Source organism: Anguilla anguilla, chromosome 14 (genome assembly GCF_013347855.1).
Source record: "Anguilla anguilla isolate fAngAng1 chromosome 14, fAngAng1.pri, whole genome shotgun sequence".
In the NCBI taxonomy this organism is placed as follows: domain Eukaryota; kingdom Metazoa; phylum Chordata; class Actinopteri; order Anguilliformes; family Anguillidae; genus Anguilla; species Anguilla anguilla.
The window spans coordinates 9,264,264-9,408,442 of NC_049214.1; the positions used below are offsets into that span (position 1 = coordinate 9,264,264).

At 38.2% G+C, this 144,179-nt stretch overlaps 4 protein-coding genes across 4 annotated transcripts; 1 reads left to right on the top strand and 3 right to left on the bottom strand.

Moving 5' to 3' along the window:
• Window positions 1-796: 796 nt before the first annotated feature.
• nxnl2 (nucleoredoxin like 2) lies at window positions 797-4,433 on the bottom strand. The gene is made up of 2 exons (XM_035389940.1): window positions 3,828-4,433; window positions 797-2,292 (listed from the first exon to the last, which is right to left on the bottom strand). The coding sequence occupies exons 1-2, from the start codon at window positions 4,127-4,129 to the stop codon at window positions 2,124-2,126; spliced, it is 471 nt and encodes a 156-aa protein (XP_035245831.1). The 5' UTR covers window positions 4,130-4,433; the 3' UTR covers window positions 797-2,123.
• Window positions 4,434-7,353: 2,920 nt separating this feature from the next.
• LOC118212921 (spindlin-Z) lies at window positions 7,354-29,621 on the bottom strand. Its single transcript, XM_035391428.1, has 7 exons — window positions 29,462-29,621; window positions 18,481-18,707; window positions 16,479-16,530; window positions 14,371-14,624; window positions 11,921-12,154; window positions 10,533-10,732; window positions 7,354-10,423 (listed from the first exon to the last, which is right to left on the bottom strand). Exons 2-6 carry the CDS (start codon window positions 18,530-18,532, stop codon window positions 10,533-10,535), a joined length of 792 nt encoding a protein of 263 aa, XP_035247319.1. The 5' UTR covers window positions 18,533-18,707; window positions 29,462-29,621; the 3' UTR covers window positions 7,354-10,423.
• A 2,892-nt stretch (window positions 29,622-32,513) lies between these two features.
• zmp:0000001301 (rab9 effector protein with kelch motifs) lies at window positions 32,514-49,898 on the bottom strand. Its single transcript, XM_035391856.1, has 19 exons — window positions 49,815-49,898; window positions 47,943-48,013; window positions 47,418-47,490; window positions 45,902-45,944; window positions 45,376-45,454; window positions 44,467-44,555; window positions 43,770-43,916; window positions 43,401-43,452; window positions 42,129-42,229; window positions 41,261-41,346; window positions 39,226-39,307; window positions 38,696-38,781; window positions 38,028-38,115; window positions 37,098-37,146; window positions 36,612-36,699; window positions 36,162-36,262; window positions 35,495-35,579; window positions 34,864-34,968; window positions 32,514-33,022 (listed from the first exon to the last, which is right to left on the bottom strand). The coding sequence occupies exons 2-19, from the start codon at window positions 48,002-48,004 to the stop codon at window positions 32,918-32,920; spliced, it is 1,521 nt and encodes a 506-aa protein (XP_035247747.1). The 5' UTR covers window positions 48,005-48,013; window positions 49,815-49,898; the 3' UTR covers window positions 32,514-32,917.
• mfsd14ba (major facilitator superfamily domain containing 14Ba) lies at window positions 49,181-64,080 on the top strand. The gene is made up of 12 exons (XM_035391855.1): window positions 49,181-49,635; window positions 53,563-53,655; window positions 54,067-54,129; window positions 54,631-54,758; window positions 55,236-55,350; window positions 55,600-55,818; window positions 56,345-56,458; window positions 57,672-57,743; window positions 58,040-58,152; window positions 59,499-59,596; window positions 60,702-60,859; window positions 61,161-64,080. The coding sequence occupies exons 1-12, from the start codon at window positions 49,558-49,560 to the stop codon at window positions 61,395-61,397; spliced, it is 1,488 nt and encodes a 495-aa protein (XP_035247746.1). The 5' UTR covers window positions 49,181-49,557; the 3' UTR covers window positions 61,398-64,080.
• Window positions 64,081-144,179: the final 80,099 nt, after the last annotated feature.

Consider the following 144,179-nt stretch of genomic DNA (forward strand, 5'->3'; position numbering starts at 1 on the left):
ATAATACCATTAGTAAAACGTCGTCCCATACCCATGCAACAAAAGATTACATACTGTAGAGTACCGAAAAAGTGAATTACATATTCAGGCATGTATACCATCATGTGTCACAATATTTTCACATTATTTATGTGATATCAATGTTTCGTCTTAAACCATCATAAAGAGCAAATTTATATGCTTTATAATGGACAAAAAGCATTTTATTCATTTTTGGAGATAGGAGATATTCATTTTGGATAGGTTTTTGTTGGATCTGAGAATCCTATACTGATGAAAAGATAATTTCTACTTGATTATGCAAACGTGAGTTTCATGAGTCAAAACCGTTCCGCATAGCACACAGATTTTGCACACTTGCGGTCAAGGAGTTTATGATCCAGGACATGCATAGTTTTACCTGTTATATACACATGATCTCTTAGTATTTAATTTCAAAGGAGAAAAACTTAATTGTATTTGTGACACTTCATTTTTACCTAAATTATGAATCTAATCTAATGTTAGTCTAATTAGTATTGTAAATGGTACAAATGTCCTGCTTCATTAAAGCCATTTTCCAAGTCTCTGTGATGCTCACATCTGGAGTTAAAAAGCCTTAAACAGAACAACCCCTAAATGGGTAAGGATTGCCCAGATTTGGCATCTACGCAAAGAAGTTAAATCACTGGCTGTTAATTGATATGAAGATAATTTTCTCAGATTAAAAGAGCAGAACATCAAGAGGAAAACCTATAATACATCACAGAATTCCCATATATAAATACCTACATATTTTGAAGAAACCACACATTCCTGCTGTGCAAATTCAGTGTTTATTTGTTGAATTTAATTTTCTCACACTATTGCTCAAGAGGCAGATTTGCATAGAATTCTACAGACTAAAACTGTACTGAAAATAAAAATATATAAATAAATATTACATTTATTAATAATGAATGTCCATTGCCATACATTTAATCTATCTCAGTGGACATTCTTTGTTCGTTTTGGATTTACATTTTTTTGTAGATTATTTCCCTTTCTCCAAATGCATTCCCGCAGTTTTCCGGATGAAGTCAATACAATACAAAACAGTTAATAAACCATATATACAAACATTTATAAAATATAATCTGTTCTGTGCAGTCAGGTAATATTTCTTTGGAACGGCCTAGGGTAAGTCAAAACAGACAAAACAGCTGAAATGCATGGATTTGATACATTAACATAAGAGCAGAAATAAATGAAACAATGTCAATGAGCAATGTCTTAAAAGTGTAGAAGGAACCAACTTAATGAATTTGATAACTGCAGACCTGAATTCCTTAGAAGTATTTGCAACATTCCATATACAGGCAGACAGTACAAAGGTGATTCAATCCACTGAAGTAGCCTAAGTAAATACATTTGCACATTTTTAAACACTCACCCTATGCAGTGCTATTTGCCCATCTGATGTATCACCTTCACAGGTGAGTTGCATTTGACTCATTGACTGAGGGGTGGACCTGGACCCTAATGTTGCATCTTTTAATCTCTCCATTTCTTTGCTCCATGAAGAGGTGTGCTGTCTTGACATTGTCTGCACAAATGCATCATTTTACTGGGTTTTCACAGTTCTTATTATTACAATTAAATCTGATCGGAAGCAATTTAAAACACCCTAGCCGGGGAAGGCAGCATCTAAATGGGTTTCTGCAGTGGGTGTTAACCAATGCAAATGTGTGCATTAACAAAGCTCACATGATTCTACAATATGGATACATGAAGAACGTGAGAACTAGCCAGGCACAAAGTCCTGTGTTTTTTTGAGCCTGTTTCTACAAAGGAATCCTATTTTCACCCCTTCCTCTATTGTTAAGTGGCTTACATCCTTCCTAAAAGTGTTAAAAACTAATTTGCCTTACGTTTTATGTCATAATGTCATTTGCATTAGGTTTCATGTCATATTTTTTTTTATTGGTCTTAGCGTATAAAATAAGCCCACTAAATAAAGTATATCTTCCGTACATATTAAATAAAACAAATTAGAAAATTAGTAAAATGTTTCAAAATATATCTATATTATATATTCAACACACTTCAACGGCAAACTACTGTGCATAGAAAACCCTGCAACTCTACTGAAATCCTAACTGTTCCTAGCCCCTAAAGTTTTGGAAGATTTCTGCCGCCTCCAACCAGTTCCTGAAGCATGCAAGCCCTCGGTCTCGGATTTGTTTTCTTCCTTTGTCTGTGATAACCTCTCCGCTTTCCTTCACAATCACTAGCTTTGGTACAGCCGTGATATTGTACTTCTTTTTCAAGTCGCTGTGAGAAAAAATAACACACACACAATTACTGCAGTGTACTAACTGCAAATATACAACATGCTATCTGGTTAAGTGGAAAGCTACAGTCACACCTAAGAAAGGTGCCTGGTTTCAAGTTATTCTCATTACAAAAAAAGTTAGTTGTAAAGTTATTTACATTACATTCATCATAATGTCCTGTATGTTCATTTTAAATGTATCTTTTTAGGTCCTGAAACAAATAAGGCTAATGAAAGAATGCTTTTGAAAGTGTTTGCAGTGTTCAAAATTCAAATTCATTAGATTTCTTCAAATTCACATAGATTTCATTTTGTGATTAGAATGAAAGTTAGGTTGAATGGCAGAAAAACTGCAAAGGTTTAAATCAAAATGTGATTTTTCAGCCACTGAAATCAGCAACTGATGGAAGCATATTTGACAACAATTACACTACTACTGCAAGTTTCCCAGAATGGGTGCCTATATTTTCCAACAGATACTTCAGCTAAGCATTTAGACCACACATTGTAAATTTTTACTTCTTCTGAAGAGAAAGACTTGCGTCACATGAGCAGTATGACTTTCTCATGTTGTCACCAAACTTGACAACAGATTTGAGGTTCCTCTAACCCATACAGACTAGCTTTGTGTAGAGATAAACATGTCACTGATGCATAGATGCTGACTCCCATCTCAGACAGAACAGATATCATTTACTGTCACTTTTAGCGTCACACACATATAGTCACTTGATTTAATGACTTCTACTGTCTGATGAAACTGCACATAAACACAACTGTTTCATAAAATGTAAAGATATCTCAATCACTCTTTTGACCAAGACCCTTGCAAGAACATGCATGCAACCTGACAAAGGCGATTCTATTGACGTAATAATCAGGTGCACCTAACTACAAACTAATAAAAAATAGAATCAACACCTGCAGAGGCAACTTAAAAAAAGAAACTAAAATAAAATTGAAAAAAAAAAACGCAAGCAAAATGCATGTATTTTGTACGAGAAAACCATACAAGCTACTCAGCTGACTGTACAATAGTTTCAGGAAGACTGCTATTCTTGAACATAATCTCCGAGGGGTGACCCTTAAACCTCTTAGCGCCTGTGACACTACACCGACTACTGACCCATATGTAGAAGTTTACAATCAGTGTCAGGTCATTATTGCACGCTATGTGCCATGGTGGTTATGTGCATTTTTTAAATAAAAATCTAAAGTGAAACACTTCAATTCACGTGCTTAGGGCACGAGGGACTGCCTTAAAGCGACGACGATAAACACTAACGTGAACTAGAATAAAGAGGGTGCACTGTCCAGGCAAGATGTTGTTGCCGGATTACTAGCCTACCTAAGATTATCCGAAAGAAACATTAGCCTGTCGTTCAGTGTGCTACGTTTTGTCAAAGCGGGTTCCTTCAAATCTATTTCTAAATGTGATTTAGCTTTAATTGAACAAAACACACTAGCCAGCAACAAAGTATCAATAAACTGACTAAAACATGCGAATCTATTTATTAGCTGTACTGTTACTCACTGTTTATATTGATCATGCCAGGGTAAGACCAACCAATCTCCGTGCATGTCGTGATAATACTCGATCATATCCTCAGAAGACTTGTCGGACGAAATGAAGACTATTTCGAATTGAGCAGGCGGGTCGTTCTCCTCTACCAGATCCGTGTAAAACTCACACAGGATGGGAGTGAAATCGCGGCAAGGTGGGCACCAACCCGCAGAGAAATACAAACCAACTACTTTGTTTCTGAGAGCCTCCTCTGGGTCAACGACTACGCTTTCTTTATTCAAAAGAGTTCGTCCAGAAAACACTTCCACCATTTTCGAGCGTGGGCTACAACTTCTGTCGTTCAGTGCAGGAAATATAACGCCGAAACTGTTCAAGAATCAGTATCTGGAGACCGGAGTATGGGGCGCCGACTCAAGCTGTTCGGCTGGCTAGGTTGTTGCTAACATCAAATAAGTAATTCCGGAAGTAGGAAAGCAAGCTATATATCTAGCACTTCATTTGATCTTAGTGTACTCCCTTTGTTGTCGTTGCTATTACTGTTAGCTGATTATCTATCACCAAATGTTGCGTGACTATAGCACCAACCTAATCAACTCCCAAGTTGCTAGTTAGCAACGCCTAACTACAGCATGTCCAAAGTGTTTGATTGGCCATGGACTAGACCAATCCAGTTTCTTTTATTTAAAACAGGTTGAAGCTGAATTTTCTCTTGGGATTGGGCCAAAATGGTTAGCTGCTTCGGGTGCATACTTCCCTAAAGAATTGTTCGAAAACCAATTCGAAGCATCTACTGCATTGTTGATTTCAATTGTCCTGCAAGTTCTGACTCTTGGGGGGACATAAGTATTTATATATTTCTGATATTTATAGAATCCAGGCTAATGCAATTTCGTTAATTATTATAACCAATGCACGTTTGCTCCTGTTCTGGATAATCTTGCAGGTTGATGCTTTTGATCACTTACTCTTTAATTTGTATAACAGCATCTGATAAATTGATATAATATGATTTTTCTAGGTTCGTTTCTGATTTTTGAAAACTTTAAAAAAAAATCTTATAAATGTGTTCTAATTATCTTAACACTTTAAACCCTGGTACAACTCCAACATTTAATTCTGCTTGGAAATGGTAATATATAATAACCAAATATGGTCATGGTAATTAAAAATAAACTAATATAAAATAAACCCAAAATAAAATAAACAATTTAAACTATTATTCTTAGAGCTCAAATGACAAGAACTACTCAACAAACACTTTAGCAAGCCGTTAAATTTTTGTACTGTACTATAAAATGAAAATGGGTAACATCAAATTTCTATTCTGACACTAGAATTACTACATAATTAAAATGTGAGGATTAGCTGGCTGGGATTAATTAACTGTAATATCCTTCAAGAGAAAATCTGACTAAAATTTAAAAAATAAAATGTAAAATATTCAAAAATCTGGAGTTAAACGCTTGCCTTTGTTGCATAAGTATTTTGTTCTAATGAGCCTTGTTATTTTAACTTCAACCTTTGACATGTTCCAGTCAGTAGCTTCTTGTATTCAAAGCTGCTTGTAAAATACTTCCGGGATGATTTCTCTGGATGCTTTGAAGGCTATTTTAACAAGTATAATTCTGACTACAATCAATCAATAAGTCTTGACCTCATGTCACACTTCTAGTGTAGAAGTAGCTGTTCTAATTGATTGCAGTTGCAGTGAGATTCTGCTGCTGGTCAGACGTTGCACCACTCCCTCCAATAACTGATTCAAGCAATGTCAGGGTAGAGGTCAGATCGAAAAAAAAATGAATGTGGTTCGGATCCCGGCAAGTTATATCCACAGACTGACTCCACTTACATCAGAGGGTACATGCGCTCGATGCACCAGATTCACATGCAGGCACACAATCCTCATAAAGCATTATTTTAAAGCATATATTTTAAATGAAAATGTCATTGAGTTTTTATTTTATTACCCGACTTGACAGAATGAAAAGCAATTAAACCCAGAGCATCAATCATGTGTTTCAGAGAATCATTGCTGTAGAATTTACAATGTAAGCACTGTATGCAGCACAGAATGCAGTATGATTCCAGAAAATACCACTAGATGATGCTAATCCATACCATTGTAATAGTGGATAAACGTGCAATGTTATGCATGTGTGTGTGTGTTTGTGTATATATATCGTTAATTGTATCATTTGTGTGTATATATATATATATCGTTAAATACATTGGGGCAGTGACACAATTTTTTGACTCTGTACTCTTAGCACATTGGATTTGAAATAAAACAATGAATATGAGGTTGAAGTGTAGACGGTTAGCGTTATTTATAAGATACCCTCAAAATAAAGCAGTTAACTGGTTAATTATGTATCTATTTTATATTTTTGTAACTAATTTGACTCTTCCTCACCTTTTCTCCTCATTACAGACATGCTCCTCAAGCCCCGTCCATGAGAGCCATTACCGTAACACAAGCTTCCATCTCCAGCATCAGTTGGGCTGCGATCGATCTGGAGATGTGGTGTGTTAGGTGTGCCTGTCATGGTTCGGAGTTCTTCCAAAAAGTATATGTTGCACTGGCCACAAAGCCCTCATGGCCACATGACTGCAGTTATATTTGCATGCGCGGTCACAAATTCCATGATAGTTTTTAAGCAGGAATTTTCTCCATCAGCCACACCTGCTAGATTTACCAGCCTGATCAGCACAATGCATAGATAAGCAGAAATGTCGTACTGCACTCCAAGGGAGACTGGAAATGTTGTCTCCTGAACGGTCTTTGTACTTCCCTACCCCCTTCTGTCACAAGCTACTTGATCTTTGGTTAGTTTGTTATGTGATAGCGAGTTGTTAGTTCAAATTCAATATTTAAGTGAGGTGGCTTAAAGACAGACAGTTGTGTTTACACGATAGTCAAGTTAAACCACTATGATAACACACACAAGCAGAAACCATAACAATAATTCTAGATACCAGAACTGGTTTACGCTTGCCATAACAAACAGTCTTTCACTGTCTGACTTCTTTGTAAAATGGAAGGCACTTAATGAGTTTGGATGAGACTGAGCAGATTCTAAATATACAGTACTTTTTGAAAGTTTCATGATCACAAGGTCAGACGATGCAGATATAGGGTAATCAATGTCATGTACACATACATGGAATAAAAATAAAAAAATGATTGAAAACTCAGATGTGAGCTATTTTACAGAAACATACCATTGAAATGGGATTCCTAATACAATTTGTAGGTTAAAGTGCTTTTAGAAGCACCAGTATCATTGTCATCTTAAAAAAAACATAAATGACTAGTAATGCAATCTTCCTAAAGCATCTGATCTTTATAGTAAAGTAAGTCATGGCAATCAAAACATACCACTAATAACTGAAAATTCTAATTGCCACAGTTTGACATGACTTAACACTGATAACAGACCTCTAGAGTGAAACCATTAATATTAAATAAAAAAGGACTATATTATGACCAGCTTGAATAAATAAAAGGAGACAATCTCACCGGTACAACAGTAAATAAGTTCACATTAAGTTTTTTTATTTTTTAAATGTTATAAGGATAGGCTTACATAATAATTATAAAAATTACTTACAGAATTAAGTAACAGGTTTAAAGTGTGTTTATACTTCTAAATGCAAATAACATGAACTATCTACATTGTTCCAAAACAATGAACAAGCGGTCCAATTGAAGCAATTTACCTAGACGCAAAAGAGAACATGAAGACGTTTTAACTATACATGAATCTGTAACCATCAAATTGCACGGCATTATACAAAATAAAAAAGAGCAACAGCATCTTAAAGGGACCATATTTTCCATTTTAAAATTCTCTTCAATTCATTATGTAAATTTGAGGAATAAAAAAAGAATATCTTTTTTTTCCTACTTAAATGTACATTATCTATTCTGATATGGAACTAGTAACTACAACACACAAGCGCGCGCACAAGCACGCACGCACACACAAATACATACCTCCAATACACAGATATATTTCCCCCCAGTCACATAAGGCCGTTATCCATAGGTGTATGTATATACTGTCAGCTGTGGCACTCAAAAGATATATATGTAGAAAATATTACGTCTTTTCAAAGAACAGCAGTATTCTTTGCAAAAGATATGATCCCTCAAATGCTGTTTAACACTGGTAACCTGCCCTTTAGTTGGCACTCCACTTGCAAAACCAGTGTGTTTGATCCTATCGAGCATAATATAAAAATAAAATAAAAAAGTTTTTTTTTTTATTTTAAGAAAGGCAGACAAAAAAAAGTAACTTGACAATTAGCATACACAAGAAGCAGTTTTTTCTTCTTTTAGGAAAAAAAAATCCCCCAAAATAAAACAAAAGACAGATTCACATGCAGCTCACACTAACTTACATTAACTGCTCTACCTTTACTATGCATGCAAAAGGAACGGTCTGCTGTTTTATAAAACGTCCAACATGGAACCAACATCAAACACAGTACAACACCACAGTAGGTAAATGTGAAAGGCCAATAACTTTTACACATGTCTTTTCTGGAGGTGTCATGCATGACAGCAAGCCTCCAAGGTTGAGCATAAGACCCTGTGTAATGGGGCACTTGCATTCAGTTACAAGGGTGAGATGAGTGCATTTATTATAGTTCTGAATCATGAACCTCAAAAAGATAGGTAGGTCCCAGCTTTCTGTGCATGGAATAAATACGTAAGTTCTGCCACCAAAACTTGATAATTGCATGTGCTTGGGATAATTGTGGCATCTGCTAAACAGGAAGGAGTATGCACAACAGAAGTCAATGGAACTTAAATGTGACCAGCTTCAAACTGCCAATAATACAGAGTATTCCAGACACCCAATTACACGGAGTCAAAACTGCATTGCGCAATAACCCTCCTTTGAAGAACAGGAGTGGCTTGCAATATTATTTTAACAGGAACATCCTTTTTAATACACACTGCCAAAAATGGGGGTTGGGCTCATTTGGAGAATATAAGGACCCCCTTCTGCTCCAGACAGAAAATAAAATGCTAGGTACTATAATATATAACACTCTCAAACTTGACACTAGCTGTTACTGATACTGACTACTGTGAAACTGTTGGGTAGTGTCCACCATCTTATGAGGCTCAGGATGCAGATTTGCACAGAAACACTTTATTTTTGCATCACTGAGGAAAAGAAAAAAAAGAGGCGTGTGGAAGCTGAATTCACAGGAACACTGTCAGTTACAATCACGAATACACAATTGTATTTGTTTTATGATACACCATAAGCAACTGTAACATTCCAAAGAAGCCTCCGGTCACCCATTTTGGCTGAAGAGAATTTAGTTGCAAGGGGAATGCACAGAAAATGTATTGCTGTCATCTAATATTGAATACCATCCAATAGTGTAATGAGGCACAAGCTCTTAGGCTCAGATTCAAAGACAAAAAGGCAGAACTGAAAAAAGGCAAGGAACTGTCCAGAGGCTTGTCAGATTTCCTTAAAAACAAATGGGCCTAGTTTGCCCCACTGCATACTCTGGTCACACTGGGACAAAGAACAAAAAAAAAAAAACACTGCAAGTTTCTGTTGTTTATCATTCTGAAGACTGTCTGCACTTTACAGTGCTGCTTAAATGAAAGAAGATGCTTTTTCAGTTATGCAGCCAAGTAACCAAGAGCATACAGTGACAATTTGCTAAAGATGCTGACCTCAGCTGAGAACACGGAGAACCAACAGAAATTTAAAGAGTAAATACCTTAGGAGGTTATACAGATATTAAACAGAAGCCTTATGACGTTAATATAGAAGTGTTTACTGAAAGTTCATTCTTTTCATGTTTCGGATAAAAATGTGAATAATAATAATAATAATAATAATAATAATAATAATAATAAGCAGCTCAAATTGGTAGATGGATTTTATGATAGTTATTGAACAAATGCCACAGGATTCAATCATATAAAAAACAAAGTATCATTTTAGACAGTGCTGGAGTTTTGTTTTGTATATCATACTGAAATACATTAAAACAATATTAATATCTCCAAATGAAAACAAAAACAAAAAATCTCATGACCTCAACTGAAAATTAGTGCTAAAGATCCCACTGCCTTAAAGAAGCATCTATAATGAATTTTGTCAGTCGTTTCCGCATGTAAGTAAACAAAGAAGATTTTTTTTCACGACAACAAATTTGCTTCTCCCTCTACAAAAATAAAGACAACACATTAAAGTTTTTCAAAATGTTTTTCCAAATCAAGTGTGAATTATTTGCATTTTCAATTTTCCAAAAACATATGTGTTCTCCAAAGGCTTTGCATGCCCAAAATGATGCATGGGACTACTTTGCAATGTGCATAAGCCTTTGTCTTAAAATACTTTAAAAATCAATTTCATTTTCCGGTGGAAGATGTGATAAATCCTTAAAGTTTCACTTTGCTTGGGGGGTCACAATCTTTAGAATTGCATCCTCTGGGTCAATTTTCTTGCAAAATGTGTGTACTATTAAGTTGTGCAGAGCTCTCCCTTCTTCTGGAAATAATGAACACGCACCCTGTGCTAGTGGTGTCCTAGGGCTCCAGGAAACCATGGGCTTCAGTTCAGAGCCTGCAAAGCAAATATCCATCTTGTCTCAAGTTGTTCAGAGCAACAACGTTCAGAAGATTTGGCTTTAATAAGTCTATAGTAGATTTTTTTCCCCCCTCTCTCAACACACCTAGGATGTTTTTACCAAATCGTAGACGTAGATATGGAAGTCGTCGTCAAACTTGATGAAATACACGGATGGTTTGGCCTCGACCTGATGGATGACCATGCCAGTTCTTTTGGAGCCATCTTCTTTGGCATACTCCACCTGTTTGCCCACCAGGCTGTCCACCACCTCCCCTGGCTCGCGTTCCGCAGGGGGCGAATCGTCTGAAAGCACAGGATTTCCGTTACTGCTACACAGAAGCTGGCTGTGGGAATTTGTTTCCCTGGCTAAGGTGATGACACTCACAGCACTGTAATTAATGGGCCGTCGTAGAGCTCAGTCCTGAAGGTTTACCTTGTTCCAGCTGGGCCCTGAAGTCATAGTGTCCCAGTGTCTTTATCACTATCTATGACAGGCCCAGGTCAGACCTTTAATATAATTAACTGTGCTCATGGTAAACTCTGAGGGAGGTGCCGAGCAAAGGAAGAAAGACAAACCACATTTCATTATTTCCAGGAATATGCTTGTGGATTCATGGAAATGCAGTGATAAAAATGTTGTTTGTAATCCCAAAATAAACTCATGGGAACACTGCAGTGCCATCTGCATTCATGTACTCACCACCCTTCAGGCCACACGACACTGCAAAGAGAGCTGGCACCGAGCTCTTACTGGGGATAACTGCTACTGTTTGGTAGGGGTCAAAACACTGATATGGCAACATGTCCTAACTTCCATGGGTGGACAATCCACGGGTACAGCCAGTGCTGCACTGATACATTTATAGTTGCTGAAGTCATTTCCATAAACTTTGAGCATATGCATAATCAATGAGGTGCTTTTTTAAGTGAAAATGTTTAAACTCAAAAAGGTTAAAGAATTTCCTGTTGTACATTATGTATTTTGTGAGAGCACGTTGAACTGCAAAGGCATTTGTGTATTTTTAGTTCTTGGCTGGCATTATACATTTTTTTAGGTTACTTCTATGGTTCACAATAAACAATTTCGTTTTTTGAATGATATACAATTTAAAAATTATTATTATATTATTATTATTACTATTATTTTCAGTCACATCCACATTTGGATTGGGATATGAATTGTGACGCATCTGACGTTAACAGGCGCTCACATTTGGGTGGCTGCCGCATCGCTGACTACGAACAATACAACAGTAAACCTAACGTACAGCATAAACCCATTTGTTTGCCATGACACCACGTTCGCTTACAAAAATAACTACTGGGGCTGTTCTGCCAACCAGACATTCTAAGCAACAGAAATCAACGTATGACTGAATGATTCACAAGGTCAAGTCCTGAATAAATAAACGCAAAGACCTGATAAAACACGACAGCGAAACAGGACAGACGCACGCGGTGCTGACCATAGTCATCGCACGGAACACTCACTCGAATCGGGCATTATTCGAAGGTCGCCCTCTTTGTAGTCGTCTAGGAGCTGGTACATGTATAAAACGGGGTCCTTCTCGTAGGTGATATAAAACCACGTGTTCATAATGGGAGCCCGCGCCAGCACCATGCCCCGCCACTCGTCCTTGGACCCGTCCTCCGTCTCGAACATGTGCTCCACGGCCTTGCCTATCATGGTGTCCGCCAGGTGGGCGTCGCTGATCCTAGAGGAGGCTGCGGCACAGGGATGGGTTTTCATTATAAATCACTCAATTACTGCCGGGGGGCCGCCATCCACGCGTGTACACACTGTCGTAAGAGCGACAGTCACATAGGTCGGTGTATGCCGATTAATATGGGAACATTACGGCTGCTAATGTAATAGCAAATTGACTATTACAATATTCGAGCCATTTGCTGTTGTAAGAGCAGATTATACGCAGTCATTTATTCCACATCATTACCAAATAATAACATAAAAAAAAGAAAAGAGGATAAACAACATATTTCAAAAGACTGCTGGACCATTTACCACTAATTATCCAAATTTCTAGAGCACTTAATTGCAACTAATGGTTTCCCAAGAGAGACAACAAATGAATAAAATAGAGGCCATCCTTAATACTGAATATTTAAAATCCCTTTTAAATCCACATTGCATTCTCGCAAATAACATTTCGCCAATGGTGAATACAATCAGTGACAGTGAGGTTTGAACAAGCCCAGGGATCATTAGGAAGACTCAGCCTAATGTATCACTGTAAGTATTATCACTGTTGCAGTATTCTATACACATGTAACACAATACCACTGTCATGTTAACACAAAGGCCCATATGCCCCTTGTGAAGGAACATTTCCTTAATTTGAAACAAATTGGTGTCCTTTCCTGCCACCATGCTTGCTGATATTGTCTGAAACACTAGAAATGAATATGGGTGAAATGAGTCTGACCACAGGGCAAAAACAACCCTGACAACAGAACGATTCAGACCACAAAGGACGCACATTAGAACAAGATGCATAAATATCCGGAATTTGTCTAAACAATGTTCAAACTAGCCACATATTGTATGCAGCCCTGGTGTTGTCACCATTGCCAAAACAAAAGATGTCAAATGAATAAAATTTAAGGGCCAGGCTGGAAAATCTAAAAATAAAAACCAGTGCTAAACTTTAAATCATAATCTCTCTTCCACCATTTTCCTTAATCTGGTAATAAAAAAGGCAGAAACACAAAGGAAAAAAGGGCAAAACTATAGCCTAATGGTGAACAAATAATCTGGGTTCTCCAAGTGAAGGATTTTGCCAGAGGGACAGTAGTGTCTACAATAGTGTGGGGCATTTTATTGTTAAGAAACAGGACTCATCAGCAAGACACTGTTACTTCACAGTGCTCAATTAGACACACTGCCATAGCGTGCCGTATTAGAAGAAGTCACCAGGAGGGCTCCTCACTCAAGAAACCAAAAATACCATTCTAATCATTATGTTTTATATTATGGAAAGACATATGCCAGATAGGTCCTGTAGTATTAATATGGTTCATGGAGGGAAATTTATATCAAAATAAAACATACTTATTAAATGAGAAAGTAATGTTCTGTCTTTTAACATTTCCTCTTTGGGCTCATATTCCTATTCCTTTATGGCTGTTCCTATTTTGCCATCGAACACGAGTAGGCAGGTAATCCATCATTCTCGCACTGGGGATGGGGTTTTTGAGCGGGTGTGCTATCTGCCAATTACTCTTCCCTTAAAGAGACTGAAATGCAGAAAAAGGCTAAATGGATGGAAACAAAGCAGCCATAAAGAAGCCCATTCCTGCTACACAAAAGGAACACTAATCTAATTCTGTGAAAAATAGTATTATTTCACAGAACAGGAGTAGTTAGCATCACCGCAGACAAAAATATTTCCCTTCATCTGGTTTCCATCAAATAACAAAGGTAAGTCATTTTACATTTACACATGGTTTATACATAACCTAAAGCATAAACCTATTTGTTTGCCATGACACCACGTCCACTTACAAAAACACCTACTGGTGCTGTTTTGTCAACCAGCCAACCAGACATTTTACATTTATTTTATTCCTTATGGTTGCTTTACATTGAATATCTGATTATAAGGCTTATTGCAGATGCTCTCTGAGTGTATGACCTGGGAAGGCCCAGTCAATAGTCTTCCGGGCTGCTATTCTCCTTTGTGGGATGGCACCCACATTCAATGAAACTGGGTTGACCGCTTTTAAGAAGCCCATCCTGAAGGTTGGCCATTACATTCTTCCCTTGATATTTAGGTCTTGGATTGGTTGTACAGGTCAAGCGGAGTCAGAAAGAAGACATGCTGCACTCATCACATACACGTCATCTCTCCTTACTGAAGCTCGGCCTGCTCCTCCACCCGAAATCGCTCTCCGGTGACCTCTGCGGGTGAACGAGGACTCACCGATTCGGTCCGGTAAGACCTCGAGGCCTTGCACCCGGTCGTCCTTGTGGAGCTCCAGGCCGTAGACGCAGTCGAAGCCGTCGTACTTGATCAGGTAGAGCGAGGGGTTGACGGGGACCTGGTCCAGGACCGTGCCTTTCCACTGCGTGGCGGGGCCGCCGCCCTCCTTCCAGTTGTGCTGTATCCTGCAGCCCACGATGTTCCGCCTGGGCTGCGACACAGGCTTGCTGGGCCCCACGTTGGTCTTGTGCTTCCTGTAAGGGCACGGAGGACCAATGAGAGGGGCTGTGCCAAACAGAGCCTCGACAAACAGCGGGGAGGCACCGGCAGCACTGTGACACAGTGGCCGGAGAGCCTGAATTAAAATCAGAAGGCTGCCATTCTGGGTCCCTGGCAAGGAACTGTTGCTGGTCCTTGAGCTAGGCGTTCAGCCCAAACAGCCCCAGTAAATATATCCAGCTGTGTAAATAAATGTCAAACTTGGGCTATTGTACGCAGGCAATATAAGGCAAGGGCCTCTACTGAGAAAATAAATTATCAGTGATGTAAAAACCGCACTGTGAAAAAAACAGTTGGGATTGCTGTAATCAATGCATTTGTCCTGCAGAAGTCTCCCCTTGACACATAAAGTTCCTGTGCATTGTGGATACTCACACAGCACCAGCACTGTTCATTTCCTACTGCAGTGAAAGAAAGCCTGAAACCCTAAGGGGCAGCTGTATTGTAATAGAATTCTGTACAGTGTACTGTATATTCTAAGGTATTATTCTGTCAGGATAGATCTCATTCCCTTCTGTGTGTTGCTGAGCATGCGTTTCACCTGAAGGGATTCACTTACCTGTCACCCAGTGCTGGTCTTAAATTACAATGCAAGGATCAAGCTCCTTCAATGGGAAATGTTATATACGCAATGTAAATACTATAGGTAACAGCCTATAATTAAAAAGTCAGTTGTTTAGAGAAAGCAATTACAATTCCTTCCATTTCTAATCAATACCATGCTATTAAGCACCCTCATCGTATGTACACTCTTACAAAATAATAAGCGTCATTGCAGGAGGACCAGGAGTAGAACAGCATGAATGCTTCAAGTGTTAATAGACCAATTTACCTCATTTATCTCTATTCAAAAGGGGTGGAAAAAGAACATGTTGACAAGACTTCAACATGTTCATCGTGAAATTTGGATTAATTCTTATTTTGATGCAGACCAGCGCACAACCCAACATCTCAGAAAAGCTACTGGTAAGGTGTTGAAACAAGTGCAAAGGAGTCTGCCAGAACAGTTTCAATTCATGAAGGGATATGAATGAATCATTAATTGTCAATGAATCATCAAATTCATTAAGAATGGAATGAATTTCACAGTAACCATGGCAATCCTCCTTCCACTCAACAGGCAAATCATAGTCACAAAGGAGGCCAGTGTTCATTTTGCTATGCACTGGCAATAGGTCCCAGATGGTATTTTACCATTCTGTCTTTTTAATTGGTTCACACAAGCGATAATATGAGATGCATATTCATTACGCAAGGTTGTGTTTGAGTTGAAGGCTGTTTACACAGAAGCTGTGAATTTTTAAAATAAACTTTTAAATTTACACTTCCCCATTGGGTTACCTAGATTTCCCTTTTCTCCTCCATCTGGAATCTGCCATTTGTTTGTTAGCAAAGGCCCACTGCATACACATTAGGACAGCCTGCCAGACCCAGCAAGCAACTGGATCTGTAGCTATTTTACATAATGACTTGCTTCATATATAATTTGGATGTTGCATGCAGCAATACATATAAAACAAGAACAGGCAACTATGTATGCTAAGCTGGTATTTCACACCATTTCTGCTTCACATGAATTCAAAAGTAAATTGATTAAAACAAACCTCATTTAGTGAAGCAGACTTTGCAACATTACACATGGCATGGTGTCTCATTACAACTCAGTGCAGTAACACGTTCACATTTCTATAAAGCTCAGGCGTGAAGCGGTAGGCCAAATAAAGTTTCAGACATAGACAAAATGTTTTTATAAAACAAAAAAAACATAGTTACTCATCCTTAAGCGGGAAGTCCCACAAAGGGAAATAAACAAAAGAATCCAAACTTACTTGTGGGAATTTTTTGTCTTCTTCATCATACCTGCAGAAACACCTGCGTGCCCTAGAATTAAATAAAAGAAGCATAACTCGCATCATATCTGGAATTGATTCATGCACCCAGGAAAGTTAAATGTTAAGTAAATATTCCTTCTCCTCCTGCCTCCTTTTTTTAATCATGTGAATTCACTGTCACTGAAGAGGCAATTTGTGAATTAAATAAAAATCAGATGGTGAGAATTTAAACTCTTTGAAGTACATATTTGTTTTCAAAAGCATTGTTTAGGACCTTAATCAAACCTAAAACAATTTTAACAGGGTCAATTGAAAATAACCTCTTAGAATGACCAAAGGTTACAATAAACATTCATTCTAAACAATTTCTGAGTCAAGCTGCTATACTAAAACAGAAAATAGAAATGCACAGTGTCAATGCTGCATTTCTTGCAAGACGGATTTCAAATAAATTATTTATACAAATGTATATCCAAGGTAAATCCATACAAAAACATTTTATTGAATAAATAACACTTTCTGGCATTGTAATCAATCATTATTCCATTATCTTGACCTTCATAATGACTTTCTTCTAGCTTTCATTTAAGCAGAGTTTTTGGATCGATCAGGGTTGTTTCATATTGCGCTCTAAGGCTGTCATCACTTAATGGGTATTAGCTGGTAGTGCTTTATGAAGGATGTGTAGCTGAAAGGGTGCCTGTACTGACAAAAATATAAAAGTAAAGGTATCTATTCACATGCAAACCTAAAGCAAATTAATAATTGAAGCTAAATAGGATTTACTAGTAGTTTTATTTAAAATTAAGGAAAGGAATAAAGGAACAAGCTTAATTCAACACTCTTATGTGCGGTATATTTTATAAGAAGACTCTTTGGAGGACAAAGTGAGTTCTAAGAGAAGCTACAGTTCCTCATGTTCCGCTACCACTCATTTTCCCACAGAATTCAGTGTATAATTGCTTGTGCCAAAAGGTCTGTCGAAACACAGGCTGAAAAAACTGTCCTTGACAAACCTCCATTCGTGTCTTTTTGTATGAGTAACTACTCTGATAAGAAAAGGTTATTTTTCAAAAGAGGAAATTCTAGATGAATTCTAAGTAGGGCTGCTCAAAGTAAGTGGATGTGTCAAGTACTAAAAACCTGGTGTGGATATTATATGGTATTTAATTCTCTATTTTTACAGAGCCATCTTTCCAGTACCATTAGCATAACAAAGCATAGCATAACAAAGCATAGCATTACATTACCTACTCAGAACTCACCTTCTACTGTTAACCAGTCAAAATTTCTTTCAGATAGCTGAAAGATACCTCAGTGTTGGCAGGTGTTTCATTATTGTGTTAGAGGAATTTCATATTCTTAGACCATTAGAAATGAACTTATATTTTCCGAAAAATCCTTCACTGTATTAGGGCTGAAACAACTAATCGATGATGTTGACAAAATCGACAATAATAATTTGCTGGCAACAAATTTCTTAATCGATTAGCTAGATCTACTTTTATTAGGGCTGTGCTCACAATCATACAGCTGTGTCCTATTTAGAGCATAATAGACTGAATCCACAGCCACAGCAGGCATGATACAGAGGCCTTTGCTTCCTCGAAAGGAGTGAGGGTCAATTTCTTTAACGGATTTAGTTCTGACAATGCAGCTGTGCTGATTGATAGCTCGTGGCCACCTTTAAATTTCATTTCTAAAGCAGAACTTGGAGCACGTAAAAGCCGTCAGATATATAAAATTATGAAAACAGGCGAAAATATGCAGTCGCAACAAACGCACAAACCAATATAATTTTATAAGATGCAGATATGTGCTCAAGGAAGCTGCTGCTTGATGGTATCAGTATGCTAACCTGTTTATGGCAAGAGCTAGTCTGGCTCCAACTACAATGCTGTAGTACCAATTCTATCAATAAATCCATGTATGTACATGCACGCATGCACGCACGCCCAGACACAGACACAGACACACACACACACAGGTACAACCTCACCTGCATCAGCTCTGGATCTCTGGCCCGCTGTCTTCCCGAATGGGGTCTTCATTCATCTGTATTTAGGTGAGCAGCCAAGCTGCCTGACTAGGGTGAAAAAAATCTATGTTACCCAATCCAGTGAGCAGACAACAGCCGGAGAAAGACTGGCCTCCTCACTCCACCGTGCAGGCTGCCGCACATGCAGGGCCGTTCACACCACTGCGTGTAGGTGGTACGCCACAGTCCTGGAAAAATGCAAATGTAGCGCAGTCATTTACCCTGCTCACCGAGACACAAATGTGTCGTACGAAGAGAACTAGAGTGGAATCGGGCATTATGAGCAAGGCTCATTGTTTCTGGTTTTTATTTTAAATACATTAATAAATCAGGAACTTATCAATGTTCATTTTCATAAAACCAGAATACAAACAGTATTTATTTTATGTTGCAGGCGTTGTACATTTTGTAAAATGAACTTGCCAACAAAGTATAAATATATCCTTTCTGGAGGAATATGCTTTCTTTAGGTATTGACCAGCAGTTTCATACATTAATTTAAATGTCTTGCATGAGGCAATTTTTGTAATCAGACACTTTGAGGTGACACGAAGTTTGAATGACGACAATGTCTTCAGATGGTAAGATTAAAAAACACAGGGCCAAGTTACTTGAGACAATTTAGGAACCATTGGGTAGCATTGCTTTGGAACACAGCTTGTATAATTTGTGTGAGCTGAGAATTAAGCCTCTTTTCCACCATAGGGCCGAACGGTTACCGGGGCCGCTCCGTGCCGTTCCGCGCTGCTCAGGACTCGTGGGAACGGTTACCGTTTCTGTTTCCATCTGCCGGGCTGCTAAAACCAGGACTAGGAAGTATCTAAGAAAAACTAGCGGTGGATCAGTGCCCAGTCACAAAACTGACGTAAGTGTGAATCCAATCAGTGAATACCTACGTCATTAAGCCCGCCCACCCACCCACCCAAATGGTTCTGCTGCACTGAGCACGGTTGTCTAGCCGTGCCGAGAAGATCGTGCTGGGCACAGTTTGTAAACCGTTTCCAGGAAGAAACACCATTGGAACCGCTCCTCTCCGTGCTCAGAACCGTTCGGCCCTACAGTGGAAAAGAGGCTTTAGTTACAACGGTGATTAAACAAGAGTGGGGTTTGGGCGGGGCTTGACAAGGGTCAATTTCGCCACAAAAGGACACTCTTTGCTCAATCTCACGCGAACCGATAAGTTTAAAAAAAGTGCTGCTGACTGGAGACAGGGCAAGGCGATGGTGACATCAGGAAATTGCGGCTTTGGTGAAACACGCAGCGCCATGCGCCTCCATCCATCGTTAGACCGCACAGCAGCACACAAACAGGATGACTGCCTCAATAATCTGCACCGTCACCTGATGCCACTAAAGTGTTCTTTACATTCTCACAATGCTGGGAAAGCGTCAGTCATTACCTTAACATTCTAAAATGATTAAAATGTTATACAAAGCATCTTTTGATACCTTTCCTAGTTTTATTATCTGATCTTATGTTATCTGTTATACTAATACAGGAATAAAAATAGATAGATGAAAAAATAGATGAAAACAGAGAATGATGCTCAGAGGTACATTTTAAATATCTAAATGTGCAAAACCAAGAACTATGGTAGCAGGATCAACCAGCCCATACAAGTGGATGTAATTTGGACTTGACACTGAACGGAAGATGTACTGCAGTACAGGCCTGGCAGTGCATCACCAGGAAAGACACCCAGCATCTGGTGATGTCTTTGGGTCGCAGAGTCCAGACAGTAACTTAATGCAAATGACTAGCAAGCAAGCACTAAATTAAACAACTTTATTTAAACTCAAATTAAAGCTGACAGTCTGTATTTCTATCTAATATTTATTGTTTAATTTCAACTCCAATGTGCTGGAGTAGAGCCAAAGCAATACAAATTGTGTTACTGTCCAAATAGTTACAGACTGTACTGTATATTCTCTATAGAATTCACATATATATCTTGTATTGTCTTTAATTCCTTCTTCCTTATGGAAAACAATCCAGTTTAGCACCAGCAGTGGTACCAATCAAGGATGGTCTAGTAACCAAGATCTTTTGAGCCATGCAGGTAAATGGAACATTGAAAGAGTGCCCTGCTTCAGAACAAAGTGCATATGTCTGAAAATGGATCTTTTGAACTGCAACTTTGCAAAGCAGGAAGAGATCTATACCTAATCCTGGGTTTCTTTGACTATCTCCAAGCCAGAGACCTCTACTTTTCTTGAATACTCAAGAGTACAATGAGAAAAAGCCATTTTTGCCATTCTTTCTGCAAGCTCTATTTAACTGCAAAAAGCTTTTGTAAAATCATTTGTGAGTTGGACATTGCATCTCTGATATTTCTTCATTCCCTATAACCGCTAATGCAAACAATTTCATCAGATCCATTTCTATACTTTAAAAGCTGAAATAACACACACTGCTCCTTCAGATATCCCGAAACACCACCGTGTTATGAATATTTACATCAGAGAAGCTTCATTTAACATCTCAGGAGTCTCGAGCCAGGAGTATTATCGCAGTAGCAGACTGTACCCGGCCATTTTAAAGTCTAGTTTATGATTATCATGCAGCACGTCGACCTCAGACAGTGAAAGCTACACGGACTCAGTGACAGTGTTAAATATTTATTTGATACAGCAAGACTACATTGTGTGAGAGGTGACAAACGATCCATTCTGTTGACGGCAGGCAGCATTTCCAGATAATCAGCACAAAACGCCACAGACTAAACGCTATTTAAGTTGTGCCCTCACAGTTCACAGTATGTACATAATTGACTTTTATTGAAGGTTTGAGTCTCAAGACAGGTTCGCACCTAACAAGCGTGGGTTATGCATGGCAAAGCTTCTCCACTACAACTGCCAATGCACGTCAACGAGCCTTTTCCACGTCTTAAAGGACACAAAAAAGGAGTGAATTGGGCTGCCCCCGAGAGGGCCCTCTGCAGCCTAAGCATTGCTGGGAACTCGGAGGAATTAGGTCACAGGCCCGGCTATGAGCCTTACATTATTTAGTCAGCTAAGTAAAGGCGGTTACGTAACAGCCCAGACACATAACACCACTATTCAGCCTGAGAACAATAGAAGTGGAGGCCTGGCCTTCACTGCGAAGAGAGGGAACAAATTCTCATCTTTAAAAAAAAAAAAAAAAAAAAACTGATTCATGCATTCATTATATTATTTATTTGTGTGGCAGATTCCCATTCTTATGATGGCTTACACAGCTCACATTTGAGGTATCATATATGCTTAAACAGTTGGATGTTTCCTGAGGCAATTCAGGTTAGGCTTGAGGTTACAACAACAGTGGGATTACAGTTTGCAACCTTCTGGTAACATTCAGGTTCCCTTTGCAAAATTCCACATTTGCTGCATCTGGGTTTAAATATATCCACTGCACAGCATAAATGTGTAATGTAGCCTACCGTCAGAGAAACCATTGTGAAGTTCTACATAACTAACCATACCGCATGAAAAGAATCCGAAGTTGAGAGAAGAATGTGTACACATTCCAGTAACAAAGAAAACATTCTGAATGGTCAACAGCAACGGGAAAAAACAGGGAAATATGCATCATGCACATTGATAGAAGACAGGTAGGAGACGGCTTGCCAACACATCCACTGGTGCCATAATCCCAAGAACATAAAAAAAAACCAATCATGTCGATGTGAGTGTAGAAAGTGTAGAGAAAAAAAAGTAGAAACCCAAATATAATGCTTAAAATTTAAACTAAGAATTATTTTAACAGTCCCTCAATAATCAGTTTTATTAATCAGTACGTTTCTTGCATGATTGACATAGGGTTTGAAGGATGGATAACTAGCGAATGTGTTGATACAACCCTGGATTATTTTCAGGGAAAATTCCACAACACTGTTTCTGGTCTAAATGAGTTTTCACTCCAGACTAATTTTAAATTTGAATCCTTCCCAATTGGGCAGGTGACATAATTCCACTAATATCATGCTGCATCCTGTTTCCTCTTGGATTTATCTTCTGGATGCCTGTCCATCATCTCAAATGTAATGTTAGCAAATAAAAATAAATAAATAAATAAATCTATGCAACTCTTTGATCTCCTCCTCCTGAGCGTCCTGAGTGTCTCCTCCCTTTTCAGCCTGGTCTTTGCCACCAGCTAAAATCCTGGGGCTTAATCTGAACCATTCTGTTCTCAATATATTTCTTATTTAGTTCGCTTTCTCCTTTTCGTCTTATTCAACACTGAAAGAAGTCGCCGTCATCTACAAACCTCATTGTCCAGACCTCGGTCAGTTCTCATCTTGATTACCTGCAGTGCTCTCTTTGCTTGCCTTCCCCTATATAGAACATATTTCTGCTCATCTTTCTTCCACTTGTCGCAGATACACTACTCAGTCATTGAAGTCACTCTGCCTTGAAAGCACTCCCTGGCTCTTCCTGTGCTAGCCATTAGGCTCTTCGTCCTCCACAACCCATTACTTCCCCAGTCTCATCCCGGGAGATCACAGTCTCCAAACTCTATTATCTGTTTGTGCTTATGTGAGCAGGTTCTGTTCTTCTGCTCCCGTAGGTCACTACTACCTGGAACTACCAAAAGCAGTCGCTTATTTCTGTGCCTATTGTCATCTCCTGAGGCCACACCTCTGGACATGTTAGCTCTGCATCTCGGCTGCTCTTGATTTAACCTGTATTGGTGTATTGTGCTACTGTTTACGAACATCCCATTTTAATAGATACAGTGCAAACAATGTTGGGTCGAATTACTACCAATATCTTACAAGTGAAGTGACACCACTGGCTCGCTTAGACAGAGTAATGAGACAAGGCTAGAGCCCAAAATTTGACAGCTTGAGTGTGGCAGTACAGGGCTTTACACCACTTTGTTGAGGCAAACCCAAAAAAGGAGGTAATCTGCTGACTTTGGTTAAGGCAAAGGAAGGTGACTGAATTCTCTGTGTCACTTCCTAGTTTTATCATCCTTCTCAGTCTGAGAAAAATAAATGTTTTAAAGCAAGTTCATTCCATTGACACCTAGGGTGACCAGTGCACTGGTCTTGTTATAATGATTCCATGGAAACACTATACTGTACTGCAATTTACACCAACTGAGCTGTCAAAGATGGTAAATAGCTAGCTATGTTGATATTTACTACAGCAGGCGGTTTTATGGACATATATTGAAATAGCTAGCTAGATATAGATTATAGACAGCTTTTGATATAGCTAGCTAGCAATATAGATAGACTTTAGTCAGGAAAATGGACAGAGTCAGAAACAAATGCCCCATGAATGGAATATAGCTTTCACTTGGGTGAAAAAAGGAAAGATTTCACTGTGTCAGGCACTGAGCAGACAGCCAAGTACAAATCAGTCCTGTAATTGCTTCAAGTATAACTTCTGTAATATATTAGAGAGACTGTGATGAGAGAGTCTGAAAGGCTTTTAACATACTTTGCCAGGTTAGAGTCTGGTTGCTCAAGGTTGCCAGAGGTACAAAGGTGGAAGGCAGGGAAAGGATGAAATGCCTAAATAAAACCCCACTAATACATAGTTTTATCATTCACTTTAAAAAGCAAGAGATGTAACTACAATGTAGTGGCAACATTTCCACAAAAACCTTTTCTGCATGCGGAAGCTAATTTTACAGTCCAGAAAATTGTCCTTCAATTGTCCAATGGTCCTATGTGATCAGCTATGGCCACAGGTGTGTACTCCAGAATTTTCAGACACAAAAAAATACCTCTGCTTCCCTGGACACAGCTAAAACTTTCTTCTATTTTTAACATGTACGCTGAGGTCTTCAATATCACCATTTCAACATTTTATTTATTCCACTGCCATCGCTGAAAACATGCAGACAAACGCTGTAGCGCTGAACGGATAAAACCTTTTTTATAATTTCTAAACTGACTGGATATTATCTGCAAAAATATTTATTTCCCTTATTTACATTTTTAAATAATTCACACATTAAGTGACATATCACATTTAATATCTGCAACCAAACTGAACTCTAACCTGCCTTTGACCAGTCATAGAAATACTTCACCCAGCAGTGATTGAAGATGAAACCCAAATTGAGTGATGCTGAGATAGGGGATGAAATCGGATCGGCTAATCTAAGATTTGATTAAATTCGTTTTTAAAATAAATAAATAAATGTAGCTCTATATTATCTAAAAACAGAGCTAAGCACCATTATATTATTATCAAAATGGTCTGTTTAATCCTCCATTTCAAAAGGACACCAAACACAAATATGTTATGAGGAAATTCCTCTCAGCTATTGAATACCTCTGACAAAAAATGTGATATGTAGCCTATTCCTGCCTTCGACAATAGAGGTGATGTTGGAAAGTATCTGTCCACCTGGCACTGAAATATTGCTAAAAATATCTGGTACTGAAATCTCCTATCTAAGGCAAATAATACCACTGCTCTCTGACAAGGTTTGTGAGAAACTAACCTCTTTAATTTGCTGCAACCTGAAAAAATGTTTATTCAACACTGGCAAGCCTCAATAACCATTTCTTACGTGAGAATTAATATATTCAATTGACAAGTTCAATAGAAAGCTCAAGGCACTCAAGTCTAAATATTTTGGCCCTTACAAACAAAATAGTTTTGCGTTCCGGTGTTCTTTCAGAAGAGTAATAACATAAATATAAATAATAATACTAACTATTCACATAGAACCAAGAAAAATAACATTCTAGGGCTGTGAAAAAATATTTGAAGGTTGATACTCTATTAAACAGATTAAGTTAAGATTTTTAAAATGTAAAATATTCTTGCCCCTCATTAGATAAAAAGGGATGGAACCTCTGAGGTTCTGTGAATTCAGCCACCTTCCAGCTGACACATTTCATGAGCAGACCTCCCTGAGCTGCAACCTACAGAGGAACAACCTAATCCTCCCACAAGGAAGACTGTGGCAGCATTCGAGGCCATACAAGCTAGGCCTAAGAGAGGTAGCATGCTATCCAACTTCCTAACCTGTCTTCAACATAATGAGGTCACATTTCAGGTTTGTTTTTTTTTTTTTAAAGTTAGCGGCAAAACAACTTTCCCAACTTAAGCAGAGAAATACTATAGAGCTGCTATTGTATTCCCCTATGGTGACAGCGCTAAGCTAAATTATTTACCTAGATGCGAGTGCATTTTTAGCCATGTTCTATCTCAGACAAGAGACTGGGACAACAATCCACATTATATTTAGGATTGCCCTGTATCTTTCCTTCTGAGGGAATTTTAATGACTAGAGATACATCTTGACTGAGTGAACTTGGCCTTGATCGAGTGAACTTGGCCTTGATCATTACAACTTGAAGCAGAACATCAGTGCTGCCATCACCATTGCTGCCAATGCCTTTCAGGCCCACTTTGGTAGCCAGCTGGGTGAAGGGAGCGAGAGCCATGATCCAGTCTGCACTGCACTTGAGTGCTTCAAGATATTTCATCACAACGCATGCCCAGAAGCTGAAGATGAGTTACTGGACAACAGCACTGAGAAAATGGATGTCCACCTGAGGTCTTCTGGGTTCTGACTAGAAGGTGACTGACTAACATTACACTGTGCTACTATTTCTAGCAGTTTCTTTGTCAGAAAAGGAAATGTTAGCTGTGCACCCTTACAGATCTGGATGTCAGATAGGAGAGGTTCAAGAGGACTGGCTGAGACTCAAGGCCCCTGTAAGACACACCTTCCAATAACAGGTTCTGCAGCAACTTTGGTCACAAAAGACCCCTTCTGTCACGACTACAAAGTAATAAAAAAAAACCCCACTTTATCAATCGTCAATCTTTGTGACTGTGTACTTACCAGGTTTGCTTATTGTTCATTTCAACATCGCTATTTTTCAAACGTTCAAGACCAGCGACCAGGTTGGGGCACTGAAATGGTCACCATTGACTAGCTGATTTTAGACTGATATCTGTTGTTTGAATATGTGTGACAGCGCAATTTGTGTGTGTGTGTGTGTGTGTGTGTTTGTGTTCAGTATTAAACTAATACTTTGACTGTTTCCCTAATGTATTATTATTATTATTATTATTTTAAACTTAGGGGCACATGAGCTCCTGAAAAAAATGTAGAGTCCTGACACTGTCCCTCTCTCCTGTGTCATAACATGAAAACAAGGCATCCAACAGCACTGCAAAAAGACTGAAAGGAACACAGCTTAAGCATTATGAAGAACATTAGCTAGATAATTACTAGACTTGCCAGCTAAACTACATTCACTTTCCACCACTGAATAGTTTATGGGTCAATACAGCTACTTTGTAGGCCACTGCTTTTCATCACTTCTGATGCCAGGTGTAATAGCCGTCTATCCCACCAACAGCACTGAGAAACTGTAATTTTTTCCACAAGGGGTGGTCTCCAACATTACAAACATATAATCAGTTTACAATCTGGTAAATAGCTATGCATAAACATACATACCAAAGTTCCAGTACATGTGACAACTGGAATTCAGACTGCTCACACCTCCTTAAAACAATAAGTGCTAGTTTTAAACCACACGTGTCAGAACTTGAATTCATTTTATCAGGCCATTTCCCCCCAAATCTGAACCCATCTGGTGCAGAAATAATATAATCTTAATATCTTGTGCAAAGAATCCACATCAAAAAAACAACCCATCAAGACTAATCTACATAAATTCTCACTTGAATCATTTTAATTATTGATGGCTGATTACTGTACAGAGGAATTGTCCTTGGATTACAACACAGCCATTTAAAAGTAACCACAAAGGGCAAGGGAGGAAATTAGCCAGAACAATGATCTAAATAATGTGGAAGGAGGGACAAAAAAAAACTTATTCTCAACAAAGAAAATAGTCTAAATAGCAGAACTGGGGCCTGAAAAGAGCTTTATAAAGAAACTGCACAGCAGCTTAGGCCTAAATCTATTCGGTTGAAAACAGAAGTTGCTGAGGTATGTCCATGTTAGGCAAGGTGGCCCATGAGCACACTATCAAGTCCCTTCTTCAACAAATTATTTAGACGTTCGCACATGCCACAGCATTTGGGAGAGGAATCTAAAGTTTAATACACTGTCCCATTTAATTCACATTCCTGTCAGGTTCTGTATGTGATCACAACATTTGTTGCTGAAGTAGCATGGGTTTATTTAAAATGAGAGTGCTAGATTGTTGGCCCCCTGGGTTTCCCCCCACAGATATTCATTTTCTCTCGATGTACTACACAGTATGTGTTCATGCACAAATACAGTAACATGAAAAGAAACAATCATGCAACACCCAGATGAGGATGGTGGATGATATCACAAATGCATCTTCCTCCATGTAAATGGAAAAGCTTTTACATAATTTAGTACGAAGACAAACTGAGATCCTACGACTGTTACTCAAGTTAATTACACATAATTAGGGAGGACAGAACTGACAAGACACCTCACGCAATCCATTATAAAACCATTTGCCTCCTTGTGAGCGAACGTGGTCTTGTGACTCCTAACCTTGACGCTGTCATTAATATGGAAATGTGTCACAGCCATTTGTAAGAACAGTAATTAAAGAAGGTTGTGAGGAGGTGAGTGGTTCACGCCACGACATCGTGAAGAGGTATGCTTAATGTAATCAAATGTGCTTACATGCGGCTAAACATTTTATTGAGAGAAAATGATCTTCGTCGTGCCACGATTGTAGTACAATCTTAAAACTGGTGAACGTGTTGGCAAATAGTTTGCAGCCTACAGCGATTAAACTAGCTTGCTGTCCAATTAAAACCTCAAGAAAAGCCTTCACTCGAGTAGCTACAGTATTAGGTACCAATTAGTTTGGAATAGTAAACTGTGAAATCGTTGACGCTGCAGCACAAACGCGAAGGTAACTAGACGACACAACTACAAAAGCTAATGTCTCCAACATACTGCACTGTAATTTGACCATGTACACTGCAGAGGTGCTTCTTAAAGACTGCCATGAATGAAAATAAATAAATAAATAAGCGGCATCCCCGCCCCCTCTACATTCCCCGTCTCACGTTATGGCCAGAATCTTAAATCAGTGTTTCTCTTAAGAACCAGCAGCTAGTGTAGTTATTTCACTTTACTTCTGAAATGTGTCACAGTGTACCAATCCAACGAATGAAACCTCTCCCCTATAATTAAATTTGGCAAGGACATTCAACAATGCACCACAAGTCGTTTGCAAGATTTTCTTTCTGTCTAGCATTCCAGCTAACCTTAAAATGATGGAGGGAAAAATCCCGCATCATTAGAACAATTTCACAGAATATAGAAAACCTTTGTAGCTGATTAGTTAGGTAGAGCACTTTGTCCATGCAAAACTTTCATCTGTGCACCGATGTTTTGCTGCATTAATACATTACAGGGGTGCTGCCTACCTAGCTATATCGGGGGAAAAATACAGTTGCTACCTAGGAGCTGGCTGTTTTCTTTTTGTATCTTGCGAGCTTGCCAACTTAGCTGACGGTTAGCTAGTTATTGCATCGGCAAATAGACGCTCCCGAAAGTTAACCTATGATGTTAAATAGATGACTACCTAATGAGCAAGAAAAACATGTTCTTATGCTGCTACAAAATGGTGCAGAAAAATACTGTCGGGATTTGGTCCAATGCTAGAATGGTAGCGCTAGCAGACTGGCTAAAATGCTACTCCCGCCTGCAACGGAAACCAATACAGTACAAGCTAGCAATCTGTCTGGCTAGCTACATAGTCAGCAGTGTCAATGTCAGCCATGTTGCTCCACTATTATTTACAAACCTGGCAGAGAGACTAGCAAAACGGCGCAATCGAACAAAGGAAGGACTGTACTCTGTCTGACAAGAAACACACTTTCAAATGAAAACAAAATGAACAAAACAAACTCGTCTGCCTCCTTTGTAGACCATCCATACTCACATCTAAATTCACGTCTCTGTGTCTACCTATGGTAGAACGTCTGTCATGTTTACAGTGTTTTGAGTAGCTTACCCGCTGTATTATTAAGTTTTTGCAACCAATGTTGCTAATTTCATCTCCCGCTCTCCCCTCTCTCAGCCAGCCTCCGTTTACAGGGCGCAGGCAACCCAAATTCTACTGCCGAGCCTTCTCCTCCCCTTCTTTTTTTTGCCAAATAATGATCTGGGCACTTGAATAAGATGAAGCGAATTCTACCTTCCTGCTTAATAGTGAGCCACCCCCCTCCCTCCAACACAGACGGGAACCGACCATTGTGCACATGCGTACATTTGACTGCGACAGGGATAGGGGCGTCTTGAATGCGCTAGGGGCGCTGCTGCTATGAAATAGATAGAGGCTGCTGGAATGTTACTGTTCGCACACACAGTGCAAACTTTTAATGTTATTGCGATTTAATATGCATATCTATTCTGACTTTCGTGTTGTAAAATATATGGCAAATCTATTACTCATAATGTATGAACAAGTAAGAAAACACTGTTTAACTTAACGCTGTCACCGTAGACTGTGGTCTTACCCCACTAACCAAGGGATTAATTTATCCCCCTAATATATAAAAAAAAAAAAAAAAAAAAAGTACCCAAGTAAACCCCTCAATAATATAGCACGATGATGAGAAACATAATTTAATATGATAATGATGGGGATTACATGTTGTGATTGGGATATACTGACCAGTAGTTGTGTATTTTCCCCTTAGAATTCACCAGAAGTGATCTTTTCACAGATTATGCCCCTGGACCCCGCTAGTGGGTTGCAGTTCTTGGGGTCTATGGACTTCGACCCACCAACATTTTAACTAAACTTGTGCCCTTGCCACAAACAGTATATGCAAAGAACACACTTTGAAAAGGTCTTTATTTGTGAAAAAGATTATAAAACATAAAGAGAGGGGATTGCCAGGGGATCAAATAAAGATCTGGAAAATAAAACATGTCAATTGGTTTGATAGCTTTGGAATTGGAGGAGGTCAGGATAGTTTAAATATGTTGGCTTCAATTTCAAATATTTGAAAAAGAGGCTTTACATTAGCCTACTGAATTTGCTGTTATCCATTTTCATTATAATTAGCAAAGAGCACACTCGTGTTGTCAAACAGGTGTGATATTTGTCCACAAAAGTGATGTGACAGAATTGCATGTATAACATGTAGTACCTTTATACATAAAATGCATTTGATTATCACCAAGGTTGTGAACTAAAAGGCATGAATGGTGTTGTGATAATGAACACAATCTCACATGCATGCATTCGCAAACACACACACACACACATACACACACAGTTTTGCACAACCATTCATAAAACGACATGATCTGTTGCAGAAGTTTAGATTATGGAATTAAAGATATCAAGGTGGACGCTAATGAAGCATGTCCATTGTTGAGAATATAAGATAACGTTGTTGTGCCTGTCACGTACGTACATGAAATCCATGACATTCTTCGCATAGACCCTGTTCCAGGGAAGCACATTTTACATTGGAAGGGCGGGTATGCCACCCTGCCATGCCGCCATGCCACATACCTATGCAGCACAGAGATGGGCACTTTTCAGGGTTTCATATAGAAATAACCACAATGACCACAGACTCTCAGCCCTCAAGAACATTAATTCTGTACCTTCTGAGCTCATGCAAACAGACATGATTCACAAGCAACTTAACACATACACACAACAAAGCCCCAAACTTGGGTTATTTTGCATTTTCTCCTTCTTCTTCTTTGTCCTACTGATTACATCATTAAAGTCCCACAGGCATTACTTCTCCCCATTTGACATTTATCTGCATCTGCCAATAACAACATCTGATCAAAGTAGTCAATTGCAGAACACTTGGATAAACAAGCAAAACTTTGTGCTCGTCTGATTGCTAACTAATAATTGCCAACAAATAATAAAAATGTTGCTTTTACAGCTGAATAATCTTTATGGGAAGCTAATTTATATTTAATTTAAATGCATTCTCAATCATTTAACATGCAAACCCCACTTAATATCATTTCATGATAGCTACATGACTACTAGGTACATAGCCACTTTGTTTCATTCATACAGCTGGCTATGGAGGACTAAAATGACAAAATAAAATAAAATAAATGAATATAAATGCAAGAAAAATATACACATAAATTAATGTACACATAAATACATTAATAGATAAAATCTGCCTCAAAAGACAGAAAACAAAATTGATCAGCCCCAACACTAACATCAACCTGTTCTCCATCAAGGGGTATCAACACAGATCGTTGACAGCGTTAGGGCGGGGGAGGGTAACAGGCAGGGGGAAAGAGAGATCATTTCCGCAAATCTCATCAACTAGCATGTGATATACAATATATAGTATTTTACAACTCCAAACGTCTGTAATATTATTTGGTCACCAAGTGTCCTTTTGGAGTCTCCAAATGACCCTTTTGCAAACCCACATAGACATAGCTTAGAAAAAAACTATGTAGAATGCTCATTTTTGCTGGTATTGTCATCAAATCTGAACCAGGATTTGTCCAGTGCTGTGGCTCCATTGTGTTTCTATGCCTACCAGGCACACTCACAAGCCTCTGTATTAATTTGTCCTTTTATTTAAAAAAACTATTTTATGTGAGAAAAAAACTCCCACTTTCTCTGTGTTTGAGCTTCTGTTACTTCCTTTCAGAAACATTTAGAGTAATTCTCGACTCTTGGAAAACAAACACCCAAGGGCCTTTCAGATGAGACCAGGATTATGCCTGTAGTCAAAAGGATTCCAGAATAGTAAGCATATTATTTTTGGTATGTCATTTTCAGGCTTGTGTTTAAAAAAGTGTGGGATACAGAAGGGGTTAGTGGCAGGCCAATATTTTCCAAGTTTTAATTAATAACCTATAGACAGTGCTTTGCATCCATGAGTAACTTTTTTTGTTGTCCATTTACACAGCTGGTTAAACTTGTTTAGACATTATGTGTTAACAAGTAGTAATGCCACCTTCTGAAGCCTGTCATATTGAAAATCACTCCACAGCAGAGAACAGATGAAGCAGATTAAAAAAAAAAAAAAAAAGTATTTCTTTTAGGTATCTTCCTGTATCATTAGAATTTATTGTATAGTTATGATATTTTTTGGATATTGAAATCACAAATTACTGCACACAGATCAATACACTGTACCTACAAATGCAGCCTTCTCTATCATATCAATCAAGTCAGTTTTCCAAAAACAAATCTCAACTATTTTTTTTATTCATTTGTTTGTCTGTGTCAACTTGTGATCGTGTTGCTTCAAGAATACGATGACCGTTTTTAAAAAGTACTCTGAATGGACACAGACAGTTAATCACAGCTATTTCAAAAATTTAAATACAAACAGACAAAAACACAAGTCTGTTTTATAAAAGATGTGCATTATCAACCCTGTAGATTGTGATCAAGCAAACCATTTAAGCAAATCTGGGTGCTAACAGTGACGATGTGGCTAAGACATTGCTTTTACATGCCTTTGAACTGTTGCATGATAGAGAGAAGCTGTTCACTTCGTTTCTGAATGTTCTTCTGCTCTTCTTTTAGTTTATCTTGCTCCAGCAACACATCCTCCTATGAACAAAACATAATATCAGTTGTAAAACAATTTCTTTGTGGTATATATGTATGCATGTACACTACATTTCCAGAAGTATGTAGACATCCCTTCTAATGAGTAGTTTTGGCTATTTCAGCCACACCAATTGTTAACAGGTGCATAAAATCAAGCATATAGCCATGCACCCTCCATTGACAAACATTGGTCATGCTGAAGAGCCTGGTGAATTTCAACGTGACACTGTCATAAGATGCCACCTTTCCAACAAGTCAGTTTGTCAACTGCAAGTACTGTGATTGTGAAGTGGAAACGTATAGGAGCAACAACAGCTTAGCTGTGAAGCGGAAGGCCACACAAGCTTATAGAACGAGTGAGCTTGTACTGAGTCCGCTGAGTGCTGAATCATGCAGTGCGTAAAAACCATCACTCCTTGGTTGCAACACTCACTACAGAGTTCTAAACTATCTCTGGAAACAATGTCAGCACAAGAACTGTTAGTCAAGAGCTTCATGAAATGGGTTTCCATGGCGGAGCAGCTGTACACAAGCCTAAGTTGCACAAACGTCGGCTGGAGTAATGTAAAGCACACCGCCATTGGACTCTGGAGCAGTGTAAACGTGTTCTCTGGAGTGATGCATCACACTTCACTATCTGGCAGTCTGAAGGATTAATCTGGGTTGGGTGGAATGCATAGTGCCAACTTTGCTGGCCTGAATAGTGCCAACTGTAAGGTTTGGTGGTGGAGGAATAATGGTCTGGGGCTGTTTTTCATAGTTTGGTCCCTTAGTTTCAGTGAAGGGAAATCTTAATGCTACAGCATACAATGCAATTCTAGAGAATTGTCCACTTCCAACTTTGTGGCATCAGTTTGGGGAAGGCCCTTTCCTTTTTCAGCATGGCAGTACCCCCATGCACAAAGCAAGGTCCATAAAGAAATGGTTTGCTGAGTTTGGTGGGGAAAAACTTGACTGGCCTGCGCAGCCCCCTGACCTCCATCCCATCAAACACCTTTGGGATGAATTGGAATGCCGACTGCGAGCCAGGCCTTACGTTCAACATCAGTGCCAGACTTCACTAATGCTCTTGTGGCTGAAAGGAGCATATCACTGCAGCAATGCTCCAGCCTCTAGTATACAGCCTTCCCAAAAGAGTGGAGGTTGTTATAACAGCAAAGGGTGGACCAACTCCATATTAATGGCCAAAATTGGATGAGATGTTGGATGTCAGGTGTACCTTGTGAGAAAAAGCTGCATAGGTACAACTAGTGCAACTCCTTTTTTTTTCTTTTAATGGATCATATTTGATATGGACAATCCATTGGCTATGCCCAGGAATCCTGTAGGGAAACACATTTTGCCCAAGGAGAGTTATTTGGCAGGGTAACCATTCATTGCTACAGACTGCTCTGGTTTATCAGGTTCCTGTGCCTGGTCTGGCAGCTGTGCAGCCCCCCAGCATGAAAGCTGAAGCAGCTCAGCTGTGACTGCAGAGTGGAAAGAGGCAGTCAGCTGACTGCCTGCAAATGTACAAATGGGTTCTGCCTTGGAAATCTTGCATCCAGTTTTTAAATGAAATTATTTGTTTATTTAATTTATTCAGAGTATAAGACATTAAGCCAGTCTACTGCACATAACAGGTTTATCCCTCTGGGGGGGGGGGGAGGGATCACTGTATACACCAGTTTAAAACTTGGGATAGCAGTTTTCTATTCCTAAAATAGAATTTTTGAAAATCTGAAAATACCACACATTTGCAGAAACGTGCAGTTGACAGTTTGACATTCAGATTCAGCCACAACAGCACGTTCAGTCTGCATAACAGCAGTGTTGCTGGCAGCGTGCATATTGGTGCGCACCCTCAGTCTGCACAGTTCCCTTCTCTCCCTGTCGTTCTCTTCTGCCCGCGCTCGTAGCCAGGCTTCATTCTGGGCCTTGTGTCTCTCCAGCATTTCCTGAAGTTCCTGCACACAGAGAACCCACAACTGTAGCAGCTTCCTCTGCATCATTGTGAAGGATGCAAACAGCACAATAGGCACATGTATAGGATATAAAGCCAGCACTGATTCTGGTAAAAGCGTGCTGGGCAATAAAATATGAAATTATTACAATTTGGGAAGCACAAAAATGTTGATGTTTATCAGGAACATATCCATAATTTCCAAAAGTCTTTTAATTAAAAAAATAACTCCACAGATCTTGATAATTGATGATAATTGAAAAATGGATGACTATTGTTAATTCATATTTCCCATTTGGTTTGTGTAACACGTGCTTGCCTAGGGCTGATGTATAATTATGTATTATAAGTATACATTACATGTATTATTACAAGGTTGGCTTTGTGATATGTGTGTTTGCAGTGGCTCTGGATGGAACGCAGTTTGGTTTAAGAGCAAAAGGAAGACGAGAGAGATATATAATGGGTGATATAATAATACACTCTCATTGGGACCGTAGGAATATGGAGGAGTTCCACACAGTACTCGCCTGCTGCTGTTTTTGATGATGAGCATTGAAAGCTTCTCTCTCATACTGCAGAGCAACTGCAGCTTGACCAAGCTTTGACTTTTCACTAGATGCAGATGGAGTAAACAGTTCAACACGCAATCACATCAATTAGACTGACATTTACACATTGTTATATGTAATGGGAAATTATCTTCAAGTAACTCTATGGATGTCAACTAACATAACTTGCTTATGTTTTTCATGGGTGATATGGCTTATTGATTGTCTTTCACATTCAGGAGTCAACAAGAATAAAATGGTTAAGGCATACCCTTATCATTCAAAAGCTTAGAATAAAAAGCAGTTATTGATCAAATTATTTACATAGGCAAGAATGAACTACCAAGTTGAACGAATAGACAATTCTTGTAACATAAGAATGACTGTTCTTACTGAGTTTTGAGAAGTTCTGACACATGCAGCTTTTGTAACCAGAAATTCAAATACATAGGTGTCTTCAAACATAAACTCATTACTTTGGTTCACCAAGCGCACATAAATAGGCACAACCTCAATGCATATAGACAGCCTTTAGAGCTTTCACCCTTTGCTTATGGCATAAGATTAGATTGTTCTCAATGTGTCAGTATGCGTTCAGCTACCTGAGACCAGAAAAGGTTTTGGTGTAAAAACAGATGTACTGTACCAGTCCAGCTTTTGAAACTCCTCGTCTAGCATGGAGAATGCCTTACGGATCATGTTCAAGGCCTCATTACGTGCAATGCTGAAATCTCTGTGGTCTGTAGTCTGGAAATGAAAAAGACATTTGTACTACATACATGACACTCAGCTAGTCAAACAAGGGCATCCAGAGAAATGGATGCTTAAAATGACAATAGCAGGGTATAAGGCCTACTGTGCTATGCTATGTAAAAAGTTCTGTAAGTCGCTCTGGATAAGAGCGTTTGCTAAATGCCTGTGATGTAATGTAATGTTATACTGTTTTCCTGCTGTTCTCTTCTGAAAAAAATGACTACTTTTGTTTGAATCAAGTTTTCCACTTGGCTTACTGTACTAATTAGAGATGTTTATGGAAATGTATCACTGTTTGCAAAAAAGGAAATGCAAGTATGCCTGTTCTGGCCTTTGAACTTACTTGAACATGAGGCAAGGGTTCCATTCTTGCAGGAAAAGTAGAATCACTCAGCTCGTACTTGACATTGGGAATTCTTGTAGGTGCAAATCTTTGAAAATTTACAAAAGAAAATCTTAATTTCTTCATGCAGCAAGACTTTTCCATTCATAAAAGACTGTTCAAAAATAATAACAAAACATTCAGCTTACAAAATAACAAAGCAATATTTAACACGGGTGTATGCTATAGGTATTAAATTCTCATTAAATTAGTGTTTTCTTTTTATTACCCTTAATATAAGTATTTTAATTTATTAGACATTTAATATAAAGGCTGACTTTTCCAAAACCCTTTCACTTAATTCCCTTCCACTCAATTGTGAGTTATGAGTCAACTTCCAAAATCACCTACCCAATCCACCAGCTTTTTATATATTAAAAAAAGAAACAAAAACAAATTAGATCTTATTTGCAAGGGTATAAAAGTAAAACAGATAAAGATACTCACCCGTTACTAACACCTTGGATTCCAAATTCAGACAGGATCTCTTTCATTACTTTGAGAATAGGGAGGAAAAACAGACTAACATAAATGGAAATCTAAGATTATTTTGTACATATTGCTTGATCTGAACTATGAGGCATTCATTATTTGTCATTGTTTTTCCTTGGTTCTTTATATTGGTCAGAAGAGATTGAGAAATGTGCAGCACAGTTGAAATTGTGCAACAGTCTGAAAACAAACAAAAAAATATAATAAAAGATTTACAGCGAGCAGTTTCATTATCTTTGGTACTTCTACTCCCACTGCACAGTAGACAAGACAACGCTGAAACATTGTCCTTGAGGCCAAAAAGTCCGCTTCAAAAACTACAATAAAATGGATAAGTCACTAACTGAATGTCTGTCCTTGAATAAGAAGCCCATGGTTCCTTTATTATTGCACTTACTGCATCTGCATAGTTTAGGATAGGATTAAGCAGGCCCCTTTTTTCAAATGCATCTTTTGAAGTTCACAGATCCAGTAAATGAGGTACTATATAGTGTAAAACATGCAAACAAGGTAAAGTGAGACATGTAAAACATGCAAATATGTTTTATTGATATAAACTGTGAAAATAATTCTTACAACACACACACAAGCACTCAACACACACACACACACACAGTTACTTCCACCCAATTCACAAGAATAGTGACAAGAAGGGTACAGTGTCTAAAGTGAACTTGGTGGGAGTTTAAGCTTTGGATCACTCCTCCTTTCTACCTCAAAACTATATATGTGACAAATACACTGCACTGTTGTCATGCACAACCTATTCACAGAAACAACAAGCAGTGCAGGGACAAATAACATTACAAATGAGCATTTGTGAGAGCACCTAGTGGATGCTTTCTGTCACAACTCAGACCTAAGGAATTCAAAATACATATTTACCTGGCTGTCTTTCCGAGGGGTTGATTAATTTCATAATCTTTATGTCATTGAATTCTGTAACTTCATTTTTGCCTCCAAACACATAAAGCTGAAAAACAAAAGAAAAAGCAATACGTATATCAATTCTCATATTTAAAGGGACCGTTATAGATATTGTGGATAAACATGCCTCCTGGGGTAGTTTTAGGCAATCCTCACTATCACTATGTTTTAGTATTCTTTTGTGCTTAATAAATACAATAGAATACACATTATGAAAGTGTATGTACAGCACAAAAATTAAACAGAAAAAACATTATAGCTATATACTCTTGACAGATAGAAGCATCCATTGAGTAATGTATACTGCACAGTTTATGTCAGGGGTCCTCTAAAGGACAGGAAGAACCAGATTAAGAACGGTATTTTTCAATAAGACACTTAAGCTCTAAGAATCAAAACATGGAATCCATGTCAGTGCAAGCGGATGCATATTGCCTAAAATATTGCAGACAAGGCTATTTTCTTACAGGATGTTAGGTCTGCGCATCTCAGTTCAAGCACACTGCCTTCATCATTGAGTGCTACTGAGGCCTTACATCAGAGTATCAGCTCTAATCATTGAGAGGGGCAAGAATACATCCAATATGATCCCATTCCCCCATCCCCCCTCCACCTCTGACACACACATGGCTGTGGATGATGAACGCTGTGTGGTCGTAGCGACTGGCCGGAGGAATCCCTACATAGAGCGGAACCTTCCATTTCATTTTTGCTGAGAGAGAAAGAGAAACAGAAAGAGAGAGAGAGGGAAAGAGAGACAAACCTTAATATATATAGTTACACATTAGTCGGTTGTTCATTATTAACATTTCAACACATGAGCCTTTTTTTGGGATATATTGAAACGTGAATTCCACAGCTGCATGAAAATTATAGTATGCAGGTTCAGTACCATCACTACCATAGAATTTCTTATGTATATTTATACATCATTGTATTTTATATAATCTGCCATAAAAAAATAAAAATAAAAAACTTATATAAAGTGAGAAACAAGCACCTTTTTAAAGCAGATTGACACATTAAGACGTCAGGAAGGCGTAGCCCCCAACTGTGTAATACAGACATATCTTGCCATAAGGTGGAGCCCTCCACATAAATTTACCTCAATTCAGGGAACCTGAAAATTATTTCTCAGTGATCTCACTTGACTTACCAATGCTTAACTTGTGTATTTCATTTGTTGAAGTTACAACTCCATTTTCACTGAGGCAAATTCCCCCAAACAAGTAAATGTCCTGCATTGTGCGAGATCAAAAATAAACACAGAATATTACAAAATAATCACAAACTTTGAACCTCAGTTAGACCAGAAAATAGTCTATGTGTAATAATTGAAATAAAATAAAAATTATAATACGTAGTTAGGTCTAGCATCTTTTCTGTCCTATATCAATTGATTCCTTGCTTAAGCTCAAAGAGTTCTATTCAATTACATTTTTATGTTTACAAATTCATTAAGGCAATACATCTATTATCACTAAGACTTTGGAACATTATGATGATGTACTATCTGATAAGATTACTACCGTGCATTTTTTTTTCTGTACATTTAATTTGGATCATAGATGACATTCTGTTTGCTACAAGCCAAAACCTTTATAAACTATGTTTATAAATTATTATGCAGTCGACTGTATTTCCTGATTTTTCTTTTTGTTTTAGACTCCCAAAATGTTTCAGCAAAGAAAGTTTGGATTTACTTCCATTTTTTTCTAGTGATTCAACAGCCCAGTGTCCATGGCAACGTTTCAATTTACTGGATTGCACAATTATACTTTTAATGTTATCTCAGTCCACCATAATCAGTCAGTCCAGAAATGATTCCATCGTGTTACATCTTAATGCCAGTGCAATACAGAAGAGAATGTAGTATGGTCAGTCACAGAATAGTGGAATGTGGAACATTATTTGCAGGGGCAAAAAATGAGGCATAAAATCCTTAAAATTACATTAGCATACTGGATAAATCCCTGAGATGAAGATTTGGAGAAGTAATATATAGAACTTATGGAGAAATTCAAACTTCCATTACAAATACATTAATTACTACTGCATACCGTATTCTTGAGCAGCACATTTATCAGCTGAGACCAGAATCCACACTGAACATCAGACTATGGCAGCTGTTTTCTGGGGTCACATATTAAATTAAATTATTGTAATATACACTCACCGGCCACTTCATTAGGTACACCTGGTCAACTGCTCGTTAACACAAATATCTAATCAGCCAATCACGTGGCAGCAACTAAATGCATGGTCAAGACGATCTGCTGAAGTTCAAACCTAGCATCAGAATGGGGAAGAAAGGTGCTTTCAGTGACTTTGAACGTGGCATGGTTGTTGGTGCCAGATGGGCTGGTTTGAGTATTTCAGAAACTGCTGATCTACTGGGATTTTCATACACAACCATCTCTAGGGTTTACGGAGAATGGGCCGAAAAATAGAAAATATCCAGTGGGCAGCAGTTCTCTGGGCGAAATGCCTTGTTGATGGCAGAGGTCAGAGAAGAATGGCCAGACTGGTTCGAGCTGATAGAAAGGCAGTAAACAGTAACTCAAATAACCACTCGTTACAACCGAGGTATGCAGAAGAGCATCACTGAACGCACAACATGTCGAACCCTGAAGCAAATGGGCTACAGCAGCAGCAGAAGACCACACCGGTGCCACTCCTGTCACCTAATGAAGTGGCCAGTGAGTGTGTATATATATATATATATATATATATATATATATATATATATATATTGTAATTTCTTGTTTTAGCTGGTAATATAATATAAATTTAAGGTCATATTGGACCTCTTTCAGCAATTATTAATTATCTTTTATTTTTATAGTTGAAGTAATTATTAGACTAACCGGTTCTGGGTATCCAAATATAGGTGACTATTTCAGTGACTCCACGAATGACTACACTACAGATGACTACATTGTTTTCGGGCCATATGGGTGTTAATGTTCTCATTTCATTACAAATGGAAATGAATGCTGTGACGTGCGGTATCAATTTTAGCTATCATGAAATATATCTAATAAAAGAAGTAGAGTACATTCTCAAAGACAACTTATCAGTCACGTTGCTTTTTAAGTGCCCTGTTTGAGAGGTATATGCAGTGAATCCAGCCGTGCAAATTGAATCTTTGTGACCACAGCAGGAGAGCATGCATTTTACAATGCCTCTACCTTGTCATGATGGGCTGTGAGAGTTTGACCTCTGCAGGCAGGAGAGAACTCTCCTTTCACGTCACATTTCTGCCACACGAGGGTACCTAGAGCAGATATCAGTTATTTCATTCACTTGTCATTACACAGTTGTTGGTTTTTAATGCCCACCAACCAGGTCTTGACATTAACACGTGCCACCTGCCGAGTGTGGGTTGAATTTCAGCAGTAGCCTCGTCACTCATACCAGCCACTTTGGCAGGTGACATCTCGGTAGCATTTTCTATCAAATAAAAATAATTGTAGTTAACAAAAGGCATCTGAAATAATTAAGTCAATTTGAGGTGATGCTACACGATACTAGAACTCCCATGAGCACTGGGTGCAGGCTGTGCGCTCATCTCATTGACCCATCCAGTTCAGTACAAAAACAACATATCCGCAAATAATTCAGATAATAATTGCCAGACCTTACTGTATTCATACCACCGATGGTAGGCATCAAGTAATTGTCCCCCACCCAAATTAACTTGGAGGTGATGACATTGCATCATTGATGGGGGACAACATGTTTACCACCTACTTGTTTGGACAGTAGGTGGTAAACATACTTGACTTGAAATCACATTTTATGTTTCAGCTCTTTGTAGCTAAATTAAACAAATCCGTTTTTGTTACTTTCAGGATATCTAGTTAACTTATTATGCAAATAATATATTCCATTGTAATACTCCCAATACAAGTACTAGGTATGGTAAGCCATCTAGGTTCCTGCTCATAAACATAACTTAATAAGTATAATTACTGTACCTGTTAAATACTGTACATATTTTTACTAACATTTTCTGAGATATTTATGACCCATAAATAACAGCATTCCAAAACTTACCCGTATTCAGAATGTGAACATCTTTGAACAAGCGGTCATCCACTGAGCAACCTCCAACCAAGTAGATCTGCTCATTGACTACTGCAAAATTGTGATTAAATCTGAGGATAAAGGTTAACGATAATAACTTAGAAGCAAACTGAGTTATTACAACCTGGGCACATGTAATGTATAGTGCTGAAACAGTTAAGTTGTTCTGCTAGGGAATGCTGGATGCTGTCCACAGTAAATGTATCATACCTGTAAGCCACTGAATTTGAAGTATTTGATTGTTTTGCTGTTTGTCTTTAATAGAAATGGTTACAAATGTCAGTTAAGATGTATTGCAATATAATGTATTCAAATGTCAGAGTTAGCATTTCTATCAGTATAGACAAAAGGGTTTGGGCAGTCCCTTTTGAATGCAGGGTGAATGTACACTTTTTCCAAATAAAACAAAACTAAAATGGATACATCTCTATGGTTTCCTCCCAGGTTTGTTATACAGTAGTATGCCAAGTGGAGTGAACATCACAATAAGAGACAGATGGCCGTCAGATTAATTTTCACTGGACCATCGCACCAATGCTTGCTGGAGCTTCTGCACCATGGCAACACACTGCTTATGTTGTACAACAAAAATACCATGACAGTAGCTAACCCTCATAGAAAAGCCCATGCAGATGATATATTGCAGCTTTTATAGTATATAGCCTTTACACGTACACACACGATACAGTTTGTCATTGTCAATACATATTACAATGTGCCTAAGGATGATATAGCACATAAGATTAAAAGCTAAGGGTCTGATTTTACCCATGTGTAATTCATTACAATGTACTTAAAGCTCAACATTTAATTGTTTTAAACTAGTATACATAATTCAAACCCACTCAGGTGATTTACACTTTAATGTAAAACTAAAAAACAGGTTAATATTCATTCTAGGAAAAAAAAAAAAAAAAAAAAAAAAAAAAAAAAAAAAAACAAAACAAAATAAAAAAACAAATAAAAATCTATGGTCTGGATTCTATGAAGACCCTAAGGGGACATGGGTGAGAAAAAAAAAATACTTCCCTCGCAATACTTTTGCAAAAATTTTGAGATTTTTGCATTCCCTTGCAATACTTGTGGGTTCCCTTGCAAAACCATTGCAGTAGGATAATAATTACGATGGAATTATCTGCTTGTAACTCTGTTGTATTATCTAGAGAAAAAAAAACTTTTTTTTTTTTTTCAAATGTGAAGTACTTTGGAAATAACTGTTTAGTCATTTGAGGAAAAAAATACCTTGCAGGTGGCACATCCCCTGTGGTCTTGATTGGAGTCCAGGTCTTTGACACTTCAGAAGAGGACACAGCGGCCATTAGGACTTACGCTAATATCATCTCATCACTGGAAACTAGTCCTTTACTTTCATAATATGAGATCTAATCATATTTTGGTTATGACCAATTTGGCTAGAACATTAACTAATAGTATCGTTTGTTCAAATGTTTTACAAAAAAAAGTCAATTCAGTTCAGCTAAACTCAATGTACGTGATTGTGAAAATATATATATTGGCCTTTAAATATTTAAAGTCTAGCCCTATTTCGAAAGCTTTTGCATTATTTATTCACCATTGGTTACTCTTATAATACTCTTTTGCTTCCCTGACCTGTATTGAACATCAGAAGATCATCTCTGGCAACGCCATCCAGAATCCCTCCAAAGACATATATGTTGTCACCCACAGTGGCCGAGCTGTGCTTCAAGGTTCTCATAGGAACTCCGCCTGCCTTCAAGTCGCCCCATGTAAGAAGCTCTGGACATATACAGGACTGTAATTAGTGAGGAGAATTTGAGGAGAATGTACTTTCCAGAGGTAGAAGCTTCCTGGTCCCCCAGTCCACAGTGCTGTGACATTGTTGTATTGTTAAGTGGTTGGGCTCTTAGTGAGGTAAGAACACTCTGCTAGCAAGCCCGACCTATCCCAGATCAAGAGCAAAGTGTCGGGCCTGGTTCGTTCAGCCTGACAAATGAGACACCTGCCTAGTAAGAAAGGTTAAGCTCCTCTTAGCAATGTCACAAAGCCTTACAGTCATGATCTACAGTATATAGTACTGTATGTTCAATTTTTAAAATCCTCAATACTGATGCATAATGCAAAGAGCATAAAACCTAACATACCCCATTTTATTAAGCATCCCTTTTACTATAATTTGTTATAAAAGACATATGGGCTTTGTTATACAGTTAGCCAGGAGTTATAAAATTTATCTAGGTTTTATTTTCTAGTAGATCCACTCTTGAGGCCTTTAAAATCCTCTCGATTCCTTTGACAGGTATTTGCATACAACCTTGCATTGCCTTACCAATGTCAAAGCAATAGACTCCTGGGAGACATTCTCTGGCTTGTGGAACTGATGAGCCACCAAATAGGTAGAGCTTCCCTTTAACCATACTGTAACACAAACATGGGAGTACATTGGTTAATATTGGCTTGGTTATATACCACCACTCATCTACATGCATATGCTGTAATATCTGAATCTGCAAGTATTTGTTCCTTCAATTTACATTTAATTGTTAACAGTAACTCCTATGTTGTAGTTCTAACAGACATTATATAGCCTGTTAGTCAGTTAACTGCAGTTATCTTAATTAATTTCACTCTGACCACAAGTGGCCAGCTGATTACATCTAAAGAAAGCATTGCTATGAGGCACAGTAAAGTAAAACATTCAGTAAGTCCAAATCTGCAAAAAAAGTTGTGCTACATTATTGAGCATTAAATATACAGAATTCACAGACATTTAGTCTCCATTTAGTCAATGTTCTTACTTTGATTGCAAACCTACCTGCAATTATTCACCTTTCTGCCTTAAGAAACATTGCTTTGGGTGCTGCCATGGCCAATTCTGTTTCACCCTGTGTGACTGCCAGTCAGTCAGAAGAACTTGAACACGCAACACACAGGTGGCCTTTGTCTCTCAGAGCATTACACAATAATCCTCTTCGAAAAAAGATTTTAAAACAGGATTTTCTGGGGTGGTGGAGTCCAATGTGAGATCTCCTCATGGGGCCCAAAATCCCTGGCGGTGCCCCAGACCCTCTTCTAAGGATCAGCATTGTTTATGCATAACTGCTTAAATAGCCATTATATTAAATCTCAATCATCTCAAAATTCAGGTGAAAATAAGTTGGTATTATATGTGAGTCACATATGATACTATACTACACTATTCTTTTCGGAATACAGCAGCAAGTCCTGCTTCACTTACCAAAGACTGTGTCCTTCTCTAGCAGCTGGTATTTGTCCATTCTGAGTCATCACTTCCCAGACGATGCTAGTTGGTGTAACTAAAAATATGAAAAACAATTGTGTCTGAATGAAAAATGGTCATGGGTGAAAAGAAGCAGTGAAGTAATCAGGTGAATGTGATCTTTCGTTATCTACAATATTGCCCCTTATTTAAAAACATCAATAAACAATAGTGGAGAGGTTATTCTTCGCATGCTTGTTACAATGTTCTCAGCAGGAGACATACAGATCTAGTATCCTTTAGATACTGGGCAGCAAATGTTTTTGTTACATGTTTTCTAGTCTACCTAGAAATTGTGCATTTAGTTTTTAACTATGAATAACATAAGCTTAGTCTGAAAAGTTAGAAATCTAGATACCTTGACTTTGAAAATGAATGCCAAAGTCTTAATACTGCAAAAGCCCACTATCACTTTTGCTAGAATTATTAACATGAACCAAACTATTTCCAGTTATTTTAAGCATTTCTGTGAAATGTTGCTTACCGGTGATCATGTATAAATCATTCAAATACACTGGCTCATCTTCCTGAAGAAGAAGAAGAAGAAGATTAACTTTTGTGTAATGCACGTGTGATAAACATATTTCCCAGACCACAGTGTATGCTATTTACAGTAATACATCATTGTTCACAGTACATCTGTAAATGTCCAACACGTCTTGACACAGTCTGTTACAATTTATTACCATTTCACAATCTAGAAGTTGCAAAGCAAACTTATGTACTGCACCCTACCACCCCCCCCCCCCCCCCCAGAACACATACACAAAAACTACAGACTATACTGCTCCATAGTTGTTGTATTTCTGAAACGACAAAATTACAACAGCAGATAAACAAAACCGTGTTGATCTTTGAAATGTTTATCACATATGTGGAACTAGAGCTATCATTATATTATGGGTGTATCCTTAACAGAAAAAGCAAATATGTACAAAAAGCCTTAGTCTACTACCTACCAATAGCTAACAAAAAATAAATAAATAAATAAACAAAAAAAAAAAAACTTGTTAAAACTCTGAGTAAAGATTCACTCTTATATTAATCTGTGATATAGTAAAATTTGAAGTGAAGGATAACATAAGTGCGTCATTACATAGTATTGCCTTTCTGACTCTATTACAGCAGGCTCAGAATTAGATATATTAATACATCCTATAATTACCATATGGGGATAGTTGTATAATTGCAAGCGGGATCCACGGGGGAATATTCTTAGCAGTTTTTGTTTGCTTTGGCATGCATACATATAATAAAACCATGCTTTTTGTACAACAGGTTGGGAAAGCCTGTTGTACAAAGCAAAAAATATGGATGCCTGAGACAGATTTTGTGCCAAAAATCCATACCAGTATATCTGTGACATTATTGTTTTTTGGGTAAAGGAGTTATGGTTTCCATAGAGAATCAATTTAGATAAATATTACAGCCAGCTTTCAGAGTGAGGCCACAGTAATGCTGTGTGCTCAGGGAGAGCAGTTACCATTTTTACTTATTTATTGCTGCCATAGAATGCCTTTTTTCTGTTTACTTTAATCTGTCTTCCATTTTATCAAAAAGAGCATTGTGAGGCTCCATAATTTGCTTTAAATCATCATCATGTACTACTGTATGCAAATACAGCAAGTACAAGCACATGTATCATTTCTACAAGGGAAATAGCTAATGTTAGCAATAGCTGTCAGACAAAAGAGCTAAGACTACGCCAGTGTTATACTAGTGAGCAATGCTGTTAAAATACATTTTTGTAAAATATAAGAACAGGTTATTAATCTGTTTCAGTCAACCCCTGCTAGCTGACATCTGTAATTGGATTGTCCACCTGGAGTTTAACTACAGTAGCACCTGTAACAACATATTATTTTTCATGTGAAATATACCTTTTCTTTTGGGTCTTTCTGGAGTGACTGAAAATACCTTGGTTAGTTAAATCTTCAGCTCACAATTACATAGACCAATATTGAATCATAACATCATATTGCTAAAAAAATATATCTTACCAGGGAGTTCATTGTTGAAACACCTCCAAACAAGAATACTACATTCCTTGCTACAGCAATAGCATGGCCATATCTAGGAAAATATTTTGAGAAAGACAATGGGTGACTATTGAAATATGTTTCATTTAATTATATTATTGGTAAATTGTGTATGGTTAAACATGCTTTTCTTTGTTAAATGTCACAAGTCTCATATCCCCCCCTAACTTATTTAGGTATCCCACTGATGAAGTGAGTTAATTGATTAATCATTGTAACTGAACTTTTTGAAGTTCCCAAAATGTTTTGAACCACAGCACTGCAACAAAAATAAAGCATAAAAATAAAATCAAATAAAAATAATAATAAAAAAAATTATAAAAGGATTTTCTAAATGTGTTAAGCTGTAGACTACACCATTACTATGCTTCAGGCATTGTTGTTAATTGTTGCCTTTAGTACTATGCTTCAAGCAACTAATTGAATTGCTATGGAAAAAAAAAAAATTGATAACTAATACAATTTTGAAAACATTTACAAATTTACCTGGGGTTTGGTGGTCCTCCTTTGATTTCCTTGTCAATCCAATGGCCACTGGCTAAAGCCATTTCACATATCTATGGAGAAATTCAAAAAACTTTTCACAAATTTTTCAGTGTATCAAGTGTCAACGTGCCTTACCTGTGTCATCACTATCTTACAACATTGATCGATTAGTTTTAACAAATTATTTTTGTTACATCTACGAACAAAGCAGGAACATTTAAAATGTAGCAAATGAACTACCTAGCGTTTTTGCAGATTACAAAGTCTCATAGAAGAAGATGTAACCTCACACATCAGCGCTCAGCAGCTTGTAAGCTGGAGACAACCTGCACCATGCTACTCGTTGCCTAGCTACGATGATAAACAGACACCTTGAAACAGCCAATAAAACAAGGTGAGCAGTTCCCACAGAAAGCCACAGTAACCCCAGAAAAGGTTGGGTAGTGTTACACTACCGGTATCAAATGCATCTCTTCACATATGGACACCAGGAAATCACAATAGACTATTTGAAATAAATAGTATAAATTTGTGTACCTGAAATAGGCTTGATTAATTGAAACTCAGGTCCAATGCATTAGACCCGTTTTGACCAACGTAGAAAAAAAAAAAAAAAAAACTTATTGCATGATTTAATAACAGTTTTAGTGCAATACATATTTTCAGCCATGGACACAAGTGTTGTGCACCTAAATGGCACGTTGATTTAATTGTTTATTTGTTGTCCTTGCAAGCTTCACACTGCCATATAATCAAGGATGTCACACTGTATGAGTGAGTATGAGTGTATTGAGTGAGAGTAATAAAGAGCATGCTCTCTCAGACTGACTCTTCAGTGGTCAGGTTTGGAGGTGAAGGGCTCTAATTGTCCTAAATTGTATGAGAGGAGGAGTGGGGGCAACCGTTGGTATCACTCAAATCGGATTTTTAAAATCCTGTATGTGTTCAGCTCCAGCACCATCTACAACCCTGCCCAGGATAAGTGGGTACAGATAATGGATGGATGTGTTCAATATCGCATCGCCCCACATACAATAAATATCCGATTCCAAGTGCTTTTTTCCAGTTTAGACATTCATAATACATATCTGTGCCACATGTAAGCAAAAAATCGGAATTGGGTCACTCAACCAGGCTGTGTAAACGTATAGCCTAATTGAACACCGGTAACACGGTTGTAGAGGCGAGGGAACGGTACGCCGAAATTCTCGCGAGGCGCGAGAGCAGAGAAAAAGTCGGATCCCTTCGAGATATGACCCAGGAAGAGGGCCTGCGAATGAAGCTTTCACACATGCTGATTCAAGATCAGTTACGACAACCTATATGTGCACACAGCCATTCTCATACGAAAACAGAAACTGATCCTAAGTCAATCCTTGTGGCACCTTCTCTTCATCCCCAGCGCTCCTACGTTCATCCGTGAAGTGACTGGAATCCATACAGCACGGAAGTAGCTAGCAATAGTGTCAGCGTACTCAATCAAGATAAAATATCTAGCTTGCTAGATAAGCGAGGTATAATAAAGACAAAACCAAAAGGCAACCTGGAAGAAGCGGGTGCACCCAAGATATCCACGCAGCATGGATTTTATATAATTCCGGCAAGATGTGAGGAGATGACCCAGGAGAAAAAAAATAAAGAGACCAACAGCATTATGTTGGTCAGAAAAATAATAATGAAAGATGGGAGCACTGTGAGTGAACACTGAGCTGTTTTTCCTATATACATGCTGGGATATCTGGAAAGGTTGGTAGCTGTGTTGGCGATACAGCATAGCCAGAGGGATGGCGAGAGAGAAATCGCTGAGCAAATGCCAACGTTAGCTAACGTTACTATGGTGGCTAGGCAGATTATCGTGAGTAGTCCGTTTACCTGGCTAACCGAGAAAGTGATAGCTAGTTTGCTGTATGCGCTGCCGTAACGTAGACATCACAGGTGTAAATAGCCAGATGGCTAGCGAATACACATTTCTGATTGGTGCGTCATTACGTTTTGCTTTTCTGTATGCCAGGCAAATGCGTGATCTACTTTAACGTTTCTTAAGTGCAAACATCTTCAGTATAAATAGTCTAATAAAGCAACAGGAAACGACAAATACTGACAGGTGTCGAAGGATTTAGCTAGACTAAGTACGTTAGCCATTTTTTGTGAAGCTGACGTATTTTTTGCTGTCTAGGGTACACCGTTAGCTAGCCAGGCGTTGTATACGGTAGCTACAGTCTAACGTAATCCAGTTGATTAGTGAGGTAGCACTGGTGAGCTAGCTACCTATGGTTAACTCATAAGTAACACCAGTTAGACTAACCCATAACATTTTTGTAAAAACAATTAGCCAGTGAGCTAGTTAGAGTTATTTTGCATAAGCATCTTGTTGAATTAAATTTGTTCAGTTATTTTAAACCCTGGTTTAGGGTTAACAGTTTGGTTAATGCCCATTAAAATGTTGTTTTATTCCGAGTCTTCTTGCTTGTTTGCAATAATTTTACACTCGTCAAGCATCACTCATTGCTGTCTGTTTACAGAGGGCCTCAATTAACGGGAATATGCAGCTACAAGGAATATTACTGCATGTACATGGTTAACGCTCCAGGATACGGAACCTTACAGGATTCTCATATTTTACATCTCATTAAAGTGTATTTTTGCACAGAATACTAATGGCTGTTAAACAATTCTTTCTTGTGTTTGTACATGCATAATTTGCTGGCAGTATGGGTAGAGAAAGTAAAACTTGGTGTTGCTTCATGTGATCAGAAAGAAATTTCCAAAAGGCTCACCATCAGAACTGTTAATGCTTTATGGGGTGGGTGTGGACTAGCACTTATGGGGGAAAGTATGTGTTTCTTTGCTGGGGATGATTTGTTCCATCAACATACATTATGAGACAGAGAGCCCTAGGGCTCCCTGATGCTTTTAACCTCTTCACCCAAGTACCACTCCAGTTTAAAAAGTGTGTCCAGGGTGGCAACGTGACAAAGGTTTTTTCAGGGAAATCTTGTGGGGTTATCAATATTTTGCTGTTCTAGCTCTTTCTGATATTTGCCACAGCATAGCATGTACAGTCAATGCAAAATTTGCAGTGACAACAAGCTGTCCTTATAGGGGTCCATTATTTCTCGTGGTTACCCATAATGTTCAGTTCATAACAGATGGATTCTGCATCTATTCATATTTTAGACCACCAGTAGTATATAGACTTGGGCAGGGCAGAAAACTAACTTTACTGTCCACAGGCCGCAGTGGCTGGTTCATCCTAAAATTCACCAGCCAATTTCATTGTTTTACCAGGCACATAGATATTTAGAATAGATCAGGACCTTCGAGTGGTGGGCGGTTACCTGCTAAAGTGGCTGGTAGAGTAAGCAAACTTACCAACCACAGATAAAATTTACCAGAATTTGGCTATTGGCTGGTGTTAATTTCACACCCTGGACTTGGGTAGTGCATCTTCAGCTGGCTGTTTTAAGTTTAGGCTTCTGAGTTACAGGCATAGCTCAAAAACTTCTCTTTTAGGACTTAAGTGGCCCTTTTGAATCTGTGGCAGTGTTTGACACTACTGCCTTCGTAGAGCCAGTCTGCTCTAGGACATCACATGCTACAGTACATTTACTCTGAAGTTGGAATCCATATCTTAAATGTTCAGTTTTGATCTGTTGAATTTTTACATATCCCCCCCCCCCCCCCTTTTCCTCCCCACTTTCAAATGTCCGGTTATATTTATCAATTTTCATTGCTGAAACCTCCAGTATTGAATATTGACAGTACGGACAAGCCTGTGCTCTCCTCCAAAACATGTTATGTCAACTGCCACTTCCAGTCACACCGCAGTTCACAAGTTGGGCTTTGCATATAGGCTACCTGAGTCGGAGGACTTCATGTGCAGCTTAACAGGTGGATTTGCAAGTGCCTGATCAAATAGCTGGGGTCGCTGGTGGACGATGAGGCGCTGTCATCCCAGTTGACTGAATCCCTCTTGTACTTAGGTGATGTAAGAGCAAGTTGTGCGTTACCCTGTGGGGGTCCTGACCACAGTTACCAGTCTGGATTTACCAGCTTGGGGAGCCTATTCATACACTACAGTACAGTGCTATGACAGGATGAGCCATCCGGTAGTCCCTATATCCAATTTCTTGACCTGTTGGCCATGCAGTTTTTCATATGTAAACCAAACGGATTTGGCTCACATTAAATGACCTGTGTAAACATAACCAAGTCAGAATAAAGCAGAAGCCCTAAACAGGAGGTAAATAAATAAACTGAACCTTTTTTCTAAATAACTTTAAAAATCTGTGAAATCTTTATAAGTAGTTAAATGAAATGTGTGTTGGTCTGTGTCCACGCCTAGGAAAAACATCATCCTTCCGTTTGGTGTCTGAATTCTATGCTGTGCGAGGTTTCATAGACCACAAATGGCTTTCTTTGTCCCCCTCTATCATAAATTGCATTTTGTTTATTGAAAGTTCTTCTTATCAACTAAAAGAGAGAGTTGAAATTTTGTAAGTATCCATCGTATACAGGGTTTTCTGCATTTTCATTTTATTTTTATATTTTTCCCTTAGCTTATAGCCGCATGCTGCTGCTGCCTTTGTTGCCTTTTTTAGGTCTGCTAATTTGATGGCCTGCAGTGTGGCCCTGTATTAGGCTGTACATCAAAACAAAATGGAAAAGCTGGAGGTTTTGTCCCCCAACAGTGTGGGTTTTGGATTGCTCCAGAAACCACGTTATTACTCCTGAAAAACATTACCAGTGAGAGGACAATAATCCCAGCTATTTCCAGATGGTCTAATTGAGTTGACATCTTAGAAACTGGCATGAAAAAACTAAAACTGTAACTTATAGGCTATATCTAATGCACATTAGGTTAGATGCAGGCCTATGTATACAGGGCAAACAAGCAACAAGGCAGAAAACATTTAATCAAATAATGACAGGACCTGGTATGTTGGGACAGGGCATGTGATACAAAGCCCATGGATGTTTTTAAAATTCCAATTAACTTGGGCACATTTTTTTCCCCACATCATGTACACATTATTGTCTGTTTGACTAGTTCTCAGAATCAAAATCTGTGAGAACAGGTCAAACTATCAAAAATGAATTAGCCTATGTTGACTAATTGACTTTAAACACAGAATGTAAACTGTCGGAGCGTTCTTTTCCTTTCGACTTAATTTTTTCTCATAGCATTTGTGGTTTGTGCTTTTCCATTGAGCTGCAGTCATGCAGCAGTATGGGAATGATTTTGCTGCCTTTCACCAAAATGAGAAGCTGTTCTTCAAAGCATAAACGTTTGAAGTCTTGTGTACTTTCATTATGTAGCCTATTATATTCTGATTGCCTGTAATGGATAACACCTTGAACAGACTACTACAGTTTATAAACATGTTTTTAACTTTAAGAATGCGTCTTTCCATCTTGGAAATGTCACAAACCGCTGTGAAATAATTTTATTTCCAAGAACTTTGTGGTCATGACAATGTGTTGAGTAGTGGTTGGCACTTAACTAGCTACAGTAACATACAAGAAACACCGGGTTTGCAAAACTTCAAAGTAGTAACATGGTCGATTCAGTAACTCGAGCAGTAATTTAGCCTCCTTCTTTTCCATTTTTTACTTGCAGCAGGGTATTGGCAGTGCCCGTGTGATCCATGCTGTGGTGGTCATTTTTTTGGAATTCTTCGCCTGGGGTTTGCTGACAACTCCAATGCTGACCGTAAGTCCCATCAGTGAAACCCTTTATGGCTGCTATGCACATCCCATTTACAGTGAAGCAACTGCTGAAGCTTTTATCTAATACCATTGTGTCATGTGTATCTTTTAGGACTCATATGGGTAATATTGTACATAAGCAGTAGTGTGTGGATTAGCATTTGTTGCCAGAACCCTTTGAGGTTTGTTGGAAAGACCTGTGAATATGTAGCTCAGTGATAAAAGGTCAGAGCAGAGAGACTGTTGTTTTGGATTGCTGAGGCAGAACACTGTCATTTCTCCAATCAACCGATAATGTATAGGACAGAAAATTAAAGTTTTTAAATAGTTATTTGTGAAGATAAAGCAAAGAATTCTGTAAACTGCTATACTTACACAGGTTTATAAAATGCCATATTTGCTTTTTTCCGTTTAGGTTCTACATGAAACGTTTCCACAACATACGTTTTTAATGAATGGTCTCATTCAGGGTGTAAAGGTAAGAGATTCTGCTGGCTGCAACTAACCACTAAATCAGCATGATTGGCATTTTTTAATCGACAGGCTTTCTGTGCTGTTTTATGAACTCTTTCATGAGCTTTTCTTCCCTTTGTTCATTAATTGCACAGTTAATGATTTAGTTAATGTATTTGATCGTATAAAGGGTTTTTTGCATTTTCAGGAACAACTTTGATGCCTGGAAACATAAAAATGTGGGTGAAAGTCAGTTTAAGTCAACCAGCTCTTAAAAAATCTGTTATTTTTCTGCGAAATCAATGAGCCTTGCATACGATATATGCAAGTATGAATGTAAAGTAACCTTGAAATACATGCTTTATTTCCAGATGTGTGTGGGAAGAAAAGTCGTGTTGCTTGAGCCCTCATTCAGAATTCAGTGCATTAACCGCCTTTCATTATGCCCCTTATGTTAGTCTTCTTGTTTATAAATAGCAGTGATACATCATCACTGGAGGTGTCAATTATGTGTGTCCTCTGACAGGGCCTGCTGTCTTTCATGAGTGCCCCTCTAATTGGAGCTCTGTCGGACGTGTGGGGCAGGAAGTCCTTCCTGCTAGTCACCGTGTTCTTCACCTGCGCTCCCATTCCCCTAATGAGGCTGAGTCCCTGGTAAGAGGTGCTAGCACCACTCTAATGTTTTTTTGTCCTTCATGTAGCATCCGTGAAGGGTTTCACTTCGGGCTATTAACCTCACTGTGACAGAAAGATAGATGTGCGCATTTTATTTGTGATTTAATTTTAGATGTGATGGCATTCAATTTTTTTATTTTTTTTATTTTTTTATGGACTGATCAAGCCTTGGCAGTTTCTTGATTATAATACTACCAACTAATTCACAATAGCTAGAGAAAATATGATTTGAAACCGCTTGGAGATTTGTGCCCTTTAAAGCTTATTTTATCTCTTCATAATCTCTTCATAAAGTAATAATGTTCCTGCTCAGTGAACTTTATATGAGTTGATTTTTTTTCAAATGGATTTGTGCTAGTCAAGGCCCTTCAGTAAATTATGTCTGGCATATTGTGCTAATGTGACTTTAGCTTTTTGAATGTATTCTGAAACAGTTTTTTTTGCTCATCTCTCTAGGTGGTATTTTGCTATGATATCCGTATCTGGAATATTCTCTGTTACATTCTCAGTAATATTTGCATATGTAGCTGATGTAACCGAGGAACACGAGAGAAGCACAGCATATGGGTTGGTAAGTGCCTTCATTTTGTGAACCTTTCTCCCGGCCAAGTATTCATGAATTTGCAAATTTTAGCCTGCAGTTCTTCGCGAGTTACAGGACATGGAAATGCAAGCAAGCTTGTGTGCCAAGATTTCAAAGACATTCAGTAATATAGTAATCTGCATATGTTAGGTGTGTAAGCGCTAACGCTTACAGCCTGCCCTGTGCTTGGCTGGCTGGTCTGCAGCAGTAGATGACGCTCTTGCACGTCGGTTTCAGGTTTCTGCAACGTTCGCCGCAAGCTTGGTAACGAGCCCGGCTATTGGCGCCTACCTCTCTACTAACTACGGAGACAACGTGGTGGTGCTGCTGGCCACCATCATCGCCCTGATCGACATCTGCTTCATCCTGCTGGCTGTGCCCGAATCGCTTCCTGAGAAGATGAGGCTAACATCGTGGGGTGTGCCCATTTCATGGGAGCAAGCCGACCCCTTCACCGTGAGTACCTTTCATACAGTCACGGTTGTTAAAATAGAGAAAAGGAGAGTTTTGTTTGTTTATTAGCCACTTCTGTCACGCCACTGCAGAGTCCCAATCAAACCTGGCTAACGGCATAGTCCAGGCTTTCTGGCTCAGCCTGCATTAAAGGCTAGTGGCCTTACCCACTGAGCCGTTGAAGCCTTTGCCTTGACAACTTCAGCTGAACCTTCACAGGGCATCTTCACACATGTGGTCAGACACATACACTGCACAGAGCAAATTCTCATATCACAGAGATTGATATATTTTTAAAGCTCAAGCTAAATATTGGTTCTGGGTGGAATTCTGGGCTATGTTCCCAACAGTTAATAAGAATGAAAACCTGCTTCACAGGCTGCCAGATACAGGGATATGCTAGGAAAGCCAACAGACATTTCTATTAAGGTAGCATTTTTGTGCAATATTGTAGGAGCTGTCAATGGAGATTCGGTTGTTAATTCTCTACAGTAAGAATATGCCTGAATTGTACTCTCTGCCCCATTAGTCCTTGAGGAAAGTGGGGAAGGACAGCACGGTGCTTCTCATCTGTATCACAGTGTTCCTCTCCTATTTGCCGGAGGCTGGCCAATACTCAAGCTTTTTCCTCTATCTACGACAGGTAATCTTTCTTTATCAGTGATCTCGGAAGTCTCATTTCTCCCATTCATTACAGTTTTGATGTTTGGGACTAGTCCATCACCCTCCATGTTAAAGATGTAGCACTGTTCTTTCCGTGATAGAAATGCTGCAATGCTGTATGTGTGGTTCCTACTTTCCTAGTATGCTGTAAAGTTTAGCATGTAAGTGCAACCGTTCACCTGCAACAATGTAAACTTGGTTTTATATTTAATGTTATCTGGTCTATGTTCAGTTTAAGCGAAGGTTCCGAAGTTTAATTTATAGAATGTGAAAATTCGTCAGCTCAGCAATTTACAAAACTGATATTGTCCAGCACTGAAATTGTCAAATGCACAGTTAAAAAAATGGTATGTCTAACGTGATGAACCAGGGGAAATTATTTGTGAGCATGTTGCTACGCTGCTCTGGCTTCTGCTCCTGTACAGTAGTCCCAAGCGCTCTGTCATCCTTCATTAATGTTATTGATCTTGAGGCAGGGACCAAACACTTCCAGCACTGCAGAGCTTCCAATAATTGACCAGTATGATAAAACGGGTGCAACTGAACTATGTACTGTTGCTTGTATCATGCTATTTTCTGATTTGGGTAGATGGTACAGTCTGTAAACATGTGGCTACATGGAAGCTCCATGCGCATCCAAAGACTTCTCTGGGTTATCTGTCCCTCCAGGGAAGAATGATCAATTGAGCCCTTTGTTGGATTCAAACTGAAGTTAACTTGTCCTTTGCAACTTCAGTTTTAAATGTTTTTATTGCATTAGCTGATACCTTCATACATAGTGTTCAACCAGTTTTAGTTTATAAACCCACATCTGTTTCAGCAGCCCTACATCTGGTTCAGTCAAATTAGGCACAATCCAGCCAAAAGCTATCTCAGCCAAGTGATGTCCGTGTTCAGTAGTCAATCTAATACATAACACAGTCGTAATGTCTGTGCATTGCTTCAGAAGTGTGTTGAATAACATCACAGTGTGCGGAATTGTTAAGAGCAGATTTGTTTGCGTGGCAGCCAGCTGGTGTGGGTGTTTGAAAGTACCTTTACAGTGTGCTGTTCTGAAGCGCTCTGTGTGCTTTGTGCCTTCAGCTCCTCGGTCGTCCTGCTCACAGGCCGCCACTCAGCCCGGCTGCTTAGATACGAGGCGTGGCAGAATCCACCCAGTGCAAGTAATGCGCTCTGATGTCTTTCTGTTTCAGGTCATTAACTTCTCATCCACGGCAATCGCTGCATATATAGCAGTGGTGGGGATCCTTTCTATTCTAGCACAGGTATTTATCCGTATTAACACACTGCCCTTGTTGTCGTCCTCTTCACTTTGTAATCAGAGCAGCTCAGGCCTTTGCAGTTCACTGCAATTTTCTGTTGCTTGTATTCATCGGTTTTGTAAGACTTTGCTGATTTTTGCTGCTGTCCTTGCTTTAGTCTAATGTGGGGCTCTGACGATGCACCTGTTGGTCAGATGGAAAGCGAAAGGTGACCGGAGACCGTGCGCTTTGCTTGGCACGGGCAGCTTTTCCGGCTTTGCGTGAGATGGCACTGAGGCTGCTCTTTCCTCTCCTGGCAGACGGTGTTCCTCAGCGTTTTAATGAGGTCGATCGGGAATAAGAACACAGTGCTGCTCGGGCTCGGCTTTCAGATGCTCCAGCTGGCCTGGTATGGCTTTGGATCAGAACCATGGTAAGCGCTCACCTTGGAGTCTCCTCTCCACGGCACGTCTGCAGCCCAGGGCCTGAGCAGCTGAGTCAGCAGTGAAAACCCAAAATCGGGCACCCAGAATGCATTGCGGAAGGTTATTGGCTTGTTAGAAGACAGTGGAATGGTTCTTAATGCTTGTGTGGTATTGTCAAAGAGGAATTTGTACCTGAATGTAATGATATGCAGCTGCATATTTATGCGTTAACATATTTGCACTATAGATAATGCCTCAAGGTGATTCATTAGTTTTCTTTTAATTTTTCTTCCCTTTTTAGGGGGGGGGGGCAGTCTTGGAACCTTAGTTCACATGTCTTTTGTGACACCTCAAAATGCAGAGGTCTTAAGTTCAGTTGTTTTGGGAGGGAATGGAAAGGAGTCACATGACATATGTGCAAATGGAAGCTGGGGGCAGCACAAGGATGATTAAAAAAACCCTCATTAGAGAACTGCTCTTACAGTCAGGGACAAAAAAAGCATGTTTTCTCTTATTTTCTCATTTAATCACATTATTAGTTCGAGAAAATATGAATATTCTGTTAGGAGCTAGTAGATTTGCCATTTTATCACTCCAATTGGATTAATTAATCTTTTTTTGATTAATAGAAAAAAAAAACTTAATGGAAAATAGGATTGTGCTATATTACAGAGTCATTTATTCTCTTCTGTTGTTCATTAAGGTTTGAGGGGAGGTGGGGGATTTCATTAAGCCGAAATACACATAGGAAAGATTGAGAGTCCTTGTGTGCCTGGCAGCACAATGCTGTTCTGGCTGCTGTAGCAGGGAGGGGCTACTTAGACAGCACTGACAGGCTCTGCGAATGTAAAGGTCACAGTTGTTTGTCAAAATGCCAGTGGCTATCTCCGGTGTGGTCTTTGCACTTATGTCTCCAAGTCAGGCTTTCAGCATACATCCGATGCTTCGAAACCCATCTGTAAATTATGAACTGAATACCAAAATGGAGGGACTATGATCTCGACTGTAAAAACCATGATTACAGTATATGAATATCTCATGAATAACTGTTGTAGTCCCCCGCTGTAAAGCACGTCTTATGTCTACTTAAATCTGCCATTTATTTTAGTGCGCAATGTTGTGATATTCAGTGTGGGTACGCACACCGGCTAGCGTACCCGTTTTCACCTTCTGCTGAACCTGTTCGTGGACTTTGCGTCACATGTAAACATTGAAAATGAGGGCCTGGCCCTCAATTGTACCTCCGAGAATTTAAATAAAGGTTCTGACTGACATGCGTACAGCAGCCTATGAGCAGGTCTAAATAGCCTAAGCAGCGGAGGGCAGGGGTAATGGGCGTGGCTGTGTCTTTCAGGATGATGTGGGCGGCGGGCGCGGTGGCAGCCATGTCCAGCATCACCTTCCCGGCGGTGAGCGCCCTGGTGTCCCGCAGCGCGGAGCCCGACCAGCAGGGTAAGACTCCGCCCCTCCCGGGGAACAGCCGACGCCACAGGCCCCAGTTAGCCTTAATCCCGGATTCCCCCGTGCAAGGTTAAGTGGAAAAGCCTGGGGTGTTTGGAGCCCAGTGCGGTCACTTAGAAAGAAGCTTATGTCTCCGTCACTTCTGCCGCCCAGGTAGCTTGTTTTCCTCCGAGACAAAGTTTTGTTCGCGTTTTTTGCTGGGCAGAGGCTGTCTTGACCTGCTGTCATTTCTCTTCCCAAGAAAGAAATGAGTCTCTTTCTGCTGTGAAAAATGAAACTCGGTTGTTCAAGATAATATCATGAGCGATTGTGTACTGCTGGTCCCAGCTGTACAAGTCAGAATCCTTCATTACTGACTTTATATTGTAGGCATTTCTACAAGTTATGCAATAGTTTTATCCAGCGGAGCTAATGTAAAGATAATGCTCTGCTATACCTGTCAAAGCTGTTACTTTCTGTTCATCTTGTTGTCATCATGATGATGATTGTTTTTAAACTGATATTCCATTGATGCCACAGAATATTTAATAAAGCAGATCAAATATAGTACCCTGCTTAAGCTACTGTAGTGCTCCTCCTGGGGCTGAAATCTCGGGCTGTAACCTTATTTATCTGTGAGGTCACTGTGCCAGTGGAGTGGTAATCTGAGCTAATGCACTCACTTAAATACAGTGATCGTCCCAGTCGACCTTCGGTCAGCAGGAGTGTTTTGCTTACTGAGGTCACAACACCTGTGTGACTCATATTAGGCAGACATTTTGTATTTGCTGCATGAACCACAGCCTTTATTATGTGGACCTACATTAAGGGTTATCGTGTACAGAAACCTCGGAGAGTTAGTGTATGGCGATACATTTTTCACACTGTTATCACAGGAGGTCTGCTTGTGTTGATAAAGGTGTACTTTATCCTGCCCTTTCTTTCAAGAATAATAGAATGGACCTCATCTTTGATGGTATTGCCATCTTGTGGCTACCATTAAAAGCGGAACCCGAATTTCAGCCCAGCGCTTTGTTCCTCATTTTGAAATATGTGCAGCAGTTCAGCATCATTCTTTTTCAGTTTTTCTTTTTCCTGCGTTTCGTCCCCCATCCAGGAGTCGTTCAGGGAATGGTAACGGGAATACGGGGTTTGTGCAACGGACTGGGCCCAGCTCTGTACGGGTTCATCTTCTTCCTCTTCAACGTGGAGCTGAAGGCCATCGACCCCGTCCAGGGGGATAAGACGGCCCCTTTGCTCGACCCAAATGAGGAGGTATGCTGAAAGCTCCGCTTTAGAAAAGGTCCTTGAATGTACACTTCCAAAAATCTAACAAACCCTGTGGTAATGTAGAAGCTGGGTAGTTTGAGCCTTTCACTCTGCCCAGTGTTTACACGAGAGTAGATCTAAATGCATCTAATGAGAAAGGAAATCTGGTGAACAATAGCAGGCCATATTAAGGATGTGGTCACGGCAGGTTTATGGAACTCCGTATACCATCCATTACTGGTTTTTAACAGAAGTGATGTGAGTGATGTGCCACAGCCGTAAGGTCTCTCCCTCCCTCCCCCTGCAGAAGCCGGTAATCCCGGGCCCGCCCTTCCTGTTCGGCGCCTGCGCCGTGCTCCTCGCGTTTCTCGTGGCCTTATTCATCCCGGAACACCGCGGCGCGCCGCTGAAGACGTGCCACGCCCGCAAGCACAGCGTCAGCGTGGGCGGTGGCGGCGGCAGCGGCGGTGGGGGCCAGAGCAGCACCCCCCTCCCGGGCAGCGACGAGGACATCGAGCCCCTGCTGCAGGACAGTACCCTGTGAACGAGGGGGGCGGAGACTCCCGGCCCCGCCCCCACAACAGAGATGAGACGGCATGAGAATTCCCCCAGGGTCTTCAAGTCTTCCCGTCTCCACGGAGAATGAGCAAGTCCTTGCTGGGAACAAGTGTGTGTGAAAGCTGTATTTTACTTCATTTTCACAGCCTGGGTGGAAATGCTTTAATTGCATTATTATCAGTGTGGACTATTATTGGTATTCTTTTCCCTGTATGGACCAGAGGCAGGGGACCCAGTTGTTGCGAGTTTTGGGTTTAGTTTGTTTTCAATAGCATTGTGCAAGTTAATGTGAATCAGTTAACATCTACTGTGTAACAATCAAGCTGTGTATATGGAAAGGAGAAGGTTCTAAATAAGATGTTTGAGATTTCAATTTTTTTATTGTCTTTGAACCTCTGATGTTTAACCCTGTTTATCTAATGAAACTTTTAGAGGTAGATTGTATTATAAGTAGGCTGAAAATTAATGGCTTTTAACTTTTTTCAGGAGTTAAATTGATGTCCTCCTTTAATGGTTTGTATTAATAAGCCTAACAAGGCATTTCCGGTGAGCAGATATCTTACATATTTTTAGTTATTTTAAAGGTATAATGGAAGTATTGCTTACCTTCGAGGGCGATACACCTTAAAACATAACTACAAGTTACTAGTGGCATGTAGTTCCATCATTATTGGTGTTGTCATACATCACAGAAAGTCATTCATTTCCTGGTTTGTGTGCTTTTACCTATGGTTACCCGGAGGCGAGTAGCATTTAAGAGTTTGAGCTGAAGGTATAGATGTTTACTAAATGTTGAATTCTATGCATTATTCTATATTTTCAACACAATCTTTGGTACTCGTGTGTCCCACAGCAATTACTGTGTTATTATTTTTTCTGTTCTATATTATTTTATAATATATCATAGGAAATATAAATTATCAAAAAATGTATGTATATATATATATATATATATATATATATATATGTGTGTATATAATATATATGTACATGGCTCAGTATATGTTTGTGTATATTGTGTGATGTGCTTCTTATATTTATTTTTTTAAATTTTATTTGAGATTTATTTAAATTACTTTTAATGGTTAGTATTTTTAAGGTGGAAGTGGCTCCATTTAAATGGTGCCCTCACTTTTTACTGTTTTGTAGCGATCCAGTCGTACCGAGTATGTTACCAGCTACCTCAGCTTTGAATGCTTTTGTTTTCAGTTCTGCGTTTTGCTTTGTACTTTCCACCGACAAGAAATACTACAGATTGGTTTCCCACAAGATGTCATACAGTATATAGTCATATATAAGAGATTGCTTCCAGGAATCAGCCAACCCCAGGAAGTAAGAGGCACATGTAAACACAAGCAAACAAGCAGAAGTATCACTGTCTCCTCGTTTCAGTTGGACTTTTAAAAATAATTTTGATTGTTGGTAACAATCTTTTTAGTTTATTAAACATGGTTTTTATTGCAGCTAGCTTTCATTGCAGGCTGCTCCCCTGCACCTTTATGTGCAGATATAATGTGCTTGACCCAGATTGCTTACCAAAATGGATGGGCCGGAATGTCAGAAGTGATGCGTTCATGCTGTGTATCCCGTAGCCACGGGATGGCAAAAAAAAGCTTGACCGTTGGGAGCTGTATGGCATTTGAATCCCCTCCCTTTTCGGTAAATACTTGAGTTTCCATTTGTGGTACATGTCAGATGTTGTGGTATTTTTGCATCCCAAAAAAGCGTGTCCAGTTCTAAAGCGTAGCGTGCCAGTGTCACAGGGCTACCAGTATGTCCAGGTGTACTGTTCTGCTTTTTAAATAACTCTACCTGTTAGGAATATTGAATACTGGCCTTGAGGCATTGTAAAGTTCGGTGCTTGTGTTTCAAATTCTGTACTTTACCCTGTTGTTCAGCAAGCCATTTCCATGTTCACCAAGGGCACTGTTTGCCTGTAGATATTAGCACATCGTATTACTGCAGTGAGCATAGAATCTGCTGTGTATTATTACATTCTTGTGGCTTAGAGTTTATGCAAAGATTATGCATTCACCAAAATTGATGTCAAGGATGATGATATAAAGCTGGTTCCAGGTAAGAGTTGATATTTTTATGATAACATTGTATCTAACCTGTAAAAATAGGTAGAAAAAAGCTTTTTCTTTCCACTGACTGTATTGGATTGTAATGTACTGTATATCTTTTAAGAAGTATTGCAAACTTAATTTGTTACTCGTTTCCAGAAAGCTATATTTTTGGAACAAAAAATCCTGCCTGTGTAAGATGAAGTCTTGAAACTTTTAATGAAACACTACATATTTGAAGACTGCTAATGCTTTGCTCAGCTTCATCTTCAGATATAAAATCAGTGTGAGAAATTTGTTCTGAGGACCTGTGAGCATCGGGTCTTGCATTTGATCGTTTATTCTGCATTTGCAGGATACTTGATGCATTTGCTTCCTATATACACTGCATCTTTTTGAATTTCAATTCAAATGTGCCTAAAGTGTAAACATTTTAAATGCAAAAAAATTATTTTGAATTGTACATTGAGCAGTTGTGATAATTTTTTTAAATATACATATATAGCACTGCAGATGATGTGTACATGACCTTAATATTTGTAATTATGATGGTTACTCATAAATAGCTGCAATAACAATAAATATATGTAATAGAATTCAAAATGATGTTTTGTTCCTGTGTCCACTGGGTGGCAGTATGACATTGCTCTGAAAACTTCCAGACTGTTTTAAATACATGACTTCATTGCCTATTTATTGTCACAGACACAACAGGAAAGCTTAGATTCTTACTTTTTCTTTGACAAATAACATGTCTGAAAACTTTCTCTAATCATGTAGCAGGAAAGTGTAGAGGAGAGAAATGTAGAGGGACAATGTCCTGAAAAGGGTCATTTCATAATCCTTTTTGTCACTCTAGGTGGTGGTGCATGACAGTAAACACACATTGTACCCTCTACAATTTGTATAGCTTTCCCAATGATAGTTTTTATATGAATAAAATAGGCATGAATACGACTAAAAAGAATAGAATAATAGTAATATCTGTTATGCCTTCTCAACCTGTACGGTTATCTGATTGTCTTCTTGAAACACTGAAACAATAAATTTGTTGGAGATTACTGAATATTTTTAGGTATACAGGGAAGGTTTACTGCAAAAGGCTTGGAGTATATTTCACTCAGTATCCCCCTTGACCGCTTGAGGCTATTCTTTGAAATCACTTCACGCTTCAAGTGGCATTTAATTGTGCTGAATTGTCGCCAAGCCACAACTGATCTTCAGTGCTCCAGAGTGCGTTCCAAAATTAACTGACTCTACAGGCCCATGGTAAAATTCATAACAAACCATATGTCACTGGCCTGGTGTAATTTTAGATAAGTTGTTATAAATGATTTGCAACTGCATCTGATCAGGCGTTTCCTCTCACTTATGATTTGTGCTTATGATTCTCATGACTGGGAATCGCAAGTCTGCTTCGCATTTGTGATGTGATCTGTGAAGACGGATGTGATGTCTGACACTTGGTTAATGACAAGCTTGACTTGGAAATGGCACATTCAATTTTCTCCTATGATGCCAAGATTGCAAACCGGTCATTTATAACAGTGAGAAATTTTGAAGAGACTAGGTGCAGTTGAAGAGAGTATTTCTTCAAAATGGGGTTGTTTGATGGATGGGTTGTATTTATACGAAGCCTTTCATCTCCTGATCGTGAGAGCTTTACAATGAAGGGGGACATTCACCTCGGCCTCACCTCTCCCTACGGCACCTACCTGGGTGATGCGTAGCATCCATTTTGCACCAGGAAGCTCACTGTGTATGAGCTCAAGTGGGGAGTGAGAGAGGCATTTATTTCAATTAATAGATTTGGTTTTCTTTGGAGCGTACATTAGATTGTTTACTCTTAACTCTTGAACATCCGGCCAAGGTTTTCTAGTCATGTACTAGATTTGTTAAGTGTAAACGGAAAAATATTGCCATTGTAAAGCGGAAGCATCCTTTCATTTGACAGCCAGGAGAAGGCAGCCAAAGTATTCCTATGCCCTTCAGTATGTTTTTTCATGTTTTGGACCAAAGCATCTCATTAACGTATTGATGCCAGTTAGAGACTGATGTTAAGTCAATGGAAGTTTCGGATTTTTAAAATATGAACCACTTAACATTAATGATGCCGGATTAACATTTGTGAGTGGGCAGCATTAATGCCATGTGTCAAAAGCTCTGCGCACTTCCTTCTGTAATTCAGGGAAAGAAGCAAAGTATTCAGAGAGATCCCTTGGCTTTTTGCTAACCTTTCTGCAGACAATGGATTGAGCTGCAGGCATTAATCAAACATGAATTAATCTGCATATGGGGCATAGACCCAAGTTAATTATAAATGTTTCCCTGTGACTGTGAACACAAAAGTGTTTTAATACCTTGAATGCCTTATAAAGGATATTGTTTCTGATGCCTTTGCCAGAATTAGATTTTTTTTTTTCAAACATTGGCTCAGAACAACATGAGCAAATACACTGCTACTATGCAAACATCGAAGAACATGATCACACCAAAAAAAGTATTATGTGGCTATGCTTATTTAATCAGCAGTACATTATTATTCTCACAACAACTGGAGTATTTATGTTTTTTTGTGTGCACCATCACACACAAAAATACATTATCATAAGCATTACAAACATCTTTACAGGCACTGGCATTTTTACAAGCACTGCTTTCTGTTATCCTATTAGAAAATGAGAAGCTGATGTTTTTAAAACCCTTGCAATGCATTTGGGGATGGTAATGATTACCTACCGTAATACTGATGGATTTTTAAATAGCTGATTCGTTTTTCTTGGTTGAAACAGTTGCATTATGCATTTGCGCATGTGTGTGCATGTGTACACATAGATGTGTGTTTCATTCCTTCCTTTAGAAATTGGACTATAATTTTTGTTTGAGCCGCTAGATGTTATACAAAAAGCAGGTAGCCACAACTAGTCAAGAAGTTTCTTTAACCTCCAATTACTGGCTCAATGAGAAGTGTGAAATGGGAAACCATCACATACCAGCTGTAATCCCCTGTCAAAAGCTAATTGGATACATTTTTTGCTAAATTATTACACAGTCTATTTGAGAACTGAGGGGAAAATTTGTCGAATAATTATAGGAGGTGAATGCAGTGGGCACAGTGAACATGATTTGCTAAAGGAAATAAGAATTTATTCATGTAACAAAACTAGTGTACAAGCCCACCTCTCAAATCTGGCTGCCAAATGCTGACTTGGAGGTGCTTCCGGAATTGAAATGATCATACGCAGTTATGTTCTTTTTTTTATTATTTTTTTTATTTTTTATTTTTAGCAGATATACATTTTAACATAAACAAAGATTTAGAGATCTTAACGATGATTTTTACTAGAGGAGATCAAAGAAAGGTTAGAGGGCACTACACATAATTTAGTCTGTATGCTTGTATAATTTCAGTGCCTTTGCTAAGATGCTGTTGTTATACAACCAAAATGTGAAATTTATGTATATGTTCTGATGGAGCATCTTAGCTTGATCCTCACAGCAGTGTGCTTGGGGTCATCTTACTGTAGAATGAATTTGCTCCTAATCAAATGTTGTCCATAGGGCATTGCATGATGTTTTAATATTTGTTTGTATTTATCACCATTCGTGATGCCTTCAATCAAAACCAAATTACCAACTGCACGTTATACGACCCCAAACCTCTGCCATGCTTGACTTATAATTGAGGACGTGGTTCCAAGAGTCTTTCATTACTTCAGCAGTGTACATCCTGCCTTATCATTCTAAAATCTCAAAAATCAGCCAATATACCTTATTCAGCATCTCAGGTGTCCAGCGTCAGTGTTCTAGTGCAAAGTTTCTTCTCTTGTTGATTTCCTTTTCTAAGTAGTGCCTTTTTGACAGCTACATATTCTTTCCAACCCATAGTATTGAGTTGTATTTTCACAGTTGAAGGATTGACAGACACACCTGTGGATTTCTTCATATCTGGAGAAAGAGTGGAGGTTGATTTTTCCTTTCTCTGCAATAGTGCTAGTTTTGGTGGTCTTCCAGTTCTTGCATTGTTGTTCAGAGTCCCATTTTCTCTGTATCTTGCAATAATCTTTTGAACACTGTTTCTTCGCTTATTTTTTCTTTGACATTCACCTTTGACTTTCACCTACAGTTGAATTATGATTAATATATTTTTCATCAGAAATATTTCCTTGCGCCATTTTACATGCACATGACAAAGAAATCTGCAAGGCAGCTAAGGTGGGTTTGGGTAGTCAGTTGTTTGAATGTTACAGTTACTTTTTAAGGCAAAGGGTTATAACATAACATCACCGACATTTGTGGTAAGAACTTTTGTTGGGAGGACACAGCTATAACTTGTTTATTGATTGGATGGATGGAAGACTTAAAATGGTAGTAATGTGCACACAGGAAAGCCTGGACAAATACTAATAGATCTGATATTATATGTAGTGGTGGATGTTTTTTTTCTGTATTTCCTGTTAATCTATGTTTTTTTGCCTTATTTTCTGACACTAAAAAAATGCACACAAAATGGCTGATTTGCCTGGAACTTGAATAAACAAAAGAGTGGTCTCTGACTTTTGCACAGTACTGTATAAAAAAGAAATTGCAATAATACGTTTCTCTAGAGAGAGCAAAAAGTCTGTGAAAAAATAATAAACACCTCATATATTAGTGTGGGGGAAAAAGAGCAACTTTAGTTTCACTATTATGGGATATTGTAGAGTAGAACCTTGAAAGGAAGCCAAGCCGCAAGATGTGTACACATCATCAAAATTAACATCTTAAGCTGGGGTTTTGGAGTACAAAAGGCAACTGTGCTAGGGCTGAGTTGTCTCGTGGATTCACAGTCTAGAAAGTTCTGAAAGTTAATGTGGGAGCTCAGCATATTAGGGGTGGTGAACCCGTGAAGGAACAACAAAAGAGCTGACTCCTATGGAAAATGATGAGCTGTTGATTGTGGGAGTGTGATTGCTTTTTGGTGTATTAGTGCAGCCCACAGGATAATTCAGCTGCACCGCCATGCACTGTTGCCTCAAACCCAGCTAGACTATGGGTAAAACACTGAACACATTGTTTAATGAGATTTGGTGAAAGATTTCCTAAGGTAAAATGTCATGTCTGATTCATATCTGAAATGTTTGGGTTTTGTGCTACAGCAGTGTAATGAAGTTAATATTAGCATAATATTATTAAAAACAGTTCACTGTTTTCAGTAACTACAACACTGCATAGTCCGTCTGCACTGATTAATTCAGTTTATTTTCACAGTCATCTGTTTTTTTAAATGAATGTTGGTATTGCCGTCTCAAACCAAATCTCCACATGGATAGATTGGATATACAGATCGTTCTGCAAATTGTCTGTTGATGAGTGTTAAATATATGGAGTGAGGGGAAATGGGGGCTATGAATGAAAAGACAGCTGGGAATGGTTATAGGACTAACACTGCATATGATCTACCCTATAGCTACTGTTTGGCCGTCCTTGGAAATATGGACAAAACACATTGCTATTGGCAGAATCAACACAGCACACTCGGACATATCTAGCATCTGGAGCACTAAAATGACATTTTAACTGTGCATATGTCACACTGCATATGAAATGAACGCACTATGATCCTGAACAGTGGTTGTCCCCTATGTTTTCCCATCACCCTCTTCCCCTTCAGATGCAATACTGTCCAGATCATTTCTCTACCCATTTTAGAAATGTTCTGGATCAATCTCGCCCAGTAATATTCCTTTTGTGGTTGACATGTTCAGTTCAACGTTTGTGTAAGGAATTATAGTTCAATCGCTCAGTTCAGTTTTTGCCTCTGAAACAATCTTGTATGTGGCTGCATCAAAATAGTTTACACTCTACAGAGATGAATACACCCTATCTTGTTACAGTCACTATATTCTAACTGAATGTTGGCGTAATTTTTTGAAGATCGTCAACCGAAATTCTGTGAAGATTAGTATTCAAATCATGGTAACGATTAGACACCATTACTCCAGGCCATTGCTAAGCTCCATGTTGGCAAATGAACACAAACCTTTATACCTGTAATATAAAAACGTAAAGCAAATTACAAATCATAATAACTGAGAAATTAACATTTCTAAGACCCAATGGTATACATCATGAGCAATACATTTATGCAGTATTCATATTTAACAAAAAAAAAACTGCATTTCTCCACAGATTTATCTTCATAATATAATTTCCTGTTTGCTGTACAACTATAGATTTTTGTACTGGATGCAGACAGGATTCTCTTCTCTGTTTGTTCAACAATATCCCTTGTTTATGCCACCTGAGAGCCGGCAGAAAGCAAAGCACGGCTTGCTTGTGAAAATCTCTGATAAACAGTATGAGCTCAATAGTGCTGACAAAAATCCCAGTACTTTCATCTACGCAAACTAAAATGGAGCTTCAGTGAGTGAAACTAGACCACACACCTTGAATATATGTTTATTAATATGAATATTATTAAGATAAGGTTGCCATAGGGATCTGTGCAGAAGACAAGAGTAGTGATTTTAGGTTGTAATCCTAGGGGAGAAAATATTCAGCTTTAATAGATGTGTAAATAGCAAGTCTTTCTGGATGAAGTGTTCTGTTTAGAAAGTAATGACATTTCTACTACACTCCTATTGTTTTGATGCTTCTAATGTGTTCAAAACACTCGGCCTCGGCCTTGGAGTGAGCGTAAAATCCTTTTTCCTCGGTGTGCTGCATGTGGTCTCTGCTGATACTTCTGAAGTTCCAGTTGGACAGGAGACAGATTTTATTGTTCTATGACACCTAGATGGCAGTGTGGGGTTGTTGCTCTTAGCTCAGGAGCTGAGGTTTGTGAACATAAATCCCAAAGGGGACATTGTTGTTGAATCTTGAAGCGTGGAAGGCAACCTAACTAGATTTCTCCAGTGAATTCAGTCACTTGAATAGGCTGCAAAATGCCAGGATAAATCTGTTTGGATGCTGTGTTGGATAAACATGCTATCCACATGAATATCTAATTGTTTAATTACCGGTGTGCTGTATCAAATTTAAAAGGTGTGATAGATTTGCTTTCATCACATGGGGAAATGTGATTTATTTGGAAGTGGAACTTTAATTATTGCCATCCATGCACAATTACTTTTTTTTGTGAATGTGTCAATCAATATGATCATCTTACATGCATTTTCTCTTGGGCCGAGATGCTCTCATATGATGTGGTTCAGATAGCTTAAGTTATACACACAGGCATGCACGTACAGACACACACAGACACAATCACACACAGTAATGAAAACACTCATATAAATAGCTCCATCTAAAGCATGGTCATCCGATGCACTTGTGAGTTTCCAAGGGAGCCTCAACAGATGAGATCAGCTTTGCTTGTCAAAAAGAGCAAACCAGCCATTTGTCCATTCAAAAAAAATCATAACCTTGCATAAAGTAGTCAGCTGTTTAAAATGTTTAAAGTACAAAGCTCAGTGTCAATTGTCTCCCTTTACCAGGAAAATATCAGCATCAGAATTTTGAGAAAAAATGTATGAAATGCTATGGTTTGACCACAGTACTGTTCACATTCCGAGCCACAGGAAATTGCCTGTTGTGTCCACAATTTCTGCGGCTATTCTTATCCTGAATAGATCTGGCTTGTTTTGACAGCATGCAACTTTACACAGGTGTGAATGTGAGTCTCTATCAGTGTTGTGTACATTTTCCCCCAGACTCATAAATATTAATGAATGGAATTTTGCATAGCCAGTGCACATCTCACAGGAGCAAAATGGATTAAAGCATGGTGCATGAACAGATTTTTTATGCATCAAAGTGTCTGGCGGGTGTCTCCATTGCAGAGGTCAGATCAATTTGTTACTGTGGTAAGTGTTGAGAGTAATTTTTCACCTTAGTGCCCTGAGAAAGCTTAGTAGCTCCACACAATGTTGGACTTAAAGGTCTTTTTTTTCAAGGTGCGATTAATATGCCATTCTGCCACATGCACGAGGTGAACCCTGTGGCACAAGAAAAAAAAACAGCAGCACAGCTTTGCAGGGGATGCAAAACACCAAATGTGCCCTTTTGTCTCCAATATGTTTCGCCAGTCAAGCCTGCCACAGACAAGTAAGGCCATTTGTGCTTGTTGGTTTAGAGCAGAGATGTGCATGTTATCCACTGGGTCTCACGCAGTATGAGACTGCTGGTTTTTGCCTGTTTATTGTGCTGAAGTGTGAGAGCAGAATAGGGTGGGCGTGGCTATGAGAACAGCCACATTTAGAAATGTTGACACCCATGGAAATTATTATCTGTGCTATTGCTATTTGATAATTCAGAATGCATTCAGCTGTGAAGTTTTAGTAATTTAGTCATTTTATTTGGCATTTTCCTAACTGCTTGAGATTTGCTTTCAAGAATCGGGACATTTGGTTGAATCATGCAAGTTCATCCTGGTCCAGATGAGTGTCCATGGGGAGCTGCAGCCACATTGTGTTCGCAACTTTACTTTCTTTTGAAACACGTCTTCATTAGGAGGAGATAGACAAAGTTTTAATACAATCTTATTAAGACCATTCAGTTGTATTCACAGCATTTCCTAGTTAATCTAATTAATTCAGGTTCAGTCAAGCAGAAGAAGACTTTTAAATGGCAAAGGTTTCATTTTGGTGGCATATTTTTTGCTGTTTGATGAAAGGTCGATCTCAACTGTCTGTTGGTATTGAACTAATTCCTCCATCATTTGACAATATTTTGACAGCTAATGGTCAACTAATTGATGCTGTGACACATATAGATTGGAAGCATTTTACTTTTTCAAATTTGCAGGGTAAAAATACCACTTAGAGTGCAGTGCTTGACATCTAAAGCATTATTCACAGGCTGAAAGATTTAAAAAAAAAAAAAAACAGCCTCATGAACATTCAGCATATTGAATGGATATGAATTTGTTATTTATTAAAGAATCCCAATGGGTTGGTCGTAAAATTGGTCAAAGACATGAGTGTTTATGTTCCACAATATGAATTTACTTCAAAGACATAGGACATTCAAAGAAAGCTAAATAATGTTATAGCACTATGCAGCATCCTGCCAACATTTGTCAATGATTATGTCTTATCATTTATATTTGGAGAGAAAAAACGGCATACAATTCCTGTTCTTAGTATTCTGTTTTTAAACTTGTTTCACTTTTAAATTGTATATTATCTTTGCAATATATAACAAGATATGACACATTCCCATAAGACTATAAATTTGAAGAACAATATGCATTTGATATTTCTGAGATTTGTTTTTAATGTTAATTTGTATGCTTAATGAGCTAAATATATAAGCTGGCCATGTGGATTTGTTCTGAGACATTTCCCCTTAAGACATGTGAATATTGAGTGTCACGACCAAAACAATTAGGCTATTATTAACATGCTATTAAAATAATTCTCGCATAATTCCAACAAGCACGAAAACCACAATCACATGCCCCATATCTCTAATATCCTGTAATATTTATATCATAATACACACTCAAAGGGACACAGTGGTATTGTGTGAACATGGACACCTGTGTATGTGTGTGTGTGTGTGTGTGTGAGAGAGAGAGAGAGAGAGAGATACCAGAGCATGTATAAAAGTAGAGTATAAGTAATTCTTTGTTCGGAATTGCTGATACCTTCTCTAAAAAGATATCATTATTTAAATACAATACTTATTTCACAACAACACTTAAAACTTAAATATTTTAAGAACTCTTGTGCATTGTACATTTAGTCTCACAGGAGGGTAGTGTTTTTCTAAGTCTGAATTGTCAGGGGGAGGAAAGGGGGTACTTTGCAAGAATAGGATGAAATCGTATTGGGCCACTGATGTTTTCATGTGGTCAGTTGTTTTTTTGAACCATTTTCATTGTGGTTGAACAGAAAAAACTAATTAATACATTAAGCACTCTTAAAAAAGGTCATTATCTAACTAAGACCCTCATTTTCTTTTTAGAAATGTGGGCTCTGCAAAGAAAAAAAACCCGCGTCTTTCCAATGAATTAAGCTAGATATTATGGACGAGATATGACCTATGTGTAACTGAGGGCAGCCCTCTCTGCAGAATGCTTACGTATTTGTGAACCCTCTTTGGCACAAGGGCACATTTCCCAAGGCACTACACTAAACACCACCAGGCCTCAATTCGCCAAAGATTTTATTAACTCTCAATCTTTGTTTCTAAATTAAAGTCTGTTCAAATCGCTAATTGCTTTTTTTCTTGGGAGAGAGAAAAACATCCTCTTCCTGATGTTAATGAACACACAGGGCATTTGTCACCTGATGTCCCCCTGTCAAAACTACTCTTCCCACCCCCATGCCCCCCATCCCCGAAATCTCATTCTGACAAGCCTGGGACAACAGCCAGCTTGTATGTGCGATTAAAAAAGATTAATATCTCAACTTCACGTAGAGCCTCTCAGGCATCCCAAACCACTTTTAAGATATAAGGTATATAGTTGGGGCATTCATGTAATCTGCCTGCAATGTCAGGCCATGGAGGCCAATTTTCATCTTAAAGTCCTAATCAAACTTTACTTGTGGGTGAAACAGCAAAGATGTATTAAGTCAGTTGCACTGGGGGAGGATTAGATGGCTGATCTGTTGGTGACTGATTGAGGGTTTGATCAGGCTCCCATGGTTATCACCCCCTACTCTGTCCAATAACATCCAAAGAGTCTTTAATGACCGTGCTGGGTGAGGACTTAACTTAACGGTTCATCCTACGGATGGTATCTCCTTCATCGGGGTTTCCCAATTACAGCCCAAGGGAATCTGTTATTGGGTCAATAGGCAGCTGTGACCCCTGCACTCACCAACACCACAATAGCCTGTTTTTGTCCTTGTTGTCATATCCTATCTCTTCCATGCCCAGCCTTCAACTACAGACATTTTTGAGAGGCCTGCAGCATGGTATGGTACGGCTACTGGCAAATCTCTGTTGATTTAGCTTGATAATTGTTTTATTATTGCTTTCAGCTTTAAATGGAAGGGTGCATGATAGGTACATTTTGCTCGTATCTATCTTGGAATATAATATTTCCTTGGAGAAACATCCAAAAGTGTTTTGTAAATATTTTATGTTGATGTATCTCCAGAAAAAAAATCATGGCTCAAATAATATTTGATGCCTCTGTGATATTGTGTAGATCAGCGAAATTTCCCCGGTTACAGAGTTCTCATTAATGACTCACAGTGTATTAAAATATACATTTCACTTAACATATGCATTTCACTTCATATACATAAGGCACTTCTGTTTATATCACATTTGTGAAATTGACAACAAATACCAACTGTGCATCAGTCAGTTTCCACTGCAGAGAAGACAGCCGTTCTTTGTTTAACTAGTGAATGAAAACATGCATTTTCCAAATGGCTGATTGTTGTCACATCAAGCCTCTCTTAGAAGCCAACTAAAACCATTCATTTTCTAGATTGTAAGGTACCAAAGCATTGATGCTCTCTCATTTTCCCCCCCATAGTCCTTTAAACAGCAACAAGGTGCGAGAGCCATCCTTTCTCATCCACGTAAGTGAGCAGGAGGGACTGGGATTAAGCTTAGGGCAGGTACTGCTGGATAGATTCTTTCCTGGGGATTTATTTCATTCACACTTTGTCTTATGGTTGACCTACTTCCTCATTGCTAAATGACTTTGCCAGGCCTCTCACTGTGTGCCTTGTAGATGCTCCCCATTCTTCATCAAATAAGAAAGTTAGAAAAAAACAGAAAATCCTGGGGATTGCGAATGCAGTGACTCCGAATGAACCCGCACTGACTCCTAGGTAGCCCGTAGAGAAGAGGCAAAGCTAAGATCAAGGCAATGATCTTACAAAATGTATTTGGTGTACCATCAAGAGAAACGTTTGTCAAACAATGTGGATATATAAGCAACTTTTTCTTGATAATAGGAGACTACCCTTGTGAAATTAAGTGAAAAAATGGTTGAAAGGTCAACAATTATCTCGTTTATTAACTTATTTAGAAAATGAATTACACTAAATACAAACAGTTAAATCACCTCAGCACCATTGTGTCCACTAAATGATAATTCGACATCAAAGACTTATAAAAACTCTCACTTTCTCAGATCAAGATAACTTGCAGAATAGTTGCAAGTTATGGAAATGTGAAGTTCTTTTTGGAAATATGTGAGTAATCTTTGTATTTGCAGGCATAGTTTATCAGTATTTAGGGGTCATTTCTTATCTTGTAGGACTCTGTATGCACTGCATCACAAGGGCATATCGAGGACAACCGGACTCTCACTGACACTTCAATAATTCAAACAAGCTTCCAGATATATGTGACCAGCAGAAGTCTGCTTTTATTACATTTTGTGGAGATATGGTCACAGCACTTTCTGCTTTTGGCCTTGTTTTGTTATGCTCACACCTCACACATTGTAAAAAAGCCTATCCTGATAAAAGATAAATTCAAAGGTTTCATATACACTGTAGATCATTTGATGTCAGAAATATTTGAATAAAGGAAAATTCTGAGTCAATAAAATCTAAACAAAGAATGCACCTGGAGAAAGTCAATTCGAGACTTACTTTTTAAGTTTATTATTGGTCAGCATAAAGACCTTCCTGTGTAACAGGTAATGCTAAATTGTTATTAGTGTGACAATCGCAATAATTATTTTGTTTTAGAATATGTGCTTGTTGAATGTCTGATAACCCAGTGTTCCTGCTGTATTAAACTACACACAGAAACAATGGCCACTCCACTAGCCAGAACAGCTGATTGTTCATGCCCAATTAGTATTCTTTATAGTTCAAGATGCTCTGGGGCACCTTGGGCTGATGGTCGTTCTTCAGAACTGCTCATAATCTGAGTGCCGGGAGGAAAGAAAATACAGATGGCAGAAGGCTGTGAAATACTGCTTTTGGTTTCATTCTCACAGTGTACTTAGGATTTGGTTGGACTTTGAGACTTTGGGCTTTATTTTCTGTAGTGAACGTCGCACATGACATGGACCCAGTCAATGGCGCAGCACGTGGGCGCAGTGGGCGTGGCTAGTGAATGTTGATATTTTCAGGACATAGGGCGACGTCGCGCACCGGAAAGCAGGGCTGGCTTAAGCTGAATATATTATCAGAGGGTGTGGGGCAGCTGGATTTATTCATAAACGACTCAATTACTTCAATCGTTTATCAATTGGTTCCAAATCAGCATAAGCTTGACTCACAGACATTGCTCAGCAATGAAACAGCAAGTTTATCCCCATGCAGAATGGTTGCAACATAGGCTGTGATTATGTGCACATAGCACGGGAAATTCCAAAAATTAGCAATCTGCAGTACGATGGGCTGCGCTTTACGCTGTAGACGCGGTCTGAGCAGGCAGGCAGCTAAAGGTGCAATTGGCTGACTCAAAAATTCCAATGAGCTGCATAAAAATTGCACTGCACCACGTGATATTGAGTGACACACCCCAGGCAGCGGCTTCCCTCCCACTTTGGTGCACAGCGAGTTACGGAATTACCAAATAGTGCATGCGTCTCAAAATCCAAGACAAAAATACCATTTCAGCAGTGCGATACCTCGCAAAACCCCATAAGCCGACCAGAAAACAGAGCCCCGCATTTAACACCTCTATGTCTTAACCCTGAGGGTTGTTACAAGTGAGAGAAATAACAACATGCAGGTCATGGGAGGTTACTTGTGGATTATTATATTGATGATTATACTTTTTTGGCCATATTTTAATAACAATTAAAAAACTATTTTAAAATGTATTTACTAGAGACCATTTTAAGTGCAATGACGCACTCTACTGTATCTGGAATCATTTACAACGCTGATTGTGGCTGGAATCCCACGGCAGAATACATAGCTGGCCATAGTGTCACCCAGGCAGGCAGGTATTTCGTCATTCTTGCCTGTGATCTGCCTGCAGGGATGCACCAGCTGACCTGATTGCGCAGATTTCCAGTGCAGTAACCACACAGCCTAGTTAGTGGACAGTGCAGTAAAAATAGGAGCTGGGTCTGTACTCATATTCTGCAGATGTACATGTTAGTGCACATGCTCCCAAATTAAGGAGGCTGTTACAAGTTTAACCTTGTGACTCTAGCCATTTCTATTTTTGATTTAGACTCCAGCAATTTCTATTTTTGATGAAAAATATAATTTCCATGTCTAAAAGTGTAGGTACTTCACAGCATTACTTCACATTGTGATAAGAATTCAGAATGTTTTCTTTTGACCTGCACACACATATTTTTGTATTCTTATATTTAGTTAACATTTTGGCAACACTGACATGATAGTGCATTGGTATTGTTCGGTCTGGCCGCCATCTTTCTTCATCTATGTCCTTTGAGACTGGCTGTTCTAAAGGGAGAAAGGACTCACACAGGAGAGCCAGCGCTGATTGGAGGAGGTGGATAACTGGCGGCCTGTGGGCACCTTGCATCTTTTGGAAATGTGAATGCAGGTAATGACTTACACCCACCTCACACCTGCCTGCAGGAAGACAGTTTACGGCTAATGTAGACTCCTGGTCACAGCTAATGACATGGCTCAGGCTTGAACTCACAATGTCTAGATTGCAGCGCATAAGCATAGCTTGACTGATTGAGCATTCCTGGGGGCCAACTAAACAGTCTTGAGGTTTATTCAATGCATTTTATGTGTGAGTAACAATGCATTCATTCACAAGATTGCACTGTGAAGTCAATGCAATGTTCCTTTTAAATCACTTAATTTCCTCACCATAAAAACGAACACTTTCATGTTATGTTTGAAGCCCTTTTTTAAGAAAATAAATAAATCTGCTAAATCATACAGCACATGCTTTGCATCTCCCTACTGGCTTATTTCCTCTAAACTGAGCTGATTTCGGTTCCCACCAAGTGAAGTGCCAATGTATATATAAACATGGGAAAGCTGCTTGTTTAAATGCTAATTTCTGCTGCTGTTTTTTATTGTATGAGCATGGCTATTTGCAAAAACCAAACATTAGGCCACGAGTTCCATGGGTCTTGTTTGAAGATAAAAATCTGAAATTGATTGACTCTTAAAAGAAAATAGCTTATGATTTGTGAAGATTTTTTTTCTTGCACAATATGGAATATTTTTTAAATTGCTGTAGGGAAGGAGACCATTACTGCTGCCAAAGCAGTTGGTGGCCCTCAGATCAACACCTGTTCATGGAATCATATGATTCTTTGCAAAGCAAAAACTGATTATTGCATAAGGGGTCACTTTTTAATCCACAGGAAAAATACCTTTGTAGGTCTCATACTATTTTCACCCATGTGTGAACACTGACACATTTACACAGCATTACGTGTGTAAAAGCATACGGCAGAAATATTGTTCAGAGATGTGGAGAGAATTCTTTCCACTGCTGTGGGACCTCCCTGTGTTTGCTTGTTGAGAAGGGAGACTCTCTAGGGGAATCAAGGCCTCAGACTTGCATAACTGACATCTTCCATGACAGCATCATGTGACTTAGATCTGACTTGACATATGTCACTTTTGTCTGTTCCAGGGGAGTGAAAATTCTCTAGTGAGAATGTTGAGGAGTCAGCTTTTTAGGAGTAAAAGCAAACGTAAATGAACAGCCCTGGTGAAAGCATGCAGCATCTTACTGTTCACACTCCATAACCATTCCAAAAGGATTTTATATTGATGGACAGAATATAATTATGCCACATTAAATGCAACCAAGATTAGTTTCATGAAGTTTTAAAGCCCAAAACTGCATAACACACTCAACCCTGTTATAGCTATTAATCAGACAGATAGTTCTGTATTGTGTCCCATGAATTCAAAATGCCTTTTACATTCACAGTGATGTAACAGAAAATCATCTTAATGAAAGCTGATCCTGCCACCACCAGCCTTTTCAAAAGCCTATGATTTCAACTGCCTGATTTCTTATTTTTTATTTTTACCAAAACAGAACTTCCAGTGATCCAGTGAATATTGATTTCATTTTAAAGGGCATTTTTAGAGCATTTTATTTGTTTCTGCTTATAATCATAAAAAGACATGTTTGATACTTGAAGTATTAAAAGATACCAATGAAACTTCAAAACCATGACATTTCAAAGCTGTCAAAAGACTAGGATTGTGTGTTTGAATTGACAATGGTGTGCCAACCAGTAAGTGCCTAAATAAAAGTAAAATATGTTCCAAAGAATGAACTACCTTAAATTGAACGTTTTCAGTACTGGCGCAACAAAAACTTGCCAAAATATACACTTGGAGTTGTCACTGTGTTGCTCGTCAGAGGTCTACACACAAAAGACCTTGAAATTGGCCAATTGCCATTTTATTCTATCTTTGGGCTTAGTAAATAAATAAATACACAGAAGACCAGTATATGCAAAGAATAAAATAAAGGCTTTTGGGGAGGAATAAATAGAACTAAAGCAGTTCTGGTAATGAAAATGTCTTGCAATGCCCAGCAGGTAGTGCTTTATAATCAGGGCTGATTAAAAGCCACTATTGTCCATGGTCCTGAAGACCACGAATGGCATGAAACCCCACCACCACCTTCACCTGAGGGACACTGAAGTCAATTATAAACAGAACAAATGCTTTTATAATTAAAAAAAAAAGAAAGTTCTTCATCTTCATTATGAACTGCTGTATGCTATGAACTCATAATGAAATAATAAATAAAATAAAAAAACTACAGAATGTAAAGCTAAAATGTTTTGTTGTTTTTTTGTTTGTTAATACATTTTCCTCCCCTCTTTGTTGAAGCCTCGCTTTACGTGCATGTTTGATTTGCATAAACTTGGATAAATTAAAGAAAAGATCAAAAAGCTTTCTTTTTGGGTGGAATACATTTTCAGCTATTATGTTCTTACGCAAACTTCCCAAAGTTTATTTTGTGTGAAGATGAGTTTCTGTACATGAGCTGGGTGCAGTGTAGAATGATGGGGAGACACGACTTCCCCTGCTAAACTGAAAAGTAGTCAAGTAGTTTGGAAGACACACAAGTTATTTTCTTACTACCGACTATAGTCACGCTATGATGTCCAGCAGCATCAAACATATCCAGAAGAACAGCATCGATGATTTCTACACCAGCAGCAATCTCATTTCATAAATATTATGAAACAATATATAGCAAAACTATTTTCTTGAAACAAACGACACAACCAAATCAATTTCAATGTTTGCATATCTAAATTATAGCAGTTTCAATGTATTGAGGCATATCAGGAACACTGAGAAAAGTGCTAAAATGTGCATGACCAAACACAAAATGGAAAAAGTCATTAAAGAAATACAAAGTGCAATATTTTTTTAAAGTCATTTCTTTGGTTTATAATGAATTCAGCACATCACTAATTTCCTAAATGTTCTAGCTGCAATTGACTGCACACATGTTCAACTGATACCCCTATCAGCAAGTGAGCAGGTGTTCAGAAACAGAAAGCACACATATTCTACCAATGCTCAGGTCATGTGTGACTACAGGAACGTCATCACAAATGTGGTTGCTAATGCACATGTGGCTCCTTCATCTTTAGGCACAGTCGTCTCTCCAATAAGTTGAGATGGTATTGGAGATGGTTCGCTATTGGGCACTACATTAATCAATGTAAAATATTAAACAGTTCTGAAGTTTTTACTAAAAGATGTGTTCACATTCTCTCCACACATTAAAAAGTGACAGTGCCCATCCTTTGCTGACACCTGTCCAAAACTTGACTTCACTCGAGATGGAGTGGTACAAGGAGGCTCACATCCGCACCAGAAATGTGGTGGAAAACACATTTGGTATCGTTAAGAGCCAATTTTGTTGTCTGGACCATACTGGTGGAGCCCTCTTGCACAGCCCAGAGAGAGTGTCTGTGGTCTGCTGCATGCTAGAAAAGCAATTAAACACATCTGAACAATCAGAAACACCCATGAAGCCATTTGTCCCAAACATTATGATGCCGCGAAATGTGCTGTATTTTTTTTTTTTACAATACCCTTCAATAAAAGTTGAAAATCTGCACTTTAACCACATGTGAATTATTTGATTACAAATATAAAACTGTGGAGTACAGAACCAAATAATTTTTTTTTTGTCCTCAGTGTTTTGTGCTCACTATGCACACACACACATACACAACTTTGCTTCTAATTAGTCAATGCTAATTGACAATACAAAGGAATGTTTGGGGAAAACACAGGAACCCCTTGCAGTCCTCACAGGCACATGAGTAATTAAGTTAACAAAAGCTTTATCTTTATCTTGCTTGAAAATAAAATGAGTATTTGTGGGTAAAGAACCAGGTGCAGAACTCCTATTTTCAATAGAAAGTTCTCATGTTCTGGCAAAAATCAGAACTGATTGATGAAAGTTGCTCAACTTTCAGTCAAGGTATTTGAATGGAAAAAGCCAATATTTTTTTCCTCAGTGGAAACAGTATGTATGAATTTTCGGTAGGTAGAGTGCAAGACATGATCCTCCAGTACTTGCATGACATGACTGCAAGGGAAACGTAATGCCTTAAATTGTAAAACATAATTTGTAAATTGTAAAAATAAATTGTCTATGTGTCATCTAAAAAAACAACTGATGCACATACAAAAAGTCCTTTTCTAGAGCCTGTAGGAGTAGGACTGAGAAGCACAAATTTGCATGCCATAATATCAATTGTTTTAACAATTAATGTGAGCATGCCACATTAATAAGTAGTAAGCTATTGCAATTCTCAATTCTTCCCTTTGCATAAACTGACTTGTAATCTTTAGAGGTGGCAGTTTTGTTTTGTTTCTTTTCGTGAGTTAGAGCACTACAAGTAAAAGAAAGTAAATTGCTGCTGAAAAAGTTTACTGAAAAAAACTGAAAAGTTGCCCCTCAGTTTTGCTTTCTTTTGTCGTTCTTATTTTAGCTTGTTGCTTTAGTTCATTGTTTTTGCCTGAAACTCGTGAGGGGGATGGGTGACGGTGTTAATTTATTTGTTTTTGTGTTGAATTTGGGTGCACTCTCTCTCTTTCTCCATGCGGCAACCAACGGTGTTTCCCAGAACTTCCACATCTCCCTCCCAGGGGTGTCACGCTGGCATGCGACAGACACAATGTTGCCTTTTCTTTCATATTGTTGTGAAGTCATCTTGCCTCCACTGCTACCGTTTACCATCAAGGACCTCGATGGAAATATTTTTTTTTACTTTATTGTGTTTTTTCCTTGACAATGCAAGATTTTGTCTTTATCAACTTGTCAAATAAAACTAATTATTTTGGATTTTGAATAATGCTATTTGCTACCGAGGCAGCTGTGGTAATTATGCTATGAACAGATCTGAAACCAGATTGGAATCTGAAGGTATTATTACTATTAAGAATCTGTTTTAGTTGGATACTGAAAAATTTGCTAAAACACAGTTTTGAAATGGGACAGTATTTATCGGGATCAAAAAGGTCCCCTTCCTTCAAAAGAGGAAGCCCGTGAGCCAATTTCTGGTGGAGACAAAATTTGACAACAAAGATAGTATAAAACTATGAGTGAGAGGTCTCGTTTTTAAAATCTACAGCAAGGCCAGGGCTCCAAAAGATCAGTATAGACTGTTCTCAATCAGTAGTTGAAATAAACAAGAATATTCATTATTAACAGGTGGCAACTTTATATAAAAACATTAATACAATACATATTTTACAGTGTGTCCCAGGCTTACTAAGCCAAATCTAAAACCTACAATGGAGCATTTCTTGCCAGAGGAATACTTGAATCACTTGCCTGTGGCTTATGTAGATGCTACTTTGTGGCTCATCTTGACTAAATGTGAGAAAATAAATAGAAACTATAACCATAATCAGATGTTTTCCATCATGCCCTAATTTAACTGTACTCATACCATAAATCATTGAATGCCATGTTATTCAAACCTTCAGGCCACGCTGAATTTTTAAAATATATATCTCATATAGAATATACTGCCAAATTAAACCAATTGCTGGGCTAGTACAACTGCAAGGTTGTTATTCTGTATGCATAGCTTCATACCTGACGCTCTTGGAGCAGAAACCATTGGATACCATTAGCTAAAGATAGTTGTCTCTCTAAGAATATAATTCATTGAATAGTCATTGGATAATTTTCATCACTCAGATGTTGATAAATAAATATTCATTGATTTTGTGTGGAGGTATCCTTGCCAGAAGCAGAAATGTGAGGAGGGACTGTCCTTGTCACTTAACCAGTTACAAAGGATATGGCTCCCTAGAGAGAAACAAAAACTACCAAGCTTATGAATTCATTTATTCATAATATATAACTGAATTTATTTATCTGATTTTACAGTTTAATTTTGGAATAATACATTTTAGTTTTAAAATATCCCCTTGGTAAGAATATGCATACATATTGTCCCCCTTTATTCTGAAAAATTATTTCTCAGTTTTGTGTAAGAACCTCTGAAGTACATCAGTTTAGCATAAGCATTTAAGGTATGCTGCAACAAACTGTAGTAAACTGACTGCTATCTGTGATTAAACCCAGCATTCAAATTATTTAAGGAGGACCTTAAAATAGGCAGAGTTATGGTTAAATGAAATTATTAGTGATGTGCTCAGATGATGTGAGGCCATTTCATGATTTCAGATATAAATTTTACTTTGTATGTTTTACCCTTCATACATGCAAATTGTGCCCACAGCTATTTTGCCGGGGTGGTCTAATAAGCCAAAACCCCAAAAGAGGGAAATATTTTAAGAGTACCTCATTATAAATCAGGTCATGTCCTCTTAAGTACCTACATTTCAAAGCCCAATTTAAGCTTGTATTTGCTTGAGGATTACTTTCAAATGTAATTATGTAAAAAGAAGTACACACACGCACATACACACATTTTTATTCTAACTGCCTTTTAAAAATGATTACATAGTCACACACCCACTCACTCACTCTTGCTTGACTTATGGACTCAACACATACAATAATATGGCAAAAGGCAACATGGATTAGCCAAAAATGCTTTGCTGTTTTTTTAAAAAATATCTGCAGCAGTGATATTTAGAGGAGTTCATGTACCACACTTCTAAGGCTAGAATAAGTGAATGGCTAAACCAAGTAGACCCACAGCTTTAATCACTATGGGCCCAATCCTGACTTCAGGAACTTAAATACTTTTACATATTCTCAGCTACGGAGGACTTCTGTACTGAATGTAATTCAATTAGCTCATCCTCTCACACATCCACACATCAAAAATGCAAATTTTCCTGGAGTTCCCATTCCATTGCCCTTTCCTTTATATATAAAAAAATAACCCATAATCAAAGGCATGGGAAACTTTAATTATAAAATATTCTGCAGTACAAATGGGTTCTTTTCATATTTGAATTGCTCAAACCCAAAATGAAATTATGGCTTGTAAGTAACAAGAGATCCATGCCCTGACTTTAAAGTCTCAACATCTTCATTTTCATTTGGGCACTTACAAATATTAAACTAAATTTAAATAGACAGTATTTGCTGGAATGATAACAAATAGTGTGATTTTACCTTGATTTGACTCAGTTCTGTTAAACTATGTGTATGTGTAAGAGAATAGTACTGAGTGAGAAAAGATTAATTACCTATCAGTGAATCAAATGCCAATAATTCTGAAAGTTATCATGTTTGTTAATGAAGCAAACAAAATGTAAGCATTTTGGAAACTTTTGGTCATATTTACCAAGCATGCCAGAAATTATTGTCAGTGCTGCAAAATTCTGCTTCGCCCCATGTTTTCAATTTAGTGGGGTACTCAGTCTGGTTATGTAAATGAGCACACCCACAGTGAGTTTGTTTAAATACATTGCCGGTATTTAAGATACGTCTTGCGCATTGCAGGAAAGCACCACCTCTCCATCTCTGGTGAAGTCGAGTTGAAAGCAATTCGTAATGCTACAGGATACAATCACATTCTAAACGATTCTGTGCTTCCACAGTTTGGGAAAGGCCATTAGCTTTTTCAGCATGGCAATGCCCTCAGGCGAGGTCCATATAGAAATGGTTTTGTCGAGAATGGTGCGGAAGAACTTGACTGGCCTGCACAGAGCCCTGACCTCAACCCCATCCAGCACCTTTGGGATCAATTTGAAAGCGGACTGTGAGCCAGGTCTAATCGCCCAATCAGCGCCTGACCTCACTAATGCTCTTCTGGCTAAAAAGAAGCAAATACCTGCAGCAGTGCTCCAATAGCAGCAAAGAGTGGACCAACATTGGATGAGATGTTGGATGTCAGGTGTACCATGTGAGAAAAAGCTGCATAGGTACAACTAGTTTAAAAGTATGTAAGTCTCAAGTCAGGTTTTGTGTAATTTGAAAGCGAATGGAACGCACCTTCCATTCAGTAAGACTCTGCCCCAAGAACTCATTTATCATATCCTCATTTAAGCCACCAAAGCCAGGCTGCATGTAGGGAAAAAAAGAGCTGACTGAACTATTTACTGACCAGGAATGTTATTTTACCATAAGAGGTAAAAAGGCCGGAAAGGTAGTCAAAATCATTGTACAGATACAGTTCATCAGTTATGCACAGTTCTTGTTTTATGTTTTTATATTTACTCTGTCCCATTCAGTTCTGGAGCCCTTCAAGGAACTCATTAAAAAATATTGCTATAAAATGTGATCAGGGCAAACATCCTGCACTTGAAAAAAAGAGCATGTTAAATGAGCCTGGTGAAATGTCTCAGCCAGAATGCCCTTTCTGTTTAATTTGTTAAAAGCTGCCTTAAATTATTTAACTGACTCAGAATAAATTAAATAACAGGTCCTTTGTGCACCAGCCAGTAAACTCAAAGTCAATTGCATTGCTATATTGAGATTTTAACCGCTGGGACACAGACAGGCCACTTCCAAGAACCAGAGCTCCAGAAACAAGAAACATGGATATCAAGAAGATCACCAGTTTGGTCATAATAACGAGTCACTGTTCAGAAGACACCATTAGCAAACTGATCTTCTAAAAAAATCTTGTTGCATTAAAAATAATGCTCTTGGCGATGCTTCATAGTTTGAAACACACCAATCAGAAGATTTTCCTTTTTCTGTTTATTATAGATAACCTACCTTCAGATAACTATTACAGCTTTTCCATTATACACTTAGATTGGTTCTTCACCACAAACCTGTTGTCTAGACAGGGATCTTCTGCAAGGATAAATTTGTTCATAGGCCTTTGAGCACAAAGACTATCATGCAGTTTTCAAACTTAATCTGGGATTTATCATTGAAATTGCTTTCTTGCTGGTCACTCAGTATATCATATAAATGGAACTCTGGGTTGCAGCTATCATCAAATACTGGAGTACAGTCAATACCAGCAACTTGACAGCACATGTTTCCCTCGCTTAACATAATGATGAAAGTGTCCATTAACGACTGCTTAATCTAGTTTTCTTATTACAGGGCTATGTACAGAACTTATCACAAAGTTTGTCATGGGAGAATGGGGTATGGTGGCTAAAACACTACACCAGTGGTGAGCAACCTAGTATTCTATGTGGTCCACAATTGTGGCCCAGTTGTTCAAGCAAAAGTGTATATGAAGTGAGCTCCCTAATGTTTGGGACAAAGATGTTTTTTTCTTGATTTGGCTTTGTATTGCACAATTTAAGATTTGTAATCAAACAATTAATTAATTAATTAATGTGATTAAAGTGCTCATTCTCTGGTTAATTTAAGGGTATCTTCATGCACTTTGGTTTCATGATGTAGATGAAGGTAGGTCTGCTTACAAAGTCTTCAGGTGGACAATAGTCACTGACACAGCCATTCCACAGGAATTAAAATAATTTCATGAATCTTTTAACTTTTATTTTACTTTTACAATGGAATTCAACACACAGAAAATCTGAACTCTGCTTCAAATTTGCCATGTCATCATCATTATGTGGATTGTATTGACCTACATTGTGAATTTCTAATTTGTAATGCATTGAATCATTTTATAAACTTGGTTTTAACTAGATTTTTCCACTTACTAGATTATGATTTAACCTGCAAGAATATGTAAAAATGTGGAGATGACACACTGATTTGCCTTCACGCATGTTTCCAAACATAGATATTTCGATTGCACCACAGAACCAATTCAGGTCATTAAAAAAAAGATTAATTATAAATGATTTGTGAATACAATCATAACAAGCACAGTTAGTGATCAAATCTGATCATACACATGTTTTGAAAATGAGGCCCAATGTTTGTAAAGGGCACTGCATTTGCATCAAAGGTACTCCACTCCAGTATTGATTCATATGCTGTCAGTAAACCTTATGTTTATGGAGTCCAGCAAAATCTTCAAGCAGGCTAGAATTATGCAACCGTATCTAATTTGTATGTTAAATGATCCTGCATCTGATAACATAATTCAAGTAGGCTTGAATTATGCAACCATATCTCATTTAAATTGTAAATATGCATCTGATATTTCTGTGCCACAACTCTCAGTCTAAACACAACTTTACAATGACATGGGTCACATGATGTGCACATTGCGCACTGGTATAAAGCACTCCAGAGAAACAAATGGAACTTGCTTATAAAGCAATCATGTTTTTTTGAATGTCTAGTCCAGTGATACATTACAGTTAAAAATTCTTAAGATCTTTGATTACTTCACAAGCCGTAAAGATTTCTCCACAACAGAAACACTTAACAATCTCCCAGAACCTCCACAATATCCTCAGATTTACAGTAGCCAAACCTAATTGTCCCACAACACTGTCACATGCTGGAGCACACAGTGTCCAGTGTTAATTTAACTTTAAGTGTCAATTCAACTCTTAACAGATAACATTTGGTCCCACTCTGGAATGTGGGACCAAATGTTATCTGTTAAGAGTTGAATTAACACTGTTCCATTTTACTGTGCACTGCTGTCACAAGATGTTGGTTGCTAGGACCTTGCAAAAACAAAAAAGGCACATAATTGTAGTTCCTATGAACTTTTCATATGTGCTGAATAGAGATAGAGCCATTTGTGCTGCTTTGGAATGGAAAACTTAATTAAGCTTTTAATTAGACTTACATTTGTGTTAGCTCTTTGGAATCAAACAAAATAAGAAAACATTTTAGACAAAGACAAATCCATGAAACAAAAGAGCTGTTAAATTTCTATTTGAGAAAGTAATCAGTGGTTTGTGCATTGCCCTGTCAAATCAACATGAACAATAATAATAACATGAAGGCAAAATTATAAAGAGGGGAACAATTTCCAACTGCAACTTTCCATTACGTTACAATAGTCCAGAGATTTTTTAAGCCGTATTTCTGATACACAATGCTAGCTTGATCCTGGTATTATTTTGATTTATATCAGTAGAATACAAAGATTATTCCCCCAACAGTAATCTTTCATAAATCACACAGATGCACATATTACAAACATGCATAATAAATATTTAAACAATAAAAAATGTAAACAATAAATACACTAGTTATTAAAATTGTTTAAAAGTTCATATTGGTAAACTTCACTCGACCTACCTGCAGGTGGATCAAAAATATTTGAAATAGATGGGATTGGGATGACAGGTATGTCATCCACCAGTTATGGCTTGCAGGTCATGTCCCATACCTATGCATCACTGAGAGTTTGGCACTTTTCAGGGTTTCCTACAAAAATAACCACAATGACCACAGACTCTCAGCCCTTAGGAACATTAAGCCCGTCACGCTGATGTCAAATCTGGCCAATCCTCACCCATTTAAGGGGTGCTCTATTTAAGGCTTTCAGTTGACCCCGGTGTCCTTTCGGGCCCTGTTTTCTGGCTGGCACATGGCATGTTGTGAGCCGTCACTCTGGCAGTGGGAGGGGAGCCGCTGCTGGGGGTGTGTCAGTCAATATCACATGGCGCTGTGCAATTTTGGCAGTTCATTGGAATTTCACGGTCAATCAAGTCCGTCATTTGTGCCATTTGCCACCCGCTTGCCCAGTCCAGCAATAATTTTGAAGCTTTCCCACACAATGCATGCGTGCTTATTCCAAAGGCCATCAACGGTTTTTGTGGATCATATGCTGTCCAATTTGACTGTGATATAAATTGAAGAAGCCGGAAAAATGTATACTTTGCATTTGTTGTACATTGTCTTTTTTCTTTTTTAAAATAATTTCAATTACTGTATTTCTATTTTAATTATTTATGGCTCTTAAGTTTAAGTTTAAGTTTATTTGACATGGACATCACAATTACATTGGACAAACCAGAGGAACTGCTTAAGTGTTTTAGCATACATGCTAATTCTCAACACTTGTCCACAGGAGGCTTTGAAAAAAAAACAGAAACAAAACAAACAAAAAAAAACAATAGAGTAAAATGTACAATAAAAATACAGGGGAAAAAGGCATTATAGTCAGAATTAAATATAGAGCAAAGACAACATGATCAAGACAATAAACCAGTCATACTTTATTCATGTGAGCACTGTTGTTTTGATTTTAGCCAGAATTTGAGTCCTCTATTAAAAACATTGCCATCAGTCTCTAGTTTCAGATCTGTGGGTAGAGAGTTCCAGAGTTTTGCCCCCTTTACCGAGAAGACAGACTGATCAAATGTGGTCTTGTACATTGGGACAAGACAATCACCATTGGTGGAAGCTCGTGTAGTTGCTCTTCTAGAGCTCTGACGCCTAATAACTAATTCAGAAAACAGGGGTGAAACATGATTATATAAACATTTAAAAACCAGTTTAAGATTGCTGATACTCATGAAATTTTCAAAGGTAAAGAGGTTGTGTTGGGGGGGGGGGGGTTACTTGATAAAATCCTTCCTACATTACTACGTTAAGAACGTTATTTACCTTAGATAAACACTGGATCATGTGGCCCCCGCCTCGTGGTCGTGTGGCCCCCCTAGCGGCTGTGGCCCTAAATGACCGCATAGAGCGTTTATGCCCTGACTGTCGTACGTTTTATCATAGCTTGCTTTTAGGTAATTTCTTCAGCACTGGAATGTATAGTGATTCATGTTTTGCTGTTTGTAAGGTAAGAAGTAGCTTTTTTAGAAAAGGGCACTTTTGGCTTTTGAAATTCTATTTATGTACAGTAAAATGCGAGCTTTCAAATGCTCCCGAAAATACTTTCAGCTCAATGGAAATCACACATAATGAACAATGACTTTTGCTATCCTATATAAAGACCAGATTGATTGCTTAGGGATTAGATGTGATTTTAGTGATATCAATACCATCACTTTAGGATTAGTAGTTGTTCGACTAGTTCCAGACCATTATTGGATTATAAAATACCATAATCATCAACCTGAAGTGTCAATTTTAGCCCTCATTTGAGGAAAGAGACTGCCTTGTCATTTCTTATTTTCTTTCTCCATCTCTAGTGGTTTTACCAATCTAGATTAGTTTTTTTGCATCAAAGTGCAAAAAGTCCACGTTAAGTCCAATAAAAGCAATAACTTAAGGGAATGCTATTTTTAGATGCTGGTGTATAATTGGCCTATACTAAATTAAATGTTTCAAATGTGATTCTTGTAATTCTTGGAATAAATTGCTGATATCAACAATCCAAATTATTACTAGTTAAAATTGATTCTTGATATCAAGAATTCAAATAACTAGTTAAAACTGAATTCTTGAAACAAAACGTTTACAGCATATAATGCCTTTTATTAAAATTAAAATCGTTTGCACCCTGCAAAAACGATGAGAATCATTAACACTATTTTAATTAGTCATCTAATTAATTGTTAAAATGTCACAAACAAAAATTTTAGATTTAAAAGGCTGTGCATATCAACTGGTTTTCCCATTGTGCACAACATGGCTGCAAAGGGAATGTACAGCAAACTGTATAAAGGATCTGCCCACCCAGTATTTCATTCTGAACTGCTCAGGTAGCCAGGTGATTTTATGAAACTGAAATTGGGGCTGTTCGTATAGCATCAACGTCCTGCTATCTCTTTGCTGCAGTTTGAATGCATTATCATGAATTATTTCTATTAAAAGGATGCTAATTACTGGTAATGAAATGTGTTCTCTAATTTATTTAAAGGTAAACCTTATGAAGTAGGAAGTCACTAATGGAGGATTGGAGGTTATTGAATGGGAATGGCCTGTTTAACCTTCCCCAAGGCAAGCCTTACAGCACAGAAACCTTTCTGTTAGTACTGAAAGTGCTTTGCTACATTATGAACTACTATAAATGAACACACACACACACACTTCACCCGCACCCACACACACACAAACGAATGCACACACGCATGCATGCACAGACACATGACAATGATTAAAATGCCACTATTTTCTAAATATATTAGTCTGAATTTTAAATATCTAGGATTTTTTGTCATCAATATCATAATTATATTCATGTTCATCATAGTATGTCTGTATTCCAGTCAGCACATTTTACTGTGATATATTTGCGATGCCAAATGCCATGTCTGTTGAAAAATTAATGGTTTGTCACTAATTCATGGTACAGTAGCAACAGTTGTCAACTGCAGTTTGAATTTGACATGATTTTTTAATTGTATCCTGTGTTACAGCAGATGTATGCCACCTTATTAATCCATGGTTCAGCATCTTTGAATTTTCTGTATATATAATATATGCAGTTTAGCATGGCTATTCTGAAGTTTATCTCCAAGGACCACCCCTAGCTCCCAGTTTCCTAATGACTCAAGCCTCCGCCAAGACTGGATTTGTTGACTGTGAGCTAATTGCAGAATGTAACCCTGCAGTGTGCAAGGCCCTACTATATATATAAGCAAATCTTGTAATGTGTGGTCATAAGTCAAATCCCAATTGTTCAAAACTTTAAATGGAGAATAGGTAATCATAGCAGGGAAAAAAAAAAAAAAAAAAAAAAAAAAAACTTGAACGGATGTAAGATAATTCATATTTTTAAACTTGAATATTGCTCTTTTTCATTAAACTCCTTTTATATCATTTTTGATGATGTCTTGACCTCCACACTCCTTATAACAGAATGCTTATTCTCTATATAAATATGCCTGGGGAAAAGATTAAACTTTAACTGACTTATTCCTTCCCCCTCGCAACTTGCTGATAGCATACAGAAGACAGAGAGAGGAGCCATGGGGGCATGTGTAGACGTGCAGATATCAATGTCAAAGGCACTTTTGTGGGCTGTGCTTGCTTTTGGAAATCCCTTCAGTGACACTGGTGGTGGTCCTGTGGTCCTGCTTTGAAACCTCTCCACGTAGCGTTGAAAAAGAACTGTATATGGTGAAGCAGACCTGCCCCAGGGGTCAGTGAAATAGCTGATGGCTTGTTTCAATCACAGTTGCATGCCATTCACCCATTCACCAAGTTGCCATCTTTTCCTGAGGTATATTCTTAAAAATACACTCATCTTTCATATCAAAACTTTGATTTTCTGTTCAAGGCTCTGAATCTGACCTGAATAGAAATAAACCAGGTTTATTTCTAGACTTTTCAGGAATATAAAATGAATGTATATATTTTTTGATCAGCACAATGCACAGTATTTACATTGACTTTGTGTGAATTATTATTATTATTATTATTCTTATTGTTATTAATAATAATAATAATAATAATAATAATAATAATAATAATAATAATAATAATAATAATAATAATAATCAGCTACATCAAGAATTGAGCTTCAGTGGTTTTATTATAAGTTCATTACAAGTGAATATTCTGAAGGTAAAATTCCTTAAATCAGTAAGAAACAGCTGCCTCCCATTTTGGATATCTTTTCATTTGGTAAATTGCTTGCTTTTACTCAATCGTATGAAAATTCTATATACAAATAGTCACATTTTAAATTCATTCTGCCATGATGTGAGAAGATATACTGCATAATTTCATATAATTTCAGTTGCTTAAACTCACATAAACCATATTATTACTACTGCAAATGCTATGCAGAAGAATGTTTGTTGCAACAAGCCAGCAAATAATGTAGATAAACTTTGTTATCTGAAATTCTGAAAGCTATGTCACTTCCAAAGTAATTACATGTTGCTAGGAACAGCTGCACAGTTACCCTGGGATCTCAGGAATGTCTGGGGTGCATCCGATATGCAAAACATTTTGCAGTGTTTCATGCTGAAGCTGATAACAGGTAATGTCCAGAGCTGGTGTAAAACCCTCCACAGAGTCTTTCTATCAAATTGATTTCCTCTCAGCGCCATTGCAAAGCATACTTTGATAATTGCTAATTGAACAAACCCCTGATTTGTCCCTGGAAGCATGAGGCAATTAGCCTTGTGGCTCCAAGTGGGTGGAAAAAAACCCCTGAAGGATCATTTAGGAGATCTTCTCCAGAACTCTACAAGACCTGGCCTAAAGCCCAATTAAACTGTCCCGCATAATCAGGAGACAGGCCTCAAGGTTTTTCATGGCACTCAATGGACAGGAGCAATTTTCCAATAAACACACACTGCTGAAAATTTCTGCAACTCATGCACAATGCTTAAACGGAAAGTGAAAGTAACTCAGTAATCAACAGAATAGCTAAGCCACAATTTCAGCTAGAAGGAAGACTACCTTCAAAAGCTGTGGTAAATGAGTATGAAGAATAAATAAGGTTACTGTAACATATACGGGGTTTCCAAGCAGGGGAAAAATCACAAAAGGGTTGATCAGGTAGCTTACTATTTCAGTAAGCAACTAACTTACTTTCAATTAATTTAGTAGACATTGGAATGTTTAATTGAGATCATTTTTTCGTTAAGAAGTGACTTTTACATTCATAGAACTGCTTGTTTTCAAGTGCTGATGAACACATTCAGCTCAATTGGAAAAATGCATAATGAAATAATGAATTTTCCTAGTCTATGCGCAAAGTGAATAAATTGCTTATCGCGCAGAGGGGGATTATGGCGATGTCAATGCTGCAATGCCTTTGGATAGCACTAGCTATTGTGTTTGCTGAGTAATGGGAAAGTCTGCGGGACAGGGTTGGAGGGCCACAGGAAAACATAATGAACCCCCGATCTCCACAGCTACTGGCGCGTACTTGTATTACCTCACCCAAAGCCCAAAACCACAACCAAAATAATGTGACCTCCTTTCCTACTTCCTCTCCCTCCCCTCTCTCCCAATGCTACTATGCCTCTCACCCCCAACTCAATAGAGATGCAACTGCATGACAGAACATAAACAAGCTATTTCTGCAGGGTCGTTATAATACCATCACTGTAGTATTAGCAGTTGTTTGACTTGTTGTGGACAGTTATTGGATTATAAAACACCATAATCATCAGCCTGGGGTGTCAATTTCAGCCCACCTTTGAGGAAGGGAACTGCCTTGTTATTATTTTCATCTGTAAACTTTACAATGGAATACATGGAATAGCACTGAACCTTTAACTCCATGAGTCTTATAGTGATTTTGAAGTTTTTTTTTTTTTTACTACCCAGATTAAACAGGTTTACTCAAAAGACAACCCCTCTTTCAACATGTGATTTTTTTCTCAAGACTTGTCCCTATCTGGAAATATCAAGTTTATATCTGGAAATGATATGGATTAGGTGGTAGGCCCTATTTTAGGAGGAAAACTTTCAGCTCAAGCTTATCTCATCTTACATTGCAAGACCAGGTTGTGTGGAGTAACCACATCATAGAGCCATTTCAATCAGCCATACCATTGCTTTATAATGCATAAACATATCAGCAGAGTATGGTGGAAATATGCTCTGAAATGGTTAAATAAAACTTTTATTTTGATGACACTGGGATCAATTAAAACAATGCATAACTATTAACAATAATACATCGTAAAATAAAAATACATTTAAATTATATATAACTATGAGATAAAACAAAAATAAAGACCTTTACAAATAACTGTGCACTTATTGCATTTAAGAATTACACAACCAAATATTAAACTTTATTGCTTTGATCTGACAGCTGCTTCTGTAAAATGGTACAACATATATGCATGTAATATCATAAAATAAAATATGATTGCTTGTACTTTTGTCTCATATTCATCTTTTGATATAAAAAATAAATGGCTAAAGTATATAGCAAAAATAATGCAATTACTCTGCCATTACCATACTTTTGTAGTTTTTATGGACATACAGTGATGTAAATAGAATCCTTGCATGTCTAGGCAATGTTGAAGATTAACCTGGAAATGTCCTTGCTGATCACATGCTGCAAGACATCAATCATAAAATGATTGCGGCGAATGATTTTGCTTTGCAGTTGCAGATTTGTCAAAACAAAATAATCATCATAATCATAACATTTTTTGATTGCTGATGTAGCTGGTAAAGTCCAAAACTGTTGTTTGGACTTCAAATGGAAAAACTGAAGATTCACTGAGGCATGCATTTTCTATCATTGAGAAAGAGAGTCAGTTTTGTGCAGCTAAAAAGAACATGTTCTTTTCTGCCAAAAGATAGGATGCTGAAGATCTGAAGCCTTTTTAGTCCATCAGATATGATAACGACTGGGGTGTTCTGGTCTTTGAATGGTTTGATCTTGTTTTCATGCATTAGATTAAAGCATATCATGGATATGAACATTTCCCCCACTTTTTTTGTAGAATTTTTAAATGGCTACCAAGAAAAGTTCCTCTGCAATCTGGTACGATTTTCCACTATTTTTGGGGTCAGACATGACTATTGACCCTTTGTCAAGCCCTTCCCAAGTTCCGCTCTCCTTAGTTACTGTTGCTAATTCCATCAAGCTTTCACTTCGGAAAGCAAGCATCCATAGAAAGCCCATTGAGAGGTCCTGTCAGTTATAAAGTTATAAAGAGGCTTACTTTGTCAAATTGAACACAGACTACCCCCTTGTTAATCAAATGACTCCTGGTTGTGTTACAGCAGACTGCATATCATTCATTCCACAATTATCTTGAAAACAAAGTACATTTTTTTTTTCAGGCAACACATCATATTCGACCAATACTTACTGCACTTACTGTGTTTGACCAGTTGACACTGTGCACATATCTAAATAAATGCTTCCGTGTTCAATCAAATCAATTTATTTCTTTCTCTTTGTGCTCCCTCCTCCTTAGAGGCCAGAGTTGTGTAGGCTACTTTTCTCCTGATACTAATGAAGTTAAGTAGGATAGCCTAACGTCAATTGTGGTCTGAGGTCAAGGTTGCCCGAACTCAAAATTGTATATTTGAAGCTGTTTTCACGGCTATGACTCTGATAACAATCGTAGTTGGCATTCAAATTTATATGTAACCAAAACATTTTTGTATGTATGTTCATGTTAGCTAGTTGGTATCGTCAGAATTATTAGCGACCACTTTTGGAGCCAAGGTTCCCTTATCTCATCCAGATGTTGACAGCCGGGACTCCATTATGGAGTTGAGGATTATATTCATGACATAACGTATAAGGAAAATATTTAGTGCAAACCGTTATCATAAATGAGAGAAGACTCATATGTGTTGTCAGTGGAACACATATCAGGCAGAACAGTCATGAACTGCTGGGTAACTAGCTAAAAATTTCATTGAACATACTATTTATATTTATTCTTTATCTAATCATTATGAAAATTGATTTGCTAATTTGCTGTTTAACCTTTTTTAAAAAATTAAAAAAAGGTTAAACACAGATAGGTATGGGTTTTAATACACAGATAGGTATGGAGGGTGGTTAGGGGAAAAAAACAAAAAAACTTTACACACGTTTCACAATCCTATTGGTTTTGCTACTTGCATTGTGCGATGACGCATGGTGCCCTATTTAAGCCTTTTTGATCCCATATTTAAGTTTTGATGAATGCTGTTTTGCCTTATGTCTGTGTTTTGCAATTCCACCCATTTTCACATGACTCTACCTTTAGACAAAACACACCAGTGTGCCATCATAAACATTAGGCTGTTTTCATAACCAAAATATTTAATATGTTCCCTTCCTGTCATGTTTCTTTCCTGTACTTTTGCCTGTGTAATGACTCTAATGTGTTTGAATCCTATCACAAGGAATCCTAGGAGTAAATAAATGTATCCTGTAAATTGTGATTTTAAAAATTAATAAATATAAGGTTAATGCTTAATCCAGACTCCATTTTCTCTATTTCTTCTCTAAATGCAAAGGCTTTGACTCCTTCTGTCTCCAGAAATGGTGCTGGGGTCAGAGACAATGTAGTAGCAGCCTTCTTAATTTCACATGCTGTTCTGCCCTCTTCTAGAAATTGATTTTTTTTTTTTTTGCCTTTTGTATTTCAGGGATATTTAAGTGTGGCTCTCCAGCAGAAACGGTAATGAAAATGGAAGCTCATCCAACTCCGTAAGGTGCTGTTTTCTGGCTGATTTGTTGACTTTTTAGGACAATTACAGGGATTTATTTTGAGATCTCTGATGAAATAAGAGGTTGGTGCTTCTATTTTTGAATGGATGTTGTGATAATTTAGGTGTGATTGGTGAATGGGGTTATTATGTCATAGCATAATGCTCCATTAATATACCAGTTCTGCACCCCTCCCTTATTTTAACAACTGATTTTGTCTCATGTACTAGAGTCTAATGCATTTTTATCTGGGTTGGCTGTCAGATGTTTTAATCTAATTGACTTTCATCAGGTGTCTGTGCTAGTGACATGTATTGAAATAGACAAACTCAAACACCTTGTTATATGGCTCTCTCTCCTGGCCTCTGGACTTCACATATTTAAGAGGGTCGGAGTTGGCTTTGATGCAGTTGTTTCTATGGTCAGTGTGGGCAAGTACACATTTTGCATTTCAAGGTTGGGGCAGGAGCAGTGGAACAGCTTGTGATCCTGTAATTGCAGGTAGTTCTCTATATGTGGGCTGCTGTCAGGCTGTCTCAGGCTCTTCAGCTTGAAATGAGCCTGCTTGAAAACCTAAATCGTGTCATGTGCCCAGTTACATATACATCTATTCACTTTCAATTGCCACACTATCATTTAGAGGGTCGTGGAAAGCCAGAGTTGAGCTCTGCAGGCACTGGTTGCAAAATAGGACTATACACCCTCAATAGAATTCCTAAAATTTTGTCTGGCTGAAGACCCAAATATACAAAATATATGAGATACATAATTTGAAAATACTACTCTACATCACCCGTTATTGTATCTTTCAGACAACCACAAAAAAACAATATATGATGTGTCAGACATTTTTACATGTACTGCAGTTGACCTTCTTGTTCCTCATAAAATGACTCAGGTGGATAATAACTTGTACACATGATGCCATTTTGCCCATTTGGAAGCTGTTGTGTATTCCACCCACATGCATCATCCCCCTCGTACATTCACACCTAGGCATACACAAAGGGAAACAAATCTTATTTATTTATTTATTTATTTACTTACTTACCTGTTTCTATCCAAGATTTTTAAAAAATCTTCTCTCAGCTTGGAATGACACATTGTACTGTAAATTTTCTGTTCGTAGACTGGCTGTTGGAGACTAGTGTCCATATATTTGTTTATTTATTTTTTTGCTTTGAGATGCACCTCATTTTAAAACTACTTCTATTGAAGCTACAGCATTGGTATACATACTTTCACAGTCATGAATATTTAAAATTGAATAATCAATATGGATAAAAGACTAGGATAACTGAATATTTATTTTACTTGAAATGCATTGTTAGCCTGCAGTTAGCCTATTGGTGCACACATGCTACTAGTGTCATTTTGGTTTTGCCCCCAGTTATTAGGCCTTGTTAGAGACTCAGTGTCTAATGGACGCTTTAGTGTTTGTACCCCGTTCCTGCAATCTTCTCTGTCAGTTAGGGAGGGTGCTGACAAGCACATATCTCCTCTAATGGGTGTGCTATCAGCCCCAGCTTCCTTTCACCTTATACTCCACCTGCTGAGCTGTTCGATAATTACGTCTGGCAGAGAACACTTTATGTGCAATAGGCACAGGAACACTACAGGCACCCAGTCAGCCAGAGGAGTTGCTCTCACAGTAAACAGGCATCACTATTTATTACAAACCTATTTTAGTTTTCAGTGAATAACTCACATGTCATTTCTTGATTGCATGTATTCAATCACTTCATTGTTTTTTTTCCCATTATGTTGTAATCACCCTGTGTGAGCTCTGGTTTTGTTTTATTCACAATGCGATGCACCTGATTCCATCTGAGATGTACATGCTTCTCATATATTTTCTTTGGGTTTCACATTCTTGCTTTAAATCCTTGATTTACCCTGTGACCAACTTAAATAAATTCTGGTTTAGACCCAGTTAATTTTTTGTGTTGCCTTGCCACTGCCCTGCATTTAAAAAGTACCTATTAGATTTGGTATACATAACCACAGTACACAGGCACAGGCACAACTCTAGTGACAGACACTCTCCCTCCCAAGGCGAGTGCAGCCAATTATGTACCACCCTGTGATCTCACACCATAGAGCATACCGCTACATTCAAAAGTTTTAGCAAGACTACCAACTCAAGAGCACTGTAGGGAACAAATTAAAGCCACCTGTCAACCTAGATAGCATGTCTGTGAGTTCACCTTGTGTCAGTCTTAACGCCATCATTGTCTTTCACGTCAGTAACAGGCAGCTCTGCTCCGTGGAGCCCTCACATTTTCATGCTTCACAAACCGATATTCCCCCTCAGCTCTCAGTTTCCTCTAGGGCTGGGGAGACCACTGTGGATCTCCCCTTTCTGAGCGACAGGAAAGATTTTCTTCCCCAGAATCTGATTAATCTCAGATGGTGAAGAAGTAGTAACAACCTCTGGAAAATGGACCGTATGTCCCAAATGAAAGGAAGTTTAACTACTGACAATCTAACAGTATGTCAAATCTTATATCATTTGAATGTGCCCTTGTGTTAACCCCCAGTGGAAATGATACGTTTTGAATGAAGCAGTGCAGAAGGGTCTGCCTTAGAGGTTTTGTGTAAGCAACGACTCAGACTGAACACTGCAGCTATTGAATCATTTCAAGCCAATTCAGACGGGGCACGTCACATTTTGTAGCTTAAATATATTAATGAATGTGCAATGTAGTTATTTTGATTTGGTGCTGAATCGATCTCCTTTGGTACTGTGCCTGCACCAGCGTCCAATTGAACCCCACAGAACAGAAAAAAGATAAAATAATAATGGGTGGTATGAATGCTTGATCAATTTAATTCGCTTTTCCAATGACAACATTCATGTGTGTGGATGTGGAATGTGAACTTGAATGGTGAAATGGAGGAGCCAAAGAATTGCATTCCTGTTTGGAATGAATGCCAGTAAATGAAGAGCAAGGCCATATGCCTTTCAGCTACCATAAATAATCTGATTAACCTGCAGCTGAAAAGAAATCATCTGAGGATTTGGGAGCAGTGTAATGAGTTACAGGCAAAACTGTCCTGCTTAGCCTTTCTTCTAACATGTAACTATATGTGCTGATTCTTTGTCCTGAATTGATTTTTTTGATTAATTTTTTTTTATCAGTGCCAGTATATTCGGATCAAGGTATATGAATGAATTACTGTTTTACAAGACATAAAACACAGATATAAGAAATCCATAGGCCTATACCATGCTTTAAAATACTGTGTTTATTTTGATACTGAACATATATGTATGACAATTTTACAAGCATCACGCAAAACTTTTAAAATTTTTTTACAGCTTTATAGATCCAGATGCGGACAACAGACAACCCTGTGTTGTAACAAGAATATCAACATTGTTTATGACATTAAAAAGGTAGTCTAAGCTATACCCGATATATTCACAGGCCAGGGTAATTATTTTAGATTATTCACAAATATGACCTCTGGATCGCTTTTCTGTGAGCTCATGGTATTTGGAAGATGTCAACAGGCATTATGCAAATTCAGAGTCACAAGGACCATAACCTTATAAATGGAGATATATTATTTTTAGAGTTTCATGGCTGTCAGCAGCCCATTCAACAGGAAAGCAATATGTGACAAAGACTTACTGCTGTGGATACACACTATGTATTTATATGCAGCCATTTGTCATCTAGGTATTTTGACAATACACTCTGAAGAGAAGCATGAATTATACATGGATTTTTATAACTCCATTAAGGTTTCTGTATTCAACTTTAAAGCAGACACCATGAAATTATGTAGTTTAATGTAGCTTTTAAAAAGTATTTATCATGTGCAGATCATGGAGCGGTGGGGTTTACTAAGCATTTTGAAGAAAGATCAGCACATATTTGCACTAAATTCATCCACAAAAGGTCACAGCATGCTAAATGCTATCCCAAACCAACAATTGACATTTGCAAAAATCATACCTTTACACTGTGGGTAACTCTCCCACTATTCTAGCTGCTTTTGAGTGTTCCAACAAAAATATATTTTCATTACCGCAAACAAATCTTGTTCAAAAATGATTTATGACAAAGTCATGCAGAGATTAAGTTTTTAATTAATAGCTCATCAAACCTAATCAATTATGCTGTTATTCCCGCACAAAGTCGTTATATACAGGGGTACTCCAGGGGCTAGACTGGAGAATGGTTATAGTCTATAATCATATAATGTTACAGTCAGATACTGGTATAATATGCTTTGATGTACAGTCAAAATAGCCTCAGAATGAATACCTCTTTAATTTCCACAAACATAACACCAGCTGCTCATTCATTAGCTTTGAAATCTCCCCCAAGTTATTTATGTGTCTCTGCACTGCACAGAAGCCCACTGTAATGTAGCTGATTGTTACATTATCATATTCAGTATCTACTTGGAGAGAAGTGATAATGAAATGGATTGCTTGTATAATTTTAAAGACGAGTCTGGCATTATTTCAATCTGTTGCACTTTGAAACGCTAAATACTGATGCCATTTGTGAAACTGTTATTGTCATTGGTTTTTATAAGTCTTTTTAAGTGACTGTGGCCACATGGGAACATTGTTGATTTGTCAATTTTCCTAATGTGCACAGTAATAACTTTATATTACAATTTATATTTGTGCAAAGAAGGGAAAAGTAAATTGCATTATCAGTATATATAAGTGATGTATATCAGATTTAAATGGTTTCCGAAGCTTTCTTTTCTGTATGAAATATTTTCTTGGGTGCCTCCCAGACCTGCATCGCTGTCATCTTCAGTTCCTGTTTGTTTCTCAGACTTTTGCCTTCAGTCTTGTCTGCAGCAAGTGAAACGTGTTCATTTGGATTGGACAGTCAAGAGCATTCCACTTTTTGGTGCTAAAAAACCCCTTGGTCTCTTTAGCAGTGTTTATTGGGTCATTGTCCTGTCGCAAGGTGAAGTGCCATTCCAATGTGTTTTGAGGCATTCGGTTGAATCTGCGCAGATGAGATGTTTCTATGCACTTCAGAATTCATCCTGCTGCTGCTGTCAGTGGTCATATCATTAATAAAGACGAGTGAGCCCATTCCAGTGGCAGCCAAACATACCCAAGCCATAACACCATCTCCACTATGCTTCAAAGAAGAGGTGATATGCTTTGTATCTATGCCTCTGATTGATTTATTAAGATCTTTCTACCCCATGATTGCCTACCTTACTGGTATTGATATTTCTTTGGTTCTCATGTTAATAGACAACAGCAGCAGACAAATTCCACATTTAGAACCAACTCTACTCTTGTTAACTTTCTTGTGTGTGAACGAATGATGCAGAAACACACTGGCCAAGAAAAAGCTGAGCAGCCAATGGTCCAATTATTTTTGTCCTCCATGTATAAAAGGGGCTGCTATTCATACATGGCTCGTCCAATATGGATGTAAATACCCACAAATTAAAAGCTGACAGTGCACTTCAACCTCATATTCATAATTTCATTAGGAGTGAGGTGGAGGATAATGTAGGCTTCCTAATGTAGGCTTTCCTGAACCAAAGTGAATGGTGATTAGGCTTTTAAAAAAAATAATAATAAAAATAAATAAATAAATAAAAAATAAAAATGAGGCTAAAACAATGCAATAATGTAGATAGTAAACTTAAGGAAATTTTGCTGCTACTTTGAAATGGGAGACCAAGAGAGTCATCAAGAAAAACAAAGAGTGATCATAGCCAGACTTCCCTCAGACCTTCCAGATAATCTGTGTGCCATTTGAGCATGTTGATGTGTTGCTGTGCACAAATTGCATCCCTGAGGATTGTTGCTCATGCCTGTAGGCCGTAAGAATGGTGTGTGTCGGGGGGGGGAGTGTTGGGCTCGGGGGTAAATAAGCCCTACTCTTGATGAGACCTTGGGTCGGAGAGCTTCTGTTGATCAGCGGACTGGGAAAACTCACTGGAACCACTTTTTATTTTACAGATGCAATAAAGAGCCATAGCGGGCGACAGCTCTCCGCCATGGTCCTTTCCAACTCTTACTTACAGTCCTGTGTTTCTGTGTGTGTGTGTGTTTCTCTGTGTGTGCGTGTGCGTTTTCTCTGTGTGTGTTTCTGTGTGTGTGTGTATGTGTGTGTGTATGTCTCTCTCTCTGTCTCCTTCATGCTATTTCCCTCAGTGGAGACCTGATGCGGATACCCCTATCAAACAGGCGGGCCATGTTATGTAGAGAGAGGCAGGGATAATTTGGTGTTTTTCCCATTGATTTGAGTGCATGTGTAAGTGGACTGCAATGCTTGCAGCCACTCTTAACAGTAGGGAAGCTCAGGGATGGATCATATCATGCTGTAACCCCATCGCTTTGAATCTATATGCATTTTAAAGAAACAATAAAATGTACTATTACATGCTGTTTCTGTAAATGAACACATAAAACTTCCTTTGACCATTAAGTGTGTTGATATCATGATTATAAACAACACAGATTATTTCGTATTGTTAATTAACTGAACATGCCTTACATGGTATGAAATTACAAAATGTTATTACAATCATATAAATAAATTATATAATAAAGAAAAGGTGAGAAAGTGTTTTAAAAACAATGTTTCATTGATAGATGTCAATTGAACCTGAACATTTTAAGGCGCAACTGAAAGTGTCTAAAGACACAACAGCTGTCGCTTTAATTATGTAGCCATATGGTTGATTAATGATTTGCTTGACATTATCAAGATACTTCAATTGCAAAACCTGCCATGGCTGTGGAGGAAAAAATGTATCAACATAAATCTTTGGATTTCAGTTTAAAATCCATGATGTCACCTACAGCAATTTGCATCTGCATACGACTCTTGGGATGATATTAATTTCTCTATTATTCTAATGAATTTGCAGTGGAAAAAACGTGTATATACTAACATAATGCAAAAGAAGACATTCTGAAGTAAATTAACTTGTTGTTAGTGGGAAAATGCATGTCATGGACATTTCGCCTCATAATATAGCATAGAAAATGTGTCCCCTTTTCTGCCACTGAATACCTCGACACCGAAAAAAAGTTTCAAATCGAAGCCGCAAAAGAAGCTCTGTGCAACCACCCAGGCAAGCTGCTCCTCAGTCCTGACACCTGACTAGTATAGTCTGTGAGGTGCAGGTGTAAGGTGCAATTTTGAGTGCTCTTGGACCACTGCTGAAAACTGGTGAAGCCACAAATGCCGTAGGTTATAATTGGCAGCGCAGACAGCAACTAGAAGACCTGGCCATCAGCGATACCAGGTGGAGGGGTCAACAGGGCAGGACAAGACTGGACACCAATGTAAATAAACCACTCTGCAACACATAGGGATAATTACCTTGGACCTCCATAGAACAGTATCTAGGGGAAGACCAGTTACGATCACGAGATGCGTGCAGTCGCACAAATAATTGCATTGTTAGATTATGGGGAATTATACACTGCAGTTTCTCTAACCTAGGAGGAGAAGGGATTTTGGCATTCTGTTCCAATCCAGACTTTATTTTACCACCTTGAACCAGCAGCATCAATTTCAGAAGACTATGAAACATTATGTTGCAAAACTATTTTATTGAATTAAAGGACACAACTATCGATTTCAACAGTTTTATTTCTTATTTATATCAGTATTGTTATATAGCTAAGGGAAAATACACCAAGGTGTATTACAGACACAAAGAGAAAAGCATTAAAATGTACAAAACCAGCATAACACAGCATGGAGAAACTAGAAATAAAGAAATACAAAGTGCAATATTAAAAAAAAAAAGTAATTTCTTCAGTCTTAACAAATTCCGCTTACTTCCGCCTTGCTCTCGCTATTTTGATTGAGCTTTTCCATATGTACTGTCTCTCTCCTCTAACTCATCAAGTCCACAGGGAACGCACAGGTTTGGTTGTTTGTGTGATCAGGGAATGCACAGAAATCGATTGCATTTCACACAATTGTCTTTAGCCTTATTCTGACTGCATCTGCCGACCTGGCACTGCGTTTTCTTCCCAGGAGTGATGGGTGCGCGAGGTGATGCTGAGACTGTGGCTGCTTTGGTGGCTACAGCTCCTGTCTTCGACTTCATGTAATTTTCATGCAGCTCACATGCCAGGTCTATGATGAAGTCATTCATCAGTAATTCCAGTGCTTCCTCTGGTCCCATTCACTGGCATGATTTTGCCATCCTGTGGTCTATTCAGAGTTTTCTTTAGTGAAAAAGTACGTCAGGGGCATTATCTCCACAGAGTTTTAAACCCATAATTCTATGAGTATAATGCCCACATTTATTGATCCCAACACTGAAGTCAATAATCAAAGTAAATCATCTTCATCAAACAAATGCAGTGAATTCATTTTGTGTGATTATGTGTGAAATTAGTTTTTACAGCGCTTGACCCAGCAATTCATATCAAAGCAGTCGGTCATTCGGTAGCTGAATAGCGTGCTGGAAAGGAGAGAGCAATCCATTCACACTTGGGTATCAGCATCTGTTATATATTGTCTGGCAGGGGGGGTTTTGTTAAGAAAATGGCAGAAAATGCCTGCATTTCTCTAATGAGTTGATTCATCAGAATTCTAACAACACAGGTATTTTAAGCCCAGCTATTTAGGAAAAGTCATGGAAGGAAGAGGGTATTGCATTTGCGGAGTTGGAGTAATTTGCATTTTAAAGTCCAAATGCCTAATGGCGTTGGCTCTGGCCTTTCTAGTGTTAAGGGAAGCTCAAAGAAGTATTTGGGGAGAATCTGTTTAACAGTTCTCCAGCTAGTCATTGATGTATGGAATCATTTGGTTATGTACTTTGTTGACAAACAGGTTCATGTTTATTAGCCTTAGTCAATTTGCCATACTGTGTTCAGCTAGAGGTATTGAATGTGTTCATATTTGCCCTCACTGATTTAAATGGGGATTATGTTTACTAACAAACCATCATGTTTTCACCTCATCTGCATCTTCCTTTCTAACTTTTTTGCAGCTTCACAAATACTAGGAGCCCAGCCCGGGCACTGGGGAACGCGTTCTTGCAACTCAGAGGTAGGGACCCAGCGCCTCAACCAAGGCTGGGTGCAAGCCTCAGAACTTTCCCAGAGTTTCTGAGAAGCAGGTTCCAGATCTTAAGGAAGACGTAAGACTGAGTTCCTGAAAAGTTGGTTCCAAGTCTTGGTGAAGACCCAAGACTGAGTACACAGAAACCAAGTCTTGGGGATGTCTCAAGATAGAGTTTCTGAAAAACAGGTTCCAAATCTTGGGGAAGACCCAAGATTGAGTTTCCAAAAAGCAGATTCCAAGTCCTGAGGCAACCCTAAAGTATATAAAGATAAAATAGTGGACCTCTGAGGCACAGATATGCTGCTCAGCACCAAGGTGTATGTATCAGACTTTGGATATTTAGTACTAGTTTCGTCTAGATTCTGTGGCCCTCGTCTGACCAAATAACAAATGAGAAAAATTTTACCTTTCACTGGAAAGTGCAGGAAGCGTTGGGGAGGAGGGTTAAACTGCAAAAGACCCATTGGTGCCCCGTAAACGGTGAGTGGTTTGGCCTTCTTCTTCTTCAAAGAAACCTGCCAGTAGCTCTTGCAAATGTCCAGGGTTGTGACGTGTAATGCTTCACCAAAGTGCTCACTCAGGTCGTAAATGTTGGGGGAAAACCTAGAGGCACTGTTGAGCCAGCAGAAGTCCTCACCGAAGCAAATTGATTCAACCCTTTTGGGAATGAGCACTGTGTGGCCTCACTGGTAGTCCAATGACTCTTAAGCTCAGCATTGTGTTCAGCTTTTTTTTTTCTTACAAGTAGGCTACAAGTTTCTTTTGTGGAATGCAGAACATAGACTGTAAAATGGGATTAACCTCAGTCAGTAGAATATTGTGCTCACTCTGGTTTTTGCAGAGTTTGCTTGCAAATTCTGTTATAATAATAAAAAATAAAAAAATAAATAACTGAACAGCAACATTAATCATTTTGATTGATATCAAATGTATTTGCTTATTACAGTATTGACTGCAAAATAAAGGACGTTGCAACTTTTAGCTCATGAAGGTAGTGCAATTAAAGAAATGTTTCCACCCGCTGCATTAACTTGCACAAAAGTATCACATTTTTTTCAGCTAAGCTTTTGCTTCTTTTGACCCTTATGAGAACTGGTGAAGTTGGGGAGTGGCATAGCATTACCTATTATTAGCATATACATTTCATGCTGAGGCTCTACTGCACTACTGGCTAAAACCTACTTACAACCAAATCCCTAACGTTGTAACTGTACACAATGTTGAATGGTTTGCAGCAGCAGTTCTCATAATGTCATGTTTTTACTATTTAAGTCAGGTTAAGGTGTACTTTAGAAAAGGGAACAGGTTTTGGCTTGTATTACAATAATGACTGAGGGCTTGCCAGGAACCACATTGGCTTGTTTTGTTTGCACTATACAGCTTGTCTGGAGTCATTAAATCATCTATAGAGATTGTGCGATTACACATGTGGCTCATCCAAACAATAAGATGTGTCAGGCATCTTTTCTATGCCAAGTGTGAAGCTTGCCTCAGCAACATCTTTTCAAATGTATAACAGGCATAATTCATCACGAAGCTACAACCAATGAGCTTTTTCATTGCTTTCCAACAGGAACACATTGATATCTCCACTCCCGTGGCTCTAAAAATGAAATGTTTAGTTCTTATCGCTGTGCAATCTGTTTTGGTGTACAAGGATGCATTAAGATTGGATGTGTAGTGGTATCAAGACATTCCTGCCGCAAAGTCATTATTCAAATGTAAGCGGATTGTGGAACAGCCCCTATATCAGAATCCTGGTCATTTCCTTTTCAATCTGGAAGTGTGTGATGCATGCATTGTGTGGATCTGGGGACATTTCATTTGTGGGATTTATTATTAAGGGGCCTGTGTGCATTGATATAGAATATGTTACAGCATCTGCATTCTCGCTCCTTTTGACTTATGCTGGTATGTAAATATAAAAATACACACTCCATTTTTGACAACTGTGTTATAAATTAGCTTTAGTTATGCACTGTAGCATTTATATTCAGTGTAACGGCTTTCACCGTGGAAGTATTTCTGGTTCTTAAGGCTTACTTATTATATTGTGTCTGTACATACATTTTGCTTTGGCTGTCATTACTACAACCCCTGATTTAGGGCAGTTAAATCATCTAGCTCTTATGCTTCACATCACTTTGAACTTTGTGATTTTTTTTAAAAATAAACTGCACAAAACATCCAATCTGTACACCCAATGCCTCTTGGGTAGTCTTTACATGAGAAAAATATCACAATCCTACAGATTATCAGAATTTCCCCCACAGCGATAGCAGCCGCACTTGCACCATAAAACCATATAGCAATTTCTGTATGTTTATTCATTAAAAATATTCACTGGGGGGGGGGGGGGGGGGGAGCTCTCACCTTTATCCTCCTCACTAATTCTTGTATTCCCCACAATAAATAATCCTAATGACCCTATAATTGCAACTCTTACATGCATGCCTGTTCACTCTAAGACATTAGGCAAGAAGGTACACAAAAAAGAGTAGTCACGTTTTAATCCAGAGTCCATTGTCACAAATCAAATAGCATAGTAATTAGCAACCAATAAAATTGTTCCAATGATATGTGTATATTGTTTCTAAAGGCAATCGAAGTGCATGGTGTGAATGACATCTTCACAACAGCAGGATAATTATATCAGCAGCCTAGGCTAAATCATTTTGGGGAGGAATGTGATGATGACAGTGGTGGCATGTAACAAAGTACACGTACTTCGTTTCTGTACTTAAGTAGGATATTGTACTTTTGCTGAGTATAAACAATAATAGCAACTTTCACATTCCACTCCAATACATCTATAAATAAATGATGTACTTTTTACTCAAATACATTTATATTGACAGCTGTTGTTATTTGTAACATTCTGTATGGTTGGTCGTCAGCCGAAATTTCTCTGGATTGACTGGTATAACGTGAAAACAAGCATGGTCATTTTAACCCCTTTTAAAAATTATTTGGTGGCTGATAAAGACCACTAGCTAGTTAATGCTTACTGTTATTAGCCAAGCAGGAAAGTGTTTGCTGCTGCTATAGACACACGCGGCTAATCCGGGTACTTCATTGAAATACGCCGAAACACGCCCACCCGGGGTACAACCTGGGGTACTTGCTATTAAAATGAATTTAGGATTGAGATTTTGACCACCTCTGACATAGACTGTGTTTGCTTTTTTGTGATTGAATAAACTTTTCCACATGTTTTGTGTGCCCTTGTCAACATGATAGCGGTTATCGCCATCAACCAACTAATTAATACAGAAAAATCACTTGTCCTTGTGAAAAAATAGCTAAGCTAAGGCTAGCTAAGCTAACAAAAAAACAACGTTGCATGTTTTTTACGTGCCACGTCATGCCGTGTGCCTCTATCTGTAACCATGAAAATATTTTTCAATGGAGATTCCCTTGGGATTTTCTACAAAACATTAAGATAATTAGAATTAAAGTTTGTCTAGTGATTACCTTTAACATACAGAACATTCACTGATGCCCAAATGTTTTTTAAACTTACAGTCGCACAAACATGAACTAGGTAAGGTTGTGAAGGCACCAGGCGATCTCAACTAACATTAGCTAGCTAACATTACGTTAACATTACGTTTGCATGGAGTCAATAAAGGGATGAAACATAATGCTGCTACAACTCGCCTTACCTTGTTGGAGGGCACATGAAGAGCGAATGTACAGGCAGTGGCTTGTGTCGGACACACATATTAATTCCAATTAATTTAGCTATGATGAGTTTGTCTTGTTAAATTATTTATCACTGAACTCCCCTTACAAACAAATAAAATAAAATAAATTAAAATAAATAAATAAAAAAAACTAGGAAACTAAGTTTATCTCTATTAGGTATACTTACGTTTACAATACAATTGCATTGGTGTATTTGTTACTCGCATGCAGTTATAGAGATCAGAGCCTGGGGCATTACCTACTACAGTAAGTGGAGGCAGTATTTCCCATCTCAGGGTAAACTAGAAGAATGCACTCAGTAGAGTGCAAATCTCCGCCAGGCGAAGCAGCTGTTGCTCTCTTGCGGCCCCTACCGGCCGGTTAGAGATTAGCTGCGGACAGATACACACACACACACAAACACACGCGACCAAACGCATAATCCCCTCCAGGCTTCTGCCTGGCGGAGATAACAAAGAAGCCACTAGAGAATTCAAACATGCCTGCCCCTTTTTTCAACTGGCAATGTGGCACTTTACGTCTTTACACTACACAGAGATGCTAGATGTTGTATAAAATGGTTGGTTTTGTTTTATTTCAAAATGTTTATTCAAATTGTACTTTTGAAAACTTGAGTACATTAAAACCCATGTACTTGGAGACTGACTCTAGTATTTTTTAAAATAGGTGACTTGCATATCTACTAAAGTAATTATTTTACAGTTGTATCTTTACTTTAAGTCAAGTATGGTATTTGAGTACTTTTACCACCACTGGATGATGATGAAGGAGGGTCAGTGCTTTTCAGATTTTTTGTAAAATATGGCTTTGGGATAAAACGTGCTGACTGAACACATTACCATTGCTATTGCTTGCTGCTACTCAGAAGCAGTATTACTCTCTTGCAAACTTGTAGTTTAGGCTAAAGAAAGGCTTGTATCGAATCCCACATGCATAGCATTAGCTAGCTGGTTTGGAATTATACTGCCATCCTACAGTGCACGCAAGTTATAGTTACACTGCAAAGGATTGAGTGGTGAGAGTGTCCGGCCTACCTACTGGTATATTACATTTTGACTTTTGACACTAGCTAAGCAATTATACAGTATATATATAGTACATGTGTTCTTCCCGTGTCCACATGGGTTTCCTCTAAGTACTCTGGGTTCCTCCAACAAAGACATGCAGGTAAAGTTTATTGGTGAGTCTAAACTGCCCCTAGGTATGAATGTGTTAGTGAATGGTGTGAGTGTACCCAGTGATGGATTGGCAAACTGTCCTGGGTGTATTCATGCCTCTTGCCCAATGCATGCTGGCTCCAGCACCTCCTGTGACCCTGACCAGGAATAGGCAGGTATAAATAATAGTTGGAGCTGTATGGATGGATTGTTGGTTTGAATTTAGACCTCAGAAAATACTACCGCTGAGAAAGTCTGTCCTCACAGAAATTTTGTTTAGCAATTTGGTTCAGGATCTTGTACATAAACAGAAATCAGTTGGACATGGAGAAGGTAATTTTGCTAGTCTTACCGACAACAGTCCAATAGTATTATGGTCTTCAACGTATATGTTTGAACTATTTATTCTTCCCTTCAGCTATTAAGGTTTAATGTGGTTTGTAATTAAGAGTTAAGTCCATATTGATGAAACACTTGTCCTTCCTTTTGAACATCAAGCTACATTTCTTTGCTTGGCTACATCTCAGAAAATCTAATTAACACTGACTATGCCTCAGACTTGGAGGACCTTCCAGATTGTTCTCACTCCAGAGTTAATTTCTCACACCTTCATTCTGACGCAGAGCGGAGGCAGTTCACTTTGCTTTCAATCAATACCAAACTACATGGAAAATAAACTTAATGAACTATCATTGTGTTATTTCCCCTAAGGTAGACATGGACAGCATGATTCATTCAGCGTGGTTTGTGGCACAAACCTTACCAATGGCCATTCTCGGAAAAACATCAGCAGGTAAATTATCATTTAAACAAGTACATACATTGGGAATTGGGAAATGTCAATAATAATGTGAAAATTAATTCCAGGAAATGTGTTTAGTAGAATGAACCAACAGAATAATTGGTCCCAGGAGCTCAGTCAATCCATCCATTATCTATACCCACTTATCCTGGTCTGGGACACGAGGGGTGCTGGAGCCTATCCCAGCATTCATTGGGCAAGACCCAATAATGCATCCTGGACATGTCGCCAATCTATCACAGGGCACACACACCTGTGGGCAATTTAGAGTCTCCAATTAGCCTCCGATTAGCATGTCTTTGAACTGTGGGAGGAAACCGCGGAGACGGGGAGGACATGCAAAGACCCAAAGAAAGGCTCCGGGATTCGAACCCAGGCCCTTCTTGCTGTGAAGCAACAGTGCTACCCCCTGTGCTCATTACTATATTTTTAAAGCTATATTTCATGCTTTTAAGTACCTGTAGCCTTGCTATGTGAAGCACCTAGACTGGCTTCAACAGAATTTCTAAGTATACAGTTCAAAAATGGTCACTAAACTGAAGGCTTGGTTATCAGCTTCATGTATACAGTGACATAAACATTCTCACAGTCCTAAAATTAAGTGTCTAGGCATGTAACAGAACAGCTCCTCCAGCTCTTAAAGGGTTGAACTCTTAAAGGCATACTATGCATGATATTTTAGCCTCGCTGTGGTCCTGTTTACAATCAAAGAAGTCTTCAACCCTACCCACTCACCCCTGAGTAAGTCACTGGATGGACAGTACATTGTCCTGTTGGGACCGCAAACCGGACAATGTACAAATCCACGTATCTTTTCATTTCCTTGATGAACTTCAGTTGATGCCACCGAGGAAAAACAATTATCTTTATATTGAACAAGCCTGGTCGGCTTGTCTTTTTGCTTCACTCCATCTGGAACATTGCAGCCGCTAGCTAGCAAGCAACAAACCACAAATCTGATCCTAAACCACAAGCTCTGTAGCCACACCCACCCCTACCTGAACAAAAGAGTGCCATGCCCAGAAATGTCCCAAACACATTTTAGCATAACAAATATGGGTAAAGGTGCACAGATTCAGTGAAAATTCGTAAAGGCAGAGATTGCCAGTGCATCATAGATATGCCTTAGCATGGCTATTTTATAATATTTCCTCGGTAAAATCCTGCATAGTGTGCCTTTTAGTACCATTTCTTAAACCAATCTTTCAGTTCCTGAAACCAGTAAATATTCAAATGAAAGCAAACTATACAATCATGTAGACAGGTCAGATTATTTTATTGCCCCATGCCGCATAAAAATGTTCACAATTCAAGTATAAAAAAAAACACTTCCTCCAGTATCGAGCAGAGCAAAAATAGATTGTTCAACTTTTTTTTTTCAAAAAATCTTTCCTTTAGTAGATGCCCTTATCAAGGACAAATTACCACACTGTTACTCCTGAACTTTGTTTCTTGTGGAACACCTAGAAAATTATATTGCTCTATTTCAATGGACCTTTGTAAGGAAGCATTTGCAGAAAGGTGTGGATCCTTGTGCCAGAGCTGGGAAGAAAATCATTGTGCTTCACAGTCGGTAGCCTGCTGGTGCACAGCATGATCTGCTGAGGGCTCCCCATTTCCTGAGGGGGGTCTAGAGATGGCTTTCTTCCAGCCGCTGACTCAAAACTGCAGGAGCAGGTGATTCCATCACCCATCCAATGAATTGCTCCAATCAAGCCATTAAAAAACTGAAGATGGAATCACACACACACACACACACACACAAAATAATAATAATTTCATTGGACACCACTGCTCTCAATAAGGGCTGTGCAGCCTTGGTCCTGGTGGGCAATGGTGTGTGCAAATTTGCATTCCATTTATGCTAATGATGAGTCGAACCATCTCTACAGAGCCAATTTAGTTTACCTCCCCAGTTGTGGGGGTGTTAGTGAAAAGAGCAGGAGCAATGCATCTCCATACAAAAGGTCAGCTGCACCCAACTTATGCCAACCCTTGCCAGCTCATTCCAGATACTATAATAGGTTGACACATTGCCCAGGTATTTAAAGCAGGTTTGGATTCTGATTATGTCTTATCACTATAACATAAGCATTTGTCAAACAGTCATTATATGAAAAACTGTCGATAACAGTTCAACAATGAGCAATTTGCCAGCCAGTAAAAATATGCTCTCTCACACACACATGCACACACACACACACACACACACACACATTAGAATTTGTTGTTTTTATGATGATTTTGAGCAGTCTGTGTATTTATTGTGAATCTCTGTGCTATTTAATTACAGAGTGGAGTCTCTGATTAGTCACATGGATGTTGCACAACTCATTTACATATGGTTTACGCTTCTACTGTGTCATTATTCTGTTGTACACCTCTTCCCTGAAGAAAATGAAAAGTAATTTAATATATTATTATGTACATGTACATCTTATTTAATTTATTACTTTATTAATTGAACATAAATTTTTATTATTTAAGAAAACACTGATTTAAAACTATGTGCTGATTATGTTAGCAATTAAGAATGCTATTTCATTTAAGAAATCATGCCTCCACATGCAAAGCATGCTTCCCAGGTTGATACTTCTGAATCCTAAAAAGACTAATAAACATTGACAACTCAAATAATATCAAATGGCAATTTATCAAAGGAGCAATACAATATGACTGGAAATTACACTTGTAATAATCTACCAAGATACACATAAATGAAGGTAATTTAGCTACTATCAACACAGCATCTAAATACGCTTGTATGCCACAGCAATTCATCAGTGACATCAGGTCCATGTATTAATATATAAATTGTGAAACAATTGAACTGCTTATATTAATAGATGCATAAAAAGTAGCATATTCATCACTCTTATTAAATTAAAATTCTCTGCAGGTTGCAAATGGAAAAAAAAAAGTGAAACCAGCAATAAACGTATCAGTTAAAGAGAGATCTAGGGTAGAGGCTACATGTTATTTTAGATAAGAAATGAAGGACAAATACACACTGAAAAGCAAACAAACAAAAGGAGACATACACACCTTACATGGATTGGTCAGAAAAATTCTCTCTGAATAAATATGGCTTTGAGGCACTCCTACCACTAAAACCCCTCTCAGCTCAGCTAGGCCACTGACTTGTGCCTTAGCACATAAAACAGCCAAAACCAGCCTCCATTCATTCCCTATTCCCCTTTATAGCACAAAACAATTTCAGATTGAATTTAAAGGGGAATTTAAAAAGGGATTGCACCCACATAAACAGAGATGGAAAGGGTTGTTATGCCTTAGGCATTACAAAATAGTTTTTTTGTTTTTTCCCTACCAAACAAAAAATGTCTTTCTCTCACTTGAAAAAGATATGTTGACTCACAAGCACCTGAATAGGTTTTTTTTTTTCCCCCGCTTTGAAAGCTCTGTATAAACAATGGTTCTCATAACTGCTCATGCAGTTTTATTCAACATATTTTATCTGAGAACAATATAACAAAATACTAAAACTTAGATGTGCAAATCATGAAGGAAATGCATGGATACATATTGAATGATTGAAACATGAAAGGAAGCATATTCTCATAGCAAAAGAGATCACAGAAACTGCAGAAATGCACACTCACAAGACTCAAAAGATCTGATTTAAATGATTTCACACTAAAAAGAAACCCAACAGGAGAAGAAATTAAATACATGTACAAACCTTGGGTGTATAGATTGAATACATGTACTTCTCCCCAATATATGATTAGTGGCATTGATTGATAACTATGGAAGCTACCTGAAGAGCTTGGACACAACAATTACTCAAGGTTTTGCAATACTTCACTGATTTTAGTTACCAGTGAAAGACTGAGGGGGGGGGGGGGGGGGGGGGGACTTCCCTGGCTTTAGAGACATGTCCTACCCACACAGTAAAATGCCCAGCGTTAATTCAGCTCTCAGACAAAGTACAATAACATTGAAATGCCTCAAACATTATGATTCCCTTAAATGGGGGCTATGTATAAGAAGTGCTGTCATTTCTACATGGTGATACCAAAATATAGAGAAAAAACCCTTTAATAAAAATTTGCACTTTAACCACGTGTGAATTGTTTGATTACAATTCTAAAATTGTGGAGGGCATATATACATGCACATACCCATGCACATACATACACACACACATATATACACACACATATGCCTACTTACTCATTCACACATCCATACAGATATAGTACATGTTTGGGCTATTATCTAGCTAAATGTTTCTACATGTCACCATTGTTCAGTATTTCATCTGTATGACAGCGAACCATGTTGAAGATACTGGACATTTAAATACATTCAGGAGTTACTTACAGTACAGCGAGAAAAGAAAAAACACCCAAGGTTGTGTATATAGGTCAATGAAACTTATTTTGCCTGCTTGAGTGATCATTTGTGTTGCCCTCTAATTGTCTCCTCATAGGACATCATAATGTGATTCAAATGAACAATAAATCTGTGTTCATTATTGGACAGCTTTGCATAGGTTTCCATAGGATTTTAACCTGATCTTTTGCAAAAGTTGGAAATTCTGTAATGATATGGATGCAAATATGTTTCCAATGAGTGAGAAAATTGAAAAAAAAATTTGAGTACCTCCTGAATTACTATGATGCACGACTATCCATTTTGGATCCATTTTTGGACACCAAGACTTTTGGACACTTGTGGGATTTGAGCAGCAATGCATATTATTTTCATATTTTTCACACATGCTGACAGGTTTGTGAACCAGACAATGAAAACCTTAACTTACACGTTGATTCTGAGGGGTTCACTATAAACTAGATTCGTGGAACTTTTTAAAAATGACGAAACGACTACTCATCCAATCCTGCTCAGTTCAGTTAAGACATGCCATTGTTCTGAATTAATGATGGACTTGTGAGTTTTAATTTTTCTTTCTTTCAATTGAGCAAAACCAAGTCACCCCATTGGTTTTGTTTTGTTACATAAAACTTCAAGATACTGTTGCTATTATTTCTTATAGTTATAGAGCATTTAAGCAATTTAGTTACAGGTTTAATGGGAATTTAAAACTGACCCATAATAAACGATTTAGGCAATGGTCTAATTCTGACGAATTTCTCTTATTTGTGAGATTCCTTCGAACTAATTAAAAAAAGAAAAAAGTGCCAGCCCAACTCTGCGCTGCCCGCAAAAGAAAGTCTTGTGAGAAACATCTGATTAGTGTATCATTATCCTTGTCTTTCATTGCAGTGGTAGGCTAGGCAAATTTGCAGCACGCCCTGCGCAAGGTGCATGGCTCTTAAAATCGAATGAAGAAAGGATTTTGATTGGCCATTAACAAATGCATCACAGCCACTGATAATACCCAGTCTCAAACCCAGTCTCTGGGTGCACCACTGAAGTTTACGCTCTGCGCTGCTCACCAGTGGTCCCGAAAATACCAACAATCACAGGCCACGCCCACTGCGCCACACGCCACGCCTGTGACTGCGCCCATACGCCGTGTGCCATTGTTCTGAAAACAGAGCCCCCGGAGTTATAAAACTTTAAACCAAACAGCATGAAACGGGTGAAAATGGGCAAAATGAACCCTCTGCACAGACGAACTCAGAAGGAGAAGTAGCCAAGAAGGAGGCATATGACCACATTTCAGTTCTTTGAATTAAGACTGCAGTGAATTGTTATATTAAACTTGCTCAAGCTAAGGGTAAAGTCAAAAAATTTCCTGTCAAAATGAAAATTCTGTAGGGATTTTAAAAAAAGCTCCCCTGAGAATTAAATTGACACAGCCCATGTATCAATTCATTTGTCAGGGGGACATTAAATAAAATAAAACAACCTACAGGATGTGCATTCTGACAGATAAGATATTTTTAAAACTCATCTCACAAAACTTTATTTTAGACCACACTGATGGCAACACAGAATGTTAGGGCATGATTGACTTTAAATATAGGATTTTTGGCATGCTGACTAATGCCAAATTTAGTCATAAGTGCATATTAATATTTTCTTTTCTTTCAAATTTCCTTTTTTGTCATATTTAAGTCAAATGTAAATGTGATTTAAATTCCTCAGTTGAAAAATATCAGTCTACGTAATGGACTTTCCCATAGAGTGTTTTCTCTTTAAATTTCTACATATGGATACAGGACTAAAGGTAGACATACAGACGTGCTAATTGACCAGTACAGAGATACAACACACAGATTGACAATAATCATACACTGTACAGTGGTTTAGATAGGAATATTTCAGAACAGCCATTATCTTTATGAAACAAATATTCATTATATATATATATATATAATCTAAGCAAAGCTAGCATACAGATGAGAGGACATTGAATGACTGTGAAGGTTATTTGACCTGCATGCTGTCTTCCCATGTTTTTACAGAAAGAACAAATAATTTGTACATTTTGTCAAAATGATAACCTGGGAAACAGCCATCTAATTTCCAGTACCTTTGAGGGAATGAACAATAAGTTAATGCTCAAACGCAGCTGGTTCACCTAAATCCCCATTCTCGAATATTGATGTTCTCTATCTTTGTTGCAATCTGGAAGTATCAAATGACTAATTTGAACACAAACACTTGTGTAGAACATATTGAAATTATGCACTATTTAGTTTGTAGTGGTTAGGAAACTACTTACAGTGTAACCCAAAAGGTTATATCCCTAAGTAGGGTTTGTCTGTTGTACCCTTGAGAAAGTTAATTAACCTGAATTTCTTGAATAAATATCCAGCTATAAATAAGGAATTGTGTGTTAGAAATTCTAAATAAGGGCAGGTACTAAGTTCTCATTATATAATACTAGCATTGCTTGTCCATGTTTTCTCTCTAACTTTGAGAGCTTGACTGACTGGTTTTATGAAATGAATGCAACAGATGGACAATTTCGTATTTGTGGTAACTTTTTTGTTTCATGCAGATCTGTGAAATGACTCAGAAGTAATTTCATTCCTGCAGTTGTATTTATACCTTGATAAGGCGGGGGGGTGGTGGGGGGGGGGGGGGGGGGGAGGGGCACAAGGCCTGTTTGATCACACGTCAACATTTTCATGCACAGCTTGTGCTCAAACAGTTCTGCTAATCTCCCTCATGTATTCCTCCATGCTGCTTTTCAATACCATTTCCACAGAGATTTCAGGCTGCACAATTGGGGAAGGGGGAGGTGTTATATTCACAGAAATAGGCTGTGTTAAATGATTGCATTGCACACAATGTAGTTTCCATTGCACTCTTTTAATAGTTCACAGCTTTGCACACAAACATTCTATGTTTCCTTGGTACATTTAAGTGGAGTCAAACTATCAAAACACTATGGCACTCATGGGAGGTACATCCAGCTATAGCACTTAACCTTGTGGTCTGTAATGAAATCCTAATGGTGCCAGTGCTAACTATGGTAAAGAGTCCTGCAGGCTCTGGCACGCAACTGGCAATGGCCCGCAAAGGAATGTTTTCACTCAGCTGGGTTTCCACCACATCCTCAACACAGTGTGACCCCTGTGGGTGATCGGGTGTAATGTAATGTAATGGGTGCGTGCGGTCTCCCTGAGAACAACTGTGAACATGATGCAGTCTACTAGTGCAGTGAGACGGCTCAGAGGATGCACTGCAGTGCAAAATGGAGGTCTGAACAGATTGTATTAAACCAGTTAAGCGAAAAATGCTTATACTTTGCTTAGTTATTCCATAAATGCGCATATATTAATTGAATTCTTCTGTACCTAAGGTAAAAAAAAAAAGGCTAAAAAAAAAAACACAAGTGGCATAATACTTTTAGCCTGTACTGTATGTATGTGTACACACACACACACACACACACACACACACATATATATATATATATATCTGAGGATACACTATACGAAAGATATATATTGTCAACTGAGAGCATATAGTGCATGTGCAAGCTTCTTGAAACATACGCGTCCATCTACTTCTCTAGCATGAGCAGTTGTCACATTATAAATAAACTATGGGACAATTTGTGAGAGTTCAGATTTATTTCTTCGGAGTGGTGAGGTATAAAGTTATTAACTTATGAATTTAACAAACACTATTAGCACTTTTTTGTCATACCCTTATGGCTTTGTTGGCAGAGGTGTACCTTTTTGCCATTATGATTGTTTCATACTCTTTGTATCCGTCCAATATATCTGTCCACATCAGCCTTTTATCTTCAGGTGAGAAATACACTGCTTGAGTAGGCAGCCAGTCCATGCTCTACTGCTATTGGCTCATTTTTGCAGACACCTCCACTTTTATGGGAACATACATAGATTAACGAAGCCTGTGTAACCGCCTTCATGATACCGGTTAAGCCCGATTGTAGTTGTTAGGTTTTATCAAGCGAGCTAACGCAAAGAAGCCCTGGGTATGTTAAGCTTCCTTTTTTAGTACACCCCTCAGGTCAAGTCAGGCTTTTTTCCTATGTTGTGAGATGGGTAAGAGCTGGGTTATTTTAACCTGCCTTTTCTGGCTTGATTTCTTCACACAGACATAGATACCGGGTCAGCTCCACCAATTACCCACTGTTTATGTTCTGTGTATAGATGGCTTTAGTCAATTACAAAATTCAACAGTATGTAAATGCTTAAAATTTCAAGCTATTGACAATGATTTTTTATTTGTCATTTTACACACACACACACGTACGCACGCACGCGCACACACACACACTAATTGTGACAGCAGAACTTTTTAAAAATGTGATATTACCATAAGCATTCACCAATTTCACTGCATTGCCAGATCCTTCTATCACTGTACAATTGTAATGAGTGGAAGGCACTGAACTGGTGAGCCATGAAGAACTGAAGCTGCCCTATCCTTGCAGGCAGGAAATTCATTAGGTTTTCAATGCCATTCCAAAACCTGGACCTTTTTTTTCTGGATCATGTTACAATGATGAGAGTTTACTTTGACAAATAAAAAACTTTGATGAGTAAAATAAAAATGTGTGCAGGCATGATGAATCTGATCTGCTTGAATAGGTATGCACTGAAGCATAGCTTAGAAGTGGACACCGGGAGAAAGACAAACTGCTGAATTTTTCTTTTTTTTTCTTTCATCATACGAATCTAATTCCATGAGTTGCAAAGGGCATAATATTTTCTTAAAGTGGCTGTGCTGCCTTAGGGGTTATGAAGGAGGGGGCCCAGGCTGGAGCTGGAAAACCCTTGGGTGTCTGTACATCATTACCAGAGGGATCCTCATAAAAGAGGCAAAAGTATAGGGCTGAACACCAGAATGTTAATGTTGATAGAACAGTCTTTTTAGCCTTTCTTGGGCTAAATCTATATTCCATTTTGATAACAATGAAAATGTTCAGTCGTCCATCCGCAGCATATCTCTAAAGAGCTTGTACGTTATTTCATTGTTGAAGGTCATATGCGATATTAGTTGCATAGTTTTGCACACATTCCTATTGTACAACAGCAAAAGGAGAACATACCTTGTGTGGAGCTATTCTCTGTGTGCCCCCTGCTTTTGTGTCTGCACGCCTGGACACACTCGGCTGTTTTCATCTTTCGCCTGCAGCTTCCACACGCTGCTGGGAAGCAATGGTTCTTGGTATTGCAGTGGTGGCAGCTATTATATGTTTCTCAGCCAATTAATTCCATCCTGAAATTGGGTCTGGGTATTCTTTGACAGGGTTATGAGCAAATGTGTTTGAAATGGGTGTTGCGCACGTGCATAAAATGTACGTGTGTGTGTGTGTGTGTGTGTGTGTGTGTGTGTGTGTAACACATTACTTGACATTTTGTATACTATTTCTTAGCATGAGGCCCCTCAGTCTGGTATCAATTCAGAGTGAGATCGCTATGAGAAAAAATATATGCCTACTTTTCAGCCAATTGGACTGTATCGTTCATGATTTCAGTAGGCTATAATTTGTAATAAAAGGAGAGGGGGATGAGGGGAAAAAAGAAGTTTGGAATAATAGAATAGTATGTTAAAAGCCATTGAATCTTAGTCCCTTATTCTTTAATGTAAATACAGAGAATGATGCCCGTCATGACACTGAGTTTGTGTCGTAAGAATAGACTCAATTCCAGCATTCAAAAATCAGGAAAAAAGGACAGTCACAAAGCTACAGACTAAAGTAACTGCAGACAAGACCACATTCAGTTGTTTCAGTTTTTAAATATGGATTTGTCAGTTAAATGCAATACATTAGAACGATTTTGTCCCTCTGTAAATTCAGATAGTATTGAACGTGTCAGTCTCACAGGCAAATTGTCTTTTTATCCACCTTTCCTGTTTTCTCAATGTCAATCATTCTCCTCAGCAATGAAGATGAACAAAACCTCCATTCACTTTAAGTAACCAAGCTCAACTGAAAGTATCACCACTTAAGCCTGGTGCACACTAGAGGATTTTCTAATCTTAACCGATTTTAAAAACGTGGTAGATCAGGACCACACACTTGGCGTTTATACTAAACGATTTCAGAGTGGCGATTCCAGGGACTTTTTTTTATTTCCGCAAGCTGATTCCCCGTCTCCGTGGAGACCACAACATTACAATAATTACATATATACATAATACAATAATATTGATACTTTTGTTGCTACGTGCAGTTGCCTAACCACATCGAGTATAAAACAATATCGTCCGCAGAGAACTTCTTCGGTTTTGGCAAGCCGAAATAAATTTGGTTGGTGACGCTTCCCGGTCAGCTCGCTCTCATTGGCTGTTGCGGGTTTCTGCTCAATATTCCATCGCTGTTCCTTTCACACTACAGGATTTCAAATCGTAAATATCAAATGTTTGATATTTACGATTTGAGATCGAGGAGACTCCGATCCAGTCGGCAACATTAAGATTATGTCTGTAAACCCCTCACACTACAGGATCATTCGGTCAGATAATCGATTCAGATTAACCTCGGATCGGGAACGCCCCCGCGATTGTTGGGAAGAGCGAATCGGGCACAAAATCGGCCCAATTATCCTCTAGCGTGGGGCCAGCATTATACAATTCTCGTTAATGGTCCTGGAAATCACTGAGTCAATAGCCATGGACCAGGGACAAAACACATTTGTTGGGGTACTTTCAGATGAGCATTGGAACACCTTATGTTGAGTAGTGTTGTGTAACATATATTTCACACCTCTGTGACCATAAATGTTTCCCCAGCAAAATCTTCCATTATGAAGCCTCAGAAAAACATTCCTTATGGAATTCTGGAATGTAAGTTATAATATTAGATTGTCATGTAAAATGTCATGCTGACAAAATCGTCACAGCAATTCAGTTGAAGTGCAGCAGTTTTTCCAGGTATAGAACATGTGTTATGCAGTCCCTGGTGCATCACTGGACTTTTCCTGACTTCTGATTCTGATGAAAATTTCACCAGGATGAGGCAATTAAGTCTGCGGCTTGACGATTCAGAGAGATTGAATCACACACGAGCATAAATAATTCATGGATCACCTCCTGCTGTTGTTTATTAATGTTGTATGTTGTTGAGTAATTAGCATGAATGTAGATCGAAAGGGAGAAGACTTCTGGAAACTTGTCTATTTTTGTTACTATGTCAAAGTGCACTTTTGACATGATAGATAGTCCAGATTTTCTTGTCAACGAAATGTATGCACATATGGGCAGCCTATACAGCTGCCATGAAGATTAGGGGATAAATTGTGACAGAAAATGATTTTAAATGAAAAATAATATCACATTGAAGGCTTTAGAATGTGATAAGCGATTCCTTGTCATGCTGTTTTGGTGCTTTTTTTGTCAGTTATGATGGACCAGTATGTCACTTTATTTTTTTTTTTTACATTCTACTCGTCACAGCCTAATCCAGATGGTATGATGAAATTGCCATTTCTGAGTATGGAAAACAAGAAATCCTATACCACTGCAACACATTTGTGAGCAGGGAAGATTTGCAAGATTAGAGATTTTGCTGTGTGAATGCAATGGATATTGGCCAGGGAAACAAATGGTTAGAAGAGATTTTTGTCCCAAGTTAGATAAGGCTTTGGAATTTGACAGTGGGATAAAGCTTGAAAACATACGTTAAGTGCTCTTGCAGTACAGCAAAAAAATGAAATAAATAACTATACTTAAGTCATTGGCCAATAATGTTGTGGTTGGAAGCGATTGACAACAAAAGCTTTACAGTGGGAGATTATTATAGTGTAAATCAAGCACCCAAGACAACAAGGAAGCAAACTATGTGTACAAATTCCTGCTGAAATCCAAGGAGCGCTTGGGGAACAAAAGCAGAGAAAATAAAGAAGCTCCATCATTTCACCTTGAATGCATTTCATCAAGGTTTTCTTATCCCCAGTCTGGCTATTAAAGCTCAGATACCTGCCTGTCACTCTGGGGACAATGTGCACTGTCACAAATAAAGAGTAACCCACTGGTGCTTAACAGTTCAATTGTCAAGCTTTTGGAAGACAAGGCCACACTGTAGCTCAGGCCAGACTTCAAGCTACTGTATGAAAGGTTAGAGGAGACCCATGGAGATCCTGAGATGCAAATTTAGCCAATCACAGAGCAAGGAGCAGTTCTTAGGATGGCAGTCAAAAGAGACCTTTTCAATTTACATTTTCAAGGGAAAAGGTGAGATTTAAGAACACAACTTTGGAATAAGTATTTGCAGTTACCATTGTTCTAGCCACTTTTAAACCTCTCAGTTTGGCCAGAGTGGGTTTATTTGCATTCATTCCATTTCTTATGATGAAATTTTCGATCAATGTCACTCTATATATTGTTTGAAACTCACGGTTTTATCTCTATGAACTATTTTACAATGCCAGTGTTTTAGTGACAATGGTTTCTTATTTTGTAATGTGGGGAGGTAAAACAGGCTTGTGGGTCCTCACCTTCTATGTGTTTTGGAAATCCACAGAGGAGACAAATCACAGTAAAGTCACTACCGTTATCATGGCAAGAGTCCAGCAGACAAAATCTGTAATTTTTAGTCTCAAAAACATGCATCTTGGAGAAACATAGGTAGAATATTCATCAATGTGATCAGTGTGTACGTTGTTCCCTACACTGAGTTTTGTGACATCTGCAAATATAACTGTTTTGTTGCTGATGTCTTTGGAAGGGGCATTGATATGAATAAATAAATAAATAAATAAATAAATAACAGGGCTGAACACTGCTCACAGGAAGTGCTTCATTTTCTACACCTCTCAGAAGTGATCTCTTATAAGGTTAGATTACATCCATACTGATGTAAACAAAATAAATATTGATACTTCCCACGACAAAATGAAAGAAAGAACAAATGTATCATAGAATATATTTACATTAAGGTCCTTCATTTTCCATTAGTAAATGAAACTATAATCCTTTCAGGAGTATGGTCAGTTGTCCTGCAATTTCTTGCATGTTTCCTTATTTATTTATTTTTTATTTGAATGTTATCCACCTATTCCTCTTTTGTTGGTTCTATCCTTTCTGAAGAATCAATAATCTTACTCTTCATCCTGCAATGATTGAAGCCTAACCAATACAAGCATGCATATAATAGCATGATAACAATATATGCCTATCACACAAAAGCCAAAATAGTTAGTTTTACTCTTTGATTGATGTGGTAAATACCAGTGGTATTTTAATGGCTTAAAATGTATACCAGAAATATAGATTTTCTGAGTTTTGAAATTGCAGATCATTTTTAAAATCTTGCATGACTTATTTCAACAACAAGTGAATTGCAATTTGCAAGCATCTTGAAGTCACGTAGCTCTGAACCGGTATTTCTTTCCACACTGATTAAAGTAGTAATATCACAGTATATGAATCAATTTGTTATTCCTGGCACTTGTGACACCATGGATATTACAGCTGTTCCAAATAAAGATATTTTATCCTGGTTTAAACAATAATACACAATTTGCTAATAAAATACAAGCCCGTTTTTGCTTTTCAGAGTGCCAGTCATCAAACCAGCTATTTTCTCAGGTCAAAGTGCGACCGTACTGTCTAACCACAGCCCTTCCAATATCACATTGGTTTGAAATGATTATTCAAAACAGTGACACCTTTGCCCCCCCATTGTAAGACTGACAGAAGTGCATGCAAATGACATTACAGCAGTTGAAATATTGCCATTGATTTATTAAGAGACTGCCGTTTTCGGTCACCCTCCTTTAGTGTTAATCAGGCAGTGATTAGTAAATGATGGATGAAAGGACATCCTAGAATGTAAATTTATTTATTTATTTATTTATTACAATCACAGTTTGGAAGGGATTCCATTACAGTGCCAGGCTTTAGTGGAGGAAAAATTACCAAAATCGTCTGACATTTATCATTAATAATGGCAGCCACCATGAATGCAATTAAATGGGATCTCACAGGTATTCAGTTCTGTGAAGTTATCACTGTTATTCAGGGACCTTAATAATGTTTGAGACAAAGACATTTTTTTTCTTCTTGATTTGGCTTTGTACTTCACAATTCAGGTTTGTGATCAAATGATGCACATGTGGTTAATGTAGACTACACATACCTAGCTCTTATTAAAGTTTTTAGTATTATTATTATTATTTATTTATTTATTTTTTATGAATACTTTTTTTTTTTACACCATAAAGAATTTGCAGCACTTTTGATAGGTCTATGACCCAGAGGCAATAGGCATCACCAAGTGCTTAGTATCTTCCCTGGTGATGCTCTTCTGGGGCTGTACTGCAGGAATCTTCAGCTATTTCTTGTTCTGGTGGCTACTTGCCTTAAGGTTTCTCTTCAGCATACGAAACTCATATTCAATTTGATTCCGATCAAAGGAAATCAAAAGCCTAGAATCAAGACTGAATCAAGACGTGAATGGTTTGATTGCAAATTTGTCGAGTACATGGCCAAATCAAGGGGAAAAAAGTCTTTGTCCCAAACACAATGAGGCTCACTGTATATTCATATAGTCATTAATCAATCAATGAATAGAGACTTTAGTTTGTTTATACAAGTAGGGCATACAAAACATAGCTAAAAATTTCTCTTGACCACTGGTCCAGGATATGATTTATTTAGGCTCAAAATGGACTGGAAAAGGGAACTGGCACATAACATGAACACATTCAATGTGGAGTTCATTAGGTTTATTCCAAAAGTTCAGAAACATTATTATTATTATTTACATCAATTCACTTTCTAAATTCAGGCAGTACCTTTCTGTTTTAATTTTGTTTTTTAGCAGACAATTATCTAAGCAAAATTGCCAATTATATCTAATCCCCCCCGACCCCCAGTGAAGAAGGAGTGTTCAATGTGTGTGCTGGTGTTTGGTGAACTCAGTGAAAGCTACTTGCTTACAAATTTATATTGAATGAGAATGCCCTTGAGTGTATTCTGCATTATTTGAAGCTGAAATTACAAAGAATTCCTAACTACACTGTTTCTGTGGAGGTAGCATTGGTTGTCAGAGAAGGTTTGGACTTAAAATATCATAGAGAGTTCAAAGACACCACATTTTTTCAGAGTATCAAAGTGAATTAAGTCATTACTGAGGGGTTAATTATTAAGGTAGACCTTATTAAATATTTCCCCTTGCAATCCCTGGTTGTCCATTCATTCTCAGTACACTGCAGCTCCAGTGTACATCAGGATGAAACAAAAATTAGGAAAGTACAGCTTGTCCACTTTGAATCTTTTTATATTAAAAATAATAATATGCATCACGTCATCAGAAATGTATGAGTTAACTCTTATTAAACAACCTGGTTAAAAGTACTTAAAGTGCTTGGGAATGTTTCAACTAACAGTGTGAAACATGCACCTTTCACCAGAAAGGAACAGACAGAACATGTTGCTTATATTGAGTATACTATAGGCACGCATGCTTGTGGAAAGAGATTGAAAGAGATGCAGCTCAAGGGCCAGGTAACGAGGGAGGGTAGGCTAGGCTGATCCTGTAACTATGCCATTGGTCTCTGAAATGTGAAGAGAGCACATTTGTGAGCAGCCACATTGCCTAAGTGGACGTTCCAGTTGAACAGGTTGATGAGAAGGGCATGGCCAAGGCTGGCATGGCATGTGCAGTACTTACAGGCTCCATAAACAGCAATGGGCTGTGCAGGAGGCTCAGGGCTCATATCTGGGAAAAAAGCCCTAGTTAACCCATTTCTCCATTGACACACTCACGGCAACAGCACAGGGGCTTTTAATAAGAGGCAGTGAGCGTGTAAAAGTACAGTGAGCTGTCTTGGGTCTTTCAATGCATTTACAAGGAAAAAAAGAGATAGTGAGCAGGTTACAAAAATCCAAGGGGGCCTGTATTCAGGCTTATATTATTCAACAAAGACATGACTGGCCCTTAAAAATTCTACTCCAAACTTAAAATGGAGAGGTAAGTACTTCCATGTGCATCTCTAAGAAAGAACTTTTGCAGTAAGTCAAAGGCAGAGTTGTGTGCAGGAGTAGTGCTGGGACATTTATAGCTGGCTATAAAACTCAGAATCCACTGTTGGATAAATGACCACACAAAAACTTGACAACTTCGCTTCTAAACCAGCTTGCCCCTATGGGCCATCAAACAGGCTGTAAAACAAATGTTGATTGAAAAATCATCTGGGTTACCAGTTTACGAGATGAGATGATAATTTGTGAGGATTTTTCCACAGTGTGTGAGATTGCCTGTAAATGGGAGAACCATTTTAACAATTGTTGTCAAATGATGGTGTCCTTGCTGCCTAGAATTGGGACCTCCGAAGTCGTAGAATTCAGTGGCTCTAGAACAAAATCAACAACACCCATAGGGTAGCATTTGTGGGCTGGCAACTGATCCATAATAGCACATGCTTCGTTCAAGTCCTCACTTCAATATTGTATGCACTACTTTTAAAACTCAGAAAATGGTAAGTCACTGCTGATATTGATTTTCTTCCTTAAAACTGACTGGCACATAGTTGCTTCTCTTCAGAAGAGGTGATTTGTTATGAGGCGTGACTGTGATTTCTCTTGTTCCTCAGAGGTGGGGAAGTGGATTAAAAGAAGTTTACAGGTGTCTGTTAGCCTGCAGGAAGTAGAAAATAATTTTTATGACTTCAAGTCTATGAATTTATGGCAATCCTACAGTCCTCCATATTATGATTCAGGATACATGTATTTACAGTGTACAAGAGATACCTTACTAAACAAGAACAATTATATAGGCCTCCATTTTCAAATAAAACATCTTAACAAAACATCTTTATTAAGTGCAGAAAGTTAAAATAAATTAGTTCTAAACCAAATATGTAATAGGTAAATAAAATGTACTATGTGACAACATTGCTTAGGAACAAAAATGGTTGCGTAATAATGTGTTTGCAAAAACCATCAGTCAATTTGTCTCAAAGTAACTTGCAATTTACTTCCTAAATAATTAGAGTGTGTCTGTCTTTGCCAGATCCGCTTTCACTGTTAAAGATTGCATACATCTTATTCCACATACACAGACATGACACGCAGTTCAATTGCAGTAGCACCGATCAAGCTGCTGCCATGTGTTCTCGTCGTGAATTTACTTATTAACCCTGAAAGCTAGCCAGCTTGTGCTTTGGCCACTTACATTAAATAAGGAGCTAACCACGCTGTATGTCCTCAGTTACTGTGCTAAATTAGACACAAACACAGTAATACAGAAAACACAATTGTGAAACTGGACCTTATTTTACTTCATTGTTAGCTAGCCGACGTTTTGTCAAATTAGCTAACCATGGCTAAACCTCCTTTAATTTTTCATGCCCTGACTGCAGCCAGCTGCACTAAAGGAGAGGTCAAGCAGAGTGCACGTAATAATCGGTTCATACTGTAATCTATCTGGATGTAAGCATTTAAAATTCAGAAATGGTGGCAATCTTCTCCAAAAACACCAGCTCAGTTTAAGCACTGCTCTAGTGACTCACAGGTAACGGCACCAAAGAAAGTATAAAAATGAGATAAAGTCAAGACATTATTAAAGTGACTATTAAAGTAATAATCTCAAAGATTTTCGTAAAAATAAATGTCTGTTAAGTCACTATCTATCGCCAAATTAGGTAACACAATGGTGATTGAGCCTATTATTATATTCTTTTATATTATTTTTATTATAATAATTTATGATTAAAGAACTGGGTGTCTGTGGTGACATTCCCGAGAAAAAAATCACAAGCGGCGCATAGTTAGTGACGCGTTTTCCATCACCCATCAGTGGTTAGTCTGCCAGAGAGGGTAGACGGAGCTAACGCAACAGGTTCGCTCTTCAACTCACTTGTGTGTGTGAGCGGCGTCCTGTTTTTTTTGGTGTCTGCTAGCATTACGATAACAGAGAAATTGGGGGGGGGGGGGGGGGGGTTATGGAACCCTAAAAGGTTTTTGTGTAACATGAGAGGTCATAATATTTGTTGATGTAGATTTCGTATTACATTTGATGACAATATAACGTTACTAAATTACATAGCCTAGCTATTTGCACAGCTAACGCTAGCTACCGGACCATGTCAAGAAAGGCAACATTAGTTTAGATAAAGTTGCGTACAGTAGCCATCTCTCATATCAGGTAACGTTGCGTTAGCTAGCTAGCTAGCTAATGTAATTAAATCTAATGTCAGCTAACAATTAGAAAAAACGCTAGCTAACGCTACCGACTGGTACCGACCTCGCGAAATGTCTCTCGAATGCACTGCTACCTACCTTGTTGCAACGTTGCAATGTAGCTAACTAAAGGTTCAGATCAATGATTCGCAACGAGACTGGATGCAACTTGCAAAATTCCAAGGCGTCTGATTGTAAACGTTCTAACTGCACTTGGCGATTTGACAAGGTGAGTCTTTTGAAACCCCAGGCAAAGGCTTCAGACACTCTGCAACTAACCGGTTCACACCGCTGCAATTTTCTCTGAAACATTCTAAAACCGTTTCGGTTTCAGTGTCAGTGCATGAGATAATAACTTACGAAGGTAATGATAAATGTCAGCATATTGTAGCTATTTCTCCGGATTATTAATCTGCTTGTCTATTTATGGTTTGTAGCCCATGGACATTTTACAAGCCCAGTCATTTTTAATGTGGCACCATACCACTGCCCCACCCAAAATATTATTTTTATTATTCTATTAAAGTCTTTTTCCCCCCATTGACATCAGTGGAGCTGCTGCCAATTCATGCTAGAGGAATTCTATGATGCCTGATGTCATGTTGGCTTCTTCAAGGTTGTAAAAAGACTTCTCCTTTTCCCAGACCTCTGTTGAAGACATACATTATTTTTGGGAGGCAAATGGACTGGACTGTGACAGCTTTTAGGATGGGACTTCTATGAGAGTGTTATGGACAGAGAGCCTTCTTGAGCTCAACAGTACTTTGCTGAAAGCTGAGTTTATCCTGAAGCTGGCCCACGAAAACACATTTATAGCGGGCACAATCTGGTGGAACTGCCTTTTCCTTAACTCCCTTTGCAAAGACGAATGACTGCTCAAAGAAACTGCTGCAAACCTTCACCAGAATAAAAGGGCCTGAATGACCCACCTCAGGAGGGGAACCTGACAGGCAGGAGCTCGGGCCAGGGTAATAGCAGTGTGCTCTTCCGCGGCTGGAGAGATATTTTAATCATTAGACTAAAGGGCTCTGCCGGAGGTGTCAGAGAAGGCTTCAGCAAGGGGTCAGCCGTCATATCATGAAAGGAAAAGCTCCTTCTTTTCAGTGGATCAGCTTCAAAATTATATCAAGTCAAGTTTCCAACAAAATGCCCTGACAAGAAGCAGTGAAATATCAGATGTGTCTTCGCTTTGTGAAAATTCTGAATCTTACTGCCCTCCAGTCAGCAATGGACTTTAGTTGTGCAGAATTGGAGATTAGTATGCTTAACCTCAACAATCCTCTGCTCCATAAGAGGAGAATTCTTTCATAGGACACTGGGGAATTTCAGGGACCAAATGTCTTATTTCGCATTTTGTTTTGAAACAATATCACACACTGCTTTTTCCAAGAGAACATTTGTTTTTAATGTGTTGTGTCTACTGCATAAGAGGCACATGGTTGAATGTACTAACTTTATCTCTGGATGTATTAAACTCCCACACACTCACTCACACACACATACGCTCAGGAAATATCTTCCTGAACTTAGAAACTCAGATACAATCAAAGCTTGGAAGGAATTAAAAAAAATATATTTTTCATATTATCAATAAGCTGTTGAAAGACATCTGTTTCTCACAAATAATAATACTCTATATAGTGGATATCCCATGAAGTCTTATAACAAATATTTAATATTTGATGACTCTAACATATTTTTTGATGATAGCTATTGACCTAGCTATCTTAGCTACTTAGCAACCTACCTACAGCTGTTTTTCCAAGCTGACTAGGCTAGCAAAGTGGCTTACTGTAGTAATATAGCTGACTCTTTATAACTGGAAAGGTTTGGACTCAGCATGGTACTGTGCTCTTAACTGCAGCATGGGTCAATTGATTAAATACATTTAAATTACAAAAAAAACCTGCCTTTGTGCACGTGCACTTGGTCTAAGCCACTTAAAATTTCACACACTTTATTTCTGCAGCCAAACTAATTCATGATTATAATGTAAAACTGTTTACATGAATAACAAATATACCTATTAATTCAGGAGGCTTTTTTATTGTGCATGCATAAAACAGCAGTGCTTTAACAGCACAAGTACAAGAATACAAATATGCATTATAATAGGACATTAGCAGAACTACTGGAGTGCAGTGTGCAATTATCCAATGAATACACAGGAAACAAAGGCTGGGTCCGAATAGCCTCACATATTTAGCAGCGTAATCTATATCAATTATGTGCATTAAACTAAAATATTATGCCAGTCATCATTTATTTAGAGGCACATCTCCATTCAGTGTGTTCATATGAATTGTGTAATTAACCCTTATGGCAAATACAGGGACTCACACCAGTAAATACAGTAGAAGCTAATATACTTGTTAATCACAAATAATTTCCCCCAGAATGCACTTGCATTGTGTACTTCACTGGATTCAGTTATTGCTTCAAAACCCCTGCTTCCATTTACCACTCTGAACCATTTACCATTCAGGCCATTGTGAGTAGTTTCTCTAGAGCATGATACTGCACATATTATAGCATTGTGAGTTTTTAAAAACAACGCTGGCAGTGGAATAAACAGGAAAGGAACCACACCAAACCGCACCAAAACTTTCATTCAAAAACCATCATTTCCAGCAGCTCAAATTAGATAAAATTAATCTGATGCAAATAAAATGAATGTATTTCTTTTCAGATTGAGTGGTGTTCTCCCCAAGAGACACAAGTACACGATTCCACACCAGACAAAGATGTGGATTAAAAAAGCTTTCAAGCTAGCCACAGTCGAATTTTGCATATAACCCGGTTTGAAAACCTATTGTTTTTGTCTAACTTTTCCATATTGGCCATTTAGTAGATCATATTCTGAGTGTATAAGATTCTGTAATGATAAAACATTGTTGGTTAGTATAATATTGACAATTTTGACAATTATGATGGTATAATAATTCATGGACAGCACTTGCTTTGAGTGGATGTGACAGAGGCTGAATCATGCGCTCGGGATAGATTACGTAAAAGTGCTGTGGCATTTTAATGGTCTTAAATGTCCGCCAGCCATCATACAGCAATTTATTTTAAAGACATAAAATTGTTTATAATGGCAATGCATTTAGTTAAAACACACACGTTTAAACAGGGACAACAAATGAGGATCTTTTTCACCGAAGGCTTCAGCATGCCGGTTTATTTTTGGTTGACTTAATAAAGTGAAATCTGTCAAATGTGTCATTTGTCACATGAGGTTAGATTTATCTACTGTATGGACTTGATTAGGACTAAATAAGGATTAAATAAGGACACCTCTACACCTCACAAGACACAAATCTTAAGCTGCAGATTCTAGCTTTGATTATAGGTCTAGTTTTGAAATTATAGCTAGATAGCTAGGAGGCAGGCCTGGTTCACTCTGCCTATAGTTGTATAGCTTGTTACAGCAGACCAACGATAATTAAAATGTTTGTTTCCAGCTGTTGTGATTCATGTAAATAATGTGACTGAACATGCAAATAACCTTAGAACCAGACTTCATACATTTAGCAAGATAGCGATTTGTGGGTTTTGATGTCTCTTTGTAGATTAACTACCCATGTATTAGCACCATTTTGCTTTACTGATTTTTAGAATAGTTTTAATTTGGTTCTTTTTTCTGTGGATGACAAATTGACAGCTGCTTGTACCATTCCTGCTACTAACTTTACACAGAAGTGAAAATCTTCCAGAGTCATCCAATGGCTCTCTGATGGTAAATGTTTTAAAGGGTCTTCCCCAAAGGCATATAGGGCCCTAGAGATGCCCATAGATGTTGTCTGTCCATGACTTATTTGTGTTTCACACTTAGATTTTTCTGACTGTCTTGTGCAGTAGCAGGGAGATTTACAGTCTGTTGGGGACAAAGTAAATAAAAAAGGAGATAAAGCAGTATATTGAGGAGTGATCTTGACAACTGCCTCTCAAACTCATTGGTTCTGAAACTGCACTATTGTGGACTATGGATAAAATAATACATTATAAATGCAGTAGTGTTTTAGTACATGTGCTGAATTTTTGAAAATGTGTGAAGAATTGTAGATGTCATTTTTACTGTTGCAGAATGAATAATAAGTGCTATTTAAGTCAGAACTCTTTCTTTCAGAAATTCAGATGCGTTATATCCTGAATGCTTATCATAGTTTTTCTTGTCAGGAAATTTGTCATCAAATTAAGAGTCCAAGTATGTACTTAAAATCAAAGATTTTTGGGGGTAAATGCTATAGCTTTGTGTATAACAATGAAACTCCAATTGTTGCAATAATACGACTACAGCCCAAGGTGTCATGAGGTGGGTCTATAAAGTGGAAGAAATGGTATGTATCTGCTTACCTGTCATATCTGTACTACACGTTGCCAATTTCTTGTTCTCATAGTGTGTTATTTCCAAAGTTAACAATTTGCAGTTTAGCTAAATTCTTGTACTGCGTCTTTCCATACGTCTAAACTATTTACATTTTAATATTATGCAAAAGGACATTGCAGACATGGCTTACTAAACTCTATTAAGTATGAGAACAGGGACATTTTTTTAATAAAGCTGGTGTGAAATTATGATATGGCTTGTTTGAGCAGGCCAGATGTGGCCAATCAGTCCTTAGAACAAAGTAATCAAATTTATTTTTATATAGGGGACACATTTTATAAGGTCACCACAGAAATAATATATGGATTCATTGGATTGTAAATGGATTATTTAGAGAGGCCAAACATTTTTACTGATGTCTTTAAAGTCAAATGTCAAATTAAAAAAATGTGAAATTTATAATAAATATATATAATAAAAAAATATATTTTATTGCACTGATATCACAGAAATACCCAACATGAGACAAGATTAGTCCAATATGTTCTAGTGGATGAAGTGTTTTTCTGCAAAGTTGGTAGAAATACTGTAAGTGTTAAAATATCCCACATCTGGGAAAACTTGGTTCTAATTTCTCCAGAGACACCTTGGAATAAAAAAGTGAAGAATTTAGAGACTTGTGCGGGCACTGCAGACATTACACAAAACTGTCTTAGTCTATATCAGCTATAATTAGATTTTAATTGCAGTCTTCTCAACCAATCACAGTTTGGCTTTTCAAAATGCTTCAGTGGACTGATTAAGCGCTCCTAACCATTTCAAATTAATGTGAAGTGGTACTGTGTTTTAAGAGGTGAAGAATGCCTTTTGCAGCAGGTCAGCCAGAAAATAACAGCTGAGGGACATCTTACCTGAGGTTATACAAATAAACACTGTTTGTTACAAAGGTTATTGAAAACATGCCCAGCTCTACTAAAGGGCATATTATATTAGCACATTATGGGATTTCTCAGCTATAAAAATCCAGAGATTCCACTAGAAAATAAACAGGGCAATAGTCAATTTTTTGTAAATCTCTGATTGTCAGCTTAGCAAGGACAGAGAAAAGCATTTTGAAACTGGAACTGGAACAATGGAAAGCTAGTGACTGTGTGTAACTTATGCTAAATTTATTTTTTTATTATAACCATGGAAATGTGAGTTTAAATGGACAAGTATTGATATTCTGAGATTTATGTCTGAGCCCAGGGTAGAATTAATCTTAAAGAAGAAAGTAAAACCGAACATGTGTATGTATCAAAGCTCACTTTATATGTTAAAATTAATCAACACATTTACACAGCAAAAAGTATACACACTACAACCTCATAATCATATGAATATTATACACATTTTGCCATCGATAAATTACCAATAACATTTTAATACATCGATAAATTACCAATAACATTTTAATGCACACAGCATTCACATGTATGCCTGCTGTGCAGTTTTAGTTACACTGATTACATGAAAAGGGAATCTTAGTCCTTCTGAGATTTGTGCAATTAAAGCCCTGATAATGACAGTGTTGTTTACACTATGACTTTGGAAAATTACCCTTGGACATTTTGGTTGAAGGAATACAACCATCTGTGCAGTCACTACGATGATGGAACACACTGCATACTGTTGGCCCAAATAAGATAAGATGCATTGCACAAGGAATTCAAATCAAGAGAAAAAAACGACTTTGAAATGTCCATTTGCAACTCAAAAAAATGTATTTTGCCAGAATAATCATGAGCTGACAAATCAAATAATGCCTAATTGCTTTAAGTACAGTGGAACATGAAAGGCAAGAATGACTCTATTTAGATAATCAACTCCTGTTGAAGGTCATGTATTACAATCGTTACATGTTAGAATTTTTTTTGATCTCAGACATGGATATCATGCTGCGCGCTCCATTTTCAGCCTTATGCTTAATTTGTTAATAATATGTGTGTGTTTGTATGTGTGTGTGTGTGTAGGTGTGTGTATGGATGTGAAGGTGTGCATGTGTATGTGTACGTATATGTGTATGTCGATATGGATGTGTGTATGTGTATGTGTATGTATATGTGCATGTTGATGTGGATGTGAATGTGTGTATGTGTGCGTGGAGATGTGGATGTGTGTGGTGGTGTGTGTGTGTAGTGTGTGTGTGTGTGTGGGGGGGGGATGTGGATGTGTGTGTGTGTGTATGTGTGCGTGGGGATGTGGATGTGTGTGTTGGTGTGTACGTGGATGTGTAGTGTGTGTGTGGGGATGTGGATGTGTGAGTGTGTAGGTGTGAGTGCGTGTATGTATATGTGGATATGTGTGTGTATGAGTAGGTGTGTGTGTGTGTGCTGCATGTAAAGTGTCCATTTTTGCTCTGGGCCCATCATCATTACCTCCGATGGGAACCCACTGACCTCCAAGAAGCATCAATTTGAATCATCATTGTACAGTTCTCACTGCTGTCCAACACTGCACCACTGAGCATTTTCCTATTTAAATGCTATTGCCCAGATTGTTTTAATGATTGTACTACGGCTCGACATCTGGCATAATCAGAGCTGTTTTCAATTAATGCCCACCAAATCTTTTTTTTATACCTGTCAAAGATGCAACTGTACTGACATTGCACCAAAATGGCATGTTATTGATTATGGCTATTTGGAATGAAGAGTGGCAAGCAAGGGTCATTTTGGCTTACACCTCTTTGTCATAATTAACATAGATGGGAAATTTGTTTGAATCGAGGCTAACCTTGGAAGGAACTTTGAGAGCCAATCAAAATGACCATTGCTCCAGGCAGTTAAACCACCATTGATAGAGCCAGTTTGAGCTAATGAAGCCTAGGCAGTGATTGTGACACCCAGCCGACATTCTGGCTTAAGCCATGCTTAAAAAGAATAAAATTAGTAAATAAGTAAATAAATAAAATAAAAATCCTTTACAAATTTGTAGCTTTTGCAGCCTGGGTTTTTACAAGGGTTTAACTGAACTGGGCATAGAATCAAAGCAGGAAGCCAGGCAGTAACCTTCAAAGAACTGGAATAATTGCATAACCCACCGCATTTATATCCTTCAATGGGATATACTTAACTGCAGCCTTTTATGAGATGAATTACAACTTTAAAAGGTCAATAGCATCCTGTCATGAGACTGCCCAGTGCCACAGACGGTCATTTCAGTATAAGCTGTTAAGAATACAGTGATATTATATAGGCCACTAAAGTATATGCGAATGCATCTTTCGATGTCAGATAACGGTAGAGACAATCATACATAAAATAGGACACATATTGTCTCAGCAGTTGGTAAAGCAAATTATTTTTGTAAATAGTTACACTTAACAACAAAAATATTCAATTACCTTCTCTTAGGTTGTTCCAAGTACCTTCTTACTTGCATATCACTAAAAACCATACATTCATTTAAATGTAATATGTATGTGTTAATTTGTCCTTAAATATTTGCTGTATACTTTATAATTTCTGGAAGAAGGACATTAGATGCATGGTATGAAGATTGTATGAATAATAGATTGCAATAAAAGTAGATACAGTGCCCTCTAAAGGTATGGTAGCGGTCAAGTGAAATTTGTTCTTTTTGCTGTATAGATTTGAAATCAAAAGATGAACGAGGCAAAAGTACAGGCAGCAAGACATTATCTCATGATACTTATATGTATACAGTATATGTTTCACCATTTTACAGAAACAGCTGTTTTTGTGTTGAGTCCACCCCTTTTCAGCTGTGTAAAATTAAGTTAGCATTACCATATGTTTGAAGGGCATTGCATATGTGGCAGGGCTCGGTTTGCGGGAGGAATTCAGGGGAATTAGAGGACCACGCCTACTGGTTAAATAGGCACACACCTGGATGATATTACAAATCAATCCAGGATTTAAAAGTGTGCTTATTTCCACAGTAGGTGTCTGAGACCAGGGGTCCCCTACAACAGAGAGAGAGAGAGAGAGAGAGAGAGAGAGAGAGCCTGAGCCTGAGCCTGAGCCGGAGCCGGAGCCGGAGCCGGAGCAGACCCCCAGCTGAAAAGCGACACATATAAGTTCATTTATTTTGTCTTTGTTGTTTTAGTTTATTGTTTTTGCCCAGATCCCGTGAGGGTGACGGGTGAAGGTTTTTTTTCTTTGTGTTTTGCCGATTGCACTCTCTCTCTCTCTTGCTCAAAATAAAACGCCAGAGAAATTCGGAATTTCCGCATCTCCCTGTGTCCAGCTCTTCTGTCCCTTCTAGGGTAGTCACAGCATGTGACAGTATATCTATATATATATATCATGAAATTAAACATAATCATATGAATAAAGTGCATATTTCCAAAATTAAAATTATTTATCGTACCATTGTACACAGCAACCCTTTATATGTACTGTTTTCTTTCGAGCTGTGAAAAAATACACCCTCTCATGTTTATGCTCAAAACTGACATTAAAAGTACGAGTTGTATAACTACTGTACAGTAACATATTTCACAGTAAATCGTGTAACTGTAAGACAAAAGCAATGATGTATTCTTTTGACACTGACTTATTATTTTTAAACTGAATGGACAATAAATAAATAAATAAACACTGCGCAAGTGCGGGATATAATTTCGCTGGAGGCATAACAGGATCCCAGATTGGCTATAAATATTTCATCACTGCAATGGGACTACAGGCAGAAAACTTTACTAAGTGAATGGACAGAGATGGCCGTCTCCTTTCAAAAAAAAATATCTAGTGAAAATTTAGAAGCTTTTCTCACATCTTTTTACAGTAATGCCCTGCAGTTCAAAAATCGAGGGCTGACTTATGCTTATAAACTTCTCCATGTATCAGGTTATTATTATTCTGAAGAAATTGAAAGACTTCATGTTGACCTGTGTACCTATGCGTCTGCAGAAAGTACTTTATTTGCATTCATAAAGAAATGTTTTCATTACTCCTTTAACCTTCCTTGTCCTAATGAATTTTAAATTAGAATGATTAAAGATGAGCTTCAATGCAATCAGGAGAGGATGGTTTTTAATGGATTCAGCATTTGATAAGCTGAATGCTAACCTTACATTTGCAGGTACCCCTGTCAATAACAGCATAATATCTACATGTACAGTAAAATTGTAACAGGCCAGAAAAGTACATGCATGCTGGGTGCAGAATTCGTAGTAGTTCCATGCCTTGCTGATCAGTTATTGAACTGACAAAACTGACTGAAGCATGGGTTTAAATTGAGGAATAATCTCCACCCAGGGTTAACTTGAAAGGATGCACATGAGGTATTTGAATAAATTTATTTATGTATTTATTTTTTTCAGTGACAAGGCTCATATACTCTTCAAATGTTAATTCATATGATGTACGCGTACCAGTTCATGCTGTAGAGAGATTTTGCCACTCTGGAATCAACCACACTAATCTCCAGAGTGATCTGGAAAGCACAGTGCATATACTGCAGAGAGCCATTTATAAACCTGCGTGTGTTGTAAAATACTGTCACGACCTATGTCAAGTTAGAGTGGTGTGAATTTTCCTGCCATTTCAGTTTCAATTCACTTAGACATCCACAACATCAATAGTATACAGACCTCATTCTTCCCAGATGGCTGGTAACAATCCCAGCATGCCAGCTGTTTTTTTAAAGGGATATTTCACTTCATAGTTTTCAAAAATTCTTTCATTTTTCGTGTATTTTTTTGATTGCATCAGTTTTTGAGTTAAGCATATTTTTGATATTTACAGGAGTGGCTGGTTAGCTTTTAAGACCACTGCACTCACAGAGAGCAGGACAAACAGGAGGTAAAAACTTATAGTTGTGTTTAAAACTGTGAACAGATAATATAAAAGTAATTTGTTTGAATGTACGGTCTCTGGTGTTCAAGCTCATTTGGAGTTACTTGGAAAGTATTGTCTTGTTTTGGACTACAAGCCACTGAATACCCCCCAAAGCAACCGTAGTAAAGCTAAAGCTGGCAGATCATCATAAAGTACAAGAAATATGTAAAACAAAAACTATTTGGGCCAATTGAAACGTACTACTACTGAACAAACTCCCTTTACATTGCTGGAATTTTGTTTTGAGAAAAATAAAAAAAACATGATGCAAATGCACCCAAAAAATACCATACTACACCTTGTGAATTTGAGTTTATGTGCACAGAAAAAAAGGTTATGGATTTCTATATATATATATATATATATATATATATATGGATATATTGTATAAGTTATTCATTAGAAGTAGGCAATGGATTTTTATATAAGTAAAACATTTCACACAAAATTCTAGCCTATTTATAGCCACAGTCCTTGGAGAATTCATATCTGTCAAAATTGGCTTTGTAGAAGCAATCTGTCCCTGTTTCTTTCTGTAGTAACATACCAGGAATGTGCAACACAAGCTTCAGAGGATTAGCCTGAAGGTTTTTGCTGATGCAGGTTCAGCACTTAGCGGGAGGTCTGCTACCTGAATGTAGCATAATTTATCGAGCCTTTGAAAAATATTGGAGGAACCTCCGATTTATTACAGGATGTTACTTTCAACCCAACGTCTTCCGTGTGATGAACACGACCCTTGATGGTCTGATCAAACGTTTTCAGCAACCCTCTTGGAGCACAAACTACAGTAATTGATTATGTCAATTTGGTCCAGTAGTCCACATTGTGCTCACATGCTCTGCCTCACATTTGAGCAGGAAATGGGAACCTCATAAAAGATTGTGGCATCCATTTGATTTGTCTCAGCAGGCAAGGTTCAGGAAATGTTTTACAATGGAATGGAGACACATGCCTCCACAAGCCACCAGCTGATTCTCCTTTCACCAACCCCCCTCCTCCACTTTTCATTTTTACCCAATCCTATCCAACTCATGGTGGGTATGGCATAACATATTTTCATCCTGTAGAATTAAATATGATTTTATTGGATGAATGTGTGTATGTGTAAGGAACTGTAAAAGGAAAGAGCTTCAGTTAGGAAATCAAAGGTTATTCAGCAGAAAGGCATAAGTCTCTTTCTCATACCTTGGTGAGGGTTGGCTCACAACTGGACTGTTGCAAGAATAAGGGGTAAATTATCCAAAGGGCTGTGGTGGAACAATACTTTAGATTCACTCTGAAGAGCTTGATATTGAGAGAGGCTGGTATGTGTTCACTGGAAATGCCCTAAAGCAGTAAGTCAGCAGTTATCTATCAATTGCAAACTGCGAGAAACCTTAACTCTTCGTTTTTCACGGAAAATAAAGATGGTGGTTCTCTAAGAATGAACCACATGTAAGCCTTTGCCCTTCATTAAAAAAAAGAATGAAATAAAAAACTTGCAGCAAAATAATACGTTTAAAGGTATGTTTGTATCTTGAATTAATCTTTCGCTACATTTTTGTCTGATTCTGCCATTTAAATATCATACACCCTATCATCCATTCAGTGTAAAAGTCTTATGGGACTTTAGCTTTATAATTAATACCTCCATGAAAAAAGCACTATCAAATATTAATGCCATCCCTAGGCAATTCTTCATCTTCAACAAGGACCTCTACTGTTTCCAATCAACAAATGATAACAATAAGTAATTCTATGTTGAAGACAGGTTTACCTCCTTCCCATTATTCACAAAGGAGTCCACGGTGATGCGTAAACTGGCTGCACGACTTACAAACCATCGATTGCTGTGTGCATAAGGTACTAAATGAAGAAAGCACATGCATGCTTATCAAGGCACAGAATATATTTCCATAACTTACATGCATAAACATAGCTCTATTTCCTTTACATTTAAACCAGCTGTTCTCTTCTTTAGTGTAATCACCTTTAACAAATTACTTTGCCCCACTGGGTAAGATGCAATGTGTTGCATTGTTACGCAATGCCACCCCCTTCTTCACAGAAGCACACTTCACTCCTACAATGCTTCTTTGAATGTGTTCATATAAAGCTTTGATCTGTTTTCCTCTGCTCCCACTTGCACAAATCCCATTAGCATCAGCCCTTACACCAGTGCTGTTTAGTGTTTCTGTGGGGCCTCCAAGAGCATTCCTTCTTCCCCAGATATGTCACATTTGATATACTGTATCTCCCATCATGGTGAAATGTAGAAACAGTGTTAGAATCTAAGCTGTTTATGTTGTTGTCAGCCCGGTTCAGAAATGGGCCAGTTTGGAGCTTCTCAGTGCTTGCACAAAACCGGGCTTGATAAAGACCCCACTAGGCATGCAATTAAAATTCTTACCTGGGGTCTTAAGAAGAAATAGAGTTGCAGGAGCGTACTCTTTCTTTATTTCTTTTTCTCCCAGCTTCAAATCTACTTAAACCCTTTCATCAGGACATGGTGTCATCCTGGAATCACACAAAAGAATGATGTCAGATATCTTGACAGCTATCTTCGAGCTTGTTTCTTAAGGCCCTCCACTGTCACAAACACATCGCTTTGCTCAAATAAAACATGCTGACTGCAGCAGCTCTCAAACATGCACAGCCAATCAGAATTCACTGGACCTAAAAGCAGCGGAAGGCTGCCTTGGAAACTCCTTGCTTTGCTTGTTTTTATACAAGCATTACTCTGTTCAGCAGCATCCAAGTTCAGTTCAAAACTACGCAAGGATATCAAGGAGCGATCGTTAATCGCATGTGTGAACGGTTGTAGCCTGATCACACAGAAAGGATGTGGAAGACCAATCTCAATAATAATAATCAATTAATAATAATAAGAAGAAGAAGAATAACTGCACTACTGTTAAAATTCTCGCAAAATAAATGAATGGCCCATATTGGAGACAGTGAAATCAGTTTTAATAACTACAATAACCAAATAGGCTCCAGGACAAAGAAAGAAAAACGACACAGGCGGAAAAAAATCGCAATCTGGACATATGCAAATACATAATCATGTAACATTTAGGCTCTGGGCATTTGGCTCCATCCTATGGGGT

Bases quoted from the DNA above. Each gene is read 5' to 3' on its own strand.
- mfsd14ba (XM_035391855.1), top strand. From the start codon at position 49,558: ATGACCCAGGAGAAAAAAAATAAAGAGACCAACAGCATTATGTTGGTC. The intron at 54,759-55,235 runs GTAAGAGGTGCT...TCATCTCTCTAG, and splicing joins CTAATGAGGCTGAGTCCCTG to GTGGTATTTTGCTATGATAT. The intron at 55,819-56,344 runs GTGAGTACCTTT...CTGCCCCATTAG, and splicing joins AGCAAGCCGACCCCTTCACC to TCCTTGAGGAAAGTGGGGAA.
- zmp:0000001301 (XM_035391856.1), bottom strand. From the start codon at position 48,004: ATGGCTTTAGCCAGTGGCCATTGGATTGACAAGGAAATCAAAGGAGGA. The intron at 38,116-38,695 runs GTGTGTGTCAGA...TTTGTTTTTCAG, and splicing joins CGTTCATCATCCACAGCCAT to CTTTATGTGTTTGGAGGCAA. The intron at 36,263-36,611 runs GTAAGTTCAAAG...TTTCATTTCCAG, and splicing joins AACCCTTGCCTCATGTTCAA to ACTACAGACCACAGAGATTT.
- LOC118212921 (XM_035391428.1), bottom strand. From the start codon at position 18,532: ATGAAGACCCCATTCGGGAAGACAGCGGGCCAGAGATCCAGAGCTGAT. The intron at 12,155-14,370 runs GTGAGTCCTCGT...CCTGTGCCGCAG, and splicing joins GGTCTTACCGGACCGAATCG to CCTCCTCTAGGATCAGCGAC. The intron at 10,733-11,920 runs GTGAGTGTTCCG...CTGTGCTTTCAG, and splicing joins TCGAATAATGCCCGATTCGA to ACGATTCGCCCCCTGCGGAA.
- nxnl2 (XM_035389940.1), bottom strand. From the start codon at position 4,129: ATGGTGGAAGTGTTTTCTGGACGAACTCTTTTGAATAAAGAAAGCGTA. The intron at 2,293-3,827 runs GTGAGTAACAGT...TTTTTCTCACAG, and splicing joins TGGCATGATCAATATAAACA to CGACTTGAAAAAGAAGTACA.